Raw genomic sequence first — 123065 nt, 5'->3', positions numbered from 1 at the left:
AATACCTAGAACACTAGCCACTATCTGTGATTGGATTGAGTATACGTACATAAGCACGATGGCTCTCCAGCGCATGTCGATTGAGTAGGTCATTCTAAACTGCTCTGTGGAGTGCTTAATATCGAATGGCTGGGAAATTTATAGCCATTCGAGACTTTTCCCAGCTTGAGACTAGTCTCTTGGGTCCTTTCAAGGGATCGACGGTTTAAACGTGATTAGCTGATAAATTGCGCAAACCCTGATTTAATTGGATAAAATATTTTTTATCTAAGAAGTATCAGGATAATTCGCTGGTAGACTCCCTACTAAAACAGATGAGTAAACCTAACCTTTGCACTTGGAGGTGAGTTTTTTGTTGCCCGTTTTGCCAAAAGAGTTGAAAGACACAATACATGTAGTAGTACTACCTCCGCTCCGAAAAAGCACTCGGGTCCTCGGGCTACCATAATTGTGAATATGAAAGTCGTGAAGAGGAGGACACCATCACAGCGAGCTTGCCGTGATGATGTCGCGTTTGCGCACAATAAGCCTGATGTCTATCGAAGAGCTGCTAAACACGTCGGAAGAGAAAACTCACACTGAGTTGGTTACAAAATTTGTAACCTGTGTCAAACAAAATGATACTTACTAGAGTTATCGAGATAATCGAGCTTAAAGTTGACCAATTGATTTTCGCACTTAATCGAAACTGTGACATTTATTGTAAACTTTCATCGAAAAAACTGTAAAAGGCACCCTTATTTAATTTCTTTTAGCAAGGGCTTTTAAATAACACTTGAATCTCTAAAATTGAAAAAAAATATTGAGCTCACAGCACTCCTAAATGTATCGTCATTTCGAGGGCCCATAAATGGAGATAATATTTTTGAGCGACCACAACTTCTTCAGTTTTGAGCATTCTGTAGCTAATAAGATAGAGGAGACGCCCCGGCCTCCAACCTCCTTAATACTAGTACAGTAGTACATGTAAGAGATATCACTATTCGGGATACCACTCCTAATAAGAGGATTGTCTGTAACCGATTCAAATTGATGTGGATAAGAAAAGGCTGACTAAACTATATTAGAGTTCCAAAAAGCAATGCGACGCCCAGGACCACCCACCGCTCGATGGTATTAACGGCGACGGCTGCGCTATCCATCGTAGTCGCAGACGCGCCTCCAAGAGAATTTGGTCCTGATCCTGATTGCGATGCTGGAATCTCTTCTGTCGACGGCGCTAACGGATCGTCCTGATCGACCTGGCCGACCTCGCCGGCATCGGAGCCAGAGGCCGAAGTGCTATTCACTATGTCTGGGCTGTAATTGGGCGGGTGAACGGTGCCCACCGCATACTTTGAGGGTGTAACATCTTCATTGTCACTGCTATCGGTTCCTCCATCTGAGTCATCCGTTTCCGCCGCAGGTGCCGACTTCGGAGCTGCAGCACCAACGATCGGAGGTCCGGCCTTATCCACAGGGGCCAATGTCGATGGGATTATCGGTGCCGGAGTCGGACCTGGTGCAGGTGCAGGTGCAGGTGCCGGAGTGGGTCTCGGTGTCGGGGACGGCGTTGGGGCTGGTGCAGGTGCCGGGGCCGGTGCCACTGTCACCGGAGCAATAGGCATTTGGGCTGCAGGAACAGCACCACTCGAAGTTACCTCCACCTCAAAGCAGGTTGAATACGCTGCACCGAAGTACCCCTTCGCCTGCGTCTGATCGATGTATGCAGCTTGGTCGTCCAGCCAAAACGTCCAATACCAGACCAAGCTGTAGACACCCGGGGCAGTTCCTGCCGGCACGACAAACGAGCCGATGCACGGCTTGCCATCACCTGCGCGGCTGCTAGGGGCGCCATTGATATCGACGGTCTCACCGCAGTTACCGTCATCGTAGTTCATGGTATGTCCGCCCAGCAAGTTTTCAGGCTTCATATCAAGCGTAGACGTGAGCGATGTGCCCACCTGACCTGTCCAGTAGACACCGTGCTGCGTGCCGACACCCTTCTTGTCCTTAACGATATGGCCATTCGGCAGATACGCGAAGTACGCCGTCTGACCCGGCGCCACTGAAACCCGTTTCCGCCAGTCCGAGTACGTGTTAGCGCCAACGTTCTGGCACACGGGTGTTCCGGCCTCGACCTCGTTCTTCAGCATTTTGTACGTGTATCCGGTGCCAATGTCGATATCACCGCGACCCGGGTAGCCCGCCCCATAGCCTCCGCAGAATCCGTTTCCGCCGGCACCGCCAAAAATGTAGGATGCACTTTGATCGTAGATTTTGGACCGGTCGGTGTCGATGCAGTCTATCCAGGAGTGCGCCTCAGTATTATGCGACATCATTGAGAGTAAGAGAGGCGCCAAGGCCATTGTTGAGGATGCAATGGTGACCATGGCTATCGCTTAGCTTGTGGCTGTATCGCCGCGCAGCGAGCCGTGACCAAGACTCGAGAGTTTACAGAGTGAGACCTTTTCCACCAACATTTTTGAGAGTGATTGGTCTGGTTTATAGGAACGGCACAGAGAAAAGCTGGGGAGCAGAAGAAAAGCTGGGAATTTCTCCGTCTGTAATTTGCGGGACAAGCTGGTCTGGATCGGCCCTGAATCATTAGAGAATCAGGGCGTTCAGTACTGTACAGTACCGTGTCCTGTTCTCAATAAAGTACTTATTAAAATAGAACAGGTATTATTATTAATAATCAGAAGGGGTACTGCGTTCAGAAAACGTACAAAACACCTGTTTGAAGTTTTCAAAAGTACCCTTGTACCGGTATGGGTATTGCTGTACATGTTTTTGTAAAAGCAGGTATTTGAAATTGTGTCCAGGAGTAAATAGGATATGCCCGATGGGGGTTGTTCGGCCACATTCTTCGGCGACAAGACATCCCGGCATATCTCCAGGTGATGCCGCCGACTAGCCTACGCGAACACGTAATACCTTACCTTACTTTTACCACCGGTACATTGTACCGGTATTCACACTGCGAATTTGGCAGCGGGAGTATCCGCCATGTGTGCAGTGTACAGTACATGTAATTCTCTTTCGTCTGCAATTTTCAAATCCCAGATGGCATCGACTCGAATTTCGAGTCTCGAAAATAAAGGTATCGGTGTATTATTAGTAGGCATGTCCGCTGCGGGTGTATTTTCAAAATCGTGCCCATTTGACCGAAAAGAGAGAACTCTGAGAATTTGATAAGGGAAGTGCTGATTATTCTTTCTTTTCTTACATGTACGGTATGTGTATGCACTCTTTTTCAGGTAATCTCTTATCAGGGGCTAATGGAAACCAAATATCACATGATGGTTTTGAAAGTAATAGTACTTTTTCGATTTTAAATATTAATTGGAACTCTTTTTTGAAAAATTAACAAAGTAATTTAAATTAACTCGTAAATTTGAAAAAATATTAGATACTAGATGATATTTATAATATTGTCCCGCTTAAGTACGTTTCTTGATACCTTACCCTCTGTAAACCGAGAGAGCTCATTCGGTCAGATCAGTAGGCTTTAATACTGACGAGTATTTGCTCTAGTATTTCACTGTGACACAGACAAAGGCGATCGAGATGGAAAACTGCAAACGCTTTCGGCTGTTTAATGTCGATAGAGCGAAATCAAGGTATCTGTTCGTGTTCTCCACCGATAGCCTCGTTCACATCGCGTGTCAAATAAACCCGCAGCCTGTAACGCTAGATTAATGTGCTCAGCAGTGCCAACACAGGACGCCAACCTTGCCCCTGTTGAAGGGGCAGCTATCGCACGTAGAGTAGAAGGACTTGTCGAAGGGTTGGTGAAAGAAAGAGTGAGCACTAATGAGCAGCTAGAAGAAAGCTAAGCTAGAAGACTCTATACTGCTGCCTAAAACGCACTACATGTTGGTCATTGTCAGCCGTTTCAGAAAGGCAAGTTGCCCTTATTATAATGCATATTATGTTTTATATGAGTCGTGCGTTAGAGACGAGTCTAACTTCAACAGCCTCCCTGGCTCGTCGCTTACCGCTGTCCGGTCCGGACGTCTTTAGGTATAATCGCGGTGAAACCGTTACATCGAAAGTTGCCCCTTTTTGTGTTGCATAAGAAATCCAGCTCTGTGTATCTAGGCAAGTCTTTTCATACCACATGGCCACCAGCACTTGTCGTGCGTTCTGCAGACCTCGTGCCCACGCCTGCATGCATGCGCTCATTTCCACTTTTGACATCGCAGTTAAGTTTGAATAAACTGTTCTTTTGCCTTTACTTGCTTGTGTGTGCGTTTAGGTTGTATTGGGGTTGCTTTAGCCCTGAAAAGTCATGGCGCGTACCATGCAGGTGGACAAGATGTCAGGTGGAGTCAAGAGCTCAGGCCAGCAGCAGGTGAAGGTCAGCGCCAAAACTTCAACGGAGCAGCTGGTACAGATCAGGCCCAGGACACCGCCCAAGGTGCAGCAGGTGCAGGTCAGCTATAACGATACCGCCAGAGGAACAGGCTGAAGCTGAGACTTGGCCCGTGGCATACCTCTCGGACCGCAAGGATACGGCGAAAGGTACCAAGTACCAAGTCGTCTGGAGGAAGCCTGATGGCTACAAGGGGACGGAGAGCTGGGACCCCACATGGGAGCCGAAGGATTCGCTCAAGGAGGACAGCATTGGCTAAGCAATGCTTGTGGTGGATGTGTGGGTGCTGGCTGGGCGTCCGGACAACTTTCTGCAGTGGGCGAGAAAGGCAGTTCCGACGCTTATTGGTGCCAACGTGAGCGGGACCTGCTTGTTCAACGCGCTGCAGCAAGCTGTGCAGCTACTGGGTGAGCCATCAGCAGTGCCGGACGCCGAAGTGGATTGATTTCTTGCTGATGCTGATAAGCGTGGATCTGATTTTTCTCGCGGCGTCCGCTGGAAGGTACTCAAGGCGTTTCTGTCCCAGCTGGAGCGTGCTGGATTGCGCATTTAGCTCAAGGACCTTAAGTACAACCGGCAGCGTACTGGACACAGTGGCATTGCGGGCATCAAGCGTCTGAAGCTCGAAGATGGATTCTAGATTGTGACTGCCAGCAACACCATGGGCGTCGGGCACGCGCTCGTCCTGGAGGTGCAGGGTCACAAGTACACTGCTCATGATGAGTCGATCAAGGGCAGCTAGGAGCAATATGGCGAGTGGATCAATCGCCTTATGTTTGTGCGTAAGGTAGCTCTGGAGGCTTAAGCAGATTATACATTTGCTTCTTTTGACTTTGTCATTCATTTTCACATTAATATTGTTATTCGGTGGCTGTGTACCAGGGAAACCTCAGTGAGGGTAAAACCTATAGAATACAGTGGGTATACCTATTGTAGGGATAACCCAACACTATCCTGTGACTCATTGATATTGTGAAATGAATATGTATTAGACCGTGTTTATTGATTTATCTATTTGCTAATTCACTAAGTGATCGCATTCCTAGTTGTCTTCTTAAATTCCGGAGCTGATGCTTGTCAAGTGACTTGGTAAAGGTGTCTGCTATCATTGACTTAGTGTTGCAGTAGGTGACGCTGAATTCGTGTCGTTCTACCTTTTCCTGAACAAAATGGTACCGGATGTCAATATGCTTTGATCATCCGTGCTACTAGCGATTTTAATGCAGCTTTAATTGTCCTCGTTGATAACAATGGCTTTGGTTGTCAAGAAACCTAGCTCTTTGAGTAGCAGTTTGAGAAAGATGACCTCTTGCATACAATGGCATAAGACAATGTACTCAGCCTCTGTAGTCGAAAGCACGACAGTATGGTGCTTCCTCGAAATCCATGAGATGGGACTTGTCCCGATCATTGTGACGTATCCGCCAACCGACCTTCTCGTGTCAGGACAATTAGCATAGTCAGAGTATGTGTAGGCTGTCAACTGATCGGCTAGGTTACTAGCATCAACTGACGTTGATCCACCAAGTAGCAGACCTTGGTCAGTCGTGCCAGATAGATATTGTATGCCTCTTACCACTGCTTTCCAATGTTCCTTTCCAGGGTTTACTAGGAATTGGCTGACTTCGCGCATGTAGCATGCTAGATCGGGGCGAGTGCCAGCCATGTGGTACATTAGACTGTCTACAACTTCTCTGTATGGAATGTCTTTCATTGCCTCTTTCTCTTCTTGGGTCGGAGGCTCCATGGCTTTCGTGAGCTTGATGCTGCGATCTGAGGGCGTCGCAGTAGGGTACGAAATGAGATGTTTATACTTGTCAAGGACATTTGTGGCATACTTTTGCTGGTGGATACATATCGTTCGGACTCACGGTTCCGTTCAATAGACCAGCCGAGGATGTACTTCACCTCCCCTAAATCTGGCATTGAAAATCTTTGTTTCAGGGCGGCGAATGACGTGGGGAGGCTTCTGGCAGTAGCTGCACACCTGCTCAGACGACACGGGATATGCCGGAGCTTGGGCTGGAGCAATGAGAGCTTGCTCACCCTTAGTAGTGCGGCTCTCGGGGGGTATCCTTCGCCAGAGTGTAGCGCGTCTCGGCCTCCATTTTGCGGATCTTGTCCTCGATGCTCGTCTTGAGCTCGTCATACGGGATGTACTTGTGGTTACCTTTCCAAATACGCAGGTCGTCCTTCCAGGACGCTGGCATAGTGTGGAATAGGTAGACAGACTTCTGGCCGTCTGTGAGGCCCGATTCGGTCGCCTTGGACGGGGCTCTAATCGCGTCTTCTAGAACGAGGAAGAACTCGTTCACATCACTGCCTTCCTCGTACTTGGTCTTCATGAGAAAGTGCAGGATATAGTACGGGTCGCCATGGAATGCGGCACCCTCGTACGTCTTGCAAATGGCTTGGAAGATGTCATTGGCCATGGTGAGGTTCTTGACCAGACGAATGTGCGTGTCGTCCATTGTCTTCATCAGGAACGACTTGGTCTATGACTCCATGCGACAAAGACGGATGGACGACAGCGGCACGCGCTTCTCCTTTTTGACTCGGTGCTGCACCTTGCGCTGCGAGAACGAGCGGATTGGCGACGGCGCCTTGGGCTTCTTGCTGGTCTTGGCATCTTCTTCGCTGCCGGATTCTGCTTCTTCATCTTCTTCTTCGGGGGTTGGCTCGTAGTTGACGGACTCGGAGTTGTATTCGACTGGAGGCGAGGTCTTGGGTGAATCCTCGACATCGGACCTCTCGCTGTCGGACGAGTCTTCGTCATCTTCTTCGCTGCTTAACCTGTCGTAGTCTTTCTTCGTGACGAAACCGAGTAGATGCTTCCCATCAAGAGATGCCGTCACTCGGGTCTGCCACACGTCGTAATTCCTTGAGCCGGAAAGTCGAGGAAAGTCGTCAGTTGAGGCTTGGCTGGGGCCTTATGACCTGTTGAAGGGGCAGCTTTCGCACGTAGAGTAGAAGGACTTGTCGAAGGGTTGATGAAAGATAGAGTGAGCATTAATGAGCAGCTAGAAGAAAGCTAAGCTAGAAGACTCTATACTGCTGCCTAAAACACACTACAGGTTGGCCATTGCCAACCGTTTCAGAAAGGCAAGTTGCCCTTATTATAATGCATATTATGTTTTATATGACTCGTGCGTTAGAGACGAGTCTAACTTCAACAGCCCCGGACTTCATGTTGATTAGTAATACCTCAGCTAGTCGAACGTTAACGACATCTGATTGGTGGATTTAAACAGATTACGCTTTCTTTGAGAAATAAAATATCGTCTTAATTAATATTATGTTGATATTTAATGAGTATCATGTGTCTCGGTCGTATGGGGTCCGGACCCAAGTCACTATCAAATTTGTGATCTAACCAAAATATGTGTTTCCTGTTACTTCCCCCGTCACATTCGAACAGACGCAGTCAAGATGGCTAAGCAATCTGGCACCTCTCTTCGCTCGGCAGCAGCAGCTTCTTTAGCAGAAAGTATACACTCACCAATGGATGACAGCGCAATTCAAGTGCAAATCGAAGCGAGTGAACGCTCAACGTTCCAGGCCACGTTGGAGACCCGCCCTACTAATACCAAGAGGAAGTACGGTGGCTACCAGAAAGAATTCAGTGCATGGTGCACTGCCAAGAAAGTTTGCGATGGTGCCACCGTCACGAAGGGGAAACTGCACCTCTTCCTGACTGAGCAAGTTGTAGGGAGAGAATCTAAGAAGAAGAAAGGCTGCACTGTTGGAGGATCGACTGTCTGTGGGTACACAAATGCTGTTGTAGATTTATACAATCAACAAGTCGCGCTGCGTATCAACTCGAACGAGCACCCGCGGTCTGTCCAAGTGAAACAGCTGATTAGAAATGTGCAAGCTCAGACCACTCAAACGAAGAAGAAGAATTATCAAGATCGGGGTGTCGGCTCACTTCTAGACGGCTACCATTCTGAATTGCAATTCCAACATATTTGCGATGCATTTTTGCAGCTTGATAACCTCCGTGGGCGTGCAGCCTTTTTGCTATCTCACTACGGATTACTTCGGGGCGAGAATGTACGCGACTTGGAATTGGCTGATATGTTTTCGCAGCCGCTTGATAATGAAGGTTTACAGCCCTGCATAGCTCTTGTTTTGCTAATTCAACATGGTAAAACAAACACGTACGGGAAACTTCAACACGTCGGCTTTATGCGAAACAAAAACGTACACTTGTGTCCAATTGGTGCTGTCTCATTTTAGTTGTTCGAGCGCTTTCACGTCCTCTTAGAACCACTTCCCTCGTTTGAGCGGTCTAGAGACTGGTATGACATTAAATTTTTAAGTGGCAAGAATCGGGTCAAGTCAATCTCGTACGATACGCATAAGAAAAGCTACGAAGCTGTTTTCAAGCTACTAGGGTTGACATTCAACAAGAAAACACACATCAACAGACAACAGGGCGTAAGGCAACTAGAAAGTGCTGATGTCGACGTCTTACAAACTCGACGCCATGGACGATGGGGAATGGATACGGTGGAAGCCGTCTACTCGGCTCCTTTGGCCCGTGAAGCCATCCGTGCTCTATCAGGCCATCCTGCAAAAGCTCGTATTTACTATTTGTCACGCGCGACAGTCGATCCTCCTGAAGAGCTGCTGCTAAATATTTTTCCGGGTCTACGTCGAGAGTACTTTCTGGAGAATGGGAGCAAAACTTGGCTGCTCGAGGGTTCATTGAATTACTGGAGTATTTACGTGTAGTACTGATTCAAGATGCAGCTGTACTGTTTCAGAACCTACCTACTACACCTTTGCCAGGTCAAGATGGTGCTACTCCACTTCAAAGTGGTGAAGTAACTAAACCTTTTTAAAAATTATTCTCAATTTTTACATTAGAGTTTATGTCACTTCACAAATATGTCGAGTAAACGCACTCCGTACTTCAAAGTGGTTTATTCGCAGTTCAAAGCGGATCAACCCTCCTGAGCGTGTGCGCGAGCACTTCATTGCCATTCCTCGCTCTCTCTTATCAATCTTTTACCAAGCCCTCAACCAAGCCAAGCCTCTACCTACCCCAAGATGCCCAGAGCCCCGCACCTCGCATTTGCCAGAGCTCGTGTCCTCGACTGCCTCCGTGTCGGCGGTGACTGGACGCTTGTGGCCGCCCACAACGGAATCCCCGCCACCACATCACGTCGATTTGTGGAAGCAAACGGAAGCACACGTCGCTGAACGAGCCGACTTGGTACTTGTACGGCTGGCTCCGTACTCTTCAATATGTAACCCCATTCAAGGTACGCAGTATACTGTATTACTATATTTTTTTAAATGGCATACTAACCGACTTTTGAACTGGTGCTACAGGGTGTATTAGTGCTTTTAAGGCCAAGATCAAGGCCGACCTTGCCTTGCCCCGTAAAGGGCTGGTTGTGGAGCATCCTCGCGGGACGGTTGCGGCTGCTCGGATGGAGAAACTGGAACGCGCGGCGAGACGCCGCATCGGAATATATCGACACGCACCTTGCTAACAGGTTGACACTGCATTGCCAGCATTCCGTTGCTGCCGCGGAGCGCATGGAAGACATGCAGTACGGCACCTAGCTGCAGCTCAGCCTGAGGGGACCACTTTGCTCTGCGTTTTCGCCACTTTGAATTTCCTTTTTAGTGCTACTTTTTCGTAATCAAATTTTTGTTTTCATTTTTTTAAAAAAATCCGGTTTGAAGTGGAGTAGCACCATCTTGGCCTGGCAAAGGTGTAGAATACAGCAACATCAATTATTTGGTGACCGTTTTCAGCAGTATCGAGCTCAACTTTTGGCTGCCATCCATTCAGCTCAGGACCCCATCGAATCGCAACTTCAAGTAGCATTGCCTCTCTTATCTGAACAAATTAAAACCCAACACGCAGCAGTCATGGATAAAGTAGAAGCAAGGCATCTTGATGTGATGAAGCAAGTACAGCAGATGCAAGGACAGCTCACCTCATTCCTTCACGGCGACGTAGCCTTCCGTTTAATCCCGCTTCCTAATAACAGTACAACACTGGACAGTGAGACCTTGGTGCACGAGAGTACAGTCAGCATCAATCCAGAACCTACTCATCAGCAAGTGTCATCGTCGAGCTGTAATCTTGTCCAATATACCATGAGTCGTGGTGTATCAACTGTACGCGAGTTATGGACTGAATGGCACGACGGATTGGCGAACCAGCCTTCTATTGAAACGCTAGAGCGCACGTACGGAACAAAGTGGAGATCTTCGGCAAAAGAATCAAAGTTCTTTTCAAGACGCTTGTTGGTCATCAAGTACGTCCAACGTCTTGTGCGAAGCGGGCTGTCTGTCCAATCATCCATCGAAAAGGCTGATGCTGAACGTGGTCGTAAAAGTATCGACGCATTTTCGAAATGGCTACGCAATAATGATCGCGATGATAAAAATTAGTTTCAATTTGTTTTGAACAAAGTACAATACTTACCTTGAAGTGGACCATAACTGATCTTGAGTTTAGAGCAGCAACTTGCTTCGAAAAAATTAAATCGTAATGCAGCCATGATAATAGCTGATGCATTAGATTTAGCAAAACGACGCTGTGTATCGCGGCGGATGTATGGGCTTGCACTAAAAGCGTAGTCCGGGGTACAAGTACGTGATGGTCTTGCAGCAGCAGTGCTCCGAGTTCCACATTAGTGATATAATCCAGTTAGCTCTAGAAGCTGTCGAGACGTGCGTGTCTGGGGTACCTTTAAGGGTTAACGTCGATGACGACACCGCTGCTGCTGTCGTATCATTGTATGCAGTGCTCGTCGGTGCCTTAGCAGTGGCAGTGGGCATCTCAGACGTGGGCGGTGTTATTTTTGGTGCTACTTGGGGTTGGATCTGCAGTGGTCAGAACTTGCGTCGAGGTCGTGGATCCGGGCGTGGCGGTGACCGAGGAGGATCTTCTGTCGTGGTGTTGGAGATGGACGCTGCCGCACCGTTGCATGCCCCCACATGCACGCCTTGTATGTAGCTCTAACAGGCCTCTAAAGTCAATCTCAAGCTCGTATTCTGCGCTGCGTCCAAACGGCAGATTGCCATGCACTACTTGGTCTATCAGCAAAGAAGGAAGCTCCAGCCAAAAAATGTGACGAATCCTCCAATGAACGCGCAGTATTTAGGTCACGACCTAAGTGCTGGTATGTGCAGATATTAAGTCAAAAACCACCTGTACCTCCAGATACCAGGTCCTTAGGTCAGGACCTGCTCGTGACTTTCTGCATTTTTCTTCATAATATCATTTTGTCTCAGAAGAAAATATTAGGTAATATTTTTTAACTGGTCTACAGGTGATATTATCACTATATTAATCTTACCGATTTTGGAGTTACCATTAGCATCTGTCTCTAATAGCAACCTACATCCGCTTTGGTAGGCATCCCCACGTAGAAGTTCCTTCGTTTTTGAAGCGTTACGCGCTACAGCACTTCTACTGTACGAGACAGACCTCTTGTTTTAGTTGTCCTGCAAGACTATTGCTCAAAGAACAAAACACGGTTTACTGTCGCTCAGGCATGCGACGCGGACGGATCTGATAAACGAGAGCCTTTTATTGTTGGGCACGCACGCAAACCGAGGCCATTTAAGAAAAGACGGGTGACTCTTTGGCAATTGGGCATCTATTACCGCAACAATGAGAAGGTCTGGACGACGGCCGTGCTTTTCCAGGAGTGACTCCGCAAGCTAGACGAAGACATGTGTGCATGTCACCGACGTTTTGCATTGCTAGTGGACAGCACCTCACTGCAGACAGCCAGCAATATGGAGTGGAGCAACGTAAAACTGTGTTTCTACGTCCGAATACTACATCTAAGATTCAGCCATTATTAATACATGCGGGAATAATTGCGTCTCTGCAACGACGTTACCGACAGCGTCACTCTTCAACAAGCATTAGACGTTGAAGAACGTGGGTTGGTGCATGACATTTACAAGGTGGATCAGCTTACTGCAATGCGCTGGGTTAAGTCCTGTTGGCAGGAGGTATCGAGCGACAAAATACTAAAATGTTTTTGCCACATGGCACTGGTTCTGGGTCGTTCGAACTCTCGTCGCTCAATGGAGTAGGCTAATAAAATGATCGACGATAGTTTAGCTGAGGGCATGCATGCGGCTGCTTCGGATTCGAGGCCCAACGAGCATTGAAGAGATCGTGTGCTGCGACGATAAAAATGAAGACGTTACTATGGAGGAGTATACAGCGGACGAACTTCAAGGCGAGGAGAACGACGATGCAATGTTGGGTTTTGTTGTCGGCGAGGATTCGGAGAAAGTTTTTGTCCAACGTGACCCTACCGACGATGATAGTGTTGAGATTTGGCCGACAGTTGAAGTCAAAGATAGCAGGACTGGGAGGATGTTTGGACCCAGGAGAGGGGTTTTACCTCCCAGACCCAGCGATTACGAAACCTACGGGCTGCTCGGCCATGTATGCCTTCAATATAACTTCCTCATTTCCTCTCTTCATCACAAAAGGTTTTGAGCCCAACTTCGCCAGGAAGCAACAGTCGGTCACGAAGATGTCGCGCCTCACCTGGAAGGAGTCGTGGAATTTCGACTCGCGTAAGCCTGATTTTACTGCGTGGCAAATCCGCATCCAGACTCTGCTGGAAGCTGAAGATGTCTAGGATATTGTAGCTAAAGAACTACGTTTCAGTGAGAGGTGGAGTCACCGCAGGCGTGAAGACTTCATTGCTAGAGACAAAAAGGCGCTTTATCTTCTCATCAGCTCTTTGGATGATCCAACAGTGAGAGCGTTGGGGAAGTACAAGAGGTCGTGGCTAACGTATGATCACATGGAGCGTGTATATGCTGGGCAAGGTACTATCAACATCTTTCGAGCAAGAAAAGACTTTCAGAGTCTTAAATACAACGACGGTGAAGACATGCAAGCTCATATCAATGCACTAGAAGACAAAGCAGAAGCACTTGCCAGGCTTCGCAGACCCGTTGATGACGAAGAAAAGGTGATGCAGATGCTTAGATCGCTACCTGACACCTGGAAGAACCTAGTGATGGTGTGTCAGAACGAAAAAGGATTAGCGTGGAAAGACTTTCAAGCCAAATTATTGCTGGAGTCGGACACCCGCAAAGACATCAAAGAAACAACAGACATTCAAGCGCACCTGACCGAAGGAAGCCAACAATTGCCGTTTCCAGCACCGAATTTGAGCTCCAAGGCGATCGCACATTTTGGACAGGGACCACATCGTCGTTCCGGTGGTCGCCTGCCGTTTCGCAGTCAACTGAAGCAGCCAAGTGGTCGCCCATACCAGCGAAACGAGACAGACAAAGAATGCCATTATTGCGGAAAACAAGGGCACATCATTCGCGACTGCCGCATGAAAGCAAGACACGACCATGAGCGCGGTGCTAATACACATAAGCCTACAGCCGCAAACATGATGATCGCTACGGAAGAAGAAGAATCACTGGACAGCTACGACGTCTTGCAGTTGCTGTGGCGATGGATCATGAATACATTAAAAGCAGCAAACAAGCTATAGCACTTCAAGCAGCCGTAGCCTCTAAGGATCCAACATTGTCTCGTGAATTATGGGTGCTATACTCTGGGTGTACGCATCACATGTGCTACGACAAAAGTTACTTTACGGAGCTTAAAGCAGTATCGCAGAGAGTTCATTTGGGAGACAACAATTACGTCGAAGTGGATGGTATTGGAAGAGTAGTGTTAGACCTCAAGGGTGAAGACGGAAGTAACGTGAAGCTGACGCTATCAAAATGTTTTTACCTGCCCAAATTATCGAGAAATCTGCTTAGTGTGCGCTGCCTCCGTGAGAAGGACGTCAAGTCAGACTTCAGCACGTACGTCGATCGAGCCATTACTCACAAAGGAAAAATGCGAATCAAGTCAGCTGAAAACCGGTTCAACAGACTCTACGTGTTTAAGCCCAACTGCATCAATACACTCACTGAATCTGCTTACGTTAGAGTTGTAAATCAACCGATCAGTCTTTGGCATTCTCGATGTGGGCACCTAGGCTACCAGAATATTGCGAGACTGGCAGCCAGAGGTAAAGCACATGGACTTCAAGTGGCAGAACGAGACTTAGTTAAATTTCCTGTTTGTGACGTCTGCGAACGTTCAAACCAACAACGAGCGTCGTTTAAGTCAACCTACACAAAGCATGCAACTTCACCAAATGAGCTGGTGTACACAGACATTAAAAGACCGATTGAAGTCTCAACATTTGGAAACAAACGATACGTTCTCTTATTTGTTGATGATTTTTCTGGGTTTGTGACGACGTATCTCCTTGAGACCAAGGCAGAAGCTCTTCGTCATTTTAAGCAATATGTGATATCTGCTGAAACAAAACACAACTGTCCAGTGTAAGCGGTGAACTCAGACAATGGTGGCGAGTTTACTTCTCCTGAGTGGGTAAAATTTTGTGAAGTCAAAGGTATTGCACGACAAACAACAACACCATATACCCCAGAGCAAAATGGTAGTGCCGAAGTGCGATTTCGTGTTCTTTTTCGAAAAGTTCGAGCTCTACTGATCGATTCACAGCTACCAAAGCAATTTTGGGGTGAAGCACTCCTGACAGCAGCACTACTTGGCAACATTAGTCCTCTTAGACGAGCGGAAGTCACGCCGTATGAGCGCTGGCACCTACGAGAACCTGATTACAGCAACTTGCGTGTATTTGGATCTCTAGCTTACACGTACGTATCGGCAACCCATCCTAAGCGACTGGAACTGACAGCAACACCGGGTACACGGAAGACTCTCCATAATCGCAGTGTTCGAGGGATTTTTGTCGGGTATGCAGACAACCGAAAAGCGTGGCGTGTATTGCATTGCGGTACTACTACAGTCGTAACTACCTGTCATGCTACGTTTGATGAATCTTACTCCTACGCTGCAATGGAACTAAAGCGACTGGAATTAGACAGACTAAAAAAGCTGCATCATCTCGATCTCATTCAACCCTCGAAATTGGCCCAGTCGATTCCAGACTTAGTCTTCTACGCAGAACCTATCGAGGAGCTGAACAGCTATGACAAAGAGATTCAACAACTTGACTTCTTTCTTGACGATTTTAATGTAGATGAGCTGCGTGACGAGCAGGGAAATCTACCGGGTGTGAGCAGCTACGTGGGCCAACAGGTCAACAATAAAATCTCTATACTTGAGCTCCCTACTGCTGGATCTGAACCACAAGTGCTTACCATGTGCGCTGCCGATCGACTCTCTGAGAAGCAGAAGTAGGCAGAACTGATGGTGGCAACCGAAAATATAGCTAACAAGAATGAAAACAGCAAGATCAACTGCATGGCTACTAGTGCTGAGCCGAAGTCATACAATGAAGCAATGACTTGCAGCGAATCACTGCACTGGCGGAAGGCGATTGATAAAGAAGGTAGATCACTCATAGCTCACGACACATGGAAGCTGGTAACGCTACCAAAAGGATAACGTGCGCTTACTTCGAAATGGATATTTAAGATCAAGTACGACTTTTAAGGCAATGTCGAACGCTACAAAGCAAGACTGGTCATTCGTGGATATGAGGAAGTAAAATATGTAGACTATGACGAAATATTTGCTCCTGTAATTAGACTGAAATCTCTTCGCATGCTACTCGCGTTAGTGGCAATCAACGACTGGGAATGTCATCAGACAGACGTGGATACCGCATTTCTAAACGGTGAAATGACTGAAGAAGTTTACATGTTACAGCCCGAAGGCCTTGTGGTCAAAGGAAAAGAGAACCTCGTGTGTCTACTGACAAAGTCACTTTATGGTCTAAAGCAAGCACCGCGAGCGTGGCACAAAAAGTTAACGGACTTTCTAAAGACAAAAGGCTATGTGAAACTCAATAGTGATGCATGCATTTACGTGCGTACAGGCGACCATGCCTTATCCATCATTGGCATTTACGTGGACGATTTACTCTTGATAGCAGACACGACAAGTGGAATAGAAGCCATTAAAATCATGTTAGCAGAAGCGTTTAAATGCAAAGACATGGGTGAAGTGCATCACATCCTGGGGCTACGCGTGCAGCGAGATCGATCGTCGAAGACACTCAGCATCGATCAAACTTCCTACGCCAAGAGTGTGATTGAGCGGTTTAACCTGACACAGATGAATCCGTGCAAAACTCACTGTGACCCAGGTACTACTCTCAAAAGAGGACAGTCCTAAGAATGATGACGAGCGTGAACAAATGAAAGCCAAAGACTACCGAGGACTCGTGGGTTCATTGATGTATTTGATGACGGGTAGCAGACCCGATATTGCGTTCGGAATTCAGTGTGTGAGCAAGTACTTGAATGGTCCAGGTATTCCGCACTGGAATGCAGCAAAGCGAATACTACGCTACGTGAAAGGCACCATGGGATACGGACTTGTCATTGATGGAAGACATCATAATGGCCTGCAGCTAACAGCGTACGTTGACCCCGATTATGCAAAAGACACCGACACGCGGAGATCGGTATCTGGATACGTTATGCAAGTAGGGAATTGTGCAATTACGTACTCGTGCAAAGGCCAACGGACTGTGGCGTTGTCGTCTATCGAAGCCGAGTATATGGCACTGGTACACGGAGCTAAAGAGGTGATATTCTTACGAGAACTACTGGGTGAGTTGAACATGCCGCAAAACACCACGGTGGTATTTGTTGATAACCTGTCAGCTATCGCCATGGCCTTGAATCCCATTCACCACCAGCGTACCAAGCACATTGACACAAGATATCAGTTTGTCCGCGAACGCATTGCACTGAAAGACTTGGAGATTGAATACGTAAACACTAAAGAAAATGTGGCAGACTTACTAACAAAAGATGTGACTACAGATGTACTTCAAACCTTATGTGGCCGTCTCGGTGTTCGTGAGACGCATCCCGAGGTAAAGTCTACGAGCCTTGGTAAGAGAAAAAGAGACGGTAAGGATAACTAGCGACAGCATGCGGGGCTTTTTTGGACAAGCTGGGCATGGGCTGGCTAAGCTTGAAAGCAACAGCGTGTGAGCTCTTTGACGAGTTTAACACGGCCTGGCTCGAGCGACAGCACACGGGGTTCTAGGACGAGCTGGTGGTCTGGCTCCGGATCGAGCGACGGCACGCGGGGCTCTCGGACGGGCTGGGCGTGGTCTGGCTCAAGGCCCAGAACCGGCATGCGGAGGACTCAAAGCGAGTAGCCCATGGGCCGACTGCAGGTGATGACGACGGAGCACGGAGTTTCTGAAAAACTGGTTGCTGGCCGGTCACGAAGATTACTGAGGGCGCCAACACAACCTCGTAACTCACCGTGACTTTTGCGATTACGTGGGAGCAGTCAACACCGTCACGGCACTGTAGACCACGGGGGAGTGTTGAGATTTGGTCGACAGTTGAAGTCAAAGATAGCAGGACTGGGAGGATGTTTGGACCCAGGAGAGGGGTTTTACCTCCCAGACCCAGCGGTTACGAAGCCTACGGGCTGCTCGGTCATGTATGCCTTCAATATCACTTCCTCATTTTCTCTCTTCATCACAAAAGATAGCAGCACAGTGCTGTCAGCGATCACACGCAAAAATAATGTTGAGGCTGTTGAAGTAGTGATGATGGTTTTAGCCTAACACGCCGATGTCGAAGTCGATGCCCGACGGTCATTATTTCTGCTGTAGAGGCGATTCTGCGGGAGGAGTACGGTCGATCCAAGAAACAAAAGCTGATGTTAGACTTGTGACGATAAAGATCTCAATTTTTAATACAGTTTATTGAGTTTCAAGTTATTTTCATATTTCACAAACTTAGGCCGTGTTCGCCGATAATACATATTATCGTAAAACGCATACTGAGAGTCGGATATGATAGTTTCAGTTCAGTTGATGCGTGTTCGATTGATGGAAGTGTTCTGAGAGTGAATGATCCCAGTAACGGACATTCAAGAGGCACCTCTAGCAGGAAACCGATACCGAAAGGGCAGGCTACAACGCTTCAACACAGGAGCGACCCTTCAGCACATAATCATAGTATGCCTTCATCAGATTACCAAAACAGCTACATGTATTCTGAGAAAACGCATATTAAGCGGAGATAATACGTATTATGAATGGTCGCGTTCGCTCGGCATTGTTCGTATTATGGGCTAGATAATATGTATTATCTTTCTGTCTAACAGACTTGGTGGAGCTGATGGCATCAAGTACGACAGGATATATTCATAGACAAGCTCGTGTTACAAAAGACAGATTTTCTGTACTGTGCTTCAAAATTAAAAAGTAGTACTTTTGTGTTGCAAGCGAGACAATAATAACTTTGCTATTGTGGACGCTTTACTACCCGCGAAGCCTTAATACAAGTACAGTAGTCTGGTAGAGAGATTCTTCAATCCAACCACGAAATAATTTAATGGAGCACCAATGCCGATACACATGTCAGGGACTGACATGTACCTTTATTCCTGTACGCATCACTTCTAACACATGCATCTTTGGGGTGACCGGCGGAATACCACGGGCCACGTGCCAAACACGGATACTGTACTGTGTCTTGGTCTTCAATCCATCTGCGTCATTCCCGGTTACTTCCAAGCCGGCGCTACCGTTCCTGGCCCAGCCGAGGCTGCAATCGAGGCGCATTCAACGAACGGCGCGGATTTCTCCGTGTTCGAGACTCTACAGTACCTGCAGATGTTGTCTATGCACCCCAGTCCTCCGGAACCACAGCTCGTATCGGTGGCAATGTTGATACCGACTGCTGCGTCCCCCTCCGATACTGTCCGCGTACATGATGGAGTTGCTGGCATCGGCGCTGCTTCTCCCCCAATTTGAGCTTCAATTGGTGCAGGTGCAGGGGCTGGTGCAGGGGCTGGTGCAGGGGCTGGTGCAGGGGCTGGTGCAGGTGCAGAGGCTGGTGCAGGTGCTGGTGCAGGTGCAGAGGCTGGGGCTGGGGCAGGTGCGGGGGCAGGTGCGGGGGCTGGTGCAGGGGCTGGTGCAGGTGGTTTCGGCCCTAGCGCAGGAGCAGGAGCTGGAGCTGGAGCTGGAGCTGGAGCTGGAGCTGCCTTCTGAGCGTTGTTACCGCCTTCACCACCGGTCACTTCAACTTCGAAACAAGTCGAGTACGCCGCACCAAAGTAACCCTTGGCCATGTTTTGATCCTTATACGCGCCCTGGTTGTCCAGCCAGAACGTCCAATACCACACCATTTTGTAGATTCCCGATGCCGTGCCCGCCGGCACGGTAAAGGAACCAATGCAGGGTTTACCGTCCCCTGCACGACCACTAGGAGCGCCATTGTAGTCGACGGTCTCGCCGCAATTTCCATCGTCGTAATCCATCGTTTTTCCGTCGATCAAGTGCTCCTGTGTCATGTCGTGTGTCGATGTGAGCGATGTGCCGACCTGGCCTGTCCAGTAGACACCGTGCTGGGTTCCAACGCCCTTCTTGTCCTTGACGATGTGTCCATTAGGCAAATACGCGAAGTACGCTGTCTGTCCCGCTGCAACTGAAAGTCGCTTACGCCAATCCGAGTAAGTGTTGGGACCAACCTCTTGGCAAACTGGGATACCAGCTTCGACCTCGTTTTTCAGCATCTTGTGAGTATATTCAGTGCCAATGCTACCGTCACCGCGTCCGGGGTAACCTGCTCCGTAGCCATCGCAAAATCCGTTCCCGCCTGCACCATCAAAAATATACGAAGCGCTCTGGTCGTACAATTTCGATCGATCCGTGTCAATGCAATCTAGCCATGTGTGTGCGTCCGCAAAGTGTCGAGCGACTGAGAGAAGCAACAAAGGCAGGAAGACTGTCCTCGATGAGACTACAAAGACCATGCTGCTGTATGTTTTGAAGGTACTGTGACCTCGACTTGATGAATCGGAGACTGTCGACTCCAGTGAAATGGTGATGCCAGCTGCTTTTCTTGTCGTGGGGACGGAGAGAGGCGAAAGCGAGAGAATCGGTCTGGCTTGCAGGGCAAGAATTTCTTGAAGAAAGGGGTCAGGAACGAAATCAAAGCTGTGCGCCCACGACTTGTGGAGTCTGGAAAGGCTGATCGGGATCTGCCCAATGGGCAGTGCCCATACAGCGACAGCTGCAGATTGTATAAATTGCAACGAGCCAGAACCGGAAACAACACGAGGTGTTGTACATGTATTAATAGTCCGAGTCGGACTCGTGGCGTTGAATCGATGCCACGAGCGCTGAAGGCACGAACGACTCTTTCGGAACGAGCACTTGTTCGCGCTTGAGCAATGATACTACACATGTGCATGTTTTTAATAATAAAGTTCTAGAATACGGTACTGAAGTATTATAAATAAGACTTCCTGCAAGTATGATACCGCCAGTACCGGTATCAAAGCGGTACATGTACTTACCGGTAATGGCTATCGGTTCAATTTTACTGTTACCGAGTTCTGGTCCTGTAAACTTGGCACGAATTGCATCGAGGTGCTACATGTACCGGTTTCAAGACAGAACGGCGGAAGGCGTAAAATCTCGCATAAGATACTCCTGTCCATTTGAAACCATCGCTTTGCTCACAATACTGTAAGCAATAGCGCGCTTTTACTGGGACACTGCTTTGATGCCAAACTGGTTAATTTTGCTGGTGCTGCAGACTTTTTACGGGCCACTGGTTGCAAAAAATTGATCGGTTGCAAAAATACCGTTAATTCCGGTACGCAGTTCCTGCCAGTACCATGTACAGTAGTTTCAATTGACAGAAGAAAGGAATGGAAACAAAAGTACTAATTGACCTCAATGCAATACTGAGTATAATAGTCCCTGGCAACCTCTTCCTCCACTCCCACCTCAGCTCGCCAGTACATGTAATGTTTACCAGCGAGTTGAGACAACCGGTTAAACAGCAGATTGCAGCCGATTAATGACGACCAGCTAAGCGGACGTAAGCTTAGCCCATGTGGACGGTCACACGCTTGCCCATCTTTCCCATGACAACGAGATGCTCAAAGTGTCCAGCCAGAGCCGCTGAGAACGTAGGCAGCACCGTGTACTTGATCTTGTACTTGTTGCACACGTCCATGATGATCGGGGCGATAGCAGGGTAATGATACTGCGAGACGCCGGGGAAGAGGTGGTGGGTCACCTGGTAGTTCAGTGCACCCGTGAGGAACGCCGTGAGGAACGAGCCGTGCGCGTAGTCTACCGATGACTTGATCTGCGAGATAGCCCACTCGTCTTCGATAGCCGATACCTCCTCATCACCACCAGGGTAGTCGCATGCCGTGGACACGTGACTAACTTGGAAGTTGAAGGCCAAGTACCAGCCCGTCACAAACTCGGCCAGAAGGAAAACACCCCAGAAGCGAGCGGGGTTAACCTGCAGCACAACCAGCGGGATGTAGATGCGGTAGAACGCCCAGAAGGCCTTGGAGATGATCATTTCAGCCCAGTCACCGATAGAGAGGGGGTTCACACGTAGCGGTCCGTTGGTGAGGGAGATGAACGTCTCAAAGATGTCCTGAACACGGAACTTGAGGCCGAGCACGCCGTAGAGCGGAGGTAGGTAGATGTGTTGGAACTTGTAGATTGGAAGCAACACCTGGCGGTACACTATGCGACGCACGTCGCTCTTGAAGTCCACGGGAAGGTCAGGGTCAGCTCCCGCAACGTTCGTGTAGATGTGGTGGCCCACAACGTGCTGGTTGAGCCAAGACACCATGTTGGCGCCGGCCACCCAGTCCATTGCAAGACGCCCGATAAGTCTCCAGCCTGTAGGGCTGCTGGTAATGGCCGCGTGTGAGGCATCGTGCATCACGTGCAGCAAAGGTAGAGCTTGGCACGCACCGAAGAGGGCGCCCCATGCGTAGTGTGCGTAGATGTTGTCGGACAGCAGCTGGTTCATACCCACGTAGGACACCGCACCAAGGATAGCCACGAAAAGCATGCGCAACAGACCCGAGTACGGACTGCGAGGGTCCAGGTTGTTGTCCTTGAAGTACTGGTGCACACGGTCGCAGCATTCCCTGTAGAAACCTGTGTCAGGCTTGTAGGTGGGGAACTCGGAGCCTCCGACAAGCTTGCCAATGGCGTATTTGGCCAGGATCTTCTCGGCGCGGTTAGAGAATGGGTGGTACGAGTCGAATGTGTCGGTGCACTCGCGACCAGAGTGCAGCAGCACGAGTTCACGGCCTCCAGGGTGGCGATCCGCCCATTCTAGTGGTACACAAGGATATATTGTCAGTGATCTATCAGTCGTACTAGGCCTCTTGTAGGCCAATGGATCGCTAAATACGCACCAGTTACGTCGTATACGATTCCGCGGATGATGACCCAAGCGCTGTTGTCTGTGTTGTGCTTGGCCACGTCCTGCCACGTGTAGGTGGCGGCAGACTTGTTAGTAGCTGCATCAGCAGCAGTCTTGCGCTGGTAAAGACCCTCTACAACACAAAGAATCGATCAAGGTGAGTCCTAAAGACACGCAGAAGCACAAGCGGATGATGAGAGCTTGTCGCACCGTTAACGATGGTCTTCTCGGTCTCGATAGGGGCCATGGCAGCTTCTACTTCGTCAATTAGTGGTGACAATGCAGGGGAAGCAGAGGTTCCGATGGTCTTTCCGGCCGTGAGTGCGAATTGGAGTGTGATGTCATCCGTGGTCATGAAGGAAGCGGCCATCCGTCAGCTGCTGTTTCATTGAAATTATTTAGAAAGGCCATTTAAAAAGGAAGGAGGTGGAATGGTATTTCAGGAACAGCCTGACGGCGGATTTAACAGGAAATAAAACGTTATTGACTTGTGTGTATTTGGTGTGGCACTGCTGGAAGATCGCACTTGAAATGTGTGGCTCTCGACGCCTAGTAACGCCTCTTTGTAGCCAATTCTGGCCGTAACCTCCTTCTTTGCGGCATCCCCACAACGCTCAAGAATTATAGCTGTTGCGCTCCTGTACATGTACTGTACGAACACTTTCCTGGCAAAGGAATTGCTGCCGCTACAGTACTTGGTGGTGCCGCACTGATGGTCTGCATAGACCCGACTGTATCGTATATTGATTTATGTTAATTCAATTCACATGGCTACAGCTTGATACGGATAGTTGTGTACTGCAACACCGAGGCGAGCACGCAGACTGCAAACATGTATGCCACAAGCACGCCGGACGCCGCAATGGTGCTCGAGCTGATTGTATGCATGCTTAGGTTTACCGCGCCTGTCGTGAGATTGGCCTGAAACACAGTATCCACCTTGTTATCGTTCCATGACGCAACTAGTCAAGTCGTGGAAACGGGAAACGCACCACAATAAAGATAAAGAGCTGGTTGTAATTGATACCCTGGAAAAGTATCGGCACTCTCGGCAGCATACTATAAAAAACGGTGTAAAGTACGTCAGTTGCCACAAGTATTTTGCTAGTGAGGGTGGATCACGTACCAGACAGTTTGAGTCCCGCTATAGAGAGCGAGTAGGGTGAGGGACTCAGCCATGACCCACAGCAAGTACGACACGTTCAACTGAAAGATCCAAGGACAGAGCCACGTGTGTAGGAGTACGATATTGTCAGCACTAAAGAGAAGTTTGCTCTCACCATTCGACGGGACGGACGTGCAACAAGACGCACAGAGAGGAAAGTTGAGACCCATACCAACCCGGAGATGACAAAGAGCGCGATCGTAAGCCACCTCATGTTGCGGTGAAGTTTCAACACGTTGGAGTCCATGTAGCCGAAAATACACTGGCCAATGTATACCGACAGCATGTAGAGCGAGGTGTAGCCTTGACCAAGCAAAACACACCAAACGTCAGCTTGTTCGGCAGCTTATAGACGTGAAAGTTGACTTACCCGCTAGACTAAGAATCCCTTCGCGGTTCTGACTCATCAAATTGTGACGAGGAGCATTTAAGATGTACTCTTCACCGCCAAAATGAGATAGATACACTTGGTAGCCTGTCAGATGGACATTGCAATACCGTCAGCAGTCATTCACCATTCGATAAATAAAATATATGGAGAGCATACGCACTGACTGCAATTAATATCGCCGCAATGGGGCCGCAAGCCCATTTACCGAAGCCACGAAGGAAGGAGTACACAAGATACACTCCTGCTAGAGTGAAGTAGAAGTTCCAGTGAACTCCATACTCAGACACATGTTCCTGATCACCACAAGAGAGGTTAATTTACAACTATTTTGCCTTTGAGAATGGTTAGTCGTACCTGATAGTTGACACCTTTCACAGTCAGAAATCTTGCAGCTCCAAACACCAGCACAAGCGCAATCGGTCGAAGGAACGCGTAGCATTTCTTCACAATGCTCTCGGGTGGATCGAGGCGAGGTCTGCACCGACGAAACGAGTTTAGCTATGCTACAGTATCGGTAGCAATTATGCCACTGGGGTACGACAAACCTCTTGGTGCTTGCGCTAGGACGGGCTTGACGAGCAGGTGCTGACACAATTGCAGAAGAAACGATAAACGCACCAACTCCGATGTCCATCTACATCCGTAGCAAGTACCTCCGTTACGATGTCGCGTAATTAAAAAATTAAAATGCTGCTTACCACACTGAACCCAAAGTTTTCTGTCTTGGCAAAGCGACGAGGGAAGACGGTGAAGTCGACTGCCAAGATCGCGAAGCACCTGCATCGTTTAGAACGCGGTAAGCGATACGAAAGCGACCACTCTGTCACCAAACTTCAGCAAACGTACGTAGAGATCATGATCTGCGCGCGGAAGTTTGTCAAGAATGGCAGCTCCTTCTCGAGCAGTTGGTTCATCTTCTCTTTCCTGCAGTGCTTGCGAATAAAATCCTTGGCATGGAATCGGGACAGAGCACTAAACGTCGCCGCCAGTGAATATACCATCGCAAGCAGCGGGATTGCATACTCGGCATAGCTAAAGCCGATCATCGTAGGCACCACCGTCACGATGAACTCCACCAAGATCGTCGCTACCAAGTTCTGCCACGTCATTCAAATGCCAATGAGCCCACAGAGCCAACTTAATAAGCACAGCATATTTTAATGCTCAACCACTCACTAAATTACCGGCGCCCAGTTGTCGGATCCCCACGACCTCTAGCAGCAGCATAAGCTCCGAATAAAGCCATAAACTCCCCTGAGACGACGTAACAACGCGGTGTTTAGTGCCCTCCAACGTGAATTCTCCGCGATTCAGCTCCATTTCACGATGGAAACATCTGCAGGCTAATACGCACAGGTGCGAGGGCAAAAACGAGAAAAACTTCCGATGCGCTGGTGCCCTGGAGGCCAGAGACGAAGGCCTCCTTGGCGAGCTTGTAGTCCTCGTCCATCACGGTGTTCAATTCGCTCTGCCAATCAGCGTACGATAAAACAGATATCTGACCAATCACCAGCTGGAAGGGGGCATTTTGCTTAACATCGCACACAGGCTCAAGATGACTGGTACGAATGGCGGAGTGTGACGCACGGAGCTGCGCAGCGCCTCGACGTGTGTTTTTTGTATGAAAAAGACAAAACTAACGGGGCGACGAGAGACTAAAGCTGCTTTCACTGTGGTATGATTGGCAGATTACGAAGAGGAGCAGGCCATGGAGGTGGAGGCCCTCGAGGCCATCTACATGGACGACTTTACCAGTGCGTTACGGTCGCTGTTAAATACGTGGATATGCAATGTATTAATTGAAGCCAATTATTTTAATGTTGATCGTGTGGTAGAGCTGTCCGACGAACCGCTGAACTACCAGGTGCACGTGGTGCCCAACCAAGACGGCGAGAACAACTTCGGTGCGTTGCACTGTTTGCAATTTAGTGGATTGTTTCCTGATTAAAACGATATGATATTGTTGGATATAGTGGCGTTGTTGCTTAAGGCAGAAATCCCGAAGACGTACCCCGACGTAAAGCCGAAGGTTTGTTAGTGATGAAGAGGGTACAGGATACAAGTACAAGCACAAAATACTGACTAGTGCCATGATGGCTGCACGTGTTGTGCTTAACAGATTGAGGTTATCGTGAAGAAAGGTTTATCAGACAGGCAGGTGAAGGCGGTCAAGGATTTACTGGCTCAGCAGATGGAGGAAAACATGGGCATGGCCATGATGTACACGTTATCGGAGGTCGTGCGTGAGTATTTAGTGGAAAACAATCGCGAAGGAAATGTACGTTGCACACACCTGGCTCTGGCTGTAGTATGGTGAACTGAGGCTGGAATGAATCGTGGGCCTGGATTTCGCTTCTGGACAGGATGGATCGGAGCACCAGGAGATGCTGCGTCGCATGGAGTTGAAAAAGAAGAAAGAGGAGAAGGTGGAAGCGGACAAATTAGAGCAGGTGGGTTGCAGCACTGGCAGTGGGCATGACGCTACCGAGTCTGCAGTTGCTTATGTGTTGAATTTTGCGCCTATGATCAAAATACAGGCCAATGCAAATGCTGAGGAAAGCCGGCGTGAATTTCACGGTAAGGGTGACAATTAATTGCAACACTTGGAATGTCCTGCACAGTAGCTTTACTGCATGGTACTTTGCAGGCACGCCCGTGACCGTCGAGACATTCGCCGCCTGGAAAGCGAAGTTCGATGCTGAGATGGCGCCCAAGAAGAAGATCTCCATTAAGGACGAGACTACCGCGAAACTCACAGGTACACCAGAATCAGAACGAAGCGAGGGCTACGACGACCATGCCTAACTTGACGCTTGTTCTTTCGCAGGTCGTCAGCTGTGGAACAAGGGTCTGGTCACAGAGGATGGCGCAGAGGAAGCTGAGGCTGAAGCTGAGGGCGAGGATGCCGCAGAGTACGATGGTGAGGGCGAGGAGGGCAACGACGAGGAGAAGTAACAAAAGGCAACTTGAAGTAACCATATGCTTCAGTAGAGTTCATATGCTCCATGATAGGGTTGGATTATCGTCGTCGTGAGTCTAAAAATACTTTGGGCTTTGTACTGGCCACAATTGAATAAGATATCGACTGCCGAGAAGGCCATGGCGATCTCGCGGACTTCCATCTCCATTGCCACTAGCACTGGTCCAACAGATGCAGATGCAGTGGATCCACCTCCATTCTGCCAGTGCTGCCAGGTCGCCTGCCACCGGTTCCGCCAAGCCAAACCATGCAGCGTCAGTTATCTCCCCAACCGTTTCTTTGTTTGACACGGTATCACAACTATTTTTCTCTAATCGATTTTTATTTATAACGTGGTGGAAATCTGCAGTTCTGCCACGCACTCGTGTGTCAATTCTGCTCATGTGGTAATCAGCCCCACGTTCTGTGTAAGAGCTGCCAGCCTCAAGTGCGTGGTGCCCAGCCCACCTTCTCATTCCGGCAACTACTATGGCGCTTCAAGATGCTGCCGTTCGGCTGTCATGGTGAGAAGTGGCTCTTCCTGGTGCGCAAACGCCAGTCCTTCGTGGTACCCACAGACATCACGGGAGACGACTACCAGTGGCTTGTGCACAATCTATCTAAGCAGCGTCGATTACAAGGGACACGATTAGAGCAGAAACGGACTCTTGACAGGGTGAGCGACGTTGTGAAGAACTATGTACACCTAGAATAAGGATGCTTGTGCTAATTCTGTTACATTTGTAGGATGTTGATCGCACGTTCCACCAGCTACAGATACGGATGGTTAACTCCAGGCTGTCAAGTTTTCTCTCTAAGCACCAGTATTCATCTTCGGACATCAAGACTTGGAGATCCAGCACACATCAGTTGCTGAGTGTGTTCCTAATGCTTAAGCCGCAGATTGGATACTGCCAGGTTGGGAAACTTTCAGTACCTGTCCTGACTAACTAAAAGTGTTTTTCCCTGATTAATTTCCCGTTGATTCCAGGGTATGACGTCTGTGGCGGCGGTACTTGTGCAAGAGTCCAAGATGAACAGCGAGATCGCGTTTCGTTTGTTCCTGGCTCTCTCGGAAAAGTACAGACTGGACGACGTTTATCGTCCCGACATGAAGGATGTGAACCTTCGCTACTTTCAGCTTGACGAAGCACTGCGACTGCATCTTCCACGTCTGCATGCTCACATGTCAGATCGGGATATCCACCCTTCGACCTACGCATCGTGGTGAGTTTGCCTTGTATCTTTTGTGTGTTTGTTGCGACGCTATCATAACCGTCTTCTCTGGTTGCCGCTAGCTGGATCCTGACGCTGTTCACCGAGTGTCGGCTGTTTCCCCACCGTTATGTTATTGCGTTCCTGGATTTGTTTTTCGAGTTTGGTTGGAAAGTGTTTTTCCAAACGTGCTTGGCGATCTTCAGCATCATTGAGGTACTATAAGACGCGTACAGCTTTGTGTGAATACTTAAATTTTGTAGCTGAACAAGATAGTACTGTGTGCAGACTCCTCTTCTACGCAAGTCGATCGCTGAAGATATCTTCGCCTACCTCTCAAATGTCAACTGGTTCTATAACCACAAGGTATCCGATAAAGCGATGCGTCTTGATTGTAATCATGCCGGTCAACTAACGTGTTTCTGCACCAGTCCGACAGCGATGTCGACCGTTTTTTTGCTACTGCAAGAGCTTTCAATGTAAGCGTGATATGCTGCGTGTAAGACGCTGGAGTCCTTCTTAATTCTCGATACTTTTCTTCTTGTGATTGTCAGGTCTCAAGCACATTTCTGGACGTGTTGCAAGGCGAATACTCCACCGAAGCTAGTATGAGTATGAACGAATTCGATTGATTGGACAAGGAATCATTCATTGGACGAAGACACCTTATGCGCCGAATAACGGGGTCCGGTGGGCAAGATATGCTGGCCAGGTTGGGTGAACAAAACACCCATGCAGTATCCACCAAGTGCAGTCAAGTTAGGCGGGAGACATACCGCGACACGTAAGAATATTTGGGTGGGCAAGCGACTTGTGTGCGGAAGCAAGAGAAAAGTGAAGTGGTGAATGGTTTCGCGTTGAAAATGCTACGGCGTAATAATTATAATAACCCGACAATCTTCTGCCAGTCATCGTTCTCCTTTGGCCTTGCCTATGCTCATGTCCCATCTCCTTGCGGTGTTGTCTCGAATGTGACATGCTGGGTAAACGACACGCGCTTACGCTTGCGCAGCGAGGCCGTGAGTGCACGCGGCTTTGCACGTTTCGACGCGATGCCAGTTTGCGACCCCCACTTCAGGTGATTAAAAAGCGCTTCAGTAAGGAGGTGCTCGCAAATGACCCCATTGTTCACCAAAGGACGTACTTTGCCGTAGAGATCGCTAACACTCATCGTAGGAAAGCGTACGAAATCCATCATTTCTGCCAGTAACTCGCCCAAAGGTTTGTTAGCATTAGCCACACGAGACTCTCCCCACATGACAAGAGCTTCCATTAGTGCCATTTCTCGAATCTGAAGCTCGTCCTGTGGAATAAGTTCCAGCAATATTTTCTCAGGTAATTGGACGATCTGTGGGTCGCAAAACACTTCGTGTGCATACTTGAGTACAAAACCTTTGCACATTTCTCGCAGCGCTACCAATTCATACATCTCCGCGGCGATCAGCAGTCCCAGCACACTCTCCAGATCCAGCACCACGTCTCCAGTGTACATGAAAAGCAACATCTTCTCCACAATGTTAGGTTCAATATCGTGCAGTTCCACGTCTCGCCGTGACGATTCGCGCATATTTCCCATCAACATTGCACGAAACGGTGGCGAGCTGGCTGCCAGAATGAATCTGTGAGCATGGAACCGTCGAATGCCTCTTACAGTGCTCCCGTTACTTGCAGCATTGCCGTGGCCATTAGCCTCTCGACGGTTCTCATTGTGTCTGACACACAGCACAACGTCTGCGCCAATCATCGACTGCCCAAAGCTATCTTCTCCGTCTCCTTCACAAGCCACTGCCTTCTTCATTCTCTCGGACAGATTCCGGTGGTCCGAGCAGGCTGTCGACACGCGTTTCCTGGCCCTTTGACGTCTTCCAGGTCGACCTGATCCCAGACTCACCTCCGACGACGTCTCGGATCTCGAGTCTTCGTCCTCATTGGACTGCGGTGTCGTCGACTCGACGTCTGCAAATGGCGACATGCTGGCTGCTGGAGAGCCCGTTGTCGGGCCTGCCAATGCTTCAGTCATCGGCGGCGGCGAAGCAGGTGGAGAGCGTCTCTGCACTGGCGGAGGACTCGTATCTCGCTCTGTGGCTGGAAGTTCCTGCGTCATCTCCATCATCTGGTCCTCAATGGGGATCTGCGTTTCTTCTTCGTCGTCCGAGTCTTCTACCTCTTCATCTTCCTCTCGCTCCATATCCTCGGAGCTTCCCGCAGCTTGTCTTCCGGATGAACCTCGGTGGCGACCTCGCACAGCATCGGTCCCTAATCGATGGGACGTAGACGAACGAGGTACAGCCGCATCGCCTGCAGCAGTTGAGCTATTGGTGCCACGTCCTGCCATGTCTGATCTATTTTTGAACTTTTTAGCGGATGTTTTTCGACCAACAGCAGAAGGTATGTGAACAAAAGAGGTCCTGGGAGAACACATACCCTACATGCCACACTTTAGGCACACAGTTTAGTTTGACACAGAAGATGATCAAGGGGATCCTCATCGTGAACAACCACGGCAAGCCGCGCATCGTCAAGTTCTACGAGCACGTGGTTCGTCCACAGGCAGCTTTGCCATGGCTCTGATGTCTTGCCTCTGGTTGCTAATGCGCTGCATCGATTTTGTTAGCCCGATGCCGAGCAGCAGGCTGTGATCCGAGATATTTACACGCAAGTGTCCAAGCGTCCCGACACGCTCTGCAACTTTCTCGAGGGCACGTACGTGGTCCCACTGAAAACATTATACCATATACCTGTTTTATGTATTCTAACGCTGAGTGCGGACGTACAGGGTGCGGTATTGGGGAGACGGTGTGAAGCTAATCTATCGGCACTACGCAACGCTGTACTTCGTCTTCGCAGTTGATAAGCAGGAGAGCGACCTGGGCATCTTGGATCTGATTCAAGGTGCGTATGCTCATGCAGGATAGTGTTGTAGTGGTGGGCTAACGAGGTATCTGCTTACTGCAGTATTTGTGGAAACGCTGGACAAGATCTTCGAGAACGTGTGCGAGCTGGACCTGATTTTCCACAGCGACAAAGTCCACTACGCGCTGGATGAAATTGTCATGGGCGGCATGGTGCTGGAGACCAACATCAACGAGGTGCTGACGGCCGTGAACGAGATGAACCGAATGGACAGTGTCTCGTCCAGACGCTCGCTGCAGTCGACCATCAAGAAGTAATACAAGGAACGAGATCAGTGTACAAACTGACACTTCGCACCAACAATTACTCGAGCTTAAGCGTGTTGCTCGATTCTCAGCGTCCGTCCACACTCTGGCTGGTTACGGCGCTGCGTATCGACTATCCTCTATGTATGCTGTCTCACCGTCTCTGGCCTAAACAAGCTTACTCTTCTTGCTTTTCTTGTCGTCCGCCGTCAAAGACGCAAGTGCCTTGGCTTCCTCCTCGCGGTCGCGTTGCGCCTTGGCCTCAGCCTCTTTGGCGGCCTCCTTAGCCTTGACCAGCGCCTCCTCGTCCGGCAGCTTGCCGCCTAGATCCAGCACGAGTTTCTCCAGCACCTCCACCTTCTCGCTGAGCTGTTCCTTCTCCCCCAGTGCTGTCTCGTAGCGCTGCTTGTACGACACCATCTGCGATGACAGCGACAGTGTCAGGAACGCAATGCCGATGTTGAACACGTTTAGCTTTTGAGTACGCAAGTGCGAAATGAAGGATGTGGGATACTCTGAGCGGAAATAACAGCAACGCGAATTAGCTCAGCACTCAATGGAATGGTAGTTACACCGCAGAAAAGTACCCTTGCGCGGTGCTCCCGTCGAGAAGCGGCGGATCCCTCGAAGAGCAAACATCTAACTTGATGTCAAAGACTGTGTGGTTGTCAGTGCGCATGTTTTGTGTTTTGTACGTAATTGATGTTCGACACTCCATTTTGCTTAGCTGAAGTGGATTGCCGACGGTGAATGCACGAGTAAGGAACTCAACAAACTAAACACAGCGCGAAGCATCGGAGCATCATCTTCATGGTCTATATTAGTTGGCAGGCTGGGCGTCACGCTCGTCTTTCTCAGTTATATCAACATCGCGCGTTTACCGTCCAGCACACAGCGGACAAATATACTTGTCTTCGGTGTTGGCCATGGCCGCGATAATCGCTCTGAAACACACACACACACACAGATCAACAAAAACATCAGTATCGTACAACACTCCATCATATCCAACAGCACGACGTACGGGGTAAGACTGGGATCGCAGGCACCGTGCACCCAGAGCTCGCACGAGTCGCAGCACACAAACGTGTTTTGATCGTCGTCCTCGTATACTTCGTTGCACACAGGGCAATATTGGCCCTGCGCGCGCAGTTCACGTTCACGCGCCAGCTCCTTCTTCGTACGAGAACGCTTTTTTACAGATGGGGTCGGAGGGGCCGCAACCACGGCAGCAGCAGGCGCCACACTTGTAGCCGCCCGTTTTGACCGCGAGCTCCGAGATGAAGACGTCTTGCGCTTCTTTGAAGCAGATGCGGGCGATTCCACCACGACGGCTGGCTCGGTATATTGCACGCTCTTTCGCTTCCGAGATGAAGATCTCGCTGGGGTTGCTACCTCGTTTTCATCCTCGTGGTAGCCGCTATCTAATGCCTCCGGTTCAGTGTTAACCGCCGTCGCTTCCACAGGTGCCTGTTCGATGTCGAACGCTGAACGTTGAGACGTGGTGAACGAATCTAGGGCTCGATCTGCGTACACGTATCCATTCATCTGCGCTGGCGATGGGATCGGGGTCGGACAGTCGCTTTCTGAACCCTCGTGATATCCTCGTTGACGACGATGTTTCTTCTTCTTTTTCTTCTTGTCCTTGCGACTATGCTTACGGTCCCTCTTCCGCTCCTTAGACGAAGCCGTGGCAGCTTCAATCTCCTCTCTTGTAAACTTGAGAATCACCGCCGCTGGAGCTGCAGCCTCGTCCTGTACTTGTTCCGTCACTTGCTCGCCAGCAGCTTGCTCCGCCGCCAGCATCTCCTGCTTCTTGTGCTTCTTCAAGAGATGGATCTGGTGCTTCAACCGCTTCTTCTCCTGCAGCGCTGCCGAAGCGGCTTGGTCTTTCTTCCGTCGTTCCTGTTTCTTCTTCTCAACACGCTTCTTATCGAACAGATCCGCTCGCTCCAGCTTCAAATAGCACTGCAAACACAGATCCACCTCGATCTTCTCGTCCACCATTTTCACTTCAGTCTTCTGCGGTTCCATCTTGGCCATACTCTGCGCCACAAACGCATTCGCCAAGTTCGTTGCAACGTCATTCCCTGCAGTATTCTTCAGCACCACTTTTTTCACCTTCACAGTTCTCGTCTGTGTGCGCCACAGCGGGGTCGACTGCGTCTTGCACTCCCTACAAGTCTTTGCTAGCAGTGGCACAGGGTCCAGCACCGCCGCCATCGGCGCAGCTTTGCGCTTGCCTCCTCGGCCCCTAGAAGGTTTCGCCACGGGTTTCAACGCGAACTCTTGAGGCGGCCAGGGCCGATCCCGCACGAATTCCATCATCTCCTTGTCGTGGGTTTTACCTGGAGGAAAGAATTCCCTCCCACTACCGTCCAGCGTCCCGTCCATTTTCATCTTACGCAGTAGCATCTTCTCGTTCGCTGGTTGGGGCGTCCATGCGTCCGTAGGAGTCGGTTGGTACTCAAATTGGTCCGGCGTGCTGTACCCCCACTGTTCGTTGCGTTGAGCGAAGCAGCTTCGGCGTAGTAGCTCCAATTCTGTGTCGATGCGTAGTGTCATCTCGCTGATCTGGTCGAGCTGCTTCGAGTGGCTGTAGCGTGATATGAGCTGCGCGCGCACGTTTTGTTTCGTGTCGACGTGGCCGAACAGCGCGACGGCCGTTGGGGGGGGCGATGAGGCAGGCATACCGCTCACAGGCGCATCGTGGCACGGCAGCAGCGGCAGTCCGTCGCTGCCCACGCGAAACGGACGCCCTGGGGCGGCGCGGGTTGACGCATGGTCGGCTCGATTGCGAGTCACAAGTGAAGACCCGGAGGCTGTGGCGGGCATTGGAAGCAGAGGCGTTCGAGGCCGAACAGTCCACACACAGAGAGGGGCGAACCCTTTCTTCAAGAGAGTTTTGGACCTGTATAAAGAGTGGTGAAGGTACTGGTGGTTCCCAAAATTTGTGAGCCAATATTTTCCTGACATTTTCTTACAAATACTGTATGTACATGTACATGCCTCCACACGACGGTCGAAAACACGTCAATCACCGTATTTGATGCAAGAATTGATAGATTCGAGCTGATGGATTGCGTGCATGAAGTGCACCAAACACTCCATTTCCAAATTGGCTCTGTAGTAAAATATGCTGAGTTTTGGAGCTCAAAAGAAGTTTTTGGGAGAGTGGTCCGAAGAGGAACTGCTGGAGGATGAAGCTTTCGCACTCTTAGAATCAATTCTTGACGGCGAACATGACGAAGTGCATGTTATCGCTCGGTCTACCGGTGGCACGGCTGAGGAGGATAAGACCCAGGATGATATGGGGCATGAAAAGGCTTTTGCTCTGCTTGAATCGATCCTTCGCGAGGATGTTTGCAATAAAGACGGGGAGTTACTCACTGCTGACGAGCAAGAACGTGGTGAGCTGGAGGTGGAAGCATTTGCACTGCTCGAAATGACTCTTGAAGATGATGACACGCCAATTGAACAAGATCTCCTTATTCACACTCTGAAACACCAGTCACAGGGTGTTGACCCAATGGAGATGCAACGGCTGGAGGACGCTGCATTCGCACTCCTCGAAACAATTTTAGACGACGGCGATGAGCCGATCGACGAAGACATCCTTTTCTCGCCTCACGAAATACACCAGCATCAGACCCTCGAATTACGAGAGGAACCCTATGTGCCTCTCGATTCTATCGTACAAGGTGGCAATGGGCTGAAAAGGATTGACTTTACGTTTCGCAGTATCTACATGTAGATCGGCTAAAGGTGTAGCTCTAACGCAGTACCGTTGACATACAAGTACAGTGTTGTACCGGTATGTTCAAACTGTCCAAACTACTTCGAAGTAACATGTATGCAAGTTGTAGTCCCTCATTGTATCGCGTACAGTACTTCATGCTCGATACTCACCTTATTTCCACATCTAAAACGGAATGGTCGGTGCTCTGCGAAGCTGATTTGATGGCCGTCGCGGAATCGAGCGCCTAAGAGTTCCCCGCATCGACAGCGCGATCCAACTGGGTAAAGTACTGACGAAAGTGATGCCTCTGGCGACGCATTCGCAGTTCACCAGGCATTTGCTGATACACTTGTGCTGGTAGGAGCGGGTGAAGCGCACATTCTTCGATCACAACGGTTGATACAGCGACCAGGAAACCGCCTGCAAAGGCGACATCACCGTGAATTAGATCGCTTGAGCTACAAATCTAAAAGCATGAGCACTCTGCAACTTGCCTCGAATTTGCGTTGACATCTGTGGGCCATGTACACACTGAAACAGAAAATCCCACAGGTTCCGCACGCGATAATGCTGTCGTCTGAGGCCCAAGAAGCTCAGCACAACACGCACAATCTCTGAGGCAAATATGTGTATCCTCTCGAGAATCGGCTCCGGTTGGCAACGCATCGCGTCCAGGAGGAAATCGCATGCAGCATCGCACATTTCCTGTATCTACGTTTTACGACACCATAGACTACATGAGCGGTAGATACGACTTTAGTCAATTGCTAAGGAAGCAGCATCGTACCTGGTGGTCCACTTTCAGAAGCCTTGTTGCGAGATCCAGACAAACCCAAAACAGAGTCGGCTCTCCGTTTGAGCAGTCCTTCGTCAGTACTTGTGGGAAAGAGCTCAACACCTCTCGTGCCATCTTCATGAACTGCTCAACCTCTGGAATCATTTTATGTGCCTCATGATGCTGTAACAGGAAGCTCTCCATTGACAGCTCGTCATCGGTTCCTCTTGCATCGTGCAGTTTGCTACGAAATCCAGCAAGAAGGCGCTGAAATAGCAAATGAAAAGAAGGTTAGTACAGCACCAGAAACCTTCCTAAAACATTGTCCTTTCGGCACCTCAAACGTCTGCCCTGCTGAAACCTCGAAGTCAGTATTGTCTCGTTGCCGCGCGATTATTCTAGTGCAGCAGGTGAGGAATTCAGGGGCGATGCCTTCCTCATACCACCACAGACACACGTCCAGTACTTGAGCCTCGATCGGATGCACGCCTTCCTTCTGCAGATGAGGGATGACATTTAGGAAAAACTGAGCTCCTGCTCGCCGACAGCTTTCATCTCCTTTGTGCTGAAGTAGGGAGGCGCTCACGATAGACCAGAGCAGATCAACCAGTGCGAATCCGTGCTTCTGGTCTTGGACACCACCAAGGGCTCGACCCAACATATACACGCTACTGGAAACCTCCATCGGGTGCCCACTTTGTACACGAATTGTTATATTGGACAGAACAGTTGAACACAATCCGCCAAAATCTACGACAATAGCAACAACTTAATGGTCCATCAAACCTAAACTTCTGCAATCGTACCTTCGTCTGATACGCCGCTAGCAATCCGAAAAGTTACTTCCAGTAAATCTCCTTCACTCTCTGGGGTTGTTTGAGTTTGTAGCGTGCTGCAGAATGTGAGTAAAGCCCGCAATAGAGGCGCTCTCTCATCGACGGTCGTGTATTTACTGCACAGTGAAACAATGACATCATGAGCTCTACTGACGTGACGACCGGTGATCCATTCTCCCACTTACGTTATTGAAGAGCTATGATGCAGCAGCGATTGCACCGCCACTGGAAAGGACGACATATACTGAAGTCCTTGGCAAATGATCATCGAGGCACGCAGGTATACACTAGCGGGCAATGCTAGTGAGGTGCTCAGCGATCGTAGGTACCTATTCACGAACAAAAGTTCAGCGGTAAATTGAGCGCCAGAGTGTGTGGTTGTAAGTCTACGTACCGTGCGACGCCGTTGATCACGAGAGGATGTATAGGAAGACTGAGAGCGCAGTCTAATACCCCCAACAAAACATCGATTCCACCAGATTCCGGATCCTGGAACGCTTCTGGGTCATCTTCAGACTCCGAATCCGACGATACAGCATCAAACAGTTCAACCATATACGAAAGCAAGAAGAGTAGCGCATCAATCAACGCGATATCCTTGCTTTCCACCAGCATTTGACACATGCCCTTCACACATGAGGCGTAGTCCCCTGTAGGTTTCCCTCGACCTCCTGGCCATTTAGAAAATAAGCTCAGCATGGTGTCTGCAACTTCTCTAAACGTGTGCACAATTTTATGTTAGGCCAAAGCAATATATATCAGCTCGGATAGCATGACAAACTACCTGCGCAAGTCGGAGATCGCCTCAATTTCTGGGTCGTCGCTAACAAGTTGCTGCTTGTCAACGAGCCACTGTGGGTACTTGCACCGCTCAATAAGTGCATTGACCAAACGGGAAAGCACGCTAACAACATGCTCCTTCCCGGGGGCGTTCAAGAGTTGCCATGAAGCCTCGCTTTGCGACGAATTCTCTTCGAGGAAAAAGAACCAGATCTCCAACGTGGGCTGCACCACATCGATGTCGTCGTACGAGGAGCAAGCCAGAAGCAGCTCCAAAAATTGCATGGATGAGCTGGATTGCTGGTCGGTTTGAATACCAGATACTTGATTCCAGAGCAGTATGGGGGCGTGATTCATCGCTAAAGAGCACGCGATCCTTGAAATGCCTCGGCATGCCGTCGTCTGCTGCTCCCTTGTTATAATCTCACCGGTAGGAGATCGAACCTCCGACTGAAAAACTGCCATCGCTTCAACTAAACGACGAGCCGAGTGAAGCACAGCATTGATCATATTTTCAGACACCGGCGCAGACACAAAAGAGTCTGCGATAATTCCAGCAGCCATCTACGTATGAAAATGTCAGACATTTCAAAGTGTAGCAGCGAAGGCTAAGACGCACATACTTCACCTGCGCCTGTTCCTCGTTTCCATTGATGACAGCAGCAAATAGCACGTCAAGCAGCCCACTACGCGGTCACAACTGAGCTGTTAGATTCACATTTGGGCTGCACAGCAATGCATTTCGCAGCAACGAGCATACCGAGCGAAAAGATGAGCAGCAGTCAAACCAAACGCCTCGTGGGTAGGAACACAGCCCACAACCCAACCTTCGAGACAGCGAAGCGCAATGCTTCCCTCATCCGGCCTGCATACCGCAAGCCGTCAGAGCCAGACCCTGCCACAAACACTGCAACGACGTACATGTTTGTCAGAACCATCTGCGCCGCCGTCATAACGTCATCTCCTTCCGCCTGAAATATCGTCAGCATTTCATTCATCTCCTCGGCAGTCCACATCCTCTCGGACGCTAGAATCTGCAGCGGAATAGCTCCAAGAATCTCTGTCAGCTGTATGCAGCCACGTATATACGTCACCAACACTTCACAACAGCAACAAAAACACATCTCCATCATACCACCGCGGCTCCCTTATGCTGCCGCTGAGCAGCAACACCCGCGTCCACCAGCCGCTGCACGTCATTCTTCCACCCGGTCCACGTCTTGTACGACTTGACCACAATATCCGCCAGCGTGACGCAGGCGATGCGGCGGCTCACAGGCGAAAGGCCGCTGTCTGTCATGCACGCCACCTCCAACAACTTCAACAAGGTCTGGTATCGTCCGTTAGATAGTGTTATTGATCTCGAGCGAGTCGCGATGGATGCGTCACTACATAAGTAGCGCACCTGACGCACCACCTGCTGGTGCTGTGAACTAATATTCGTCCATTCCTGCTGCGTCTTCAGCCGTAGGATCTGTATTGCCACGAGCTCTGGGCCCGCTAAGGTTTGATGCGTCAGTGGGTCACGCACGGGTGTCTCCAGAAGCTGCAGCGCAGCCTGCCACGCCTCAGCGCTCCTCTGGAATTGCATGATCCACGCGTTGGCGACACGCTGCTCGTTGCTGCCCGACGCGCCCTCGAAGAGCTGTCGCGCACATGCGGCCAATTGCTCCGCCATACTCACTTGATTCGGGCTGCGTGCTGCGCGCTCATTGGCTGGATCTAATACTTTGTGTTTTCTACACGAATGGTGAAAGGTGTAGCCATTTCTAAAAGTGACCTAAGCAGAGAGTGCAAAATGCCAAACATCGAGCTACTGGGTGCGTGTGGCTACCTTTTTTGTATGGAGAAGACAACACGATGAGAGCGGCCGTTCTTTAGTAGTAAAGTGTGAATGTGCACTGGTTACTGTTTGTGCTGATTTCGTGGTTATTATGCTGCATATTTGCAGAGAAAGCGGCGGGAGAAGGGCTGCACGAGTTCGGCGCGCTCAACACGCTATTGTTTGTGCGTATTTTGAAGATGCGAGGAACTTTTTCCTCGTCAGTGGAGGCTCATTGTGTTGATGTGTGCTTCAGGTGGTTATCTTGGGCATGTGCATTGTGTGCGCGTACTTGATCAAGGAATACCGCTTCTACTATCTGCCCGAATCAGGAGCCGCAATGCTGGTGGGGATGATCGTCGGCGTATGGTGCGACAAGTGTTAGCCGCAGCTTAACTGCTTATGAATTAACTTGTGTGTCGGAGCTGTGTAGTGCACGTCTCTTCTACCCAAGTCGCAAGGAAATGGAGCTCCTCCGTTTCAATGTACGCGGTCAAAATTCAGTTGTCGTGGTAGAATTGACGTTCTTTTACGTGTTGGGGTGTGGTGCACTAGAAAATCCTGTTCTACTTTCTGTTGCTACCGCCAATCATCTTTGAAGCGGGATATTCGGTGCACCGGGTAGGACTTGTAGATTTATTTGTACTGTTTTTTTTGGTGATTCTGATTGGTATCCAGAAACGATTCTTTGACAACTTCAAGTATGTGTACTCTCGCGACTTTGTATTCTTCTTTCGTGGAAAGCTTTTTAATATTTATACGGGTTTGATAAGCACTATTCTACTGTACGCTGTGCTGGGGACGGTTGTGTCGACGTTTGTTATCGGCTACCTGACTTATTACGCTGGCAAGTTGGGCTGGATCGACATTGACTCTTCTTCTCCTTTGGAGTCTCTGCTCTTTGGAGCGTTGATCTCTTCTGTCGATCCTGTGGCGACACTATCAATTCTGGGAAATCCGGAGCTGAACCTGGATCCTCTGCTCTACAGTCTCGTATTTGGTGAAAGCGTGCTGAACGATGCCGTGGCCATTGTGCTGTTCAATACCTTCTTAAAGGTTTTATTTACGCATGCCGAAGTGCTCTGAATCTTGTGGTACTGACGATTTTTATGATGATGTCGGTGATAGTTTGAAGAGTCCCAGACCGAATTTACGACTAGCGCCGTGGCCTCTTTGATGGTGGAGTTTACGCTGATTTCCCTGGGCTCGGTAGCGTGCGGTGTCTTCACTGGGTATGTTAAAACTCGTGCTGTTTGTTTGCATTTTATGCTAAAACTCGATTGATTCATTTCCATTACTGAGCAGCTTGGCCTGCTCTTTCATGTGCAAAAATTCAAACATCAAGGGCTACCCTGCGTACGAGATTACGCTGCTGTTTCTCTACGCCTATGGCTCGTATGCACTGGCAGAGGTCATGAAGCTGTCAGGCATCATGTCACTATTCTTTTGTGGCCTTATCATGGCACACTACAACTCGTACAATTTATCCAAGCCATCGCAAGTGACAGCTGAGCACATTTTCAAGAGCTTCGCGCTGGTATCGGAGTTCTTTGTGTTCCTGTACATGGGCATGGGTGTATGCGCTGGACAGTTTGGGCGCTGGGACTTCACCTTCGTTTTCCTCGCCATCATCTTTTGCTGGGTGTCACGTCTATTCAACACGTTTCCGCTCAGTTGGATCGCCAATCAAGGGTACGCTGACAGTTCATATGATGTATTGGTCTCGTGATAAAGCTGACACGTGTATCACTAGGCGTAGCACTAAGATCCCAGCGAAGATGCAAGTCGTGCTATGGTTTGCAGGACTTCGCGGGGCAATTTCCTTTGCGCTATCTCAGTACGTGAGGCAAAAAATCCTTTGGGGAGCGAAGCCTATGTGTTAACCGCTTGCTTTTGCCCTTGCAGGAACATGCCAGGCCCAAACCAGGATTTGTATGTCACTACGACACTCTCTGGTACGATCTTGTGTAGTCAATTTGGTGGCTATTTGCTTCTTTGACATACTTGACTTTAGTTTGTATTTTCACTACAATCATCTGCGGCGGAATGACGGAGCCATTACTGACATACACGCGTCTAAAGGTTTGTTTTATGAGCCTTTATTATTCGTTAGCCCGGTTGTTTCTCAGATGAATCATTCTTTCGCTAATTCTCTTAACAGCGTGATCAACCTGACCCTCTGGAGGCGACTGACGAAGAGGGAGAGGAAGAGCTAGGCCTGCTCGACGAAATTGTATTTTTCTGAAGCGATTCATCTCGAAACTGTGGCGTACTAAGTGTAAACATTTTGTACTATCAGATATCGGACCACGACGATGATGACGACGTTCGCAATCACCCAGTGTTTGCTCGTCGAGAAGAGAAAAGTGCCTTGCACTCATTTTGGAGTAATGTACGTTGATCTGTGGACTTTGTACTTAGGTGATGTTATATCCGTGTGGGAAAACTAATGTTTTGTTTTGGGACTACCCGGCAGATTGACGAACACTACATGAAACCTGTTTTTGGAGGCTCTATTCATCGTCGGGTACGTATGTGTGTCCTATAGCTAAGTCCGGGCACTTCTGCTTATCGTATTGCACCAGGTATCCCAGCCTTGCCCGTCCCCGTCAAGCCCTCCGTCTAAAACCAGTTGTCTTGGTAAAGGACTTCAATAGGCAAATATCCGAAAGTCAAGATACAGGTTCACCTTCCTGAGTTTGTGTTGCGTGTGGTCTAATGCTGCTGGATCGGCTAGACGAATTTCCGCTTCTACTGAGCCTGTGCTGATGTTTGACCCCAGCTCGCTACTCTTGGCTCTTTGACTACGTAGTCGCTTCTTATCATTGCGGTGATGGCGACGTGCTGACGCTGACGCTGAAGCTTGTGAAGACGTCGGTGCTTGTGTTGAAGTCGAAGATCTACGTTCGTCAACACCACTGTACGAGAGCCCTTTGACCGACTCCTCCCATCATCTGAAGTGGCATCGCTGGCGGTGGATGCCCGATAGTGAGATGAGATGTGTTTGTTTCAGTGCCAGACAAGCGCGATGAATCTGCCACTCGCCTGACACGTTGGCACACTCGTTATTTCCTAGACCTGATTCAACTTTCCGTGTCTTGTGCCGAGTTGCTAATTGAGGTGCCGGTCGGAGTGGTGCCTCGAAAAAGGTGACAGCAGGTAGAAATTTGCGTCTCAAAAGGAGTCCACCAAATTGTGACGCTCTTCTAGGAAATCGTGAACAAAGGCTTTGTCCAGGCGCGTGTGTGCTTGACAAGATCAATTCCTCCCAATTGAGGTCCCATCGACTAACGCTCTGTCGTGCAACAGTGAAGCAATGGTCGATACCGTAGTATCGTAGTTTCGCAAGTCAGCAACTCGATGCACACATACTGGTGCAGGTCATCAAACTCGGAGAATCGCCGCAAGAGGCTCCATTTCTTCATCAGGCGACCACCTACCACCCCTTTGCCGTGGATTTGCACGACCAAGTGATAATGTAATCCGAGATGACAACCGTGATGTACGATCCACTAAAGCTTAACGAACGCTCACTAACTGTGCATGCGGCCGGGACCTTGCGACGCGAGCCTGGAACTCGAACTCGGTTCCTGGCTGTGAGACAACGAATCGTGAAGCTCGAGGGCCGTCTCGAAAAAAAAAAGCTTGATTGAGCGCCCACTATTCTTTGGTCGCATCATTAGAGGACGACGCGTAGAGTATTCATCCTTGACCGTGCTGGTTTCGCGAACATTAGAAGCAACCGGGTGTGTCGTCGACGTTGACACGGTTCCCCTGGCACAGGTGTCGATAGGGATAAACGCTTTAACACCGGCGGATGCAATTAAACGAGCCGATGTGTCGACTTTGACGAACAGTGCTTGCCACTCCTGGTTTTTCTTCTTCTTCGTGTGGGAAGAACCCGTCAGATTAACCTCCTGGTTGAGATTGAAAATACGATGTCACAGTGTTGACATGGCTACTCGGAGGAAAATTCTACTGTTCTTCAAAATTTACTGACAAAATAGCAGTAGCTGCTTTCAGTTGTTTGATTATCTATCTCTTGATACGTATGCGAACGATGAAACATCCAAGCCAAGTTTTTCAACTCCACTAAGAGAGGTGACCGCAGGTTCAACCGCTTCTAGTCCTATCGCTCCAAGCTCAATCAACCCGTATTCGGGTCGACTGTTTGCTTGGACGAGGGTTGACTTTCTAGTTCCCATTACTGCAGCCTATGATGCATCGAGAAGAGCGTGGGGGAATTGTTCATACTCAAAGATACAACAGCAGTAGCAACGTACTCTAACAGGGAAACGAGACCTGCGCTTCCCTTTGGCAGACTCCAACGCTCGTGTGAAAGAGTCCCCAAGGCGTTTCTGGAGCAGCGGAACGACGAATGTATGGGGTTGCACGAGGTCCACGACAGTACGACTCTTGTGGTTCTATCAGCGAGCAGGACTCTGCTAGGTTTGATAAAGTCACATAGTGCGAGTAGCCAACATGACGCACCTTCATGACCCAGAGTGCGGGGGTAGACCCAGGTTCCAAACGTTCTTGCTCCAGAGCCATCCGTAAGAGCACCGTACCGTGACCTTGACGCCCTGCCCAGTGAAATGCCGTATCTCCCTGCATAACTCGCAAACACATTTGGTTACGTTCTTTGCCTTATGCGCCATTGCGCGATTTGCTTACATAGCTGTCGCGGTGTCTTGGGCTAGCTCCATAACGTAGCAAGGTAACGCAAACACCTGCGTGCCTGCACGAGCCGCTTCAATTAGAGCTGTAGTCTTACTAGCCACCTGTCATGAATGTCATTAAGCCACAACTGATACCGAAAACCCTGAAAGCGGGGAGATGTACATACACTGTCGACAACATCTACATCGCATCCAGTGGTCAAAATGAATTCAACTATAGCTCCGTATCCATGCCTGTACACCATACGCCAACACCAACTCAAGTTAGGTTGGCTTGCTCTTCATGTAATACGCTCAGCTCATCTTTTGAAAATGTACACACCACGATGCACAGTGCAGCAGGGTTCGCCCACCCTGATCTGCGTCTGGATGTCGCCGACGCAATACCATCGTTGCACCTTCAACTAGAAAGTAATTCCGCACCATATCCAGATTGTCGCTGCTCACTGCATCCCAGATACTTCCGTGATATTCAATAACGCGTTTGCGTGCTTCAGATCGCTCTCGCCGCTTGACGGTATCTTCACCAGAGTCCGCAACAGCCTGTTGATGCGCATTAGCTAGGGCGCGAGTGCCAGCATCCTTGACCAGCGAGAAACTCTCAGGACCATCTCGCTACGAACACCAAGAAGGGTCCATTACCCATGGGTTCAATGACGTACCATGTCCAAGTTGCGGTGTAACCCTGTAGAACAAGGCAAAACCTGCTCTTGTTGTCTCTGATGCATACGTTCCTCTTTCTTGGCGCGCAATCGCGACTGGAACACAGGCATCACATCATTATCTTCTCCGCCCATGGGTGAAGTGCACTGCGACCTCTCATGACACAATTATAAGTTTATAAAATTATTAGAGAAATAGTTTCTGAAGATTTTGAAACAGCAATTGTCAGAAAAAGGGTCAAATCAAGATTTTGGTCTTGATTTGAGTGATGGTTTCGAAAATGAGTTAAAGCTCAATTTTATGCTCGAAATTGATTGAACTCTACTCAGCGCGCTCACCCTCTTCCTCCGGTGGTAATAACAGTGGCATGCTTCAGTAGCGCTGTACCGCGCCATCTTGAAGGTACGACTTCGACAGCCTGGCTTCGACTCGAAGCTGCATAGCGCGAAAAAAGAGTCCTGATAGCAGTGTGTGTTAGTCAAGTAGTTTAAATTTTTCATCGCTCTCTAATTAAAACACTTTTCACCAAGCTCAAGCCTCCTCCACCAAGCAACTTCCAAAAAGGCAAGCAGACTACATTTGGGCGTCGATTTGACGCCGAGAGCTAACATGTGTTGTATAGTGATGGAAAATCCAGTCTACGGGCAGGCGACACGAAGCCAGACCCCCGCTAACCGTTACGGAAATGTCGGGTCGACAATGTTGAAGGTACACTTTTTGCCTTGGTTTCACGATTTGAACCAATCAAATCGAGTGTAGGCGCGTGGACCACGGTTAGTTAGCCGGCTAATGTATAGTGTGGAAGTATATCCAGCTAAGAACTCTTCGAATATATTTTTCTTTTTTACTTCTTACTTCTCGCGCATAAGTGCCCTACCCACAGGTTATGAGCCCAATGACCAACGACGCAGACGCAGCAGCAACAAGCGGCCGTTACGCCGCCCGGACATGGGGGCCGGCTCTGCTCAGAGTGTCTACCGTCAAGCGCTGCAGCACGGGGGCGGATGCATGAGCTTGGCGCTTCGATCTTTGGCATGGATGTGCAGATACGTGGTGCGCACGGTGGCCTCGCTGCTGGACAACAAGTGGGAGGTTCGCCTTTCCAAGCTGGAGGAGCGGTGCCACCGCCGCAGTACCCGGAGCACCAGGCAGGCCCTCAGTATCATGCGCACCGACCGCCACCTCTGCATCTCAATGCAACAGTGCCCCGGCCAAGGACGCCAAGATCTACATGCGTAACTTCGACGGGAGCAAAGTCTATAAGGGGCTTGAGAGCGGCATTGAGCCGTGGGGGTTACTGTTCATAGAGAAGATTGAGATGGAGGAGCAGGCTTGTGGGTACGCCTGGACGGAGCGGTACAAGGTGAACAAGTTTGGTCAACACGTGCGTGGAAAGCTGAGGCGTTCTACCAGCTACACATCATATGCTGGTGGTCCACGCAGCCGACGCTTTGGTTCGTGATGGATCAGATGCACTTGTCATTCAAGCGGACGCTCTCGACGCAGCAGGAAATGAGGCTGTTCGGAGCCAAGAAGGACCCGTCGCGACCGCGGAATAAACACTTCTTGTACTTAAATCTTCTCGTGATGGTAGCGAACACGTCACCTACGCTGGTTCTGGAGAACATCGTCAAGTACGCGGCCTGGCCTTATGGCACGCCTTGATGGCCAGGTGTGACATCACGATTATTTTCAACAAGCAAACGAGCTGATGGTTTGGGCGTTAATGGTGTCCGACGAAGATCGAGCGCCAAAACGTGTTGGCAAGGAGGCCGTGAACGCGGTGGCTGAGTCCCAAAAAGAGACGCGGCGATACCACATGCGCAAGCAGATTGGACACCTGAAGAAATACCCCGAGCGCTCTACTGGAAACAGCAAGGGCAAGCCAGAAAAGGTTGCACTTGCCGCTGGTAACGACTTCAAGTCCGTGGACGCTAAGAGCTTGTAACTGGACAGTGGTGCCAGCCGACATCTCGCCAACGCCCCTGCGCTGATGGCTAACGTGGTGGGGTGATCTGGTGATGACATCTGCATGTTGCCGGACGGTCGGACGATGGACGTGGCCAAGAAAGGATCGGTGACTCTGCGAGCGATTGTCGATGGATTCATAGCTGAGGTAGAGCTCAACGACGTCTATTGCGCACCAAAGCTGTCGCAGAACCTTATCTCATACGGACGATTGATGACGAAGGGATGTTCTCTGGCCAAGCGCAACGGAAAGTTGGCGCTGGTGAAGAGTGACGACGTGGTGTTCTACTTATCTGTCCCACCAATTTATCGGGATCTTGGTTTTTTTTAAGTAGCACTACCAATGTGAGCTTGATAAAAGTCTAAGTACCCTTATTCGAAAGCTTGAGTCAGCGTGCTATTCGCTACAATTTATGTGGCTATATAGCAGCGACCAGCAAGTAAATAATGCCATGAATGTGGGCTCGTATCTGGAGGGAATCCTGTTATTTTTCGGAATTTGTAGGTTTATTAGCGACATTTTATAAAACTTGAAGTAAATGCTCATTCCGATACGGCGATCTTATATACATCAGCATAATCACGATCGACGTGTGTAACACTCGCTAATAGGCGCTAAATTACAGGAGGTTTTACTGCTTGTTAAGTCGATATGTATAAAATCAGAGGAAAATGTCATCAAATCATTGGAAGAAGCGCGATATCAACCAAATGGGATCATTGTAACATTTTTCGTGTGCTACACACACAACCAAAATCCCTATAAGTTGGTGGGACAAAGAAGTATGTTGATCTGATGCACAACGTGCTTGTGGTTTGACTCGAGTCGGTAGCCGCAAGCACTGCAAAGATGGAGGAGCTGATCATGAATGTGGTTGACGCGAGTACGGACACAGCCTCACCGGTCGTCATTACGGATACGCTAACGGGATTCCATGCACGATTCGGTCACCTGGCGTTAGACACCATCGAGCGCATGGTGAAGGACCCCGCATCCGGTATCAAGATCTCGCATCATGAGCGGAAGCCATGCATGGTTTGTACTGAAGAGAAGAAGACTAGAGCGCAACAGCCGACCAAAGACACCAGGGAACACGCACCATTTGACAAAATCGGAGGAGTCATCTGCAGCGACCTGAAGGGTCCGATGACACCGCTTGACGGCCAGGCAATCGCTACATGGTCAGCTTTATCGACCACAAATCGAACTACTGCAAGGTGCTCATGGCAAAAAAGAAAAACCTGGCTGCGAAGAAGTTCGAGGACTTCCTCGTATAATTCGAGAAAGGGTCGACTGTCGTGTACATGTACTTTGCATTGACGGTGAAGGGGAGTACCGAAACGTGGACCTCTTTTGCAAAGAGAACGAAGTGGCTTGTCAGGTGTCTGAGGTCGGAAAGCACGGCAAAGCGGAGCGGATGCACCGCATGATTCTCAACATGACACGATGCATGGACGCGGTTGAGTACGCCATGTCCGTCCTGAACCGAAGCTCGTCACGTGCCAAAATGGATCGGATGTCGCCACTCGCGGTATTGACTGGCCAAGGCCGAATCTTCGTGCCATCGCTGTGTTCGGATTCAGGTGATCTGTGTTTCGTGACCCTGGTGAGCGCGCCATGAAGAAGAGGGCATGTGAGGGTGTACTTGTCGGCAGTGAATCGACCAAGGGATTCAAGGTGTACCTATCTTCGGAAAAGAAGATGATCGTCACGCGCCATGTGCAGAATATCCGCACGTTGGAGGAGAAACCCAATATGAAGGCACCGACTGCTCCAGCGTCTACAACGACGACGCCACCGGCAGCGCGTACCATACCTCGCAGATCTCATCGCTCCCACTGTAAGTCGCGCCGTCGCGCTGAGGCAGATGAACACGTGGAAGTCAGCGAGTCGAGACTCAACAGTGACCCCGTGTCTTTGACCGTATCCGAAGTAGAGAGGGCTTGTCCACACGCAGATGACCCGGAACCAAAGATCTACATGCAGGCGCTGAAATGTGCTGAAAGTGCGCTTTGGGCGGAAGCTGAGCAGGAAGAGCTCGCAGCTCTACAGGCGAACAGCACGTGGAAGTTGGTCAAGTGCGAGCCTGGCACCGTGCGCTTGCATACCAAGTGGGTGTACAAGAAGAAGCGAACGGGCACAGGTTTGATCGAGCGGTACAATGCTCGACTAGTCGTCTGTGGTAACAAACAAAAGTTCGACGTTTACTTCTTCTTCGATTTCGCCGCTGTGATTACGATGACTGGTGCCAAGTTCATTTCGTCGTAACGTTCATATGGGAGGTTCCTGCCCGACACGGAGACGTATCAAACGCGTACGTAAAGGTGAAAACGGAGGAAGGCGTCGAGAATGTACTGTTCGTCCCCGCTGGACTTGTCATCACGGAGGAGGAGCCCATGGTACTCGGAGCCGAGAGCGTGTATGAAGTTGGACTGCATCGGTCAGAGCCTTTACGGCCTGAAGCAGGCAGAGCGCCTCTGGCATCAGCACCTGCACTATATACTGATCAAGCTTGAGTTCATTCGGTGTATTGTGGATGCATGTTTGTACTTCAAGACTGACAGCGGCGGGATGACAGTCGTCGGGACATATGTAGGCGACCTACTTGTCACTGGTACATACGACAGCAGGGTTTCTCAGTTCACCGACATGGCTATCCTGGAGCTCAAAGACCTCTGCGTTGCAAGCAACTGTCTGGGAATGCGATTGCAGTACAACGATCTTAGTGACTATAAGTTCAACCAACAGCTACTACCGCTGAAATGCTCACCCAGTTCAGGCTGGAATAGGCGAGCTCTGTGCGATCGCCGATCGGAGGAGAATGAATAGTAGAGGCTGATTTAGCCGAGCTACTTTCGCACTCCACGAAGGAGATGGCGTTGGCAGAACCGACGGTGACTAGTTTTCAATTACTAGTTTGGAGTTTGTTGTGGATCGCGAGGTGTACGCGTCCAGACATCATGTTTGCTGTACACTACGCTACACGACGGACCCATGCGCAAACGCCGGCGGACTAAAAGTTGACTCAGCGCATCGCCCGGTACCTGGGTGACACCCGATCGCACAAGTTGGCCATGTCTGGCGACGACAAGGCAAAGGAACTACCACTACAGCTATGCTCTTACACGGACGCCGACTTCGCAGCCGACAATAATGACCGCAAGTCTGTGAGCGCGGCAATTTTCCAAGTGAACGGAATAACAGTGTCGTGACAGGGCAAGAAGCAGAGCTCTGTGGTGCTATCGACAACTGAGGCGGAGTACGTCCCTGCGACAGTGGGTGCTCAAGAGCTACTTGGGCTGAAAAAAAAAACTACTGGGTGAGACTGGAATCGCCATCAAGCTGCTTGTGAAATGCTGATGGACAATCCAGCGGGTATCGTGCAAGTACAAAGCGAAACGAGCTTGGCCAGGCGACGCACGTGTACGTCAAGCTCAAGCTCATCTAATATTGTGCCGAGAAGGGTATCGTGATGCCATAGTACGTCGCTAGCGAGGATATGCTCGCGGACCTGTAACAAAGGCTTTGCCGGCACCAAAACTGAAGGAACTCAGGGAGAAGATCGGGCTCGTCGACGTCGAGTGATTTAGGAACCCCGTGAAGGCTCGGGGGAGGAGTGTTGGAAATTGATGGAAAATTCAGCCTACGGACAGGCGACCGGAAGCCAGACCCCCGCTAACCTTTACGGGAGTGTCGAGTCGACAATGTTGAAAGTACACTTTTTGACTTGGTTTCACAATTGGGACCAGTCAAATCGAGTGTATGCGCGTGGACCACGGTTAGTTAGCCGGCTAATGTGTAGTGTGCATGTAGATCCAACTAAGCGCTCCTCAAATATATTTCTCACTTTCACTTCTTACTTCTGGCGCACAAGTGCCCTATCAACAACATGCGAGCAGGACGAAAACGATCTGTCATCCATAAGCATCTACTTAAGTATATTCATTAATGTTTTGCACCCAATTGTACATGTATTGGGGGCCTCTAAATTAAAAAAAATCATTTTTTTTAGTGATCAATTATTGCAGTACATAATTGGGCATACATATTTAAGAAAATAGGCTCAAGAAAAAAGGCTTTGGCCAGTTCACTGCGAGTTCGAGCTGAGAATATTCTAAACGCTTCAGAGCGAATCAAAATAGCTCATAATAGCTTAGCTCCGATTGGCCTTAGGCCAATGGCCTGAGCGGTCGCGACACTTCCACGACTGATATATTGATGACCTTAGTCTGTGCCAGGCTGGCGCACTATGAGACCTTGCACTACACAAGTCTCAGAAGCTAGAAGTCTTACTCTTGAGTTTTTTTTTCTCTTTCTAACGAAGACCATTACATGTGGAGCTCCAGCTAATACGATGAGACCGCTCTGTGGGACCAGTACTGTGTCCCCGTTCGTGCTCTCGTCCACTTCGGACGTCTCCAACCTCTGCAAGTGCACCCGGAGCAGCTCACCACTGCTGCTACGCACCCGGGTTGCGAGCCCGCCCAACCGATCGCTCGTGATTCTCCCCCCTCCCCCCAACGCACATCGACAATCACCACGGAGATGTCCGATAGTGACCTGGACATGGAGATTGGCTGCAAGCCCCGCCGATGACCTCACCCCCGCCGCGTCGGTCGCCACGACTTGCTGCTCGGCGGATAAGTAATTCACCACTCGCTCAAGTTCGAGCTGCTCAAAAGCCTGGGCGCCCCAATCACGCCATCTGAAGAGGGAAAATGTTAGTTTTGAGTAAATGCTGGATCACCTACTAGTAATCGTTAGAAACGGATGCTTTTCGAGTAGGAAATATGCAATAAGATTTTGTCGATAACCTCGTATGCTTTTCAAGTATGACTTATCTGGCTCTCCTACTCTGAAGCGTGTCTTATTGGGTGCTAACATGGTGGAAGTGTCTACACTGCTGCAGGATGTGTTTTGCCTGCTTCAACGACGGAAAGGCCTTACAAAAGTTTGGCCTTTGTCATCGTCATCCCGCAACATTAAAATCAGAGCAACATAATTACGGCTCCGAGAAACATAAATCTGAAGTTGCAGAAAATGTTGACACTCATTCGTGGCATAATATGGAATAGGGCAAACGATTGCTCTTACGGTTATATTAGTTTAACCAGCGTCGGATTTTATGTTTTCTACATGAGGTTCTACAGCAGGGTTCGCCAAGTAGCTCGGATCACCGTCAAACGTTTAAGGTGACTAGATTGTTTTTAACGAATCAGCACTCCTGTGAAACACAGCGGCTGAAGTGCTAGCACGAAATCTACATTCAGGTACCGGTATCGGTGCTACTATTCCGATGTTAGCTACTTTTCCGGCTTCAGTTACCAGCTTCAGTTATCAGCTTTAGCTATCGACCGTGGCCTAATTAATACGCTTTGGGCTGTCCCAGTCTTTTTCAGTAAAAAACTATTTTTATCCCACCACCCACAGAAACAACATCACCCCGCTCAAAATTAAAAAGCTGGTTTGAATCGACGCGCTAATACCGATTACCGCACTCTTATCCAACATTTGGTTCGACCACCCTCTCGCCCTCAATTTTTTGGGGAGGATGTTGCTACTAGTTACTACACGCGCCCTATTCTGACCTTGGCTCAAGCTTACCAGTGGAAACTCCGCGTACCGTCGCTGCAGCTGAGAATATTGTTGTGGCCACCAATGTGACCCAACAAGGTCAAAATGGGTGCCCGCTCGGTTGGTCTGATTCGATTAGCAGGGAATTCACTGCTGGATATCGCAATTGTTCAAACTACGGAGATCGTTTTAAGCATACGGAACAACCATTTGTCAAACGATATGGTTTATTTTTCCGCAAGTCTCAGACGATGATGCATTTGTGTGTTCCGTTTACTCGGGACAATCGACTTCGAACTTCCATCATCTCTTGCTTCCATGACTCCAATGTTGCTGCTCATACTAGAGCTCATCGAACGTACCTTCGCATTTCGCAATTGTATCATTGGCTCACCTTGGACGCTCGTGATTATGAGCAAAGTTGTGAAAACTCGCACTCGCTGGAAACACAGCAATGCTCACAAGAATGGCAAGATGATTCCCATTCCTATTCCTGAGGAATGCTGGTCTGTCGTCTCTATGGACTTTATCACTGGATTACCTGATTCCAATGGTTTTGATGCAATCTTGACTGTTGTCGTAAAGTTGTCCAAGCGCCCGAAGTATCGTGCGTGCAACCGGGCTGATGATGCACAAAATAATACGTATCACTTCTTTGGTTGCGCTGTTCGCCATCACGGTTTACCATCGATCATCATCAGCGATCGAGATTCCAAGTTCGTCTCCAAGTTCTGGTCATCCTCGGCTAAGCTAAGGGAATTTGCCTGTACATGACAACGTCCTATCGTGCCCAAGCCGATGGACAAACCGAGCGTCAGAATCTGTTCTGAAAGACGCTCTACGCTGCATGATATCGTACCACGGACGTGATTGGTCAGATCTTGGAACAATTGAGCACGCTCATGCTACTCTCGTCAGCGCATCTACCGGTATGTCGTCCTTAGAAGGTGATACTGGACGCAAGGAATGAAATCCGTTAAATTCTTTGAGCAATCCAAGTACCATGACTCAAACTCAGCGTGGTATTGTGGAATATGCTAAACAGCTCCAAGACAAACCTTAAGCGATCATTGATTTGGCAGCGAAGCATCTTCTCCAAGCCCAAGAACGTCAGAAGAAGTACTTTGACAAGAAGCAATCATCGATCACGCTCAACAAAGGAGACTTCTGGTCCCGTAAGCGCTCTTGCAATTCTGGAGGCACAATTAACCTGACCATAAGGTCCTGCATATCATTGATATCACGCTTGTTCAGTTTGTACCAAGCGGCAGCATTTTCTTTAAAACGCACAGTTGTAATGGCCAAAATTCGAGAACTTTGGTTGTCGTTTTGCCAATCGATGTTTTTGGCTTCAAAGTACAGAACCGGTTGTTCGAAGTACAAATCAACATATTATCCCGTCTTGTCATGGAATCCAGGCAGACGGGTACCTTCCATTGTCACTTCACGCTTGCTCATGGCTTCAAGCAGTTGTTGCTGCTTGTCGACCATTTCGATGCGCTTTTGCATTATCGCGTCAGTAGACCATCCTTGAAGATTTAAGGACGTCATGGTAGATTGTCGAAAACTTCAGCGATGAAGTGCCGAAAAAGGTAGTCGGTTATAGGTGGACAGCGACGAGGGGTGCGTGTACTGACTTGATCCGGTTCTTATTGACCAGACACACGCAGTCAACGATGACGTTGATCAGGGACGCGTCGTAGGGTGCAGGCACTGACTTGATAAGTTTCTTATAGAACAGACACTTAGTACAGTACACACGCAAATATTCCAAACGGTAAGCCGTGGTAAATGAGGTTGCAACGAAGAAATTCGACGAATATGGAGGTAAACAAACGCCGACACACGCTCAACGAGCGGCTTTCCACGTGTCGCGTAGCAAAAGGAGAATGAAGAGCTACCGGGCGAAAAAAAGAACAGCAAGTGCCACCAGATGTGACGGAGAGCATGACGCAGAGGAGCAGCGACAAAGGAAGAGTCGAATGACGAGAAATGAAGAGGGGAAGAGCGGCGAGAGTCCAACGACGGAGACTCGAAGGTAAGGCACGAGAGGCTACTGATGTTCCTCGAAGAAGGTAAATTGAAAGGTGAGATTGAAATGATTAGTTGTTTGTCGGCTACGAGGAAGTGTGTGTTAGCATTCCCTTGGTATCCGATGTAAGTATATGCATTTCACAATACTAGATTTTAGGTAGCCCTTACGTCGAATGCTGAAGTAGCGTATCGTAGTGGTACACCGCGGTTCATTTAAACCGGGTCAGAATCTCCTTATTAATTCAAATGAAAAAGAATGGATGTCATTGAAGTTCCTTGTTTTGCAATACTCGTCCAAACATGGTGATTGCCTTCCGGTCAGGCGTGTGTCTATCTGACCGCTCATTGGCAGCTTAAGAAGACAGTTGCCAGTCAGCAAAGCCAATTGAAGAAAGTAGGACGCATTGGTACCAACGCCATTGCCAACGCTGGCTGTGACGTTGGTGCGTCGTTACACTCGCCATGGTGAGGGTGGATCCGCCTCGATCATCGACCTGCAGCGTTAGCTAAAAAAACGAGCTGAGAAACATGAACAGCGGCTTGTTGTTATCAATGAGATCATCGCCAGAAAGCGCGTGTCCGGAAGGAAAAAGGATTACAATTACATTTACGTCCAACGCGGACAGCTCCGAGCGACTACCGCCTTAATTTATCGGCAAGTCAAAATAGCCTCGTGATTTTGAAAAGGATACTGCAGAGCAGCTGAACTACGCGAACAGCATGGGTATCGCGGGCAAATTTTGCCAAGGGGCTCAAAGATATCGACACAAAGTTCAGGACAGAGCACCACAAGTGTTTGCTGATCATCAACAATGCTAGCCTCCACGAATGCAACGACGCTGATACAATTACAAATGTCGAAGTGGCGCTCCTACTGCCAAATACTGTAGGCGACAGCCTCTTGACGCTGGAATAATTGCTGGGTTCAAGCAGAGGTGGAAGACTCCGTATTTGACGAGCTAGCTACAATGCTGTCGCGCCTACATGCATCCGATCCGATGTCGGTGACGGTGACGGAACTGTTGAATCCACCAGATGAGAGCGTGTACGACGACCCCACTGATGAAGAGGTCTGAGTAATCGAAGTGAAGGACGTTCCCGTGAGTGATAAGTCGATGGGTGCCTGCGAGGATACTGGAGGCGAGGCAGAGAATAATGATGTAAAGCTCGATTCTGCGGATATTAAGGAGCACCTCAAGTGGATTGCAAAGCTGCTTATTCGAGCAGATAGGTTTAACTGACATCTTGATGGCACTACATCAATTGAATAGAGGGGGAGAGCCGCAAACGCAAAAATGAAAATGCTCGGTTGGCTTTTTATATGTGAAGACATTTCGAAGGTATCCCTGGCCACAACAAGAGTACCCTTATATAGGAATAAAGTGTTTGCTCCCGACGCTACGACTACTGAGGGGTTCATCTGAAAACTTAGTTCACTTAACGCGAAAGTAGTACTTTTAACCCCTCCGTCACTAAGGCTTGATAAGGAAGCATGTGACATTTTCCACATGCTTGATAATCAAGCATGTGGGGATCGTCATAGAATGGGCGTTTAGTCCGTTTAGTCCCCAGTGCACAGGGCTTGGGGTCCTAACTGTAAAGAGAAAGTTCCTTGGAGATACGCTGTCGTAAAGACTGTGCTTCAAACGAGAAGCCTCTGAGCCATCCATTCATTCTCCAAAACGAAACGCGGGACCAAGATGCCTCCCCGCCGCGTCACGCGCGCTGAAGCGGAGGCGTTCCTGCGTCGTCTCGACGGGAAGGAAGGTGCAGAACGCGCCCGGCGCTTGAAGAGCACCGCGCGTATGTCGACGGTACGCGTGACCGCGATGCTGACTTGGTGACGACGTTGCGGGTGAACCGCTTGTTTCAGCTCCCACGTCAGCAACGACAGGAAGACGGCCTAGGATGACAGTGGCCTCACGCAAGCCTCCTGCTCCAGCTACGTACCAGAAGAAGGGCGCACTAGTGGGGTACTACAATTTGCTGGCAAGAGCGCCGCGATTGAAAGGGAAGGCGCCAGTCGCAGCATTGCATGCAGAAGAGCTTGCTACCGATGCTGCTTCTGCTGATGAGGATGGGAGTGACAGCGGAGACGAAGATTACGTGGAAATCAGGAGAAGACCAAGGAAATGACGACGTCAAGTTTGACATGGCGACAGCGCCAGAGATCACAACACCGAAGAAGGCGGCGAAGAAGAAAAGACCGGCAAAGGCGCCTGGCAAGGCCAAAGCAAAAGGTAAGCGTAAGCGCGCACCATCGAAGAGATCAAGAGCGGACAAATCTGCGCGTACAACGAGCCCACACGTTGCTGCTGGTGACGAAGCCGTCAGGTGAGGAGATTATGCGTTTTGCGTACGATGTGTATCTCACACTTCATGATTGTAATTGTTTGTAGCGATGCGTCTGTTGGTGGGGATTTGGACTATAGCGAAACGTCGCCATCTCCGCCATGTGCAACAGACACAACGCAGGCAAATCGTGGAGCCATGTCGACATCGGAAGGTGCTTCCTCTGCGCAACAGACTTCACCGCTAACGCCACCTCGGTCTTCGGCTGCCAGGTACGCTGTCACATGATGGATATCAAGCATGTGCGAGATTTATTTTGACAACATGCTGTATATTATTGCTGGTTTTGCAAGGTCACTGGATATGGCTAGTGTTATTCCCACAACCCCGCCTCCTCTCTATTCCCGTCAAGATTCCCGTCACGATGATGACATCTATCGTGGTGGTGCATTGGATTCGGATTACGATGATTCAGACACTGGGTCAGCAGAATGGTACGAGGACATGGACAATCTTGAAGATGTTGTGGATGCTGAGATTCCAAGGGAGAGCGACACGGAGACAAGTGATGAACTGTCACTAGATGCGCCTCCAACTGGCGATTCACCGAGTTCTACACCTGCAGTTGGCGCAGCTTGGACAGCGACCTCCATGAAGTAAGGAGGAGGCCGAACGCTGGAAGGGCATCATTGACAATTGGCGCATCGTAGAAGGGTCTGATTTATCTAATATAATAGATACAAAGCTCGCTACAACTTCTTGAGAGGAACATCTATTCTGTGGGGACCATTCAAACTAACCGGTTTCATCGCTCAGTTGCAAGCCCAGCTACTACAAGTGGGGTCAGCCGAATTTGCAAACACGGTAAGTAAGGTGCTTATTCTGCTTGCTTTTCTCCTTGCTAACTATTACTGTATGTGTCCAAAAATGTACTCACCTAGACCAGTTACACCACTGCATGGCGACGCTCCACCGTCCACCCACCAGCTAAAAATGGACGACGAGTGGGTGGAGGTGAATGGAATTCGAAAGCGACGTCAGCGGCAGTGCAAGGTATGTACTATACGGAAAACAAGCAGTACACAGCGGCAGGTGACGCGATTCTACTGTCCTGGCTGCAGTAAAGGCTCAAACGGTACGTTGCTATGCTCTATGTTTCTTACTACTCCTATCTAACACGTATAATGCAGTGTCTACTTGTGTGACAAGGTGCGCCAAGGACATTACCCCAATAACAACCAGACTTGCTTCTCCATTTGGCACCAACTTTGGCGCAATGGAAGCGAGCGCCCACAGCCGCGCCACGGCCGCGGTATCCAGCTGAGGGCCCCACCAAAAAAGCGGGCGGAAGGACAAGAGGGTCGTGAAGAGGAGGGGGGCGGTGGGGACGAGGAGGAGGCCGCAGGCCTCGGCAATGAGGGAAGTGATGGTGGTGAACATTCTGATTGTGATCAGAACGAGACAACGGAAACTGGTGGTGACGACAGACAGCAGCAAGAGTAGGAAACAGTGAAACTGCGTAGGTAATAGCCCAAATGACTTGCTTTTAGCAAACAGATGCAATACTGTACACAAATTTGCTTTCGTAGCCGTTCTGCACGTGACTCCGTCAAAAACGATTCATTCCCAATAAAAGAGCCATTTGCACATGCATGATGTCGCGTATGGGCTTTACGGATTTTACTCACCCTGCTCGATATAAAGCATGTGGGTTCATAATACGTACGATTGCAGGATCTTGTACAAATATACAGACACCGATCTTTTTTTTCCTATACAAATTTTACGTTAAGACTTTTTTTAGCATGCTTGATATCAAGCATGTGAAAAATAGTCTGTGCATTCAAGATTTGCTAGGGGTTAATAAGTAGTATTTGAAGATCGTAGTACTAACTCCGATGTTTCCACCAACTCTTGTATCCAGCTCTGACAACCACTAATACTATCGACACACCATGTTTTAGTTTTGAAAGTACATGTAGTATTGTCGTCCCTACTACAGCTATTCCGGTGGCTGCTGTTTTTGTTTTATGCCTTAGTAGGCGTGTATGGTTGGAAGAAGTCTTCACCCAACCAGGAACTAGTGGGTTTCGTGTAAAGAGCATTACCCTTTTCGAAGTTTTCAGCGTCGTTCACATCACCAGCTCCTTTGTACTTGGCCACTGCGGGGTACGGGTAAACCGGACGCGTGACGATCTTAGCTGCTGATCCCGAAGACGACGCCTCCACCTCCAAATTGCGCTGCGGAGCCGAGGGTCCACCAGTGCCAGAACCGGATTCGGCCCATTGGCCGAACTTGCTCTCACCCGTGTTGGTCGGCGTGCTCGTTTCAATCGCGTCGGGCCCTATACCAGACTCCACCCACTCCAGCATGGGAGTCACCAGGTCAATCACCGAGGGACCTTCACCATTCCCGCAGTGATACACCCCGGGAAGGAGATACAGACGCTCGAACTCGCTCAGCACATCTCTCCCCATGGTCTTCTGTAGTGCTTCATGGAAGGCAATGGTCGTACGCGGCGAGATGTGAGGATCCGACCAACCATGCCAAATGATGAGCTTGCCTCCAGCCTTGTGGAACTCTGAGAGATCTGAGCTTACGGCGTCAAGCAGAGGATGCCGAGCACGCAACAGATCGATGGTGGATTTGGCGAAGTCGAAGTCACTGAGGGTGTAGTTGTCTCCCGGATATTCTTCGAAAATCAGATACTTGATGGCAGAAAGCGCTGCGTTGGTGCTCATGATGTCGCCTGTGTACGAGTCTGCGACGAAAACACCGGACCAAGCTAACTCCGAGCCGTACTGCTCTTCTCCAACTGTCAGGTACTTACCACTGTCCTTTGGTCCATTGTAGAACTTGGTCACCGCCGTCACCTCAGGTGACGTCAAGCACGTAGTGTTGTCGGTGGCGTCTGCTGCACATTTGATTGTCGATGGGTCAAAGTCGCAGAGTCTGGGATCGGACAGAAGGCCATCCTCGATACCATCAAGAGGGTCGCAAGCCTTGACGACAGCTTTGTGAAGAATTGAAGCGCGGTCAGCGATGACGATGCGCTTTCCTTCGTCGTCGGTGTTGCTAACCGATAGCCAACCGTGGTGGAAACTGTTCTGGAACGTGAAGAGCATGGCTGGTGCGCCAGCAATGATACCGTCAAAGTCGTTCGGATAGCGAATTGCCTCCATGACAGCCTCACGACCACCGTCAGAGCAACCATTAAAATACGAGTAAGCTGCTTCCTGACCGTAGTAAACCTTGATCAGTTTCTTAGCAGTCTCGGCTGTCTGATGAACAGCCAGGTACGCGAAGGCCGCTCGTCTGTCTTCATCGAGTCCGAACTTGCCATCAGAGCCACCCGCCATGTCCGTGGAGGCCAACGCGAACTCTCCGTTGCTCACTTCAGCAGAGCCATCAGCAGCACCTGGCTGGATGTTGATATTGCCGCACAACCCCCCGCATCCGACTTGCATGTAGCGCTGCGTCCAATTTGCAACTGGGAGCAAGACTTGCCAGCCCGCAGAGGAGGCAAAGTTTCCAGTAACTGAGCAATAGGTGATACCATCTCTATCACTCTCTTGGGCAGCAGTGATGTTACTGCCATTTCCGCCGATAGCGGTGAGATCAACAGCTAGCAGATTCGAGCAAGCGGCAACCGGCTCCACCGGTGCAAGACTGACGGCGGAATCAGAGGAGGTTTGCCCGACGGATGCTTGCTCGGTAGTCTTCGCACCCAAGCCGCTCTTGAAATCGATTGCATTGGTGAGGGCCAGCGTACTGGCAATGACAGGAAGCGAACCAGTGGCACCGCGGAAGAATCTCATCTCGATGGAGTGCCGGTTGAAGCGACTGTAGTTGAGGTGGAAGGTTCGGGAATGAGTTCACTCGTGAAGCGTGGTGCACTCTGCGAACAGCACTCTATCGGTGTATTGGTGCACCAGCTATCATTCCGCGTGCATATCACGATTAATGAGTTGAACTAGTGACATGGCACCAAAGCTGGTGCAGCCGTGTGCTCGCATGAGATCGATTATACGATGTGCGATCACTGTCCACTTTAGTTTAGGGTTCACAGGGAATAATCATTCGCTTTGAAAAGTTGATGCCCAAGTTATGAAAGACAGAGCTGTGAAGTTCGCGGTAAGCGTGTGGCTGGTGTCCAGGTACCGTACGTAGTATGTACCAACGGTGGCTAGCCACCGTGTCCATCACTTCTGGTGGCAGTGATGAATCCATGCATTCAGACTGCAAAAGTGTCCTACGGATCTGGATTAGTTGTATCAGTCGTAACGTGAAGAGTTGATCGCTTGGGATGGCTCATTCCGGCTGTGATTCAGTAAAATGCTAGCCGATGCCAATACACTGCCATCGGCGAGTATAAAATGTATTTCATGAGAGCCTGGAGCAAGATTTTTTTTACATCTTTCGTTTTTGAAAGAGTGCTTTAGAAGTCATCACATTGGGAGATGATAAGTAATCGAAAATTTAGTGAGCTGCATTGCATGCAAACGCGTGTCGATCGATCATTATGAAAACGTGAGCAGCGTCGCGCGAGGCACCATCACAATGGAGGCAAATCCGCTCACATGGACGGTCAGTCGCCGTAGCGAAACTACTGCAAGTACAGTACCTGGAAGAGTTCGTTGACGGCGTGTCATGCACCTGAGCAAGATTTTTTTAAAAAAAGTTGTGGTTTGTGAGTCACACACCTCCACGGTGCTTTACCAGTGGCAAATTGCCACTGGCATGCTGGCAGAATTGCTAGCGGTCCAAGATGCGCATATTATAAGAGATCGTACGCCGTTTCGTCAAGTGGTCAATCCTACGCCTTTAAAACGTAAATTAACGTGTTGCTATAAACCAACGTTTGATTTACCTCACACAAATCTGCAAAATGCTGAGGACCGCCCTACTAGGCTTCGAGTCCCCCTTGCGCCAGGCGACGGCTCGCGGCTTCACAAGCTCCAAGCTCAGCTCGCGTCTGCTCAATGCGCTGCACCCGACAGCGCGTTCTCAGCTGCTACACAGACGCCCCAATGCAGCGGAGCAGCAAATTCGACAACAATACCATTATCGCTCGAGTAGCCGACGCGAGAGTCGTGCCGTCTCGGGCGATGTGGTGGTGCTAGGCCTCATCTCCGCCAACGCCGCGGTCACCATCGGCTGGATGCGCACACAGGCTCCATCACCGAGACACCCGGCACAGCAGCTGCGCAGTTTCCAGCCATCTATGAGGACAATGCTCACGCACTTCACCACGTCCACGCAGCACCTGCAGGATGGGCGATACTACACGCTGCTGACCTCCATGTTCAGCCAGGCGACTCTAGGGCATTTGGGCGCCAATATGCTTGGGCTTTACTTCTTTGGAAGACAGTTGTGCGACTTGCTGGGCCACAGGAAGTTTCTCGGACTGTACCTCGCGAGCGGCGTGCTCTCGTCCGCTGCGGCGGTGTATGAACAGCACTTGTCCGGACGACTGACCTACAATCTAGGCGCGAGTGGAGCAGTAAACGCCATCACGGCCATGAATATTTTGCTGCTCCCGCACGGCACGCTCCTCATCTTCGGCATCATTCCCATGCCAGCGTGGCTCGGTGGTTCGCTCTTCATCTTCAAGGACGCGTACTCGTTCGCGACAGACCGACAGGATGGCATCGGCCATGTGGCACACCTCAGTGGTGCGGCCGTTGGAGCGGCGTACTACTACTACCTGCGTCGCGGAGGTTTCCGCAGCTTTCGTCGCTTCTGAGATGGACGGGGTAGTGAGAACACCTGATTTGGTTTGACGCTAACCACGATTAAACTACATGTACGAGCACATGAGCACTGCAGATGATAAGAAGTAGCTCGGATGCTCCAGACCCAAGTTTTGCTACGAAGTACTACAGTAGTACCATGGCAAGGCAAAAACGGTCGGACCAGCTTACATCCACGTTTGCAATCACTATTAAATGCATATATTGTAGTAAAACTCAGGCAATTACAAATATTTACATAGTACTAATACCCACCGTGATTGCTACTACATAGTACTTTTTTTTAATTTTAAAATGGCAGCAATTTTGCTACTCACAGTATTGAAGTCCTCATCCTACATTTATGTAGGACACACCATGTTTACCCACGCGCTCTGTCGTTGCCCGATTTGTAACACCATTCCAGGATCGACTAAGCCAAGCGATGCAGAAGACTCGCAGCAAGTACGTGCGCTATCTTCTCCCCCTGCTACTCAAGAGAGCTGTAGCATTAGGGGGAGCACCATCTCTATCTTCCTCAATCTCCCGCCCTCTTGCTCACATGCTTGTTATGCTCGAAAGTAGCTCGAATCCGACGGGATTCCAGAGTCTCCTCGGGGTCTCCGTGCTCTGGCACGGCTGGCTAAAAAAGCTTGGGCGCTTCAGCAAGCGCTGGCGTAAGCGCTACTTCATTTTTTTATCCACACCCAACGGCATGAAGGAGCTGCGTCACTATGACACGTTCAAGGACGTCAACACGCTGCTCATGTCTACGCCAAAGGGCGTCATCTCCATGACCGATGCCACGGGTATCTGCTGCTTCACGCCCGTGCCCATGGCCGGCAGAAGACCTTTAAAATTTGTACGTCGAGAAACTATTTTTTTTTTTTACTAACATAGCCATTTGGTGAACTAAATTGTTTTTTGTTGGACGGACCAGAACCGCTCGGATACAAACGACTCAAGACCGGGCGCATACGACCAGAAGTTTGCAGTCTTGACACCTCTTGTAAGCTAGTCATTTCCTACTACTTAGTATGATACTGCGTTGATGGAGACTAATTTGTTATCCTAGCATATGAATTTGCTGGCGTTCCACAATGGCCGAGAGTGGAGTGGGTAAGTTTCGGTCATCTTTTCTGGCAGTACTTACACGACACTAATGGTTGGTGCGTATTTAGTGCTAGTGAATCTCAGCAGGGACTGTCACTGCTAGCGTCGCTATCGGCATTTTACCCGACGGTGGATGTCCTTCATTCCGGATGGATGACGAAGAGGCGAGAGCGAAATGTGCACAGCCCGAAGAGCATTATGACGTACTGGAAACGACATTTCTTCGTTTTCTTGACGTCGGGTGATTTGCTATATTTCCGGGACGATACCTTGAGTGAACTGCAGGGTCGTGTGGACGTTCGACATGCCCCAACAGTGCGCGTTACTGGAGAGCAGCTGTTGGAAGAGAGGAAAAAGGATGGAGGCATGTTTAAGTTTGGGAAGATGCCGGCGCTCGAACGGGAGACCTGTCTGATATGGATCGCCACTCCTCCGTCCAAGATGTTTGTTTTAAAACTGGAGGATGACCACGATGAGACCGGGAGCGGCGCTAGTGGTAAAGTGGCTCTCGGGTCTTCTTCTGGTGTGGGGGTTACTACAAGGAAAGCTGAGCTTACTCCAAGCTCCAAGAAGTGGCTGCTCTTGCTCCTACAGGGACATGCCGAAACAAAGTATACACAGCTCGAGAAATGCATCGCAACGTCCAAGTATGGACTGACGACAGAGGTGAGTACGATTGTGTTACGGTGGAAACCCTAGCAGGCTTTCTTCGTTGACTTTACTATACTGTACTGTAAGCATTGTTTACCTATCGAATTGACGTGCTATTGAACAGATTATCTCGGCAGTCCGCGCAGGAATTCCAGATGAGTTGCGTGGACAACTTTGGAAAGGGTTTTCTGGTGCCACAGATCTCCAACGACGCGTAGAGCTTAAACACGCTATCCGCAGTGCATCCAAGTCATCCAACGTCTTCCGCATGCCATCGCGCGAAAACTCTGTGAGAAGTGGCCACAAATCTCCAGCATCGAAGAAGCACGCAGTTTATGAAATGTGCTCTGCGGGCATCGACGCAAAGAAGATGGATCCGCCGGAGAACCAAATGCTTTTCACCCGATTGTGTGCATTGGCGCTCCAGGAAAGTGGACACGCAGCTGTCACCGCGCGGACAAGTGAATTGAACAACCTTTCAGGCCGCCTGGGACGTGCTATTTCGGATGCGTCGAACCCGTCAGATCAATACAGCGAAGACCGTGGGTCATCCTACGACGAGGAACGAGACTCCATGGACGATGACGATGCTGAACAATTTGAGGTCGAAGAGACTAAAACTGGCAACGATCCTTTTCGTAGACGCCCCTCGGCAAGAAATACGCTCAAGCAGCTTGAAAAAGGCAAAATGGGTAATTACGTGTACCCCAGCGACTATCCGGCAGCAGATTGGGAGCTGACATCTCGACGCCGGTTATTAATCGCAAGCTCGCGCTACAAGTAAATCGGTGGTGCTAGCCAATCAGCTGGAACGACATTCATCTCTAACCGCTGTTTGGTTTCGTGCTGTGATTGCATCCAGTCCATATTCCCATCCATTTCCCTGGCGTGTGTCGTGTCTCCTGCTGGCGTATGTCGAAGAAGAGAGCGCATTCTGGATCATCAACAGGTACGGTTGCTCGCATTGTGCCTACAATACTTCTAGTATTATAGATGAGCGCTGTGTGATGCTGACTTGGTCGTGTTTTTTATTGGTGTTGGCAGCATAATCGACTCGCTTCTGCCGGGCTACTTCCACGGCTACCGGCCAGCTCTGCAGATTGATGTGGCAGCATTCACCACGCTCCTAGAAAGCCGCTTACCGACTCTCGCAGCCCATCTAGCAGCATTAAAATTTCCTCTTGGTCGACTAGTTGAACGGTGGTTTCTAAGCTTGTTCACCGCTTCGCTAATCCCGCTCCCCATGGTAAGTACAGTCGTCCAATGATACCGAAAAACTGTATAGATACTCATGCTATCTGCAGGTTCTGCGGATATGGGATGCCTTCTTCATTCGTGGTGTCATTGTGTTCTACGGGGTCGGTATTGCATTCCTCTTTCGCGCAGAAAAAACTCTTTTCCATGCCAAAACAGCCGCGGAAGCAGAGGAATACTTGAGAGCTAGCGAACGGAGTTGCATCGATGCGGATGCAGTCTTCTCTGTGGTCTTTAAGGACGATCTGACCATCCCGTGTAAGTCGATTCTTGGGAGCCTATTGGTATGAAGCGAAAAACTAACCCAACAATGCATATTTGCTCCAACAATTGCAGGGCTCACGGATGAACAGCTCGAAAAACTGAGGTCCACACAGCGCCACCGCGTGATGGAGCAGGTTTCGCAGAAGGTGGGATACTTTAAAGACAAGCTGAGCATTCTCAAGCTTTCACAAGACCTCGGCTCGCGCTGCCAGGCCGTTGCCAAGCAGTTTTTGAGTGATCGTAGAGGTGTCACGGCTGCTCTACGGCTCAGTGAAGCCCAGACCAGCGATGAACAAGACCCGTACGACATGTACGGGCTTGACGATGACATTAACGACCTTGACATTGGCATCGATGGCGACAAGCTAGAAGATTCGTTCCAGATGACACTGCACCTGCTGCTAGAGCAAGTAAGGGAGTCCTCTGCAGCAGCAGAAGCGCTTGCAGTAGAGCTGGGGCAGCGACAAGCCAAGTGGCTGGCCGCTTCAAGCCAGCTTGCAGCTTGCCCTCTTGCTCAACCACCTACGCCGGACTCCCACAGTTGGCTCTCGCAAGTCAAGCAAGGCAAAATCGCCGGTGCCGGACATGATGCTTCTTCACTCTTTGCCGCCAGTGGCGATGGTTTCCCTTCTGCCTCTCGCGTAATCGAAGCGTCTGGTATGATGTTTGACACTGGCGAGGCCCGTCTTCCCAGCAACGGTGCTTCAGAAAGTGGGAATGATAGCCCAATCACTGGACAACGTAGCTGTCTGTTGATGGAAAGAGAAGATCTCGGGCTATCTGATCGCAATCTCGCCGAGATGTTTCTGTACGCTTTGGTGTCGTCGCTCAAGGCGCTGTGTGCTGTTCGACTAGAATGTCTTGGCGTGACGTATCGATTCATGTGGCATGGTGGGTCCTGGCTGGAGTCTGCTGTCGACTATCCTTCCTTCTCCTCACTAGCAGAGACCGCATCAACCCCATCCACACCAAACTCCCGGCAGTCTGTTCGTGTGAAGTCCCAGTCGTCGACGGCTAGCTCGTCAAAAAGACGTCCGCGTGCTATGGACGACTCGGCATTGTCTGGCCGTAAACGCGGAGACTCGGGTGCGACTACACCGAAGCGAGGGGGGCGCCCAACCACACGTAGTTTCTACAATCCGAGCAAGTCACCAACACGCCTACGTCCCAGCTTATCGTCTGGGGACTTCTCAGTGTTGGAGTTCGCGACAGGTGGTGTAGGCACCAACTTGTACGATGATCCGATCATCGAAGGTCAGCCCGCGCCATCGTCGCCCACGTACACCGAACAACTTGCAGACGCTAGCGATTCCTACCCCGCCTCGCCAACGTCGCTATCTCCACACGACAGCAGCGCAGTTGGGCTGGACTTTACCCTTGGTCGTGGTATAGATCGCTGTGCGGCCTCGACGCTGGATACTTTAAACAAACCCTTGTTGGCAACCCTCACAGCGCAACACCAAGACGGTGAACGTGTTTTCAGAGAGTCACATAAGCGGCTGCTTAGTGGGCTGGGGAAGTTCTTGCGCCTTGAGTATCATGACCAGGATTGGGCTCTTCGTGAACGCGCTCTGACTATTGAACGTGAACTGCAGCAGGAACTCCAAGAGATTGAAGCTGAAGTTCATGGAGCCCAATGGTTACAACACTAGGTTCCGTTCGAAGTGGAAAGCATAACAGCGTAACATGATAGGATAACTTACGATCGTGTTTTTGGCCATCAAAGCTGCGTGCGTGGGCCCTTGATCCCGTTACTGCTGGGCTGAGCCCCCACCACGGCACCAATCTCGCTAGTAAACGGGTCTCTGACGCTGTTATCATCAACATGACTACTGGTATTACTGCTGGAGCGTTTGAAGGAGTGCGGAGACTCGGCAAATGGATGATCAGGGTCGTCATCGCTGAGCACACGGATGCCCAGCTCCTCCATGATTTCCGTCACAGCGAGCCAGACTTCGGACTTCAGCATGGCATATTTCCGCGCATCCAGCTCTTCCGTGTACGAGTAAACTCGAATAGTGTAAAGTTCCTCCATTGCCACGAAAAAGAAACGTTCCCACTTTGCACCATGCCGCAAGTCCGACTGGTTCTCTTCGTGAGACGTAAGTCCGACATGCAATGACTGCAGCATACTTTCCAGACGGCGTAAAGCTTGTCGCAACGTCTCCACCGGAGTAGCGCGTGACACACGGACATGTAAGTCCACGTCTCGCTTTGGCCGCTGCGAAAAATTGATCATGGGCTTGTAGAGAAAGAAGCTGTTGGGCACGTAGAGCGTCGTTCCCTCGAGACTCACCACTGTTGTGTAGCGCAGCGACACGCGATGTACGAATCCTTCGGCGTCTCCAACGCGAATGAAGTCGTCAATCTTGAACTGCGAGTTGAATGCGAGGAAGAGACCGCCCACAACATTGTGGAAGGACGGCACGAAGCCCAGCGCGATGGCGAGGCCAATTACACCCAGTACCGAGTACTTGAGTGTAGCACTGTTGCCCAGAGCCGACGAGTAGATGATCAGCGCAATGATCAACAGCGTCGTCAACCGAAGAATCTGTCAGCAAGTTTAACACGCTTTCTGATTAGCAATCGTTAGGAAAACCCAAGCAATACCGAACTGGTCTCTCACCTTGACAGACTCGGAGATAACCATCTTCTTGGAGAAGTCTCCATTCGTACCAACAAACCGTCGCACAGCCAACTATCTCAACCAGATAAAAACAACAACAACAGATAAGTTGATTGATAAGAGCGGGGGAAAGATCGAAATACGCACACTCTGAACGACGTTAAACAGTGAGTAGAGCCAATAGAGGAAGAAGACCCCCCAGATGTAGGTAGGTAGGTGACAGAAGAACTTGGTCAGTTCCGATACTGCCAGCGACAGCAGCACCAGCGACATAGAGATGAGGTACGACGTAGAGCCCACACATGACTCCTGGAAGTCTTCGGCTACTCTGTACAGCAGCAACATCAAACAAGTTATATATGCTTTACGCATACTGCAATACGGCCGCAATTGTTGCACTATACTGATGCATGAACGGCAGCTTGGTCAGCACGAAGATGAGAAGGCGGACCAGAACGCGCGGCAGGAATGTCGCGAAGAAGACCAGCACGGCAGCAACAACAAGCTGCGGCGCCTTCACGCTGCGCCACCAGTCCGGCAGGCACGATACGGATGCGCAGTCATCATCACAGCCGTCGGAGGCGCGCGCTCCGTCAATGCAGAGCAGCACGAGTAGTAGCAGCAGCTCGAGCATCGCCGAGCGTAATTTATCGATACGCTTAATAAATTACTGTGAGGGCAGTATTCTAAATACTTTTTTTAAACCGTTTCTAGGACTATATATTGGGAAATGAGCGCATACTGTGCTATTTTTCTATCACCCTGGAACTGTTTTGACAATCCTCTTTGTAGTGAAGCCGTCGGGAGGCCACTTATTATCACTATCCGAAGGTACCACTATCCAGATTTGTTTAGTTACAAGGGTACCATAGCCTTACCATTGGAGCTCACTGTTAAATACATGTAGCACACAAAAATGTGTATAATAGACTATGCCACAGCTGCAGTGTGACGGGGTCACACAGCACCTTGCGCTAGAGGAAGTTATCTTCCGAGAGTAGACAAACTCTCAGTGAACGGCAGTTCACAGGTCCCCTCTTTAATTAAAGAGACTTAATAAGGTAGATTGTAAACTGAGTATATTTATAGGTAGGTTAAGTTTGGGTTTAATACAAACTATAAGTTACCTATAGAAATGCAATGTCATTTAACCAATGGTTGGCTTTGAACGACTTTGGTACCTTGTACCAAATATCCCGGAGTATGACGTGTCATACTCCTGAAGTGTGAAGTGTCACACTTCATGTAACCAGGGTACACTTAGGGCTACGTACCCCGTTACATCCTTCCCCACTTAGGTTCGGTTTACTGACCAATCAGAATGAAGAGGTGTTCATCACAAACTCTCATTCTCAAAGTCGAAAACCATCGACTTGGCCGCGCGAGCGCGGCGGAGGCTCACTTCACAGTTAGAGCCTCCTGTGCGCTCTTCGTCTAGGTCTCCACTTCGACCGTTAACATGCCTCGTGGCACTGCTAAGAGCGGTGCTAAGACACGCTCCAAGGCTGCAGCCGGTAAGGCGCAGGCCAAGAGCACTAAGCCTCACGGCAAAGGCTCTGCGCTTAAGGAGGCTACTCAGGTGGCCTCCGAGGCGATCGGATCCTCGGGTGACGCGGCTGCGGACAAGCGCGCAAGCAGGCGCCGCAGTCCGTCGCCCTCGTCTTCAGACAATCGTCCGAACCCTCGGTTCGTAGAACGTGAGTTCAACTCGGGCAGTGAAGACGATGCCGAGTCCGAGAGCACTCATGATGCTCCTGCGGGCTCTGTGGGAGGGCACAGCCCAGTGCCCAGTGAGCACAAAGATGGCAGCGTGCAGTCGCCCGCTAGTGATCACGGTGATCACAGTCCCAGGACCTCTGTGCGCTCTGAGAGTCCGGCCGTTAAAGCTAAGGGCACTCCCAAAGCCGGTGGCGATGAGGAAGAGAATCCTCGCAAACGTCTCTTGCTTGCCGAGGGTCTTGCGCGCGCTAAGGCCGCTAAAGCCAAAGGCGCCAAGCCCTCAAAGAAGCGTACCGCCTCTAAGTCTCCACTCCGCGAGGAGAAGGAGACTCGACGCCCCTATCAGAGTCTCTTCGGCTCCTCGGATGAAGAGGAGGAGAAGGAGGAAGAAGAGGAAGAGGAGGGTGCTATTGTTGATCCCCGGGAGGTCTCGAATGACCTCGACCAGCAGCAGGAGGAGTTCCAAGCTGCCCAGCGTGTGCGTGGGGGTTCGGTGGTGGCACTTGTCCGCCAGGGAGCTGCCATTAACTCAAGTGGGTATTGGCCTCCCGAGGAGAGCTCTGGGGCTGACCCCTTCTTAGAGATTCTCGTAGCTCCTCGTGGCCTTGTCCGGCTGGACACTTCTAGGGGCATCTATGAACGAGCCCTTGTTCAGAAAGAACAGTTGTTCGTTGACAACTTGGAGGCTGCTCGGTGTGTGCTTCTCGCGCCACACCGCATTCCCCTTAAGGACTTCACGACTTGTCGTAAGAAGCCCGAGACCCGGGGTGGTCTCTATCCTGTTTGGGGATACCCCTGGGTTATGCCCGAGAACTGTCCCACGTGGAGTTCTTGTGAGGACATGTTCTGGGCGTGGGTGGAGACTCTCAAGTACTCGCCCACGGAGTTATGGGAACTCCATGAAGATCAGCAGCTGTCCCACATCCTGGACCACCGTGATCTTCGTGTGAGGTTTGCCCACTTGGTCAGCAAGCGCATGCTGCCAAGGGACATTCTGAAGCGTGCGGCTTTCAGTGCTCACGATGAGCGCGGGTACGGAGTGTATTTATCGTCCGTACCCCGTTCGGGCAAGAAGCCCCGGACTACTTATGAAGCTGCCGCCGCTTCTGTTCCCAGATTGCGACAGCCTTCGGGCAGTCAATCAGGAGCAGTTCAATCGGCTCCCACGAGTTCTCGGAGTGGGCATAACCCCTCCACTTCACGAGGAGCTGTCGCTTGCCGCGACACCGTTGCTCCTGGAGGATCCGCTCCACGTGGAAGTGGGCTTCTCCATTCCGGTCAAGCAGGGGCGGAGGTGCCCTCGTACGAGTACGAGTACTCGGCGCCTCCCGAGAGCCACTCTCGTCCGAGTGCTCCGACTGCGGGTCCGACACAGGACCCTGAGGTTGACCGCCTCCGTCAACGTGTCCTCGTGCTTGAGATTGCACTTGGCCTTGGGACTGGCGGTAATGCTGCCACCCAGGCCGGGAATCAGGGCGAGATCGCTCGTCTTGCGGGCCGCCTGGACCTGGTGGATCGAGAGGTCGCGAGCCTGCACCTGCGGGTGGATCGCCGGGCCTCTTCGTCCGACCTGGACGAGGCCTTTCGAATGATCCGACGGATCGCGGCTTTGTTGCCACGTCCGGAGCCGCCTGCGGCACACTCCCAGACGTACGCGTATGGTGCGTACCCGGCGTACTCAGCGTACTCGGCGTATGGCGCCGGGGTCCGTTCGTATGGAGCCCCTCCGGCGTACGGTCTTGACCGCAGCCTTGCCGTCCCGACCGAGACTTGGGTGCCTGCTCCGACGCCCTCGTCGACGACTGTGACCGGCCCTCGCTTCGAGGAGCTGGGTCAAGGGGGGTCTGCGAGTCAGCAACCCCCTGCGGGTCAAAGTACCGCTTAAGACGTCCGACATAGAACGTCGGGTGCGTCGTCATTGACTTTGGAAGGTCGATGGTGTACGACGCACCATGTCTGGCCAAGACTGCAAAAGGTCCGATGAAGCGGTGCTTCAGTTTGTTGCTGCCGACAGAGCTAACAGTGTCTAGAGGTAGGTTCCTCGTGTCTAGCAACACTAAGTCACCAACCTCAAATATACTTGAGTTTTCTTTTCCTTGTTTGTCTGAGTACTCCTTTTGTTTATCTTGGGCCGCTGCCATGGCATCCCGGACCCTGCTGATAATGTTCAGCTTGGTATCCATAATGGATTCCACCTGTTTCCGCAGCGAAACTGGCCTCACATCCGAGACCTGGGAGGAAAAGGCTTTCCGAGCCTCTCCCCCACTTAGAATAGAGGAGTCAGTGTCTCCTCGAAGAGTGAGGGGCACTCTGGGGTGGCGGAATCCGTTCAAGTAGAACGGCGTGAGCCCCGTGGACGCGTGCACCGCGTTGTTGAGCGCAAACTCAACAACTGGAAGCTGCGACGACCACGTACGTGGCGCTGCCGCGCACACACTGCGCAGAGTGTCCTCGAGCACTCGATTGACGCGCTCTGTTTGGCCGTCTGTCTGCGGATGATCCGCAGTGGACATCTGCAGACGAGTTCCCAGTAAAGGGAACATAGTTTTCCAAAACGCAGCAGTGAACCGCGGGTCTCGGTCCGAGACAATCGTCTCCGGGAGACCGTGATAGCGGAACACGCCATCGACGAACAACCTTGCGGTTTGTTCGCCCGTTACAGTGACGGGAACTGGAGCAAGATGTACCATCTTGCTCAGCCGACACACGAACACCAAAATTCCGGTGTTGCCGTGTCCGTCGGCGGGAAGCCCAAAGATGAAGTCAAGACTCATCGACTTCCAACAATCAGCCGGTACGGGCAGGCTCTGTAGTGGAGCCGAAGAGTGCCCTGCGGGTTTGACCCGCTGACATGTTTCACATGTCTTGACGTACCGGGCGACCCACTTGTACATGTGGGTCCACCAGAAGGACTGAGAGACCGACAGAAAGGTCTTCTCGCAGCCCAAGTGGCCGCTGGAGGGCGCGTCATGCGCCTCCGCGAGGATGTCGAACTTCAGATCCTCGTCGTTGGGTACGACCACCCGTGGAGGATCAGTGGGCTCCACCCGATAATAGAGGAGGCCCTCCTTCAACTTATATCGGTGGAGTCGTGAGCGCTGTCGCGACGAGAGCCAGTCGGACTTCGCGCTCGTTCCGGCCTTAAGGAGCTTGACGATAGGCGCGACAGCCTCATCGTCCCGATACGCCATGCGTATCCGATCATATAGATCCGTTGTCACCCGCGTGATGTGGGCCAACTCATAGTCGGGACGCCGAGAGAGGGCGTCCGCAAGCACGTTGAGCTTGCCCGGCTTGTATTCGACGCGGAAGTTGTATTCCGCGAAGAAGGACAGCCACCTCGCCATCCTTTGGGAGAAATGAGGCGAGTTAGTCGCCGTCCCCAAGGACGCGTGGTCTGTGTAGATCACAAAGGGCCTAGAGCCCAGAGGTGAACACGGAACTTCACAAGGGCATATTTCATTGCCAGGAGATCCTTGTCATGGACAGGGTAGTTCCGCTCGGCGGCTTTGAGCTGCCGTGACTGGAACGAGATGACTCGTTCCTGTCCAGCCGTGTCGTCCTGCAGCAATGCACACCCGATGGCGTAATCGGAGGCATCGCAGACGACGCTAAACGGCTTCGTCTCGTCCGGCAGGGCCAGGACAGGGTCCTCTTGGAGACTGGCCTTGATGCTGTCAAAAGCATCCTGGTGCTCCTGCTCCCAGCGCCAGACGACGTCCTTCGGAAGGAGGCCCGACAAGGGCTTAGCGAAGCCCGCGTACCCTGCGCTGTACTTGTGAAGGTAGTTGGCCAAGCCCAACCACTTTCGAAGATCCTTCTGGGATCGGGGCGTCGGCCATGCTGTTATGGCCTTGACCTTGTCTGGGTCAGCCCGAACGCCCACGTTGCTTACGAAGCAACCGAGAACTTTGATCTCTGGTGACGCGAAAACGCACTTGTCGATGTTGGCGTAGAGCTTGTTCGCTCGCATCACGTCCAACACTCGACGGAGGTGTCCTAGATGCACCTCCATGGCCGTCTTGCCTCCCTCGGCACGGCTATGGACGAAAATGTCGTCGAAGTACGTCTGTACGAAGGTACGCAAAGGGCGGAACAATTGCGTCACCAGGCGATTGAACGTCGCCGGGGCGTTAGACAAGCCCTGCGGCATGACGAGCCACTCCCAAAGCATGCCGCTTGGAGTGCTTACCGCGGTGAGCGGGATGTCACTCTCTCGCATCAGGATTTGGTAGTATCCGTCTACCAAATCCAGCGCACTGTACAGTACGCTCCCGGCCATGTTGTTCAACAACACATCCTTTCGTGGGATCGGTGTTTGGGCCGGCACCGTTGCGTTGTTCAGCTTGTTATAAGCGTGAACCAGACGCCACTTTCCGTTCGGCTTACGAACGCAGAAAGTCGGCGTGGAGTGCGGGGATTTCGACTCCCGCACCATGCCTGCCTTCGCTTTCGCGGCGAAGAAGGCATCAATGACCTCGCACTGTTCGCGCGGGAGAGGCCATTGCCTCGTGACACAATACTTTGTGCCGGGCACGAGATCAATCTCGTGCCGTACACCTCGATCCGGTGGGAGTTGGGTCGGTGGGTGTTTGTTCACCACGTCCGCATACTCCGTCACCAAAGGATACACCGGATCCTTGGGGTTCTTGAGAATCTCAGAACCCAAGCGCGCCTGACGCTGCTTGTTCATGTCTTCCAGGACGTTCTCGTCCAAGACAGAGGAGGAGGTCAGCTCCTCCTGAGTGGTCTCAGGTCTCATGAGTACCATCTCAGCAATCTCTCCAGCCTTGAGGTTGGCCAGGAAAGACTCAGCCGTCATTTCCTCGAGGTTCAGTATCTCTGCAACCTCTGGCAATGGTTCCAAGTGGACACCAGATGCCTTGACGGGTAAACCCGTCTCGCCATCGAAGATGTGATAACACTCTTCCCCCGGCCTTGTCGGAGGAGCCCGGGCCCTGGACTCCGAGTCGCTCGAAGCGACGTCGATCGGAACGAAGTTCGGATCCGACTTGAGGCGGCGGCGGCGTCTTTGCCGACGGCGTCTGTGACGGGGAGCTTTGCTGCCCACGTCTAGGGATGTTGTCGCTACGACATCCGAGGCACTCGTGGCCTCGTGTGGTACTGTTGTACCCACACAGGAAGCGTGTTCAACGCCTTCCTCTTCAGTTAAGGTCTGGGCGACCGCGTGTGGCACTGTGTTACCCACACAGGAAGCGTGTTCAACGCCTTCCTCTTCAGTTAAGGTCTGGGCGACCGCGTGTGGCACTGTGTTACCCACACAGGAAGCGTATCCGACGTCTTCCTCTTCAGTTAAGGTCTGGGCGACCGTGAGTGGAACTCTGTTACCCACTCTGAACACGCTGTTCTCAGTGTTCATGACAGCTGCAGCTGTCTGCGGAACTAAGTTACCCGCCTGTGGACCTAAGTTACCCACTTGGCCAGCGCCTCTGGGCGCGGCCACCATCAAAACATCCTTGGAGTCGTCATATACGTCGACGACTCCCAAGCATTTGCCGGATGCTTTGGTACCCTGGTAGCCCTCGCGGGCGCCCCGGGTCCTGACAGAGGTGGGAACATGACTCACCAATGCTCTGTCGGACTGCGCAGGGCGGCTGGCACCGATTGCCTTGCCTCGCCAGTCGATCCAGGGCTCGTGCTTCTCAAGCCAGGGCATGCCCAGGATCATATCATATGGATCCATATCAAGAACAGTGAACTGTTCGAGGCTGTCAAAGTCTTCAAACTTGACAGCCAGATCCACTTGGACGTTGGGAACAGTGACGACCTTCCCGTCGGCCAGTCGCACTGACACCGTCCCGTTGCCCTTGCTTTCTCTCAAAGCTTCGGACAACTTGTTGCTGTTACGAGCAACCGTCTGGCGGCGTGCGAAATTCTGCGACGCCCCCGAGTCAATCAAGATTCTAAAGGGATGATCGTATCCCCGTACACATCCGTGTACTACGAGCAACCCGCCGCTGCTCTTCGCCGATTCGAGAGTGCGAAGACTCTCAGGGGCTAAGTCTTCGTGGTATGCGTCACCCGCGCACCCATCACGAAGACTTAGCTCTTCCCCAGTAGGGCGCCCGCCCCTACTGGTTCCCTGCGTTCCCCTGTCCCCGGGATCCTGGCTTCTGCCAGCGACCCTTGAGGACGGGCTTGGGGAAGGACCGTCTGCGGAGTCTCTCCGCTAGACAGTCGCGCTTGAAGTGGCCCATCTTCCCACAGCCGAAGCAGCGGATATCACGCTGTTCGGCGGACCCGAGTTCCATGGGAACTGGTCCGTTGGGGCTTGTTCGACCGGGAGCCGACAAGGAACTCCCAGGCCACGCTGAGGCCGGCGTACGCGCCTGGCGATGGCTGTACTCTTCTTTAAGAGCCACTTGAATCGCCTCTTCAAGGGTGCTTGCCTGCACCCGGAACAGCTGAGTGCGTGCGGGGCCCACTCGAAGGCCGTCCATGAACACAGTCATCTTGATGTGTTCATTAAGTGGGTTTCCCACTAGGGACGCCGTGAGCTCCCGTATCTCTTGCACATACTCGTGCAGTTCGCGCCTTCCTTGTTTACACGCGAGGAAGCGCGAACGCTGGCGGTACTCGTAGTTCGCCGGGAGGAACGCGGCTCGGAGCTGTTCGCACAGCTGAGCTTAGGATGTGAAACATCTAGGGGATGTTGCTTCCCGAGTGTACACCCAACTCTTAGCACGACCGCTAAGGTTGGAGAGTGCAAAAGCAACACGCAGTTGCTCGGTCGAGATCAGAGCCGCGTCCATCGCGAGCTCTACTTCTCGGACCCAGAAGTGAAGGTTCTCGCCTTCCTTCCCTTCATACGGCTTTACCTTCAGCCGTATTGGCTTCGGGTGAGGCGGATTTGCTTCCGCCGCCGGAGTCTGCAGGTTCTCCCGCACATGCGCGATGAGGTCCTGCTCGTACGCGTCGAATGCATTGACGCGCTCGAGCTGCTCAGCCGGTGTTGATACCACCAGGCTCTGCAGGGCCTCCATCCCGAAGATGCCTTCCATCTTCCGAACCGACTCGAACTGAGAGTCGTTCATATGGGAGAAGTCGTTCCTATCCATGGCAACGAACTTCGGAGAGGTTCAGGTAGTCTACCCGCGGTGGCGTGGATTGACTACAAGTGCTACCAAGTGTGACGGGGTCACACAGCACCTTGCGCTAGAGGAAGTTATCTTCCGAGAGTATACAAACTCTCAGTGAACGGCAGTTCACAGGTCCCCTCTTTAACTAAAGAGACTTAATAAGGTAGATTGTAAACTGAGTATATTTATAGGTAGGTTAAGTTTGGGTTTAATACAAACTATAAGTTACCTATAGAAATGCAATGTCATTTAACCAATGGTTGGCTTTGAACGACTTTGGTACCTTGTACCAAATATCCCGGAGTATGACGTGTCATACTCCTGAAGTGTGAAGTGTCACACTTCATGTAACCAGGGTACACTTAGGGCTACGTACCCCGTTACATGCAGAGATGTACAGCGCGAACGTGCGCCAAGTCCTTATGTGGAGCGTGGAGCTCTGGGATTATAAACATACCCGCACCCGACTTTGTGAGATGCTGGAAGCACACGGGTCCTCTGGAAAACCGTAGTTGTGAATATGAACATCCAGAAGAGGATGATGTGACGATTTAGGTGTGGTCGCCCCAGTTACGTTGAAGTGCAGTAGCACGTACGACCAGAGCAAAGGTGCTAATGCGTCTCAGATGAGAGACAAGGGCCGAGGATATTGAAGTCACGGAACTGGATCCGATTGGTTGGTCCGTTGATCTCTCCCTGCATGAAATTCGCAGCCTCAAACAATGCGTCCAAGAAGCAAGCAACGTTAGGAGATAGCAAGCTGAGTGGATCAGTAGAAATAGCAACCTGTGTTTTCATTACTTGCTTTCTAGCTTTAACAGCTACTCAAGTTACGCTTCGAACCTAAACCATACGTGCACGACAACAGGATTGTGAGCCCAAGCTTGCACAAGCCTACACAAGCTTCCACGATGGCAACTAAAGTCGAAATCAACAAGAACGGGCGTCCGATCATCTGTCAAGGCCAATGTTGGATGTGCTACAAGAGGATAATATAGTTCTATTCGCAGAGAAAGAAGGTCTTGCGTACGCGAAAGGAGATGCGACCTTGGCGCCTGGCGCGAGCGACACGGACAAGAAGAAGTTCAACAACGCGCAGATGAAGGTCGAGCATATTATCATGGCCTCGTTGTCCATGGAGCTAGGGCAACAAGCCATGATCAAGACGAACGGAACTGAGATGTGGAAGTGCCTGGAAGATACGTTTGAGAGTAAGACCAATGCCGCCACACGTATTAACCAGGAAATCATCTTGTTCAACAAGCTTAGGGCTTTGAGGTACAAGCCTGGATGGAATGTGAGTCAGCACGTGAACAGCATGTTCTTTCTCAAGGCGCAGCTTGCAGCGCTGAGCGCCGATGTGCGAGACCCCATCTTTATTAACATGTTGATGAGGTCATTACCGTCAAACCCACAATTCGATCGATTGCGTGGACTGGTCGAGCTCGGTGCGTCCGAGGTCGACACTCCGAACAAGCTACCTCATTCTCAGAATGGACAGCTACAATAAGTGTGATTATAAGCTGAATGCAACGAACACAGTCGCAACAGCAGCAGAGCACGGAGAACAACAGTGCAGCCAGACTGCTGACTTCAGAGAAGGGTGCTGCTGTCGCTAAGAAACTGAATAAGCAGCAGGGAAACTGCTTTCGCTGTCACCGCCCTGGACATCTAGAGAAAGACTGCAGCAAGAAACCCCAGCACAAGCGCCTGCTACTGGAACCAAACAGCAACGTACACGAGACGTCTTGACAACGGCGTACAGAGCGATCCCGCGGCAGCGGCGCATACTGCCAATATAGCTGCTGTAAAGCAGCAGCGTGTGGCAATCACTGACGTCCCTTCCCACGATAAGCCACCAAAATAGGGTATATCTGTACATGTGACTGCTGACTTAAGGAACGTGAATTACGCAGTGTCGGAATGGTGCTTTGGTAACGCGACCAACATGCATGTGGCTACGGATCGAAGATACTTCAGTGACTACTTACCATTCACGACGGACGCGTGTGAGAGGCATCGAAAAGAAGTTTGCTGCAAGGCCAACAGGGCATGAAACTGTACAGCTCGTCTACAACGAGGTGAACTGGACCTGGTCTTTACGCTTCGAGACGTCTCCCATGTCCCGAACACAGGAATTTGCTGTCGCACACGCAAGCGGAGGACCGAGGATACACAGTTGAGTATCAGGACGATCTGGCAACAAAGTGTACGAGCTCTGGAAAGCTAACGAGAAGTGACATGACAAATACGCATTGCTCACGTTCACTACCAAGAACGCTTTACGCCTCTCTCACAGCCAGCATCACACGATCTAGGAGTTGCGGCAGTGGGGGCCATTGCAGAGGAGGATGGCTCCGAATGTGAGCCTGAGCCAAGCAGCCCAGCAATCTGAGCCAACAGTCGAAGGTGATGCTGACGAAGGAGACTGGAGTCCAGACTTCGAGCCAGATGCCGATGACTGGACGCAGCGTCCACCGTGGAATGTATTTGATATTGTAGACGCATACATGATTGGCCAATCACCTGTGCGTGAAAGTACCCCGGTGAATGAGTCAATTACCAGTGGACAATGAACCGAGTAGCCAGGCGATCGTCGCTGTTGACGCAGACAACGGAATGGATGTCTGTATGATGCCCGAAACGCTGACGGGGTCCCAGCGATCACTGCTGAAGGCTGAGCTGGAATACGTACGCGAGCTCAAACGACAGCGCAGGGTTCTGGACTGGGGATAAATTGGTCGGGAAAAAACCGTTTATACCACCCACCCACCCCGAGAGTTTGCAGGAAGGGTTTATTGAGGATTATTAAAAAAACCATCCACCCATCATGTTCTAGTCCACCCATCAGTCATTCACCCGCCCACTATCCCTCTCCTCTATCAATCCAGATTTATCAATCTCTAGTCCATCCATCAAATAGCATATCGCCTCGAGCTCCAGAACTTGGTCGAGGTCCAATCAGGTATCACTCTTAAATTTCCTTGCTTCAGCACAGGCCGAAGAACTGTGAACGATCGCATCAAAACCCCGACGTACTTTTGTACAGTGCACTGCAGTCGTTGATTGGGCGCTTAGTATGGTATAGGGGGCGTAAAGCCACGGCATTCTGCAATGGTCAATCCGCAAACACTGTTTGCATCGATAGACCTGCACATCCCACCCTGCTGTGCAGAGCAAAATCACTACTGTGAAGTTTGTGAATTAAGAGTGTCAACTTTGGTAATTTCATATATTAGAAGTTTGTAAGGATTTAGAAAACAAATATTTCAGTAGCTACATTCTATTAATAGATTTAGCAATATACAAAATCGTCGCTCTGGTTGCACATCCACATGGCTCCAGGCTGCGTCTGCTTTCCGACCGGGGCGAACAGTCAGATCCCTCTGCTCTATGACGACAGGAGGTTCCCCGAGCTAGCTGGAATCGCGCCGGTCCGTAGCGACATGCTGCGTAGGCTAGGCTTCAGAGGTCTTGAGGAGAGGGGAGAGTTTTGGAGAATGAGAGTCCGCAAAGAAGTCGAAAATTACTGCTGCGTGCAAAACAGAATGATTGGCTTGCCCAACCATTCTGTTCGCCCAATTCATGGAGTAATTGCATCCAATTAAAAGAATTGGTGAAGGGATAGGTGCTAAAAATCCAATTATAACACCCACCCATGCTATTTAATAAATACCCCTGATATTTCAAGGTTTTGGGGTTTTCCAGAACCCTGCGACAGCGCGACCTAGATGGTCAGCCACGCAGGATAATACTTCGCAGTAAAGCTAAGCGGCATTCGCCAAAGAGACTCAATGACTATCATGTTTACGTTTTTGGATAGATAGGAACTTGGTATGTGAGTCGAACCCGGAGAAATGAGAAGTGAGTAGAATTGAGAGTTAGGCAAAAGCTGTTGAGGGCCGCTTCCTGTGTGCAGCCCTCGAGCTTCCTGTTTAATGCCTGACCTCCTTGAAGTTGAACTACGAGTTGCACTAGACTGATGACGCAGATACCGTAGTACGTCAAGATGACGCGTATCCAGTTGCACTGCATGTGCCGCACTGTGCTTACAGAGTAGCACGCTCCGACACTCCCACTCAGCCCATGCCAAGCCGCGTGATGAGCGTGTTGACCTTGGCTTGAGTCAGGGGCTTTGTAAACAAGTCTGCCACCACGACCGCCGTTGCACAATAGCGTATCTGGATGACCCCGCGTGTACTTGCTCACGCATCCAGTGGTAACGCAGATCAATGTGACGCGAGCGCTGCGAGACATCTTTTCCTTCTGCAACATGTTGAGCCGCTTGATTTTCCTCGTGGACGATTATCTTGCCAACATCGAACCCCAGCTCGAGCAGCAACTGTTTGAGCCCAATACACTCCTTGATACCGTACGCCAGAGCAGTATATGATGATAAAGCGACATTTGCACCCAAACCTAACCACTCTTTATACACACTCATTGACCCCCATCCCTACACTATTAGAAACAGAAAAAAAATAAAAAATCTAATTTTGACAAGCCCCATCCTATGGTATCGATGGGTAGAAAACACTAAAGCACACAAACCACCCAGAGCCCTCAATCGAACCTATCAGACACTCTGAGAGTATCATTAGTTTTACTCAAAAGCATCAAGGGTACCCCCCTGTCAGAAAATTCTAATTTTGCAATAAATGCAAAGTCTCACTCGTGAATTAATTAAATTGTTATCCTGAATTATCTTTCTATATAGTTTATAGGGATACACCATACAATACAAATAAATATGTCTGTTATTTTAGAGTTTGGAAAATACAAAGGAAAGGCTCTTGAGGAAGTTTATGATCAAGATGCGTCATACTGTCGATGGTTATACAACCAACAATCCGACGAATCGGATATCAAACAATTTTTACAAGGCAAGTTCCAAGATGGAGACGATAGTTATATCATGCGTTGGGGCAAACATAAAAACAAATCCGTTAAGTGGATTGTTGAAAACGACAAGCAATATTTCAATTGGATGTGTAAAAATGAATATATCAAGAATAAATGTCCATCATTGAAAGAAAACTTGAACGAATTTAAAACACAGAATTAAAAAAAGAATTTGCAGCTGTTTTTTTTTAACTCCATTATCTGAAACTGGAACCTCTATTAGCAGTAACATCTGTCCAGTCCTTGTTGTGGTTCTGCAGGTTATCAGATCATAAAGGTGATCAGAACCAACGAGCTTTGGGGGATGAATACATTGTTCAAGAAGTAGCTCAAGTTTGGAGGCAAATCGCTACCATCTTGACACTATCGATTTAGACAGGCTATCAGAGAGAAGCTTAATTCTTCGTCAAGGTGTCTTATCACATCGTCCTCAGGAAAGGTCGCACCATGTGACCATGACACTATCTACATACCTATCAGCTATCAGCCAGTCATCTGCAATCCTCTCTTCATCCGTGCGATTCAGACAACGATTGATTACGTTGCTTGTAAATATTGTAGCGGATAGAATTAGAGGAGATGAATAGAAGTTTGCATAACGCTACAGACTATATAACCCTCGAATCCCTACCAGCCGTACCAAGTCTGTCTCCTTACCCTTCGGCCAACCAAATGGTACGAGGAGTCCATCTCCCGTCACCGTTGTGAAGTCGAACGCGTTCAGCTTGTCTTGCTCGACGACGAAGATTATCTCCATTGTCTCCACCTCAAAACTTTCGGGCGATTCCGACAGCATCTTCAACCATCCATAGAAGTGTTCGATACGAAAAGAATGCTTGTGGGCCCTCGTCACTTGCACGAAGCGCACGTGCTGAGTACGCTTGCACGCCATTATAGCGTCATATCCGCCTTGGTTCCATTTTTCTGGCTTGATCCAAATGGGGTGAGCAGAAGAAAGCGCAGGTATTCCATCCGCGACCACAATAACTGATTGACCCCACGTGCCAACCGTGTTTCCTGCCGCATCGACAAGAGCGAGACCGCCATTTCGAAGACTTGCGAAGAACACCATCTCCAGCATCCATCCATTCAAAGCTGGGTTTGAGCTGTCTCGATGCGTCGACATGAACTTCTTGATAGCCTCTGGACCGCATCGGACGGCAATCAGCGTCGCAACATACTGACTGATCACAGGCGACACTGCTCCTACGTCGTTAGGTCGCTGGAACATCCCAAACAGACGTTTGATGCTTAAAGATGAACGCTGACCACTTGTTGAAACAGTCGCAGCATCGTTCAAACAATCCACGGCGTCACTCAACTTCGTCTCCACGGTCACAGTGCGAAAGTGGAACATATAACGACAGGATCCACCTGCGTAGTAATACTTGGTCTCTACCATTGCCGCGCGAGACATCTCTTCACTCGGCAACACTCCAGGGGCGTCCAGGCATTCCGATACACTCTCGAAAACCTCGTCATCCTTGATCGCATCGAGGTACTCATTCAGAGTCCACGACCACACGCGGAACTCCCTTGCACGAGTCAGAATCTCCATGTCTTCTTGAAACTTCCCACGGGCGGCAACTGAACAAACAAACGCGAGCCGCCGCTTATTCCCTCCGTTGCTTTGAAGGAACCATCGGACGCACTTGCGTGTCAACTGAATAAACTCGTCTGCAGCAGTCCACCCGTCAACGAGCACTACGTGATGCCTCGTATCGTCAACCATCAACACTTCATTCACGTCCGAGATCTCGAGCATTCGAGTGTTTCGTTCGTCGCCGATGAGGGCGCACGCCATTGCCAATCCATAAACTTGCCCGCATGGATCCACGTCACAATCCATTCACTTCTGTTCACAGTCGACGCGAATGCCATGGCAGTGGTTGACTGTCCCGTTCCTGGAGGACCGAGGATCCAGCCCAAATGACCTTCGTTCAATACTTCATCGCGCAAGAACTCGAATTGGCGGTGGAATGTTGGCCTGCAGTAGAGCATCATGCGAACGGGTGGAAGTCCGGACTCGTCCACATCCTCTTTCTCCAGCAGGAAGTATTGTGAGTTCGGGTCATGAGTGTGCGATCCCCACCGAGTTGATCGCCACTCCAAACGCTGCTTCTTATTGGACGGTGGAACCACCACCAACACGTGGATTTGTTTCGGCTTTGGGGCACGCCGCTTGGTCATGTTGTTGGCTTTCAGCACATCCTCGATTGGCCACGTCGCCTTCATCTTCTCTCCATTGATCAACGTTTGGATGTCATTGTGAACCTTCCCTTCTTCCAGTTGCAGCGCAGCAGGGTCATCGTATGGCAACCACGCGTCGCCCTTCCTGGCGAGGAACAGCTCCAGTTTGTCCGCAGCGAAGTCATACTTCTGCTTCTCCGCGATCTTGTCCTTCAAGTGGTCCACAGACTTACTCGCATCAATGTCGATGGAGAACGCGTTTCCCTTGACACCGACGAGCGCGCAGAACAGCGTCACCATGCTTTCTGTGAGTGAGGGAGATTCTCTCTATCCATATTTCAGCCAATCAAATGGTGCAACCCATTGTTCGGTTTTTGACGTCACCCATCTGGGTGATTGAACAGCTGGAGAAACAAAATATATTTATTTATATAGACACAAACAGCATGGATATTACATATCTATCCGATACCGATAATACTGGATATCTTGAAGATGCTAAGCTTCATGAACCGATAGATACCGATAATACCGATAATATTCATTTTGAAGATATTAGACTAAATTGTTCAAAAATAAATAAGCACACAGGATCAGACATAATAAAAATTTGCGAAGAAATTGACTTGATTTGTGCAAGTATTTATCAGTGTCAGAATATCAACTATAAATACACTAACTAGGAAAAACGCGTATTTTGTCGTATCCATCGTAATATTTGAACACAACTCCATCGACTTTGTCGTTTCGGATGTTCTCAATGATTGCTTTACGCAACATACGATTGTATCCAGTATCAATACACCATTGTTTGTATCTGGCATTTAGTATCGTTAATGGAATTTCTAGATAATCTCCTTTACTAATAAATCCATCTTTGAGTAAAGCTTCTCTATCTTTTGTGAAAATCTCTTCTTTGAAATATTTCGAAATGGATGATTCAACCTTTTTTTGAGCTAATTCAGATCGCAGAAACTCCAATTCTTTCATTATCACATCGATTCTATTAACCTCGTCAACTCCTGTTCCTCTATAACGTCTTATTCTATTCATGATGGTATATTAAGATAATGAAACTTCTGTATTTAAATCGTAAAAATTTCTGAGTAAATCAGGTCGATTGTGTTGTTTACTATAAAGGTACAGCATACTCCATAAACCGCAATAATTATCATAGCTCCCTTGGTACTGTTTTTCATTACATTTCGTAGCGCCAAGAATTCTCGGTGGCCCAATACCCATCGAATCAAAGTATTCATTGTTGCACATACAAACCCAATGTCCAACTCCTGGATTCAATCGGAGTAATATAATGTAGTTTCCATCACCTAGTGGAGCTCTAATGTTTCTGAAATCTAGTATGTTGTCGATTTGAACATTCAGCTGATTCGCAAGTTGTTGTAGTTCATTGGCAGTAGATTCACCGAGATTATTTAATTTCAAAATCATTATCTGATGCTTATATATATAGCTATTCATAATAAAGGCACCAACATACAATTTCAATAATTAGTAAGACTAAGTAATGAGTGATAGCACACAATTAGCAGATTCGTTTTTATATGACTCGACGACTAGTCCTGATCCAGTTATCAGTGTCAGCAAAGACAAGCGTGTTGTAAATGTCGTTGATGACAACAACGGTTCGTATCAATCGGGAACTGTCATCATTAATGCGACTTCACAACTAAATGGCTCAACTGGCTATGGCAGTCTTCGAGATGCATATGTAGTCGTTCCTTATGTAGTAACGGTTAAAAATACGTCTGCCTCTGCTCTTAATGCTACTCTAAATCGTTTTGCGGTAGGATTAAAGGCTGGTGTATGGAACATTTTAGATAAATTAGCGGTTGAAATTAACGGTAAAAGTGTCATTACGAGCAATGACTATAAAAATTATTGGACCAATTTACGTGCTCAAACTGAATGGTGTGATGATGATTTATTAAAGAACGGTGCAGACTGCTATCTTGCTCCAGATGATGTAGTTAGTCTGAATTTCCCACAAAGTAGTAGCAATCCTGCCGCTTCAACACAAGGAGATGGTTTTGTTAATAATTCAGTCAATGCTGCCTCGACTGTAGCTACTGGTTTAATTCCAGAAACAACTCCAGCTCTTAATACCGGACTAATTCAGCGTCTAATTTGGAATCCACAACAAATTGGTACCTCTGATTCCACTGGAGCAACGATCACAGCAACAAACCCTCTTGGTTGGCCGACAACGCGAAGTGGCGCAATTCTTTCTAAAATTCAACAACAAGGTACTGGTGGATACGTAGCTGGCGTTACTACCGCTGGAGGTGGTGGTATTATATGTTAAAGCTTCGTTTAGTTGACCTCCATCCCATCTTCAAAGAATTGGATCTTGTTGCGAACCCTCAAATCAAATTAACGATGACGTTCAATACCGGCTTTGTTGATATCATAACTGCAACTGGTGATTTAATGAGCTTATCCTCTCTCTCCCTAAACGGTTGCTCGACGGTTCCAGTAATGGTATCAAGTGCGGCCCCAGGTAATCCAAATGCAGGAAAACTTACAACTGGTGCAGCTGGGTCCCTACGAGTTGCTTTCGGCGTTATGTCTAACAACATTACACAGATCTCTACTTCTGGTCAAATCTTCCCATTTACAACGACTCGTCTATATATTCCTTTCTATGATATTGCGAATCAAAGTCAAATTGTTGCTAAACCTGTTAAGAAAATCAATTACCTCGATTGCTACGCACAGTATTTCAAATCAAAAGCAGGCACTGGTCAACAAAACTCTCAGCAAAACGCTCCGTTTAGCTTTCAATTATCTTCAAGCTTAAAGAATATCAAATACATTGCTCTGATTCCGTTCAGTGAAACCAGCAGTGGTCATTTCGTAAGCGCAACGAATATTGAACAATTCCAATCCCCATTTGACAGTGCTCCATGGACTTGTCAGCCAGGAGCAAGCATTCGCAATTTCCAAGTAATGGTTGGCAATAAAAATGTATTCAACAAAACGCATGATTACTCGTTTGAATCGTTCCAAGACGAAGTCAAGAAGCTCGGAGCTATTAATGGAGCGCTATCGCATGAAATTAGCAATGGATTATTTGATTCATACAAATGGGATGTTGGTCAGCGTGTTCTAATCGCAGACTGCTCTCGATTAACGAATCCAGATGTGCCTCAATCTATTCTTGTCTCTGGTACCAATACTTGCAGTCAAGGAATGAATTGTCTAATTCTCGTCGTTTACGGTCGTTCTATGTCTATTGATCGTTTAACTGGCGAAGTGATTGGAGTGAACTGCGTACGAACGAAGTTCGAAGGGTCCTTGCCCGCCGAACAAGTTCGCCTGGTCTTCAGACCAGTCAGCCGGCAAAAAAAGTTTTTTTGTTGACATCCGAACGAATCACAACTGGAATGAGCTTCAACCATGATGCTATATTAGAGTTTAGATTCTAATTGTTCTATACGTTTAAGTAACTTCTTTATCATCATAAAGTTAATAGCAGTAATCTTACTATAGTCGATATTCATTTGGGCTCCTTCAATATCATCATCATCTACTTTTTTAATGATTCATTTGGTGTTAACGATAGTAAATTTATATAACCAGCTTTATTCAATTCTTGACTGATAAAACCAATCTTTGGAATTGTCTCATCAGATCCACGGTATTTATATGTGTAAACATCAAGATCATAAAATTTATCACAATAAGTAGTATCTAATAATTCAATGTTCTCTTTGCAACGACGATCAGATGTACAGTAGATTGAACTACATTGAATTGGACCACCAAAGGTAGCTGCAACACTTACTGTTACTGGACCTAATTGAGATGTAGTATACGCAGTTGATGATCCAATAGCATACAACTGACTACCTGCATTAAAAGTATTACTTACTGTTCCTGATACACTTAATGGTGCTGATGGTGTTCCTGTTCCTATACCACATCTTCCAGCTGCTGTAATAGTCATTTTACGACCATTATTTGTCATAATTACGAAATCATTATTTGAAACAGTTCCCATATAAGCACTATTTGTTGATGTGGCACTTGTAGCGTTAGATAGTTGAAAGGCAAATGAAACTGGAGAGGCATTACTTGATTCAACATATAGGGGCATATCAAAATTAACACTTCCATCATTTAGAGCATTTGAAGACTTAATATAAATATTTCCAGCATTCAAAGTTGTTCCATATGAAGAAGAATAAGGAGTATTTGTATTAAACATCATTTTCTGGATTGTATCATTGACTAAATAAAAGCAACCAGCAGATGGAATCGCAGTTGATCCTCCAACATTGATACTAAATGCATCAGCAGTTGTGGCAATTCCAAATGTATGGGGATATCCAGATTTATAAGGTTGAGTATTACCAACATTAAAACACATTTTATGAATTTGAGATGTAAAACCAACAGAAGGTTTATCATTCCAATTAATATTGAATAAATCAGCTGTAGTAGCTGAAACACCACCAACAAATGAACTTGGATTATCAGTAGATATTAAATTTAGAACTGGATATGTTTTATTACTTGAGGAGCTTGTAGTTCTTGAAGCAATGACTAAACCTGTGAGATCATCAACTCTGTAAACATTCATTGTTTCTCTATTTGACGTTCCACCATAAAATCTAGGACAATATGAATTTGATGCTCCTAATGTCATTAATCCAATTCCAGATGAATCTAATGTCATTGTTTTATAAGTTTTTGAAATGTTCCTAATGTTGTTAAGTCATTATAATTTAATTCAGTTGCAGTTGCAGTCATTGCAGTACCGTTTAAATTCAATGTTGTATAAACTAAATTTAGTATAGAAGAACCTGCTCCATTATCGCCAGTAATCGTATTACATGTAATAGATGGACTTGCAACCGATCCAGATGCAATAAAATTTCGAGTAATAGAAAAATCACGCATTCCACTATAATCCAATGTTGAGTTTACTACTACTGCTTTACTTGCAACTGCTCCGCCAAGAGTAACTCCAGTGTAGTAAGTATCATTGAATGTTGTACCTCTGAAAGTTAAATTAGGTACATTTAATCCAGTACCAGTAGCTCCCAAATCTAATTGTAATCCAGATGCTGTATCAGCAATAGTAATATTACCTGCAGATGAAATAGTCATTCTTGCTGTATTATTAGCAGCTATAACAGTATCATGATTAGATTGTGTTCCAATCCATCCATTAGTTGCAAGACCACATCGAATGGTTCCGTTAGCAGCTTGTATTGCCCATGTATTTACGTTAGCATTAACTATTACAGCATTAGCTAAGCTACTATTTTGTAAAGCATTTACAGCAAGTGATGCCAAGTTTCCAATTGATGTAATATTTGGTTGAGAAGCTGTTTGAAGTGTTCCAGTTAACGTTGTTGCACTTAGCGATGAAATTCCAGATACTGCACCTGATGAACTAATTGTCATTCTTCCTGTATTACTTGTTTGAAAGACTAAATTATTCGCTGTAGTTGTTCCAAAGTAAGCATCTCCATTGTTAAAATGAAACAGAGCACATGTTGAAGTACCATTTATAGATCTAAACGATTGCCCATTAGCAGTTAAAGTAGCGGTTATTAATCCTGCCGTATTCAATGATGTTAAAGTTCCTACTGAGGTAATATTAGGCTGAACAGCTGTTTGAAGCGTTCCAGTTATTGATGTAGCCGTAAGAATCGCTAAAGTTCCAATCGATGTAATATTAGGCTGAGCAGCTGTTTGAAGTGTTCCATATAATGTTGAAGCGGTTATATTAGTAGCTGTCAATGTGTTATTAACAGCTACATTTCCATTCGTTAAAATTGACATTTGCACTGAAGCATTATTCGTGGCAAAAGTTAGCGGATGATTGCTAAATGTTTGAAGACAACATTGAGTCCCATCAAACCACTGCTGATATAGAACTGTTCCATCACTAATTTGATATAGCGCATTTGTCAAAGAGGTTAATCCAATGATATCTAATTGCTTAGCAGGAGCAGTATTATTAATACCTACTAAACCTGTGGATCCTATCGTTATTTTTCTATTTCCATTTGTTCTCAAATGAAACTTATTCGCTGTTGTACTGCCAAATGTCTGATCTCCAGATACAGAATCAACAGATAATGAGCATGTGCTGCTCGATAGGGAGTTATTACAAGCTATAGGGGTAGATCCACTAATATTCAGTGTTGATGATAGTGTTCCCAGAGATGTGATATTTGGTTGTGAAGCTGTCTGTATGGTTCCAGTTAATTGCGATGCTGAGAGACTATTAATGTTGGTGATGTCTCTATTTGAATTAACAGCAATCAACTTACCAGCAGAAGCAATTCCTGGTGTAATACCAGACAGCATACTCAAATCAATCATTGTTCCATTTTGATAGATATTTCCCGAAACATACAGATCCGAAGTGTAATTTACACCGTTTCGCTTGTTATATCGTAAATCTCCAATACTAATAGTTAGATAGTCAAAGGAGCCAATATAGTCTAATGGATTGTACAATGATGATATATAACTTGAAAGAAGCATATTTTTATTCTATTATATATATACCAACAGATTTTTGCTTTTCAAGATGAGTTCAATTCCTGATTTTGGTGGGATGCTCCCAAAGGAGTTTAAGAAGAAATCGTTTGGAGTAAATGAAAAGCTTGGTATCCAGAAGCTCTTCCGAATGATAGTTTTAGGCCCAAGCTTCTCTGGTAAATCAAATCTAGCTTTTCATATACTTAAAGAATCTCCACACGTCTATAGTCACTTACATATTATAGCCCGCAATCCTGATCAAGAGTTATACGATTACATCAAAGAAAAACTACAAGGATTCGTGACGTTTTATGATCCCGATGCTCCTCCAAGCGTTGATGCTATCAAAGAGATTCCAAATGCTTTACAGCTCGTTATTATTGATGATTATTCCAACGATAAGAAGCTTCAGGGAGATTTATTTAGTCATTTCTTTACTCGAGGAAGACATAAAGGACTTTCAACAATTTTCATAGCTCATAGCTATTTCGCTACTGATAAAATGATCCGATTGAATTCTGAATACATAGCAATTCTAAAAGCAAATTCAAAACGCGATCTCCAGCTAATTTTGAAAGATTTTAATCTACCTGGAGTAACCGAAGAAGATATTTACAGATATTACAAACAAGCAACAGCTGAGAAAGGCCAAATGCTGTTCATTGACTCAATCAAGCAACAAATTCGGAAGAACTTTAAAGGTGAAGTTTGTAATTAGTTTCTCTCATGAAATATACTGATGCCAAAAACAAATCAATTTTTATATAATGACGAGTACTATTATCTTAAATCGCAATAACATTGTTTCCAATGGGTTGAATAATACATTTAGATTTAATTTTACCGGATCAAGCGTGAATTTCAAAAACCAAGAAATTGCTCTGTCAAGCCTGCAGATTTACAACTCTCAATTCAACATTAATGGAAGTTTATACAGCAATAACACATTCAGCGTTTTAGTTCCAACCGCAGCAACCTATCAAACGGTTTCCATTACGCTTCCCAATGGATACTATTCGTATGAAGATATATCAAACTATATTGAGTCTCAGTTAGTTAGTATCGGTGCATACTTAATTGATTCTCAAGGTAATAACGTTGTATATATCGCGATGAGAGAAAACGCAACGTACTATTCTTGCGAAATCACTTGCTTGGCAACACCAACTTCTGTTCCAAGTGGATATTCACGTCCATCGACAGGTTTATACTCATTAACTGGAACTGGATTACCAACCGCTACTAATACTACCCGAGTCACTGTTTCAAGTAATGGATTTTCAAATGTGATTGGATTCAGTCCAGCAACGTACCCATCAAGTATTCAAACAACCGATCAAGTACTTTTGAGCAATATCTCCCCACAAGTTAATCCCGTCAGCAGTTATTTAATTCGTTCTAATCTTATTAACAATCGGATTAGCACACCCCCTGATATTCTGACTTCGTTTAGTCCTCAAGGGACATCAATTGGTCAGTTGATCTCAATTCAGCCACCTGAATATCAATGGCTTTTGATTAACGATGGAGCATACAGCAACATTACTCTGAGTATCGTTGATCAAGACTTTAATAATGTAAAATTTGAAGACTCCAATTCATTGATTATGCTATTAATTCGTGATAGGAAACAATAAGTTACCTTTATATAGACTCGAAAATTCGAAAATGTTTCCAAGTTTTAAATCTCTCCGTGATCGAAAAAATAAATTAAGACAACTCGCTGCAGAAAACAGTGATGAGCTTCAATTAGCACGCATTAAGAATGATCGATACAAACTAACACAATGGGCTACGGATCTGGAAAAAACGATAGATACTTCGACGCTTCAACAATTGCTAAGGAAAGTAGCACCTTCCCTCACAACTACCGGAATTCAAGCATCTCCAACAATGACAACAATGGGAATACAAGCAACACCTTCTATGACAGCTACCGGAATTCAAGCCGCTCCATCTATGAGTTCAACGGGCGTACAATCAGCTCCATCTATGACTTCAACAGGTATGCAAACAGTACCGGTAATGACACCAACGGATAGTCAATACGATTTAGCTGATTGGTCTGAAGACCAGTCGGGCTTGTCCGACGGTCAAGGACCTTTCGGACTTCGTCCGGATATTGGAGATGAGGAAGACTCCCTGTCGGATATTGATGACACACAGAGTACATATGACTTTGGGACTAGTTGAAGCAAATGATTTCAACTTTCAAAAAAACGCTCGAGACAAAATAATTGATCAATACACCATTAATCCAAAAGAAAAGTTAATCCAATTCTAAATTCTGGTACTCCAGATAAAAACGTATATATTGGGACGGATGGTAAATTATTTAATGTAAATAACGGAAAGTTAGCAAACAAAGCACTAAATAAATATGATTGGGTTGCAACGTATGATTACATATTGCATCTTATTGACATTGAGACAAAAGAAACTGCTATTGGCTCGTCACATCAGTTTGGATTAGAAGAGCAATGGCTCTCAGCTGCAGCAAGAATGAGGAGGAGAAAGAAGCTGTAGCTTGGCGGCAAAAGCCACCTGTGTGTCTCGTAGTGTATTGAAGAATGAGTTCGTTCTTTCCTTTTCTGCTGTGGTTTTGTCTTACACTAACTGTAAGCACCAACGAGCAGTACTAAACCTCAACAGCCCCACCTACTGATCGTCGGTGCACTTGGCTTCCTCAAACCGCTCTTTTGACATTAGTCCCATTGCGTCTCTGTGTTTCTCAAACACTGTCCTTGAGAGAGGCTTTGTAAAAGCATCAGCCACATTGTCGACTCCAGTAACACGTGACACGACAATTTCCTTCGTGCTGACGCGCTCTCTGATGAAATGGTGACGAACGTCAATGTGTTTCGTACGGCTGTGAAATTCAGGATTGTTTGCCAACTTCTTGGCACTTTCATTCTCGACAAAAATATCCGTAGGTGCCTTTTGTTGCACTTGCAGTTCTTTCAGCATTTGCCGAAGATGTACAACTTCTTGCACAAGTAAACTTAAAGCCATATACTCAGCCTCCGTTGTATGTAGTGCCACAGTTTTCTCAGTTTGACTGCTCCACGAAATTGCACTATCACAAAACTTCGTAAAATACCCTGCAATAGACTTGCGATCGTCCACCCGATTCGCGAAGTCAGCATCAGCAAAAGCTTGTAGGTGTCGATCCAATTTCTGGCCTTGCCATTGAAGCCCACCGAGGCGAATGCCCCAATTCAGCGTCTCCCGAAGATATCTGAGACCTCGCTTGGCTGCTCGCCAGTGTAGTATGCCAGGATTCTCCAGGAACTGACTGCATTCTCGTACTAAATATGCTAAGTCGGGGCGTGACCCCATCATTAAGTACATCAGACTTCCGATTACAGATCGATACGGCTTCGAGCTCATCAGCGCTCTCTCGTCTGCATCAGCAGCACACATACTTCTTGTCAACTTCAAATCTGCTGTACACGGCGTCTTACATCCATTACATTTCTCCATTCCGAACCGTTCCAGCACAGACATAGCATACTTGCACTGACTGATGAAAATCGTCCTTTGACTGCGATTGCGAGTCACTTCCCAACCTAATATGTAGTGCAGCTCTCCAAGATCTTTCATCTCGAATCTCTCGAAGAACATTTGTTTCATCTCATTGATGAGGTTCATATTAGGAGCAAATAGGATTAGATCATCCACGTACAGAGGGATGAACACTAGCTGCCCATCAATAATTTTGACAGCCACACAGGCCTCCGACTTCAACAGTGTAAAGCCCTGCTCTTCCAGAAAGGATTTCAGCAATTGGAACCACACACGTGGCGCTTGCTTTAATCCATACAAGCTTCTGAGCAAACGGCACACCCAGTTCTCCTTACTAGGCACCTTAAATCCCTCTGGTTGCTCCATGAAAACTTCCACATCAATCTTCCCATTCAGAAAAGCTGTCGTGACGTCCATCTGGTGAACTTCATAGTCCCACACAGCTGCAAGCGTCAGCAATACTCGGAGGGTCTCCAGTCGCACCACAGGGGAGTAAACTTCAAGATAGTCAACTCCGTAAACTTGCATGAAGCCCTTGATCACTAATCTTGCTTTGAATCTGTCGATTTCACCATTGGCAAGATACTTGACACGAAACACCCATCGATTCTTCAATACTTTCATATTGTTAGCTCGTGGAACCAGCTCCCACGTACTGTTCTTCATCAACGCATCATACTCGTTTTGTGCAGCACTCTTCCACTGCGCGGAAAACTCATTCTTCATCGCTTCTCCAAATGTCTCGGGCTCTTGTATTGCGCTCGAGGTCAGGCAGCAGTAGTCCTGCCACCATGCAAATGCTTGTGCCTTTGCCATTTCTCGCTGCATGTCTTCTCGAGTCTTTTTCAATGTTAGAGACACACTTTCGAACTCCTCTGAATTCGTGTGTAAATACGCAACGTAGATGCAATCACCATACCATGAAGGTGGTTTGCTCACACGGCCACTCCGCGTTATTGGGTAGTCCTCAGTGCGAACACCTTCTGGCGCTACATACTCTCGCAATGCTCTGCATGAGGAGGTTTTCAAACGCTCCGTGCAAGAGTCACCACTTCGTTGCAGCATCTCCGGGTTCGCGGTCTTCATCTCGCGAGTCTCCAGAGAAGAAGTCGGCTTCTTGGTTGGCATTTCACTACGTGACTCATGTTGCTCTGACTCAGCTACATCGCTAGAGGCATGTTGCCCTGACTCGGCAACTGTCGGCGCCGCGCACCTGCCTCGCTTGCGTCGATTTTTCTTTTTGCTGTGCTTTTCTCCACAAGCAGGTATGTCTGCAGCCACACACTCACCTCGCAGGTGGTTTGCTGCAGCCTGTTGTTGTTCAGTGCCGCGCACTGCCATAGACTCGACTGACTGCTGTTCCTTGATGAGAATTTCCACCTTCTACATCATTGCGTTTTCTCTTTCCAGTAGCCCTTCCTCCAACAGCCCCACCAGTTCTGGCATTTCCTTCATCAACTGCCCCACCTGCCAGGTTCTGGTTGGTATTGTTGATTTCAGGATTGAGCTCGATGTCTTCAGGATCGGACTCGTCCATCTCGTCCAGCATTGTCGGTATGCTCTTCATGGTAGCGTCATCTAAATCCAGATATTGCTGGATTGACACACGAGACATCGTCGTCGGCGTCATCAACGTTGAAGTTTCAACTGCTGGAATTCGGCCTGCTTTATCCTCATAGAACACCGCGGTATGACTGTAGAAAGCCTTTCGCGTCTTGCTGTCCAGCAAGCGATATCCACGCTTTTCACGATTGTATCCAACAAAAAATTGCTTCACGCGCTTTGGCATCCATCTTTCGCCTCTCTACTTTGTCCACATAAGCCAACACTGCACACCCAAACGTACGCAGTTGCAAATATGATGGCACTTCTCGATACCATATCGAATACGGCACCTCCATATCCCTCGTTGAGTTAGGCATAATATTCACACAGTAAGCTGCAGTCACTGCTGCCTCCGCCCACAACTCTTGAGGTAATGCGAAGTGATTTAACAGACATCTCATTCGCTCCGTTACGGTCCTCACCATTCGCTCTGCTACGCCATTCTGCTCCGGCGTATGCTTGATGGAAGGAGAGCAGGTCATGCCATGCTTCTTCTTGCAGATATCACTCAGCTTCCCGTATTCACGAGCATTATCCATTCGAATGTCCTTCATGCGAACGTTAAGTTGGGTCTTGACTTGTTCATAGTAGATCTCAAACTTTTCGTAAATTTCAGATCTCTCTGCTAGAAGAAACAACGTCACAAAGCGACTTGTTTCATCGATGAACAGTACAAAATATCGTTTACCAGAGTATGATTCCACTGCATATGGACCCCAGATATCTGAGTGAGTACGTTCACCAACTAGCCACTCACGCGATGGCGCGCTTGCACGAGAACGAAAACTTTTTCTAGTCATCTTTCCTTTCATGCACGACTCGCATTGAAAATCATCCGGCTCGCGCAGATCGAGTTTCTTCATCGGCCAACGTGCGTGCCGAAATAGTGCATTGAAAGCATTGCGTCCTGGATGCCCAAAGCGATCGTGCCACAACTCTACATGGTGAGTTTTTCCCACTGCCACCATAGCGGTTTCTGCTGATTTCTCAAATGGAAATCGAAAGAGATTGGTTTTATCTCTGTGCGCCTTTATTCTGCTCGAATGCAACAGTACATCTGCGTAGTCCTCTTCATCAAAGTGACATCGGACTCGCTCTGTAGGTGCTAGCAAACGCGAAGCTTGTTTTCCCACTGCGAATAAACTGCACTGCAACTCTGGAACGTATTTTACTCCATGACGCAGCAAAGAATATCTTCCAGTCGGAGTGACAATATTCTTCTTCACATCACCTATGCCAACAACTTCAAGCCAATTCTTTCCGCCAGTTCGCACCATTGACCTCAACGGTGTAAATGACACGAAGTCAATATTCTGATTGGTCATATGGCTCGTGGCTCCAGAGTCCAAATACCATCGATCATGAGCAAGATCAGCCACATTCTTCTCCAATTTCATCAAAGTCATAATGACGTAAGCGTTCTCATCACTTTCATTATCATTGCGACTCTTACTGCCGGTCTTGGTACTCGATTTATTGCGCTTGTGCGCAGATCCATCATCTTGACTGTCTGTCGGAGGACGCTTGCCAAGATATGGACAATCACGCATGAAATGGTCTCCGTGGCAATGAAAACAACCGTTACCTCGCTTATGCTCACCACTGGCATGTCCTTGGCCAGCTCCACGGCTGCTTCCTCGACTTCTTTCACCACGGCCGCCAAATTCGTGGCCATGAGTACTACGGCCACCCCGTCCGCGTCCTCGGCCGCGTCCAGCTCCTCGTCCACGACCACGACCTCCTCCAGCAAGAAGAGCTTTGTCATCTTCATTTCCCTTGCTTCCTTGCTTCTTCCGCACTTGGTCATGATCATAAGCTGCCTCCAGGGCTTGTTCAAGCTGCTCGTAGTTTGGTGGGTCGTCCGGCTTTTGCGATGTGTGGCTCGCCAAGAACGTTTGGACAACATTGTCGTATTCTCGCGGTAGTGAGCCAATCAGAATAGCCGGTTTATCGTATTCATCTACAGGCTTGCCAACCACCGAGATGGTCTCCATAATCCGCCGCATTTCGCTCAGGTGATCGGGCAATTTTTTTTTTGGATTAAAGACGGAGGCGGCTCAATTTCACTTTTTCTTCAGCGAATTTCAGGTAGGTCTTCCCCATGAATCGCCGCTTCAGACGCTCCATTACACGATACGGAGTCCGCTCGTACTTGACTGTCTTCATTATTTGATTTGTCATCGATTCGTACAGAATCTCCTTAGTCCGAGCCGTCTTAGTAATCCAGTCCTCATGATCACTCTGTTTGCTCTCCTCAGGCTCAGTAACATCCGAGATGCAATACTGCCACAGATGCTTGCGTTGTAGCTTGAGTTTGACCCGTTCAAGCCACATCTCGAAGTCGGCACCGTCAAACGGCGGGATGGACTTCCTGTCGTGCGTAGACACCTTGTTCACCTCAGCCATCCCTCCTTAGTGGTAACTGTGCTTTGCTAGCGGGAGCTTTGGGCTCATAACCAGAAGAGCAATGGCTCTCAGCTGCAGCAAGAATGAGGAGGAGAAAGAAGCTGTAGCTTGGCGGCAAAAGCCACCTGTGTGTCTCGTAGTGTATTGAAGAATGAGTTCGTTCTTTCCTTTTCTGTTGTGGTTTTGTCTTACACTAACTGTAAGCACCAACGAGCAGTACTAAACCTCAACAGGATTCAACATTGAGTCTGGAGCATATGAAGTACTTCGTGATATTTTGATGAACAATACCTTTTTAGAAGGTACTAGATTACCTATTCCATATAAGAAGGGAAGAAACCCACACGGTGGCTATATTCCAGTAAATGTAGGTTATCGAGTGAAATTAATGGACGGAAACTTGAAAGTTTTTGATGGTGATCGAGCAAAATCTAACAGCCAAATCTCATGGGAATCTACACTTGATATGTATATCAAACTTTTGAAACAAAATAACATCTCAATCAATCGATCACCTATGTTTAAAAATCCTGATTCAAGTACCTACGCTAACAGTATTACTAATATTCAACCAGTACATCCAAATGAAAAGGTTATTTCAGATAGCAATAATCAAGTGAAAGATATTCTTATCAGATTATACAATGGCAATCCTTGGTTAGCGGATGAGAAGGTATTTCTTGAAGGGCCAAAGATAGGGAAGAAAACATATTACCTTGGTGAATATGCAGCAATCATGAGTCAGAAACAGAAGGAAATTAGTCCGCCTATAAAGGGTCGTGTTGATAAAAATGCTAATTGGCTTGGAGCGTTAAACTACATTGTTGATAAATATGGTGACCGTCCTGTATCGGATGATATTACACTAAAGTCAGTCAATCCAAAACGATTTCAAAGAGCCCTCTCGATTGACTCCATGAGTGGTTTTGGTGTTGCAGGCGTTAAAGGACGTCGAAGCATTCTACAACATGAATTCGATAAACTTCAAGGAGCTCGTGGTTTAGGTAATGATAATCGTCGTTTGGAAAGAGAATTAAAATTGATTCGGCGAGCTTTTTGATTGACTTTAATATATGATGCATTTGAAAATTATTAAAGTGCGATATCCAAACCTTAGAGGTAACTCAATTAAATCAGCTGCTCATACTAATCAAGAAAGATTACTAAAAACACTAAATCATTTAATGATCAAAGAGAGTACTAACGGTTCGAGTAAAGAGAAAACTATGATGGAAGGATCAGGAATTGAAGGTTCGAGGGCTTCCACTAAAAATAAAAAACCCAAGACATTTGCATTGTAGAGCTGAACATTTATTTAATTTTTTGAAATTCCTTTTATTTCTTGAAATATACATATTTTATGCAAATATGAATTCTTACGTTTCGGTCAGTTGTGACGAGTTAACAGATGCTCAAAAAAAGAAGTTTCTAAACACATTGAAAGTATCGTTCACTGCTTCTCAGGCTAAAGGCTCTTCAAAGAAGTTAGCCCTTCATCCAGAAAACGCGAAAAAATGGAAAAAGGCTGCTCAAGCTGGGAAAGGAGTATCAATTGTGTTTTCACCAGTGCATCGCTAAATATGGATGGAGATGCTCTTACGGGCTCTGGAATGAGTGGAGGGTCGCTATGGAGTTGGATCAAAGATAAAGCATGGCCTTGGTTGAAAGAGAATGTTTGGCCTGTAGTTAAACCATTAGTGTCTGGTGTTGTTGATCAAGGCGCTCAAGCGCTTGGAGCCTATACTGGGCAGCCTGGTTTAGTAAACGCTGTTCGTGGTGAGGTAAAGAATTTAACTGGTGTTGGTATGCCAAAAAAAGGATCCCCTGAGATGAAAGCTAAGATGGCTAAACTACGCTCAATGCGAAAGACTGGAGGATCTTTCAGATTGTCATAAATCACCAGTATCTACTTGTGTAGGGATGACATAAGTCATTTCTTTCATATAGAAGTTTTCTATATTTTTTTTCGATTTCATCAAACGGAACATTGAAGACATCCTCTAAGCGAGATTGGTACCGTCTATCAGCAATTAGATACTTGAATTTCATATACGGATTTATTTGAATCAATTGATGCTTGATGAGGTCGAATTCGTTGATCGTAATTTGACGTTTATATATTTGGAGTTCCTTGTTTTTCTTAGCGAGTATTCTATTCTTCTTATGAATAATAGATAGTTCCTTCTTATACATTTGTATTTGAATGATGTTATGGTGTTGAGTGCAGTAGTCACCCTTTTTTGCTTCTCTGGTGCATTGTGTTTGTTTTTTGGTGATGTATTTACACATCTTCTTCATCTATATTTAGAACAATATTGTTTCTCCACTGTTGACATTCTGTTCTTGTTAACCAATCTGAGATTGTCTTGTGGCTCCCAAGTGTTGAAGCTGTCGTCATATCCAACCCATTTGACTAGATACTTGTGCTTACCATTCTTTAGTGTTTTATGATGAACAATCTTGCTAACCTCCCAGATTTGATTATTTTCAATCGCTGCTTCTGATTGTTCTGCTTTTACAATTTTAATTGGTTTGTATAGGACATGATTATTCTTTGATTTAATACGCATCTTTAATCCATCTAATCCAATTACTTCGTACACGGCCTTTGAAAATCTCGCACCTTCTTTTTCAAATGGCTTCGGATTCAAGCGATAACGTACAGTAGACCCAGTTGGAATGCCTTTTTGTACTTGCTTAACCACTCGTTTGTTGTGTTCAATTTCGTCAAAAATAACTCTCCCTTCCATTTCATTTGGTGTAGCATTTATGGATGAATGAGTGGTATTGTTGTAGTTAGCGATAGCATCATTTAAAAGCTTTTGTGTAAGCTTCTTAAATCCCATAGTATCCTGCATCTTTGTTAATCTTGCCTTGATCGTTCGAATAAAGCGATCTATCTTTCCAAGCACTGTATGATCTCCTGGAATAGAATTAGCATGAGTAATTGAATTTCTATCAAAAAACTTTTCGACCGTTTGATTTGTGAATTCAGATCCAATATCCGACATCAATGCTGACACTTTATGCTCTGTAATGAATTGATCGATAGCTTTTTGAACCGTAGCCGCTTGTTTGTTTTTCAATAATCTTGCGTATCCAATTCGGCTGTTAATATTAACCGTTATCAATATAGGTTGCTTCTTCCAGAATGCAAGATCCATTTGCCATTCGTTGGGATTATTGCTTGTGATTTTGAATTCGGGATACTTTTTATTCTGATTTGAATATTGTTGAATGCTACCTTGTGTCTTATACCATTCTTTGACTTGTTTTAACGTTATATTTTTATCAATTGCTTTTGCTTTTTGGTATAGCTTAGTTGCACCTATGAATCCCGTTTTTGGATCATAATAGAGCTGAGTAAGTAGAGAGTCCATATTATACTATTTGAATGATAATTTTCGTTTGAAATTTAACGTTGTAGTTACACGTTGAGTTTTATTATTAATTTTAATTGGACATACATCACTCAAATCAAATTCTAATTCCTCACCATTATAGAGTTCCAAATATTTTTTGTAGGTATCATTTTCAAGAAGCTTTGATGGGATGCCTTTACATCTGATATGAAAACCTTCTACATCATTACCATCGCAAGCAAGTATATCCAAATAACTCTTCTTACCAAGAAAGATAGATTCTTTAGCATAGATATTACCTTCTGATCCTTCAAGATCTAAATCGACGTGAAATTGTCCCATTTGCTTACCAATTAACTCTTTGTTATACTTTTGTCTAAAAGCATCTGCAAGTCTACTGACAGCATCGTAATCGATGTGCATAGAGTCTGTGTCCTGGTACCATATCTTAGCATCAATATCTTCTGCTAAGCACATCACTGTATTCATAATATGTTTACTACTATCCAATACTTGTACTCCTAGATGAGCTGGGCTAAAATATTCTGATAATGCCTTGTGCTCTTCAAACAATGCTAAATCATCTGTAATTGGTGTTCTAGAGATCATCTTATTAATATTTTTGATAGTATATTCAAGAATACTTTTCTCATCACTAACCAAAACCTTTTGCTTAACAATTGGCTTTTGAATTAGTTTACCATACGCTGAATTTATTAATAATTTGACACCGCTTTGAAGTGGATTGCCTTCTTTTTTTAATTTCAGTCGCTCCTCAAATAGTGATTTGATTGTCAATACAATTTGATTATTGAATCCTTCATTCCAATAAACACCTTCCATAATTGAAATTTCAACATCCTGGAATTCAATAATATCTTCAAGCGCTTGTTTACCAACAATCATTGTCTTACCAATAATATCATTTGTGAAGTTTCTAGCTCCATTTTCATAGAAGCTCAACAATGGAAAGTGTCGTTTCTTACCAATTGACTCAAATTTTACGCGAGCAATATAGTAGTCAGCATTATTTGGAATTGTATTTTGGAACCATTTAGGTTTTCCTCTAACATATCCATCGAGTTCAGATTGTCCTGATGGATACAGAGATACAGCATCAAAATCTGCAAGCTTATGTTGTATATGGTGTTTCTCGTTGTCTCGAGTCATAACACGACCACCAACAATTGCATCGCGAACGAATGCTAGAACGTTTCCATTCATTGCATAACAATCATCAAAGCAACCCTCATTATGTTGAATTGCATATGCTAATGAAGGCATTGACATAAAGCGATACACATCAATATTAAATCGATCAATAAACATTTTTCTAAACGCCTCAAAACAGTTTCGTAGAACATCAACATCTCTCTCACAATAGTGAATAGCATACTTTTCACAATCGAAATATTTATCATCACAAGCATTGATTTTAGTAGCATTAGCTATTAGTGTTTCTTTTTCCTCATAGTAATCTAATAGATCCATTGGCCCAAAGTAGTCGGTGATTATATTTGCAAACCAATTTATGTGGAAAGCACTCTTTTTCTAGTGCCATATCATTGCACGATGATTTATACATTTCGGGCATATCTGCTAATTTACTAGCAATGAAACTCATAGTATCTTTAATAACAATCTCACGACCATAGAAAAATCCATGAGCCTGCTTTAATTTTGTTCCACATTCAATCAGATTTGTATCATTTTTCCGATATGATAAGTGTCTAAGGATAAATCGACAGTCAAAACCTGCATTGTGAGCCCAAAGTAGATTACGACTCTTTCTAGGTAAGTCACTTAAACACTTTAATTCACATCCAATTCCATAAAAGCTTTTTGTTTTACTAAATTGAATTGCATTGCTTTCAGTCTTACGTCCGATGCAATATGATACACAATAAGGAATATGCTCATTATTTTCAACCAGAGTTTCAAAATCAAAATAAATAACATTATATTCATTAACCTCCACCCATTTTCTTTTTCCATCGTCATCTTTAGTAATCTGTATAAAAGGAGCGCGACCAATATTCAAAGCCATTTCATCCTTTTCTCCATTTGAATTTACTCTGCCAATTGCTTTGAAAGCACTTGCATAAAAATCCACTTCAGTTAAAGATTCAATCTTTTGATAGTTATTATTTAATAACTCGGGTACGTTGGTTTGTGTAATTGGATCTAATAGTGTTTCACGATGATGATATAGATAGCTGATTACCTCATAACTGTCAAGTAATTTAATGCGATTGGATTTAAAGGATGCTTTTCCCTTTTTAACTATAAAATCAGCTCGCTGATGTTGTTCAACTAATTTAGGATCATCAAGAGCTGCTTTGGTAATGTTAGTTGGTTTGATAGCAAATAGATGCTGTCCAACAGAACCTAATTGTATAAGATTTTCAGTTTTAACTCCGTAGACAGAAATGTTGTTATCAACTCTACCTGTATAATTCTTTGGATAGTATTGTTTCACTGAGATGTAAAGGTTGAATACATTAGCTGTCTTGCGAATGAAATCAACAGTAGCACCTGAATTGAACATTGTTTGTGAGATACTTTTTACGATTGTTTCATCAACACCAGCTTGAGTTAGAGCAAATAGAAAGCAAGGTGTTTCTCTTTGCTCTTTATATGAATTTTCTTCCCAATCATCATAATAAACTTGAAAATCATTTAAATTGTAATTTGCTTTAGTTAGATAACGAAAGAAATTCTTTCTCTCAGATCGAGAGTGCTTTGGGTTGTTCAACCATTCGATTTCAACTGTTGATGTTGGAATAATGTCTAATTCAATATCAGCCCCGGAACTATATTGATTCTCTTCAGTGATATATAGATTATCGATATTAATTAGTCTATCTTGTAGATGATATGTTTTCAAAACGGATCCATTCTCACCTTTAAAATGCAGTAAAAGTTTCTTATCGGCTGGAGCTACAATGTCTTTGCGGATACGCTCGAAACGATTCAATTGCATTTCAACTTTACCTGTTGTTTTATTGACAGCTTTTAAACTAGCTGTGTCATTGTTTAGCTTAACCTTACGGAGTGTCTTCACAATTGTTTTTACTTTGCTTTGTTTGAATGTATTGACAACCTTCTCCATAGTGGAGGTTTTCATTTTCCAATTAACATCTAGGTTGTGGGTCTTAGCAAACTTATAGAGGTCGCTGCGGGTCTTTTGAGCCTTCTTTAGATTATTCGAGACTGGCATTTTGAAAATGTTTATATATACTAAGTAAAACGTAATTCAAGATGACAATGTCTTTGTATATATAGTGATTAACATTGTTTGTAAGCAAAAAAAATATTAATAGTCAGTAGTTTGGTTGATTAGTTTTTTAGCTAAATATTTCTGTTTCCTTTCTTCTCGATGTGTTTGATCATACTCTTTTTGCTTCCGTAGGATTTTCTCTCGGTTCTTTTGATAGTAGCGCTTCTTTGCTGCGATTATTGATTCCTTGTTCTTCTGATAAAGCTCTTGAGTGTAAACCATTTTGTTATCTTTTTATCTTCTTATCTTGTTATACTAAATAGAAAGATAATTTAGGATAACAATTTAATTAATTCAAGATCGCATGGTTATGCAAAATTAGAATTTTCTGCTTTTGAGTAAAACTAATGATACTCTCAGAGCGTCTGATAGGTTCGATTGAAGGCTCTGGGTGGTTTGTGTGCTTTAGTGTTTTCAACCCATCGATACCATAGGATGGGGCTTGTCAAAATTAGATTTTTTATTTTTTTTCTGTTTCTAATAGTGTAGGGATGGGGGTCAATGAGTGTGTATAAAGAGTGGTTAGGTTTGGGTGCAAATGTCGCTTTATCATCATATACTTAGAGCCACGTACGCATATTCAGTAGTCGACAGAGTGACGATTGGTTGTTTCTTTGATCCCCACGCAATGCAGCACCCATTCAAAAACACAACGAAGCCAGAGGACGACCTCCGTTCCTTCTCGCATGCAAAGGCAGCATTGCAGTACACTTCAAGCTGCAGCCCTTTTCCAGATTGACGGTATACCAGCTCCATGTCCGCCGTTCGCTTGAGATAACCCAGCACACGACCAATTGCAGCTTGCAGCGTGCGTGTTGGCTGCTCCGTTTCTTGAGCGATGAGACGAGCTGCTGTGGCACGATCAGGACGACTCACTGTCGATGCATATAGTAGCGATCCCACAACAGGACGAAATGATTCACCAATTATCTCCATATCATCGATCACTTGGTGCTGTAAGTCGATGTTCATCGGAGTGCGAGGCTGCATTTAACCATAGCTGTTGCCAAATCGCTTGATAACCATGCCGACATACTTCAGCTGTGCAATTGACAGTATGTCGCCGTTCTTGCTCCATGACATCTTCATACCAACGAAGCTGCTAGAGGTATCACACTTGTTGATCGCGAATCGACGAGCAATATTCACTTGAAAGTCAGTCAGTTCTGTCGTCACATCACTGAAGATGAGCATGTCATCTACATATGAGAACGACCACAATGCTGTTAGCGCTGCGCTTAACAAGAACGAAGGTGTCGGATTGGCACTGCACGAAACCACACTAGCACAAGAACTTGGTCACGGTCTCGTACCAAGCTCGCGACGCCTGCTTCAACCCGTATAGAGCTTTACGAAATTTCCATACCTTGCCATCACCATTTTCAATCGGGGGGAAGGGGGGGGGGCTTACAAAGATCTCTTCTGACAGGCTGCTGTTCAAGAATGCCGTTTGCACATCAAGTTGAAGATGATCCCAGCCGAGTCGAACAGCCAAAGTCAGAATGGCTCGGATTGAGTCGTGACGAACGACGGGGCTGAAGGTCTCTGTATAGTCCACTCCATACTGCTGTGTGAGTCCTTTGGCTACTAACCGGGTTTTGTACTTGTCCAAGGATCCGTTTGCGAGGGTCTTACGACGAAATACCCACTTGGTTTGCACAGGACGTACGTTTGCTGGAGGAAACATTTCTTCGTAGGTGCCATTGCGTCTCAAACTGTCCAGCTCTGCGTTGATAGCTTGGCGCCACTGCTCCGCATCCGGACGAGACATGGCTTCTTGCAGCGTGAGTGGGTCTTATAGCTCACTCACCAATGCCATTTCCTCCGCGTTGTGCGACTCCTCAAATTCGAGTCTGCGAACACTTTTCTTCTTGATACGAGTGCTGCGGCAAACAACTTGCTTCTCCATGCGGGAGTCAACGATGTGCTGCCTCTGATCTTCTCCGGCGGCCGATGTATCATGTTCGGCAGGTTCCATTTCCACGTCTTCTTGTACTGTATCCAGCCCAACCGGCACAGTCACTGGTTGGCTCAGGCTGTGTCGCTGCTGGCAGCTCTCCCTCTAGTATCACTAACTTGTTTTAGGGACTTAAAACTCGAAGAAGACTGCCGTAAGTGATATGACGACCTGTCCGAGACCGTCTCGTCTAGTTGGCACCCAGAAGCGATACCCACCGCTTTTCTCGTAGCCGATAAAGACTCCTTTCGCCGTCTTGGCATCCAGCTTCTGCCGCTGCGATTTGGGAAGCAACACTTCACATCACAGCCAAAGACTCGCAGCTTGCTCAGCACTGGCACACAGTGCTGCGATAGGTGTCGCCCCAGCTAGTACCTTAGTCGGGCAGCGATTTCGAATGTACGCTGCGGCCAAAACCGCGTCGCTCTAGAAGCGCTTTTCCACCCCAGCTGCCTGAAGCATGGATCGCGCCATTTCGATGACAACACGGTTGCCCCGCTCAACTTTGCCGTTCTGCTGCGGGGTGTATGGGGTGCTGAACTCTTGCGCAATCCGGTTCTCGTTGTAGAACTCGGCTATTTCCCCACCAACGTACTCAGCAGCGTTGTCGCTCTTCAGTACAGACACTTTTGCCTTCGGGACCGCTACCTTCGAGTTTGCAATGCACTCACGGAGTGCTCGCAGCTGCGTAGCTGAGCCTTTGTCTTTGACTGGAAAAACCGCAGCTAAGTGATAGGGCTCGATCATCATACTTACCAAGTCGGTATAACCATCACGCGATGTCGTTTCCATTGGCCCCACATAGTCGATTGCGATCAGGACTTGTCCGCACTTAAGTTTTCGTGATTTCTTCGATAAGATAGGTGGTCTGGCTAATTTCCCAGCTGCGCAAGCCTCACAGGGACGCAGTTGCTTGTCGCGCGTTGTCACACCACCGTCTTTCAGCACTTTCATCAAGTCTCGAACGTTCAAATGTCCAGGCCTGGCGTGCCAGAGGGATTAGTCGTTCAGCCGATCGCCAGACACGTATCCCGCTTCAGCATTACGGATAGTACTGGGCACCTCCACAACATACAGACCACTGCTTCGTCGAGTTGCTACCAGCTTGGACTTGCCGCTCGTAATCACGCATCGCTCATGATCAAACGTGGCCGTAAGCCCTGCAGCTCTGACCTTGCTAAGACTGACGAGATTGCGTTGCAGCACAGGCACAAACAGTACTTGATCCAAAGTGCACATTCCGCCAGTAGCCAGTGGCAAGTGCGCTTTCCCCCGATGCGTCGCGTTAAGCTTCATCCCATTAGCCGTCGTAACGAAAACGTTTGTGTCCATCTTACTCAGACCAGACAGTAGTACACGCGCGCCCGTCATGTGACTGGATGCGCCAGAGTCGATTATCCAGTAGGCTCCCTGAGTCCGATACAGAACTCACATGATAGCCAAAACCGCTCTCTGCGCCACCACTGTTGCCTTAGCTGTTGTTCTCACCGCCAGATGCACCGATGAGTCGCTTCTTCGACTTGCATTCGTTCTTGAAGTGACCACGCTTCCCACAGTTGAAGCATTTACCCTTCTTCACAACTGACTTCCCGTGCGTGGCCGCCGTAAAGGCACTACCGCCACGCACTGCTGGGGCACCACTCCGCTTTCCACGTTGTGTTTGAGTCGCACGGCGCATTGCCTCGGCGGCCGCTTTAATCAGAAGCTCATCGATCGTAGTGCATGTTTCCAGCGAGCTTATGTAGCCATTCCAGTCGGGCCCAAGGCTTTGTAGAAAGTTACTCTTCTTCTCAGAATCACTGATGGATACCTTATAGCACTCCAATTCTGCCAGCATCAAGCGGGTTTGCCGGATGTGCTCCAGCATGTCACCACCGACATCGATGTAGAGAGCCATATACTCTCGCTTAAGTGATCCGACTGTCGTGTAGCACACATGGCGGTACGTCTTCTGCAGCGCTTTCAGCATGGCCTGCGGATGCGGTAAGTCCGCAACCAACGCGGCTTGATCCTCAGTCAGCGCCGACAGAATGATGGTCATGGCGAGTTTCTGCTGCAACTGCAGCTGATGTAGCGGTCGCTCCCTCTGCTGTAACGGACGATTAGCTTGGCCGGTCTCCTCATTCTCGAGTTGCAGCGATGTTGGTGCCGGCTTCAGCACAGCACCTCACACATCCTTTACTTCCAGATACAGCTGGAGCTGCCACGCCCAGACGCGGTATCCCGTTCCGTCGAGCTTGTGGAGCTTGGTCGTGAAGGCGGTCGTGGTGTTGGCGCGTATGACCTTTTGGATAGATATGAACTTGGTATGTGAGTCGAACCCGGAGAAATGAGAAGTGAGTAGAATTGAGAGTTATGCAAAAGCCGCTGAGCGACCGCTTCCTGTTCAATGCCTGACCTCCTCGAAGCTGAACTACGAGTTGCACTAGACTGATGACGCAGATACCGTAGTACGTCAAGATGACGCGTATCCAGTTGCACTGCATGTGCCGCACTGTGCTTACAGAGTAGCACGCTCCGACATACGTCACGCACCATGTGATAATACTGGGGGGGGGCGGGGTCCCCGAGGTAAGATCAGTCTTACTTAGGTAACGGTAATTCAGCACTCGACTTCCTTTTTTCTGCTCACCAAGTCTGCGTCGTTAAATAGCATATGGCTCCAACACTGTTGAGCAGAAGTAGCGTTGCACAATCTCAAAGGTATTAGCCCTTTAGTGTGTGTGTGTGTGGTTTTTTTTGGGGGGGGCAACTCCCTTTGGATGGTCTATCCCTAAGTACAGTAAAACCTTCCCTACCTGATAAGTCCCGTGGACGAGGTCACTATCCGATATAGCAAGTTCCACAGATTTGGGCGGACCATTAGCTTTTTATCACCATGTCCTACTTCGGCTGGCTTGGCTTTTACCATGTCTCGAAAACAGAAACACGTCGGCAATCTCAATTTTGAGCAAAAGAAAAAAAATGCTTGTGGAAACTAGAAAAACCGACGCTAACGCAGGAGCAGCTTGCCCAAAGGGCACAACAAGAAATTACAGTGATCAAGAAGCCTGCTCAAGGGACTATTTCGGCATCACTATCGCAAACACGTCGTTATCAAACCGTTCGAGAAGAAGATTGACAAGCACGTCGGTCGCAACCACTTGCATTTCCAGAGCTGGATGACGCCCTTGCTAATTGGGTCCTCCACTGTCAAGCACGGCGTGTTATGATAGATGGCAATATGGTGAAGGCAAAGGGGACCCGGCTGCTCAAGCAAATGTCTGTTAATGAGTCGGACAAACTATCGTTTTCGAATGGATGACTTGATTCCTTCCAAAGCCGGCATGGTTTTAAAACTTTACGTGGTTCGGTGAAAGTGGTTCGGTGGATATGGCGTCACTCCCAATTCAACTTAAGTGCATTCGTGCTGCCGTGAAGGATTATGCGCTAGCGGACATTTACAGTTTCGACGAAATGGGCCTATTTTACAATTTGTGTTCAGATCGGACGATTGCACGCACTCAAATTGAAGGTATCAAGAAGAGTAAGACACGAATAATAGTTGCGCTTGCCTGCAACGCAGATGGATTGGACATGAGGGAACCTTTGTTTTTGGGCACGCTAGTAAGCCAAGATGCTTCAAAAAGAAGGCCGACGCTGAGCTCGGCTTCACGTACAGAAACAACAAGAAAGCGTGGATGACAGCGCTACTCTTCCGCGAGTGGCTACACGATGTTGACATGGAGATGAAGAACCTCAAATGCCACGTTGTCCTTCTCACGGATAATGCGTCTTCGCACATTACTGTTGGGTTGGAGTTGCAAAATGTGAAAATTCACTTTTTGCCGCCAAATACAACTTCCAAATTGCAACCTCTAGACGCAGGAATTATTGCAGGACTGAAGCAGCGTTATCGTCACCGATGACTCCAGCACGCATTAGATCTTGAAGAAGCCGGTAATGACGGCAATATCTATGCAATCGACCAGCTGCTAGCTATGAAATGGGTGAAGTTTTGCTGGAGAGATATCGACGGCGAGCTTGTACTGAATTGTTTCAGGCACACAGGGATCATACGCGGCCGCTCATTATCCCGCCGTTCCCGAAAGAAAGTTGACAGCATCTTGGAAAGTGAGTTGCTCGAATGTATGGCACGGTTACGGGTCCGTAGCCCAATGAACATTGCAGACTTCGTTTGCAACGCTGCGGAGGAGAACACGGAAATGCAGTCGTTTTCAGCAGCGGAACTCTTGAGCAACACAACTGATATTGCTTTCCTGAAAACTGCTACGGAAAGCATGCCTACTAAAGATAATGATGCTGTAGAAGAAGAGAGCTACGCTATGACTGCAAAACAAGGTGTTGATGCAGTCCGAGGAGTACTTCTAATGCTAACGGACCACCCAGATATAGAAAAGAAGTTGGAGAGAGACCTACGACTGCTTCAATCGCGTGCGCGAGAGAAACCCCGGTTAGAAGCCGAGGAGCACTGACTCAGACTTCGATTACGAGCTTTTTTGCTGCCACTACACGCTCTTACGTAAAAAAAAATGCATACAAATTTAAGATTTTTTGGGGGGAAAAGCATATCAAGTTACGCGTTTCGACACTATCAGATTTGTCCCATAGTAATTGCTAACTACCAAGTCGATGGATCGATTCCATATCAGATATATAAGGATATCAGCCTTGACAGGGATCATTTAGGACAGGTTTTACTGTACTTATAATAGTTGGGGCACTTTTAAACCTCCAAAATACCATGTTCACTGATAGTTTTCTCGGATCATATTTTAAGCAGTACAAAAGTCACCAACATTTTTTTGCATTTAAGCCAAAATCATACCGACATGGTGCGGGAGATCCGGGGTCTCGCTATATCTTCTAATATGCGCTCACTCAGCATCTTCCCACATCACTGCCGCATTGACACCTGCCTGGCATTCCGTGGATTTGCCGAATAAAGCCTCGCATACCCCGCTCTCATGGCATTTGCGATTCCAACCATACGTACACACGATCTTGATCCAGAAATTCTTTAAAGTTTCGGGCATAAAAATATCTCGCGAACACCTTCCGCTGCAGCTGCAGACTCATTCGGAGCTGTAGGCGGTTTTGCAGGGATTTGAACCGGTCTCGACTGACCGGAGATAGTTTTATTCCGCTTTCTAACCGAGTCGGAATTCGCTGGTGAAAAGACCCGCTGCGTGCTTGGTTGGTAGTCAGCCGTCCATTTACGCGCGTAAGCGTCTCACTCTTCGTGCCACTCGAAGTCAACGGGCGAGATACGCGAACTACCCAGTGGGAGTTGTAGCTCGGGCACACTATCGATCATTTTTTGTTTAACTGTAACCAAACAAGCGCGACAAGTTAGCTTTAATGCATGCGAATTTGAATTCAATTTCCCTTACCAAGTTGATAAAGTCGTCCTCTCCACAACGCAGGTTTGTGCTGAATTTGCGCTTTTTCAAAATAGACGACTTAGCGAGCGAGAATGTGTGAAAGGGGGAGAAGGGGCGTAGCGTTTCGAAAATCGTGATGTTCTGACGATGGAAGAAGAGGAAAAAAATCTCGCTGGCAGCTCGAGTTGCTTCTTCCCGGACGCATCGAGCGCCGTGTCGTTCTTCAAGCTCTGATCTCTGGGCTTGAGCTCCTTGGGCGCTGATCGGCAAATGACCGGATTTGCTGATCTCCCCCCGGTTCGGAAACACCGGTTACAATTTGTGGCTATGCTCACTCGTACTTAGCCGACCACGTTCTTAAATTCCTCCGGGAGGCTCCTAAAAGGCTACGAGGGCATTGTCAGGGAGCGCCAAATAATCCCGCAGCGGGAGTCCCGCTCCCGCATTATTGCCGTGTCAAAGGGAGTGGGAGGTGAAGATAAAACGTTTTCTCCTTAGAGCATCTCCAGCGGTGGGGGCTATACACGGATTTATCCTAAACGTAACACGTTTAAAACTTGAATGAGTTTCAACGCGTCCATTAATGGATATAAAGCTGGTTTTAACTTCAATCGGCTCTAAAACTTGGCTTTTGGGTCTTAAAATAAAACCTGGGCTTCAATCAGTTCGACTTGACTTTACTATACTGGTTTTGAAGGGAAACTAAAGGAAACTTCATCAACCATGGGCAAGGGAGTGAAGCTGACACCGTTCAGCTCTGCAAGTCCTGGCTGGAGACATCAGAAGATCCTGTCGTCGGTACAGGCCAAAAGAAGACGTCATTCCTTAGTCGACTTTATGAACACTGGTTGGAAAACAAGAGCGATGAAAGTAGTGAGGATCGCTCGGCAACTGCAGTCGGAGGGCGCTGGAAAAAATGCAGCCAGAGGCGACCAAGTTTTGCGGCGTGTATGCCAGGGTGAAGAGTCGGGAGCGTTCTGGTTGGAATGACGAGATGTATCTCGATGCTGCACTTAAAATCTACGCAAAGAGACACAAACAGCCGTTTGAGTTTCTTGCTGCATGGAATGAGCTGAAAGACAAGCCCAAATGGACCTCCAAGATTACAAGTGATAGCAGTGCCAGAGCCAAGCGTAAGGCCGGTAGTGATGGCGATGAAGCCAGACCAGAAGGTCACAAAGCAGCGAAAGCAGCGCATCAAGAGAACTGGAGCTCAAAATGCGCAGGAGATGAAGCTCATCTTCGCTTTGCTGCAGCGACTGAGCGAAAGGTTGTCGTGATGGAACAACAATTGTACTTGGCCATTTTCATGCAAAACCCGGAGAGCGACGAGTCAAAAGAGTTCTTCTCCATGCAGCGCAAATCTATTCTCGAAAAGATAAAGAAAACGAATGTAGCAGCGACGCAACAACACCCACATTTGGATCACGGACAACTCGTTTCTGTTGAAGCTAGGGCAACGCTAGGTACCGGTAGCTACAAATGCTAACAAAGAAAACGACTCCATTACCCGTAACAGCAGCAACAGCGACATTCATAATATCACCTCTGCTGAATTGTAGCTCTGCTCGAACGACCAAATCAATTCAGTAGTCAAAAGCTGCCATGCATAACTTACCTAGCTGCGTTCACCAAATTGACGCCATACGTGCTCAATCAAATCGTTTTTTAGCTCATAATGAGCTTCTTCGTCTTCAATATGACACAATGCTTGGGCAATGCTTGATACTGGACATTCTTCTGCCGGTGTGCTTTGTACAGGGCTCACCCACTCGTCCTTAAAAAGATACTCGTGGTTTAGATCCTGAAATGGTAGTTCATCTTCGACAATCATGTTATGAAGAATAATACTGGCCAGCATCACATCATTCATCGCGTCCACTTTCCACAGCTTACACGGCAGCGCTAATATCCAAAAGCGTTGCTGGAGCACACCAAACGTGCGTTCTACGTCTTTTCGCACTCCTTCTTGCTCAGCTGCGTACAGTTTCCGTTTGTTGCCTTGAGGTGCACTAAAAGTAGACTGAAATATTGCCCAGGGTGGATAAATGCCGTCTGTGAGATAGTAAGCTTGGTCGTAAATTGCTCCGTTTACAGTAAATTGAACCTTGGGCGCCACTCCGTTCACCAAGTCATTCAATAGCTGCGACCTCTCCAGCACATTTATATCAATGTTTGCCCCAGGCACACCATAAAAAGCGTGCCATATCCACAACGATCAAGATGCGACGGCTTCCAAGATGACGGTCGCTGTCTTCTCTTTCCCTTGAAATGCACTTTGCCACGCGGTTGGACAATTCTTCCATGTCCAGTGCATACAGTCCAGACTGCCAATCATGCCTGGGAAACCACGAGCCGCATTCTCTGCAAGAAGTGTTCCCAGGTCATCGAGTGTAGGTGTACGTAAGTACTCCGGTCCCAGCAAGCGAATGATATTCTCACAGAAAAGTTTTAGCGTCTCGAGCACCGTAGACTCTCCCATCCGAATCAACTCGTCCAGCTGATCTGCAGATGAACCATACGCAAGCATGCGCAAGGCGCACGTCACCTTCTGCTCCGGGAGGAAACCCAGACGTCCAGTGGCGTCACGGCGCTGAACGAAATAATTACACTGGTCATCCTCCACAAGGACGTTAGCGATAGTTTCAAATAGGCTGCGACGCATGCGAAAGCGTCGGTGAAAGTCCTCTACAAATACAAGTTGAGAGAAGTCGATTAAATATCATATAATCCAGCTAACGGTGAGGTCAGTGATACGTACGATCGTCGTAGGTTGGATTGTCTCCAAAGTGGTCTTTCATTAAGCGCTCTCCTCCTATCCCGCGGTCGCGCTCCTAATTAGTTCTTCTGCCAGCTCCTGATCCTCCATGCTTGTGTTTCTTTCGTAGGGGCGCATTGATACTATCCGGAGCCATGAATGTTAGATAGTACTCGTCGTCAGAGTCGTCTAAACCTTCTATCGTATGCGGAAATCTCCACTCCATTTAGTGCTGCAATCTGTTTCGGAATCTGATTGGTCTAGATTTCGTTAATTCCATCTGATAAAGGAAAGCATTTTTTTTTGACATGGACTTATATTTAAATTAGAGGTCTCAAAAGGATCTTTAAGACCGAGGTATAAGTCCTACCGCTGGAGATGCTCTTACAGTTGTATCTTTTTGTGTGTGTACAGAACATAATTCTGAGACTCACAATTCGTGAGTCACGAAAATATACTGCGATAATTGAGAAAGACCAATCAAAGCAATTATTAATAGTAATCGCAGCGAATACATACATGTAATTATTAATGGAAGTGAGTATTTTGCCCGACTGGCTAACCGACTATACAATTATACTCCCCAACATGCATAAAATGGACTTAGCCGACGGTCTTGGCAACATTCACTCGGAATTAATTTCTATTCCCAGACACAGCGCCTTGCCGAGTCGAGGACTTAGAGGCCGGGGTGGGGCAGGCCGCGCAGCGGCGCCCCCCGAGCGCAGCGCAGCAAGCGAAGAGAGGGGCGGGCCCACGGCTATAAGTCCGCAGACGAGTGCAAACGCGCTAGTGTCCTACCTTTACTCCAATTTAACCGTAGTATACTATCTGTACACGTATATAAGTCGATCTCAGTCGGGCAAAATAACGAGTGCCATTATTAATACCTCGCTGCGAGCAGTGAATGGTTACCGGAATTTACGTGTTTTCTGCAACCGTGTAAAAAGTACCTTTCAAGTCAAAACCGTAAGAACGGCGGAAGGCGTAAAATCTCGCACAAGATACTCCTGTCCATTTGAAACCGTCGCTTTGCTCACAATATTGTAATCAATAGCGTGCTTTAACTGGGACACTGATTTGATGCCAAATTGGTTAATTTTGTTGGCACTGCAGACTTTTTACGGGCCACTGGTTGCAAAAAATTGATCGGTTGCAAAAATACCGTTAATTCCGGTACTGTATGATGCAGCAGGAACAGCAACACAGTTGCAGAGAAATGTACATGTACAGCGTGAACCGCATACATTCTGTTGAACAGTTGCTTTTGGTAACAATCAGAGCCAAAACTTGTTCACTTTGTCGCGAAGGTAACAATCAGGGTACTGGTAAGCCGGTACCCTGATTGTTACCTTCGCGACAAAATGTACTATAAGTCGACTTCAACTTGGGTACTTTGATGTGGGCCACATCCAGCTTCACTTCACCTTAAGCTTAATTCACAATCGAATTTGCCTGCCAAAGGCGAAACGCTATGAGGACTTGGTTCTACTCCAAGTGCGTCCTCTGTCGCTTTCTCTCTTACCAGTGTACACCGCTCAGGCATTCTAACATGTGCAAACTGTAGATACGGAGGCCCAACCGTCATGCAAACGGGTGACCAGCCCGACCCCGACCTGGGCGGACCAAAGGACGTCGTGGTTAAAGTGCATGCAGCCTCGCTCAATCCCGTAACGTTTGACAGTATGAGGCTAGCCTGCACGGTCTGCACTTCTTACTGTGGTGCAATGCTTTTCATCTGCAGATTGACTACAAGCGGCGCCAGGGCGTGCTGAAGATGCTGCTGGAAAATACTTGGTGAGCAGCTTCAAACTGCTGGAATTGATGGTCTTTAGCTGAAGAGGAGTGATACGGCAGGCCGCACATTGTCGGGTATGATTTTTCGGGTGTGGTGACCAACTGCGGAGACGACGTGGACAAGTTTGCATTGGGCGATGAGGTGTTCGGTATGCTACCGCACTTTAGCAATGGCGCCCTGGCGGAGTATGTGCATCTGCTGTTTTGTTTTCGTCTGTGGCAACCTTTAACCTGAAGGAGCTGGAATCGTGGGTTGCTAACTACACTGCACTGGCGATGCCACATGTTGCAGCTTTGTCGTTGTGAAAGCGGATTACATCAGCAAGAAGCCTTCGAATTTGACGTGAGGACGAGAAGGATGGATGATTGTATGGTGAACGGGTTATTGAGGATTGCTATTACTGTTCTGTGCACAGACATGTGGAAGCTGCGGCCTTACCTTTAGTGACGCAGACAGCACTACAATGCTTTCGTCTGGGGCAGCTAGCTGAAAACAAAAAGGTGCTGATCACTGGCGGAGCTGGAGGCGCTGGGTCAATGGCTATTCAAATCGCCAAGAGTGTCTTCAAGGTGAGCTGTTGACCGCTTTTTGACTGTCGCTACATCATTTAGACCTGAACATGCGCCACTTGGTTTGCAGGCTCGAACTGTTGCGACAACTGCAAGCACAAAAAAGCTGGAGCGAATGCGACTTCTTGGTGCCGATGAGGTGGTGGACTACGGGCACGAGCGCTTTGAACGCGAGTTGGCTGAGTATGACTTCGCTCTAGACTGCACCGCAGAGGTACGCAGTTTCACCTATGCAGAGCACTGTTTAAGGAATGTTAACCAGTTTTTCTTAATTGTCTGCAGGCCAAGCAGTGCTTCGAGTGCATCACACGTGGTGGCTCAGTCGTGTCGATCGCGGAGACGCCGACTTGGAAATCGCTTTCCACTGGTGATCTCCAGGGTGTGAGCGTGTCTTACCTTCTGGGTGTTCTCCTGGACTGCCTGAGCAGCTCAGTGACGCGTCGTGCGCGCCAAGCTCAAATCACGTACGAGTACATGTTCGTCGTGGCCGATGGCGCCGTTATGGACGAGATCCGTCAGCTCGCTGAGCAACGCTCCATCACACCGGTGATCGACAAGGTTTTCCCTTTTGAAAAGGCTGATATGGCCATGGAGTACTTGGAAGCGGGGCATGCTATGGGAAAGGTGGTCGTGCAGCTCGTTGATACTACCAAAGCAAGCTGAACAAGCTGGGTTGAATGAGCAGAAGGAAGCGATAAGCGTACATGTACACTTTGATATATTGCGAAAAACGTGTTATTTCTATTATTCATCGTGACTTCTTCCAGTTCATCTAATGGGGTGTGCTGCCATATCGCGGTGTTCTCTTTCGCGAGCGCGTACTGTATACGGCGCGTGGAGTAGCATCTGAAGCTAGAACAGCTTCTGTGGCGTCCACCTTCTCTGTCTTGCGACTTTGTGAGGAGAGCACAAGGCACGTGCCACCGATGACGAGAGCAGCTCCAATAAAAGTGAAAGGCCCAGGCACGACATCCACGCCCATGACGATACCTTGTGCTGTGGCTACGATGGGCTCCATCAGACACACAATTGATACGACGATCGGATCGAAGTATTTCATCACACCAATGTAGCCCATTGTGCCGATACAATCGCAAATGAAGACGAGGTACAGAACCACCAGTAGTCGGTTGACGGACGGGGTCAGCCATCCAAACACTCCATCGTAAGGATCAGTAGACAGACTGAGCTCTTGGCCCGAAGCCAGCATGTAACAAAGCAACGTCATGGCTGATGTGGCCGTAAGACCACATAGAAACACCAGCAGGTGCATGTGTGGTCGCACCTTCTTAGCCAACGTGAAGTAAATCGCTCCACCAGCAGCACCAGAAAGAGCCACGAGATCTCCAGCCGCGGTCGCAGATACAATGTTAGGACCTCCGTCAGTCGTATCCATAGTGGTGATGCCGCCACCAACAACACCAATGGCAGCACCCAAAGCTTCGAGCGCAGCTACAGGCTTTCGCTGCATGATCTTCCAGAACACAAGCAGCACCGAGTGTGCGTTGTTAAACAGTGTTGCATGACCCACCGAAGTCATGGACAAAGCCACAACAAACGATCCCACAAAGTATGCGTACGCCACTCCAGCCACGAGGACAGAAGGAACCAGCTCCTTCCAGTTAGAGCCATGCGGTTCGTCTTTACCACGCAGAAGAATTGTCAGCGCGAAGGGAAATGTGACCATCGACGTGGCCATGTTTCGCCAGAAGATGCGAATCTCCGGTGTTACCACGTCGTCCATTTCATCCAACGCAACACCCACCGACGAGATTGTGAAGAGCGACGACATGAGCAGCATGTAGCCGATGATCGGAGCCTTGCGCTTCACCACGACAGTAACTTCAAGATTATCCTCGAACCCGCGTGTGTTCAGCTGAATCTGTGTGATATCGGACGGTAGAATTGTAGCCTTGTGCAGTGGTGTCAGTGTTGCTCGTGGAGTCACCAAACTTGCCGAAATAGAAGCCTCATCCTCTTCATAATCCAGCTCATGTTTGCCTGGCACAGCCAGTAAGTACTCTGACATACCAGAGCCAGGCGGTAACACACCAGACGGATCACCCGGAGTCATTTCAATCAGGTACGCGTGGTGCTTAGAGTTAACCTCCTCAATCGTCTTGGAAGTCTCGTCATCCATAGGGAACGAGAGTACGAATGGCGACAGCTCATCATTTTCGAACGCAGAGCCGTTGCTATCCATAAAGGACCGTGCCGAGAACGGAGATCTCGCAGAGCGACTTGACCATAGTCCCTTCGACCGCGCACTGTACGATAACAGCGGTCGAGACTCAGAATCGTTGAGACCACTGGGACTTAGCCTCTCTTTACCCACATCGACCCCTTCATCTCCATCCTCCGGATAATCTGAGTTGCCTACGCCCACAACGAAACCTTGGAAAAGCTTGACGCTGTCGGTATTACCAGCAACACGAAGCGACATATCTGGGTCAGGCGCTGACACTCCGATGACCACATTCTTCGTCAGCGATGGGTCTCCGATAGGTGTCGACGCCAAGAAGACCGTCCAAGGAGATAACTTCGCCGTTCCATCAGTGTCTTGTGTGTAGGCCAGTTGCTCCTCCGTTTCAATACTGAACCACGTTTCTCCAGCCGTCGGGATGTACGTCAGACGACTGGAACTCGACGATGTTGACTTGATTGTGAAACTATCCAAGGCTTCAGCGAGAGAAAAGTAGCTTTTCTCGCTAGCGAGCGCATCCAAAGCGTCAAAAATGTCCGGCGAGCTCAAGAACAGACCAGCATCGATACCATCGTAGACTGTCAGATCACGACCGATGTGGGTCACGTGTTGGTGGTCTTCGTTGATCTTCACCTTGACTGTAGTTGGTGGCAAACCCGTTAACTCTTTGATCTCCGTCTCCACCAACACACACGCGACTGCGCCTCCAAGAGGATACGCAGACAGCTTGGACACCACTGATTTGTCAAAAATGTGATCAGCTGTATGGATCAAGAACGGTTCTGGGCCGGGGAACATGGTCCTCGCTGCGAGAATGGAGCGAGCGTGTCCGTCGTCATTCTTCCGTCCTAAATCCAGGAACTCGATCTTCATCTTGGTGTAGAATGGCGTCTGCTTGACTGCGGCCACGATTTGCGCTCCCGCTGCAGCTACCGACACCACCACTCGCTCCACTCCAGCAGCATAAAGTTGTGTGAGGATATGGCTGATGATAGTCTGTTGGCCTAATTGAATGAGGCACTTGGGGCGCTGGTTCTCGTCTAGACTGCTGGGCCGCACAGCAGCAGTGAGCAGCACTTGACGAACTGCAGGACGTCGCGAGGTGGGGGTTATTGCCAGTGGAGCTGAAGCACGAACAGCTGAGGGGCGTCCAGGGGGCAGTGGAGGCAACGCACTGGAGCGAGGAGGACGAGAGCTTGGAGCCTCGTCGATGTCCACTTCCACTTCATCTGGAGCGCTGGCGGCGTCGTGGCCCACGGTTTCGAACGGGACGTTCTCACCGGCATCGACGATGACGCCCTGAATCTCCGAACGCGTAGGGTCTGCCTGAAATCCCGAGAGAAGCTCCGTCTCCGGGATGCATAGCAACTGGCTCACGCGCTGCAGGTCCAACGCGTACACGGCTGTAGGCACCTCGGCCTCTACGTCCATGGGTCGACGTTGCACCACCATGTTGCAATGACCTTGGTTCTGACTGAGAAGTAGACGAAAGGGGACTGACAAGGAAGCCGATGCTTGGTATCTCTGGGAGGGACGATAGTGGGTGAAGTAACGGTTGGCTAACTTGTTTTTTGTATGGTTTGGCGATCCGAGTCAGCAAACTCGGTTGCGCTGGACCTACAACCATGTGGCAACCGGAATAAGCGAAGCCGTGGTGCAGGCGTTGCCATTGGCTGCAGCTGCATTAGCCGCAGCTGCAGGTCTACACAAGGACAACGACAAGCCTGCATGATGGCTCACCTGCCACATATGCATTTTGAGTCAAAATGCATATGTGGCAGGTGAGCCGTCAAAATTTGACATCCGCCTTCAAATAAGGGTACACGTACATGGATTGGGGACCAAATTACCATGCACCCCATTTTGCCACACGTACTGTACCACAATTGGTTATTTTCTAACATGTAAGCACTTCAACACGCTCTTCAACAAGGAAAACTCTCTATTAATTAGGGGTACTTCTCTGTCCCACCAATTTAAAGAGATTTCGGTTTTTTTAAATTAGCACTACCAACACGAGCTTGATAAACGTCTAAGTACCCTTATTCAAAAGCTTGAGTCAGCGTGCTATTCGCTATATTTTTTGTGGCTTCGACAGCGACCAGCAAGTAAATACATGTAACACCATGAATGTGGACTCATGTTTAGAGGGAATTCTGTTATCTTTCGTAATTTATTGGATTTATAAGCGAAAGTTTACAAAAGTTACAGTAAATGCTCATTCCGATATGGCGATCCTATACATGTACATGTACACATCAAACGTAATCACGATCGACGTGTGTAACATTCGCTAATAGGCGCTCAATTGCATGAGGTTTTACTGCTTGTTAGGTCAATATGTATCAAATCAGAGGAATGCCATCAAATCATTGGAAGAAGCACGATATCAGCCAATGGGATCATTGTAACATGCTTCGTGTATTACACACAAAACGACAATACTTAAAAATTGGTGGGACAGAGAAGTAGTCAGAGTTGGATACAAGAAGTTTTCCAAGAGATAAAAAGTGATAGTAGTTGGATTTCATTGGCCAAAATTTTCTTTGACCTTGCCCTAGCGATTTTCTTCCAAGACCTCTTTTGGACTCAAGGGTCTGACGGAGGCCATATAAACAGATTGAGATGAAACGCAAGGGAGACCCCACGACATCAGATGTAACTCCACACCCAACTTTGGTTGTTTGCCAACCACGCTCTGGAATTCGTTGTGACCAGCAATAAGCTGGCATACAGCGGAAAATTGCTTTTTGCTAGACGAAAATGGAGCTTGAACTCGTCTTCAGGCATAGTAGTCAGATAGTAATGTACCCGTGATGGAGGGCGCTTTACGCGGGTGAGGTAGCGTTGAGATTCGAGCACCATGTACAATGAAGAGAAGTTCATATCGTCATCCTCATCACTGGAGTCTCTGTCATCCACACTTAGAGCTAGGTGGCTCCTTCAAGCAGCACGAAGGCTACCCAGCAACTGCTGTTTTCGACTTTTTCTCGGCATCCGTGGGTTCATGATTGGGCTTATTTTGCACTGGAAGTTAGTGGTACTTGATTGGTCAAAAAGTGCAAAATAGATCTCTTGGAAACACATCTTGTATCCAGCTCTGACTACCCCTAATAGGGGTAGTAGAGAGTTTTCTGCGCGGTTTTACGATTCGCATTAGGTTTGCTGATTTAGCCTAATTCGTGAATTTGATTGGCTATTTGGTGCCCAATACCCTTAGTTGGTTATATCCGGATAATAGATGCTGGGTGAAAAAACAAAAACAAAGCATCCATTGTAAAGAACAGACTGCAACAGCACTGGGTGCCTTAAAAAAACATATAAAACGGTTTTATCAGTTTAATCGGTGATGGGTGCTTGCGACCTCTGCTAAATCGACTGGGACATCCGTCCAGTTGGCAGCAGAAGCATCCATTTGGAGTTTAGTATTAATTCGGTCCACAGATTTATCCTTGGTTTCTTGAGCTAGTGTCAACTCAGGAATCTCTTTTAC

The 123065-nt window shown here is 48.2% G+C and overlaps 30 protein-coding genes and 1 pseudogene across 30 annotated transcripts; 12 read left to right on the top strand and 19 right to left on the bottom strand.

The window, feature by feature from the left end:
• Positions 1 to 1636: 1636 nt before the first annotated feature.
• On the bottom strand, positions 1637 to 2372 carry PITG_01659 (uncharacterized protein; the record flags this gene model as incomplete). Its single annotated transcript, XM_002908238.1, has 2 exons — positions 1637 to 1688; positions 1732 to 2372. 2 exons carry the CDS (start codon positions 2370 to 2372, stop codon positions 1637 to 1639), a joined length of 693 nt encoding a protein of 230 aa, XP_002908284.1.
• Positions 2373 to 4619: 2247 nt separating this feature from the next.
• Positions 4620 to 5333, top strand: PITG_01658 (uncharacterized protein; the record flags this gene model as incomplete). The annotated part of the gene is made up of 5 exons (XM_002908237.1): positions 4620 to 4778; positions 4824 to 4890; positions 4938 to 5062; positions 5149 to 5249; positions 5294 to 5333. 5 exons carry the CDS (start codon positions 4620 to 4622, stop codon positions 5331 to 5333), a joined length of 492 nt encoding a protein of 163 aa, XP_002908283.1.
• A 14090-nt stretch (positions 5334 to 19423) lies between these two features.
• Positions 19424 to 20333, bottom strand: PITG_01655 (uncharacterized protein; the record flags this gene model as incomplete). Its single annotated transcript, XM_002908236.1, has 2 exons — positions 19424 to 19469; positions 19519 to 20333. 2 exons carry the CDS (start codon positions 20160 to 20162, stop codon positions 19424 to 19426), a joined length of 690 nt encoding a protein of 229 aa, XP_002908282.1.
• Positions 20334 to 21244: 911 nt separating this feature from the next.
• Positions 21245 to 22955, bottom strand: PITG_01654 (Delta(5) fatty acid desaturase, putative; the record flags this gene model as incomplete). The annotated part of the gene is made up of 3 exons (XM_002908235.1): positions 21245 to 22509; positions 22593 to 22733; positions 22811 to 22955. 3 exons carry the CDS (start codon positions 22953 to 22955, stop codon positions 21245 to 21247), a joined length of 1551 nt encoding a protein of 516 aa, XP_002908281.1.
• A 416-nt stretch (positions 22956 to 23371) lies between these two features.
• On the bottom strand, positions 23372 to 25606 carry PITG_01653 (GPI-anchored wall transfer protein 1, putative; the record flags this gene model as incomplete). Its single annotated transcript, XM_002908234.1, has 12 exons — positions 23372 to 23521; positions 23593 to 23659; positions 23727 to 23806; positions 23881 to 24068; positions 24136 to 24240; positions 24317 to 24449; positions 24511 to 24631; positions 24702 to 24790; positions 24855 to 24933; positions 25003 to 25253; positions 25333 to 25410; positions 25511 to 25606. The coding sequence occupies 12 exons, from the start codon at positions 25604 to 25606 to the stop codon at positions 23372 to 23374; spliced, it is 1437 nt and encodes a 478-aa protein (XP_002908280.1).
• Positions 25607 to 25712: 106 nt separating this feature from the next.
• Positions 25713 to 27131, top strand: PITG_01652 (uncharacterized protein; the record flags this gene model as incomplete). The annotated part of the gene is made up of 9 exons (XM_002908233.1): positions 25713 to 25775; positions 25845 to 25910; positions 25992 to 26060; positions 26130 to 26185; positions 26276 to 26434; positions 26520 to 26606; positions 26694 to 26733; positions 26804 to 26914; positions 26984 to 27131. 8 exons carry the CDS (start codon positions 25865 to 25867, stop codon positions 27109 to 27111), a joined length of 696 nt encoding a protein of 231 aa, XP_002908279.1.
• A 127-nt stretch (positions 27132 to 27258) lies between these two features.
• PITG_01651 (uncharacterized protein) lies at positions 27259 to 28346 on the top strand (the record flags this gene model as incomplete). The annotated part of the gene is made up of 4 exons (XM_002908232.1): positions 27259 to 27390; positions 27486 to 27791; positions 27863 to 28033; positions 28107 to 28346. 3 exons carry the CDS (start codon positions 27618 to 27620, stop codon positions 28344 to 28346), a joined length of 585 nt encoding a protein of 194 aa, XP_002908278.1.
• A 921-nt stretch (positions 28347 to 29267) lies between these two features.
• PITG_01650 (uncharacterized protein) lies at positions 29268 to 30518 on the bottom strand (the record flags this gene model as incomplete). Its single annotated transcript, XM_002908231.1, has 1 exon — positions 29268 to 30518. One exon carries the CDS (start codon positions 30516 to 30518, stop codon positions 29268 to 29270), a length of 1251 nt encoding a protein of 416 aa, XP_002908277.1.
• Positions 30519 to 30793: 275 nt separating this feature from the next.
• PITG_01649 (AP-2 complex subunit sigma) lies at positions 30794 to 31560 on the top strand (the record flags this gene model as incomplete). The annotated part of the gene is made up of 4 exons (XM_002908230.1): positions 30794 to 30868; positions 30945 to 31033; positions 31107 to 31222; positions 31286 to 31560. The coding sequence occupies 4 exons, from the start codon at positions 30800 to 30802 to the stop codon at positions 31498 to 31500; spliced, it is 489 nt and encodes a 162-aa protein (XP_002908276.1).
• On the bottom strand, positions 31462 to 32135 carry PITG_01648 (uncharacterized protein; the record flags this gene model as incomplete). The annotated part of the gene is made up of 2 exons (XM_002908229.1): positions 31462 to 32003; positions 32076 to 32135. 2 exons carry the CDS (start codon positions 32125 to 32127, stop codon positions 31657 to 31659), a joined length of 399 nt encoding a protein of 132 aa, XP_002908275.1.
• A 230-nt stretch (positions 32136 to 32365) lies between these two features.
• On the bottom strand, positions 32366 to 34323 carry PITG_01647 (uncharacterized protein; the record flags this gene model as incomplete). Its single annotated transcript, XM_002908228.1, has 2 exons — positions 32366 to 32430; positions 32484 to 34323. 2 exons carry the CDS (start codon positions 34321 to 34323, stop codon positions 32366 to 32368), a joined length of 1905 nt encoding a protein of 634 aa, XP_002908274.1.
• Positions 34324 to 35198: 875 nt separating this feature from the next.
• On the bottom strand, positions 35199 to 37537 carry PITG_01646 (uncharacterized protein; the record flags this gene model as incomplete). The annotated part of the gene is made up of 7 exons (XM_002908227.1): positions 35199 to 35647; positions 35710 to 35938; positions 36015 to 36269; positions 36340 to 36752; positions 36809 to 36954; positions 37024 to 37167; positions 37233 to 37537. 7 exons carry the CDS (start codon positions 37535 to 37537, stop codon positions 35472 to 35474), a joined length of 1668 nt encoding a protein of 555 aa, XP_002908273.1.
• Positions 37538 to 37618: 81 nt separating this feature from the next.
• Positions 37619 to 39296, bottom strand: PITG_01645 (uncharacterized protein; the record flags this gene model as incomplete). Its single annotated transcript, XM_002908226.1, has 6 exons — positions 37619 to 38182; positions 38247 to 38304; positions 38379 to 38473; positions 38527 to 38685; positions 38754 to 38948; positions 39024 to 39296. 6 exons carry the CDS (start codon positions 39294 to 39296, stop codon positions 37619 to 37621), a joined length of 1344 nt encoding a protein of 447 aa, XP_002908272.1.
• A 415-nt stretch (positions 39297 to 39711) lies between these two features.
• On the top strand, positions 39712 to 42922 carry PITG_01644 (sodium/hydrogen exchanger, putative; the record flags this gene model as incomplete). The annotated part of the gene is made up of 13 exons (XM_002908225.1): positions 39712 to 39809; positions 39874 to 39925; positions 40119 to 40141; positions 40214 to 40496; positions 40569 to 40672; positions 40746 to 41132; positions 41194 to 41277; positions 41346 to 41395; positions 41455 to 41522; positions 41602 to 41673; positions 41917 to 41967; positions 42312 to 42344; positions 42773 to 42922. The coding sequence occupies 13 exons, from the start codon at positions 39712 to 39714 to the stop codon at positions 42920 to 42922; spliced, it is 1455 nt and encodes a 484-aa protein (XP_002908271.1).
• Positions 42923 to 44213: 1291 nt separating this feature from the next.
• On the bottom strand, positions 44214 to 44916 carry PITG_01643 (uncharacterized protein; the record flags this gene model as incomplete). Its single annotated transcript, XM_002908224.1, has 4 exons — positions 44214 to 44221; positions 44283 to 44353; positions 44442 to 44679; positions 44814 to 44916. The coding sequence occupies 4 exons, from the start codon at positions 44914 to 44916 to the stop codon at positions 44214 to 44216; spliced, it is 420 nt and encodes a 139-aa protein (XP_002908270.1).
• A 13763-nt stretch (positions 44917 to 58679) lies between these two features.
• PITG_01642 (uncharacterized protein) lies at positions 58680 to 60470 on the bottom strand (the record flags this gene model as incomplete). Its single annotated transcript, XM_002908223.1, has 3 exons — positions 58680 to 59143; positions 59195 to 59484; positions 59545 to 60470. 3 exons carry the CDS (start codon positions 60468 to 60470, stop codon positions 58680 to 58682), a joined length of 1680 nt encoding a protein of 559 aa, XP_002908269.1.
• Positions 60471 to 61540: 1070 nt separating this feature from the next.
• Positions 61541 to 62398, top strand: PITG_01641 (serine protease family S54, putative; the record flags this gene model as incomplete). The annotated part of the gene is made up of 1 exon (XM_002908222.1): positions 61541 to 62398. The coding sequence occupies one exon, from the start codon at positions 61541 to 61543 to the stop codon at positions 62396 to 62398; it is 858 nt and encodes a 285-aa protein (XP_002908268.1).
• Positions 62399 to 63099: 701 nt separating this feature from the next.
• Positions 63100 to 67318, top strand: PITG_01640 (uncharacterized protein; the record flags this gene model as incomplete). Its single annotated transcript, XM_002908221.1, has 9 exons — positions 63100 to 63246; positions 63325 to 63393; positions 63460 to 63503; positions 63566 to 64163; positions 64273 to 64928; positions 65011 to 65097; positions 65193 to 65394; positions 65453 to 65660; positions 65739 to 67318. 9 exons carry the CDS (start codon positions 63100 to 63102, stop codon positions 67316 to 67318), a joined length of 3591 nt encoding a protein of 1196 aa, XP_002908267.1.
• A 68-nt stretch (positions 67319 to 67386) lies between these two features.
• Positions 67387 to 68926, bottom strand: PITG_01639 (Small Conductance Mechanosensitive Ion Channel (MscS) Family; the record flags this gene model as incomplete). The annotated part of the gene is made up of 4 exons (XM_002908220.1): positions 67387 to 68217; positions 68293 to 68364; positions 68440 to 68620; positions 68661 to 68926. 4 exons carry the CDS (start codon positions 68924 to 68926, stop codon positions 67387 to 67389), a joined length of 1350 nt encoding a protein of 449 aa, XP_002908266.1.
• A 12935-nt stretch (positions 68927 to 81861) lies between these two features.
• PITG_01638 (uncharacterized protein) lies at positions 81862 to 82581 on the top strand (the record flags this gene model as incomplete). Its single annotated transcript, XM_002908219.1, has 4 exons — positions 81862 to 82129; positions 82274 to 82337; positions 82405 to 82462; positions 82540 to 82581. The coding sequence occupies 4 exons, from the start codon at positions 81862 to 81864 to the stop codon at positions 82579 to 82581; spliced, it is 432 nt and encodes a 143-aa protein (XP_002908265.1).
• Positions 82582 to 82614: 33 nt separating this feature from the next.
• Positions 82615 to 84503, bottom strand: PITG_01637 (annotated as a pseudogene; the record flags this gene model as incomplete).
• Positions 84504 to 84878: 375 nt separating this feature from the next.
• PITG_01636 (uncharacterized protein) lies at positions 84879 to 85256 on the bottom strand (the record flags this gene model as incomplete). Its single annotated transcript, XM_002908218.1, has 1 exon — positions 84879 to 85256. The coding sequence occupies one exon, from the start codon at positions 85254 to 85256 to the stop codon at positions 84879 to 84881; it is 378 nt and encodes a 125-aa protein (XP_002908264.1).
• A 9-nt stretch (positions 85257 to 85265) lies between these two features.
• On the bottom strand, positions 85266 to 85652 carry PITG_01635 (uncharacterized protein; the record flags this gene model as incomplete). The annotated part of the gene is made up of 1 exon (XM_002908217.1): positions 85266 to 85652. One exon carries the CDS (start codon positions 85650 to 85652, stop codon positions 85266 to 85268), a length of 387 nt encoding a protein of 128 aa, XP_002908263.1.
• Positions 85653 to 85728: 76 nt separating this feature from the next.
• Positions 85729 to 87584, top strand: PITG_01634 (uncharacterized protein; the record flags this gene model as incomplete). Its single annotated transcript, XM_002908216.1, has 2 exons — positions 85729 to 86481; positions 86529 to 87584. 2 exons carry the CDS (start codon positions 85729 to 85731, stop codon positions 87582 to 87584), a joined length of 1809 nt encoding a protein of 602 aa, XP_002908262.1.
• Positions 87585 to 87631: 47 nt separating this feature from the next.
• PITG_01633 (uncharacterized protein) lies at positions 87632 to 88170 on the bottom strand (the record flags this gene model as incomplete). The annotated part of the gene is made up of 2 exons (XM_002908215.1): positions 87632 to 87732; positions 87822 to 88170. The coding sequence occupies 2 exons, from the start codon at positions 88168 to 88170 to the stop codon at positions 87632 to 87634; spliced, it is 450 nt and encodes a 149-aa protein (XP_002908261.1).
• A 1462-nt stretch (positions 88171 to 89632) lies between these two features.
• On the bottom strand, positions 89633 to 90728 carry PITG_01632 (uncharacterized protein; the record flags this gene model as incomplete). The annotated part of the gene is made up of 3 exons (XM_002908214.1): positions 89633 to 89662; positions 89719 to 89748; positions 89823 to 90728. 3 exons carry the CDS (start codon positions 90726 to 90728, stop codon positions 89633 to 89635), a joined length of 966 nt encoding a protein of 321 aa, XP_002908260.1.
• A 764-nt stretch (positions 90729 to 91492) lies between these two features.
• On the top strand, positions 91493 to 92362 carry PITG_01631 (uncharacterized protein; the record flags this gene model as incomplete). Its single annotated transcript, XM_002908213.1, has 1 exon — positions 91493 to 92362. The coding sequence occupies one exon, from the start codon at positions 91493 to 91495 to the stop codon at positions 92360 to 92362; it is 870 nt and encodes a 289-aa protein (XP_002908259.1).
• A 31-nt stretch (positions 92363 to 92393) lies between these two features.
• Positions 92394 to 93198, top strand: PITG_01630 (uncharacterized protein; the record flags this gene model as incomplete). The annotated part of the gene is made up of 5 exons (XM_002908212.1): positions 92394 to 92699; positions 92782 to 92788; positions 92854 to 92913; positions 92995 to 93079; positions 93156 to 93198. 5 exons carry the CDS (start codon positions 92394 to 92396, stop codon positions 93196 to 93198), a joined length of 501 nt encoding a protein of 166 aa, XP_002908258.1.
• An 11004-nt stretch (positions 93199 to 104202) lies between these two features.
• On the bottom strand, positions 104203 to 104843 carry PITG_01628 (uncharacterized protein; the record flags this gene model as incomplete). The annotated part of the gene is made up of 2 exons (XM_002908211.1): positions 104203 to 104247; positions 104292 to 104843. 2 exons carry the CDS (start codon positions 104841 to 104843, stop codon positions 104203 to 104205), a joined length of 597 nt encoding a protein of 198 aa, XP_002908257.1.
• An 11633-nt stretch (positions 104844 to 116476) lies between these two features.
• Positions 116477 to 118116, top strand: PITG_01627 (alcohol dehydrogenase, putative; the record flags this gene model as incomplete). Its single annotated transcript, XM_002908210.1, has 8 exons — positions 116477 to 116499; positions 116570 to 116672; positions 116747 to 116799; positions 116860 to 116985; positions 117092 to 117142; positions 117216 to 117369; positions 117440 to 117583; positions 117652 to 118116. The coding sequence occupies 8 exons, from the start codon at positions 116477 to 116479 to the stop codon at positions 118030 to 118032; spliced, it is 1035 nt and encodes a 344-aa protein (XP_002908256.1).
• A 25-nt stretch (positions 118117 to 118141) lies between these two features.
• PITG_01626 (Drug/Metabolite Transporter (DMT) Superfamily) lies at positions 118142 to 121024 on the bottom strand (the record flags this gene model as incomplete). Its single annotated transcript, XM_002908209.1, has 2 exons — positions 118142 to 120775; positions 120830 to 121024. 2 exons carry the CDS (start codon positions 121022 to 121024, stop codon positions 118142 to 118144), a joined length of 2829 nt encoding a protein of 942 aa, XP_002908255.1.
• Positions 121025 to 123065: the final 2041 nt, after the last annotated feature.

This window comes from Phytophthora infestans, genomic scaffold (assembly GCF_000142945.1).
Source record: "Phytophthora infestans T30-4 supercont1.2 genomic scaffold, whole genome shotgun sequence".
Classification (NCBI taxonomy): Eukaryota; Oomycota; class Peronosporomycetes; order Peronosporales; family Peronosporaceae; genus Phytophthora; species Phytophthora infestans.
Note: the sequence above shows the minus strand (reverse complement) of the source record. Positions and strands in the feature narration are given on the sequence as shown.